The 142864-nt window shown below is 50.3% G+C and overlaps 1 protein-coding gene across 3 annotated transcripts; it reads right to left on the minus strand.

Annotated features, from left to right (window-relative positions):
* Nucleotides 1–1505: 1505 nt before the first annotated feature.
* Nucleotides 1506–87223, minus strand: PDE4B (phosphodiesterase 4B). Of its 3 annotated transcripts, XM_084211039.1 has the most exons (16): nt 86755–87223; nt 61430–61624; nt 59526–59562; nt 59367–59437; nt 54602–54651; nt 45813–45956; nt 28654–28766; nt 13668–13761; nt 10255–10433; nt 9778–9876; nt 9486–9650; nt 9146–9245; nt 8288–8442; nt 8073–8195; nt 6482–6664; nt 1506–3528 (listed from the first exon to the last, which is right to left on the minus strand). In XM_084211039.1, exons 1-16 carry the CDS (start codon nt 86799–86801, stop codon nt 3163–3165), a joined length of 2121 nt encoding a protein of 706 aa, XP_084067165.1. In that variant the 5' UTR covers nt 86802–87223; the 3' UTR covers nt 1506–3162. The 3 variants fall into 3 exon arrangements, with proteins under 3 accessions (XP_084067165.1, XP_084067166.1, XP_084067167.1); XM_084211040.1 differs by lacking the exon at nt 45813–45956; XM_084211041.1 differs by lacking the exons at nt 28654–28766; nt 45813–45956; nt 54602–54651; ... (2 more) ...; nt 61430–61624; nt 86755–87223 and adding an exon at nt 26013–26191.
* Nucleotides 87224–142864: the final 55641 nt, after the last annotated feature.

Raw genomic sequence — 142864 nt, forward strand, 5'->3', positions numbered from 1 at the left:
GCCCAGAGCAGTGCCTGGATCCCTGGCAGTGCCCAAGGCCAGGCTGGACACTGGGGCTGGAGCAGCCTGGGACAGTGGGAGGTGTCCCTGCCAGGGCAGGGGTGGCACTGGGTGGAATTTAAGGTCTTTCCAACCCAAACCAGTTCTGAGATTCTGTCAATCCACTGGGAAAGACAAATCACTGCTGGCCCTTCAAGGAGTTTCTACCAAGGAATTTTTACCAAGGAGTTTCAGATGTTCAAACCCTGGGAAAATCCCCCAGGATCCACGGGCTGGAGCCGCTCCTGCTGGGACAGCAGGGATGTGACAGGAGCTGGCCTGGCAGCGGCTGCCCCACGGAGCGCCGGGTGGGAATTCAGGATGAGATCCACGCTTGTTTTCCCGAGACTTCACTCCGAGCCAGCGGATCCAGGGAAAGCCATGGAGCCCCAGGGACACGGGCGCTGTCACCCGCGGCGAGGGCGGCACCGCGGCCCCGCTCTCCTGCCCTGGCACAGGATGTTTTTTACTGGAAAGTCGCTCGGTTTGGGTCAGGCCGGGACATGAAAGCTCCCGCGGGCCGGGCCGTGCGCGGCCACCGCTTCCTGTCTGCGCTGCCTTCCTGTCGCCTGCGCTGCCACCGGCCCCGCAGGAAGGACCGGGACCGGCGGGCCGGGGACAGCGGCCGTGCCACCGGGAACTCCTCTGCCCGTCCCCAGGAACGGCTCTGCCCGGCCGCCGGGAATGCCGGCTCTGGGGCTGGCCATGGAGAGCCTGGGTGTGGGACATGGAAGGTTCTGGGCTTAGGACCTTGGAGGTTCTGGATTTGGGACATGGAAGGGTTCTGGGCTCAGGACCTTGGAGGTTCTGGCTTTGGGACATGGAAGGGTTCTGGGCTTAGGACCTTGGAGGTTCTGGATTTGGGACATGGAAGGGTTCTGGGCTTAGGACCTTGGAGGTTCTGGGTTTGGGACATGGAAGGGTTCTGGGCTTAGGACCTTGGAGGTTCTGGCTTTGGGACATGGAAGGGTTCTGGGCTCAGGACCTTGGAGGTTCTGGATTCAGGACACAGGAGGATTTTGCATTTTGGCCACTGAAGGGTTCTGAGTCTTGGCTGTAGGAAGATTCTGGGATTGAGCCATGGGAGGTTCTGGGTTTCAGACATGGCCTCGAGGTTTTGGGTTTCAGCCATTGGAGGTTTTGGGGTTTTGGCTCCAGGAGTGTTCTGGGTCTCAGCCACGGGAGATTCTGGGGTGTGGCCAGAGGAGGGTTCTGGGTTTTGGCTGTAGGGGGGTCCTGGGCTTTGGCCAAAGAAATGTTCTGGATTTCAGCTGTGGGAGGTTCTGGATTTCAGCTGTGAAACATCTTGGATTTTGAGTGTAGGAGGTTTTGGACTTTGGCCGAAGGAAGGTTCTGGATCTTAGCCCCAGGAGGGTTCTGGGTTTGGAGGGTCCCATTTTCTGCCCCCCGAGTGGTGACACAGCCCACACTGCCTTGCTGACAAAAGCCCCCCGAAGAGCCGCAGGCTGGGTCATGCTTTCATTTATTCACTTCATATAAAAATCTCTTAAGAATGCGTCTGAACACAATATAGAATACTATAACATACATAGTGTGAAACTTTGGGGAACAATAAAATAACCACCTGGAACAATGCAGTGTTCAACAGACAAACAAACCCATTGATCATGCACAACTGTGCTATTGTCATGAACTAATTAGTCACGAGTTGGACCAAAAAGCTTGAAACATATTTTACAAACTGAGATTGACACCGCTCACGATGCCGGACAAGCTTTGTCAGAGGAAGTTTCACAGCACAATTATTACATCAGTTCACATTTTTGTTTTGTCATAGAGATTCACATTGGGTTGTTCAGAAATTGGAACATTGTGACATTGAAAAGCCGGCCCGGGCGCGGGGAGTTCTTTGTTCGGCTCCCCCTCTCTGCGTTCCTGGCAAATTCCCAAATTCGCTGCCCTGGGATGCGGTGTCCCCTCCCCACGGGCGGCTGCCACCCGAATGCCCTTCCTGGGTTGTGTCTGTCTCTTCAGCTATGTTCAGGTTCTTGGACTTTATGCAATACAAAAGGTTACAAGAAAAAAAGGCAACTCTTATTCCGAGTTTTCTACCCCATTAACATCGCCGCCGACAGGCGATGCTAATTCATATAAATTAATAACTTACAAAACATTACAGTATGTACAGTAGGTAATAAATACACTGTTATAAACAGTAATGGAGGTGGTAGAGCTCGAGGCAGTGCAGGAGGAGGAGGATGGTGGACCTAAACCTAGGGAACGTGGACGAGAGGCCAGAGAAACACAAATATCCGAGCGTGCAAATTCCAGGGAGCTGCCGAGGGGAAAGGCGTGTCACACATTGCCTTCCCACGCTTACTCAGGGATGGACTGAGCTGTGCCAGGGAAAGAAAAACTGCCCTCTGTCCTGCTCACCACAAACCCAAACCCGGGGAGGAAAAAAAATCCCGCTGTTCCCAGCGAGGGAACGGTGCACGGCGGCACCGAGCGACTCCCAACGGGTCACCGGGGGGATTAAGAACACACTGAAGGTGCAGTAATGCAAAGCAGAGGGTTTCCCCTTCTGTTTAGTCTGTCAAAGTGATTAACTGCAATAAAGTGACAGGTATTGCCCACGAAAAAAAAGGAAGACTGCTTCTGGTAACAGGAAGAATCCAAAAAGTAGCCGTCAATTCCGAAACACCTTGTGTCGCTTTTGAACTACCAAGCTCCGTGTGTTGAATTAAGGGACTCTTGAAAAGACATGAAAGTGTTTACAAAGAAGGCACACAGGTCTGCAGACAGGTGGACAGGTTGGATATGAGTTATTGATCAGTAGTTTCTATCAGTCTAACTGGTATAAACTCCAAAACTAACAGTATAAAATCTCTCAGTTGTGTGTCAGCGCCGCCTCGGCCCGACCCAAGCCAGCTCCAGGACAACGCGGTGCTCTCGGCTGACGAGGCTCAAACCACAACGCAAATCACCCGTGCATTTCCTGAGCAATCACTCCCTACCCCATCTGTAACCCTGACTCCAATCTCAAGTAGCTGGAGGATCTGCCAGCCCCGTGGCAGAGGCTCAGCCCCGGCTGCAGAGGCCGTCGGAGACCGCTCGCAAGCTCCGCAAGTGTTTAAAAGCCACTCCCGCGGGGCCGGGCCATTATGTGTCCACAGGAGATGTGTCTTCTGTCACAATCTCGATGGTGGCCTCCCTCTGGGGCTCCTCCTCCCCAGGCTGGGCCACGCAGAGCGTCTCTGTATTGCTGAAGTAGCCGAGGCTCTCGCCGTCCTTCTCGGGCCCGTCCGAATCCTCCTCCTCCAGCGTCAGTTCAAACTGGAACTTCTCCATCATGCCCTGGCAGTCCTGGCCCCGCTCCTCCAGGGGAGGGGATGGGCTCTGAGGTATCATGCTCTGGTACCAGTTCCTGTTGTCCTCCAGAGTGTCCAGGATGTCCTGGGCGTCGGGCTGCACCAGGTCAGCCCACGTCTCCCAGAGAGGATGGACGATGTAGTCAATGAATCCCACCTGGAAAACAAAGGGACACACACACTTAGGGCAAGGGAGTGACCTGCAAAAGGTGCATGTCTGAAAAGTTCATATTCTATTTGTTTTACAAGCAAAATACCAGGAGCAAGTCCCCAAACCAGCTCAGCTTAATGCGGACACAATTATCTGATACCCAGAGCTGCACCTACACACAGTGCTGGGCTGGGCTGATGTCTTGTCCAAAATCAAACCTCAGCTGAAGTTTCACTAAAAGCAGGAGCCAGCAGCAAATTCAGAGGACAGAGCCTGAGCTGATCCCCCAGTGTGGGCAGCAGAAAAGGAGAGGGGGAATCCTGCTCCTCTGCCCTGCTCAGGTGAGGCCCCGCCAGCAGAGCTGCCCCAGCCCTGGGGCCAACATCAAGAGGATGTGGAGCCCCTCTGGAGCCGGGCTGGGAGAGCTGGGGGTGCTCACCTGGAGAGGAGAAGGATCCAGGGGGAGCTCAGAGCCCCTGGCAGGGCCTGAAGGGGCTCCAGGAGAGCTGCAGAGGGACTGGGAACAAGGATGGAGGAATGGTTAGATGGATACTGGGAAGGAATTGCTCCCTGTGAGGATGTGGAAGCCCTGGAATAGAATTCCCAGAGCAGCTGTGGCTGCCCAGGGATCCCTGGCAGTGTCCCAGGCCAGGCTGGATGGGTTTGGAGCAGCCTGGGACAGTGGGAGGTGCCCCTGCCATGGAGCTGGAACTGGATGGGGCTCTCAGCACCGTCTGCTCCTCTCAGACAGAATTCCCAGATGACTGGGGACAAGGCTGGTGCATTCATGGCCTTATCCCAGGATTCCCACACGACTGACAGCGGGGAATACCCCAGTTCTCCCAAGGGGAGCAGCCTTTATGGGCTGAAGTTCCAGCTTTGGGTGCATTTTCCTGCGGGGTGCAGTTTGTGCCTATCCCAAACCGTTCCACGATCCTGCGCTTTCAACATTCCCATTTTCCTACCCGAGCAGCCCCACGAGAGATTTCCTCGGGAACAGCACAGCCAGTGGGACTGCTCATCCCGGGAATGCTGCCTGGCCCCCGAGGGTGACGCTGCAGGGCTGGAAGGAGCGAGGGCTGCTGAGCCCTTCCGCTGAGCTCAGCCCCGCGCGCGGCTCTGACTCAGGGAGGAACCGCGTCCAGGATGGAGCCGGCGGAACGGCCATAAAGGGATCGGAATTCTTCCGTCCTGGCAGAGCCTGTCCCGCCCCATGGCTTTGTGTGGAGCAGGGAAAAGGCTCTCCCAGGAGCCGGGCTCAAGGAGCAGATGTTTGCTTTGGAAATGGCTCCCGGCTCCCTCAGACACAACAGGATGTCAATAGCACCGCGAGCATCCAACTGGAACGGGCTGGGGAGGCAGCTCCAGCAGAAAGGTGATGAAAAGTTCCTGCTGCACTGGGAAAAAAAGGGGTTGGGATGGTTGGAACCCAAAATGTCCCAGGGCTCCACGGTGCCAATGGGTAAAAATCAGCACTCGTTAATCATTGTTTCTTTAAAATCGTTCTTTCAGGTCACTGCTCCTTTAAAAACATCCCAAATCATGGAATAATTGGCCACGTGGCTCAGCGCTGATCCTAAAATATTGAGAGGGCATCTCAAGCTTTGAAATATTTCCATATTATTGTCTAACCCGCTCCGTGTTTCCCTCCAGCACGGACACATTGCTTCCCTTTCTCCTTTGCCATTCCACGATGGACATTTTGTGCAATTCCTGTCTTTTCTGCACAGCAAAAATGGCATTTGGAAACCTCCAGCACGGACACGCCACCTCCCTTTCTCCTTTGCCATTCCACGATGGACATTTTGTGCAATTCCTGTCTTTTCTGCACAGCAAAAATGGCATTTGGAAACCTCCAGCACGGACACGCCACTTCCCTTTCTCCTTTGCCATTTCATGATGGACATTTTGTGCAATTCCTGTCTTTTTTTGCACGGCAAAAATGGCATTTTGAGGCCTCTGGGAAGTGCAGATGTGAAGCAAGGAATGAACTGGAGCTCACATGTGGAGCACATGGGCAAGCCTGGCTGAAGGATTCATTCCTTGTTAGGTTAAGAAACCCGACAGATTTTTCCAACAAAATCACCACGCGGTTGAGTGAATAATTTTGAAAGCACTTGGCCGAGCCCAAGAGGACATTTGGAAATAATTATCATCAATTTTGTTACTTATTCAAGCTGAAAAACCTCAATGATGACTTGCTGGAGTCATTCAAAAACAACAACCAAGACAGCGTTATATAAAGGCTGGAATCTGTTTGGACAAACATAAATTCCTGGTTTCATTCCAGATTATCCAGGCGAAATTTTATGGCCTGTGCTACACAGGTCAGAACAAAATCTGACCTTGAAACCATTTTATGAATCAGAACTAGGGATGAGCCACTTCATCCCCCCCACAAAAAAAAAAAAGAGGCAAATCCAGCTCCTTTGAAGTTCTGCAGGGACACAAATGAATATTTCTGGGATTCACCCTGCACGGGGCAGCTCCAGAAGCCTCTAATTCAACTGGACACGTGCAGTGCAGAATTGTCTGGAGAACGAGTGACAGGCAGAGTGTTGCAGGGTGCTGAGGGGGGTCTCAGCTGGGAGAAGCTCCCAGCCCTGCAGATCAGTGGGTACAACACACTGGGGTGAGGAGGGTGTGAGGGCAGGACAGGCTGGTGAGGGTGGGCAGAGCAGAACTGCCCTCTCCAGCCTGGGCAACGAAAGGACCCAACTCCCTCTGGAAACTGGGACACGAGCGGGGGACGAGGAGATGCCCAGGGGGATGGAGAGGAGCTGGAAGAGCCTCCCCAGCCTGTGAGAGCCCCAGGCACAGCTGGATGTCAGGCTGGATCAGAAGCCACGCTCTGAACCGCTGGCTCCTCTCCTGTTTGTGCTGCAGCAGCAGCTGAGCTCTGTCTCTGCTTTGAAATGCCGGGCTCAGGCAGGGAAAGCTGCAGCTCAGGGCCCCTCACCTGGGATTTTTCCACGGAGGCCGTGTGTTTGTCACACATGGGGCTGATTTCCATGCCTCTCTCCCTCTCCTTGTCTCCCTGCTGGAAGAACTCCTCCATGATCCTGTCCGTCCACTGCCGGTAGAGCTCCAGAGACTTGGTGGGGTTACTCAGGTCGGCACAATGCACCATGTTCCGGAGAACCTGCAATTACAGCCGCCAGGAACTCATAAAATCAGCTGCAAAAACAGGAGGGGTCTGAGCTGCATCTGCAGAACATTGCACCAGATTATGAAACAGACCATAAAAATATCAGAAACATTGCATGGCAGCGTGTTAAAGACCTGGAGCTGCTGGAGAGAGCCCAGAGGAGGCCCCGGGGCTGCTGCAGGGCTGGAACCCCTCTGGAGCCAGGCTGGGAGAGCTGGGGGTGCTCACCTGGAGAGGAGAAGGATCCAGGGAGAGCTCAGAGCCCCTGGCAGGGCCTGAAGGGGCTCCAGGAGAGCTGCAGAGGGACTGGGGACAAGGATGGAGGGACAGGGCACAGGGAAGGGCTGGAAGTGAAAGAAGGTAGATTGAGATATTGGGATATTGGGAAGGAATTCCCTGGGAGGGTGGGCAGGCCCTGGCACAGGGTGCCCAGAGCAGCTGGGGCTGCCCCTGGATCCCTGGGATGTCCAAAGCCAGGCTGGACACTGGAGTTTGGAGCACCTGGGACAGTGGGAGGTGCTGGGTGGGATGGAATGAATTTCAAGCCACTCCCAACCCAAACCAGTCTGGAATTCTGTGATTCCATCTCCAAGGATGAGCTGAGCTGCCCCAGCCCCAGAGCCAGACGTGCTCTCTGGTGCTCACACAGCCCAAACCCCACACCTGGAGCAGCTGTGGAAGTGCCAGTGACACCACACAGGTTTGTTTGGGGATCCAGCTGCTTCCCACCACTCCAACTCCACTTCCCTGCTCCGAGGGAAAGAGGTGAAATGCTCCCCCTTCATGGAATGAGTAACATCCCTTCCACACACGCACAGAACAGGCCTGACTAAGTGGCCACAAGGATTCAGGCAGCACCAGAGTGTTTGCAATAAAAAATTTACAGAGTTTTCCCAGGAGCCTGCTCATAAGGAGTTGGTCATCAAAGTGGAGAGCAGAGCAGGATGTATCTTGTCCTGCCCACTGCACAGCCCTGTTCCAGCACTTCCTGGTCACTTCTATAAACCAGGGATTAAATTATTGAGGGAACAGACTGTACAGCAGTAATTCCAGCTCACTCTGAGGTGCTTTAGCTGTTAAGTTCTGAATGAAATTCTTGCAGTGTTGTACCAGGAGAAACAAATGAGAGAAAGCAGCAAGGAAATTTAGGAGCCCTCAAAAATTGACCACAGAATGTTCCATGTTTGCAGTTCCAAGTGTTAAAAAACCTTAATTCTGGGTTTACACCTAAAAAATAACACCTAAAAAGTATGGGACCACCTCGTGCTTCTTCTTAGAAGGAAATGACTGCTGAGAATTCAGCTTCTCTGTATGGTTGATTACAAAGCCACAGCAACACCAGGAGTGTGGTCTCTTCATGCTGGCCCAAACACCCCAAACCCAGGGAATGTGGCTGCCTCACCTGTATCCTGTCTGTGTAGTTGTCCAGAAGGAGAACTCCTGAACTGGTCACCTTCTTTGTTTCCACCATAGTCTTCAGATCAGCCAACAGACTCATGTGCTTGGACATATCAGTGGCCAACACCTTTCCAGAACGGGGGAAAAGCAGGATTTCAGGAGGGAAGCCACAAAAAACAACCATTTCTGGCTCAGAAGAGGAGGAGGGAGGGGCCATACCATGTCAATCACCATCTTCCTGAGGGTCTGGCGCTGCTTCTTGGTCAGGTTCTGGAAGATGTCACAGTGCTCCTCCTGGAGCAGTTTGAAGCCCACAGCCAGGTGGTGGTTCTCCAGCACGGACTCGTCGTTGTACATCAGGGCCAGCTCAGAATCTGGGGAAGGAACAGCAAATGTGGGACTCCAGGCTGGGAAATGTGGGATTTCCAACAGCCAGCAGGAGCTTCTTCTGGGCACTGAAAGGTTTTAGTGGGGGAAGTTTCTTCTTCCATCCCTGGAAGGGTTCAGGGCCAGGCTGGATGGGGTTTGGAGCTGGGGGAAGGCGTCCCTGCCCATGGGATACTGGATAATTTTAGGATTCTGGGGTTCTTTTTAGCTCCAGGAGTGCCAGCCCCAGCACTCCACAGCCTTTGCTCAGTCCCAGTGACAAAATAATGCTCAGTTGACTCAGTTACAAGTCACTGGCAACAGAATCCTGCAAAAACCCTTCCCAAACCACAACAATCCCCATATTCTGGAATCCAGATCCATGCTCAGCCTGTGGCAGAACACAACACAAAGGCCAATATTTGGCTTTCTGGTTGTCAATAGCAATAGGATTATTTCTCTTATCTTAATGGCAAAGTTTGCACTCAGGGCTGCCAGAATTATGATGTGCTAGCAAGTAGTAAATATTGACTTTACAAATTGTGCTACAATGGTTCCCTTTGTCAGGGATTGCATTTAATTCCTGCTTGATTCCAAAATGTCTCACTGCGTGAGAGGGCAGCACAACCTGCAAGTTGTCATTTGCAGCATGTAAAAAGCATTCCCATTGCTTGCAGGGTGGAATTTTGAGAGATCCAGAACAAAACTCACTTGTGTTAATCAGGAATTGATTGGAGACCCCGGGGTGATCCACATCATGGATTGCAGCTGCAAAAATGGCAGCGAGGATTTCCAGATCCGTGAAGACAGCCTAGGATGGAGCAACAGGAGCCTGTCAGGGGGGTGTTACCTCTCAGCAGCTGGGGAAGCTGACTGAGGGGAACAAACTGTGCTGTTTCAATTGGTTTTCTGGGACAAGGCACTGCAGAAAGGTGAGGGTGGAACAGAGACCCCACGTGCTGAGATTTCCTAAGGATGGAGGCGAAGGGAGTGCTGGAAGAGCCACCAGTGCCCACCCCACGCTGAAAGCCAAGCCAAGCAGGGCACTCACATCCAGGGCAGGGGTGGAGAGCAGCACATGGGTGGACTGGGCCACGTCAGCAGCGTGCAGGCTGTTGTGGTAGGCCACGTCTGAGTGGTAGTGGTCCTCCAGGGTCATCATGTACGTCACGAACGTGTCCGACGAGATCTTGAAGGTTTTCAGCAGGTCCCGCTCCTGAGGGAGCAGAGCACAAACACCCAGCTGGGGTCAGCTCAGGCTGGAGCAGGGAGGGGAGCAGAGGGGAATGAGAGGTGGGCAGAGGGCTGGGAGCAGCAGGGAAGCTCCCTGCAGGAGCACCCACCTGGAATATGGCGTACATGATGCAGGTGAGCGGCCGGTTGTGGGAATACCTGGCCACGTTGAAGATGTTGAGGCCCCACTTATTCAGGTCTTCCAGTTCCTTTGGAGAGCACCAAAAAAAATAAAGGTTTGAATGGTTTTCCAGGCAATTCTGCAGTCTCCAAGAAGTTCACACATATGCAAATGTAATGGTTCTTGTAATTATGTAAGTGCTGAACATGTGAGCTTAATGAACACGGAGTAACTGTGAAGGGCTGATTTTGTGTTTCATGATTGCTCTCCTCAGCCTCCATCACCTTTTTTCCTTTTTATTTTAGGGCTATCTTCATGTATTTTTAAATACAAAATATGCTCTTGAGGCTACCATTAACTACAGCATTTCTAATGGCCACATCACTTCAGGGATACTAATTCCAAGGAAGGGAACAATCCCTTCCCAGCTCCCAGATTCTCCCAGGAGAGCAGGAATCTCCCCTACCTTGGCCAGGTGATCTTCCTTCTCTGTCTTCACCCCAAACCGTGAGATGCTGGTGTTGTTCAAGCTCGAGCTGTGCATCAGTTTCTTCACCCCACTGATCTGTGTCATGAGCTGCTGTTTTTTCTTCTTCTCCCTGTCCTTCTGGGTGGGAGAAGGAATCTCCACATCGTTCTGCTTGTCTGGAACAGAGCAGGGGGAAATGAGTCAGCACAACGTGAGCTCCCAGCACATCCCCCAGAATCAGCCCTCGAGCTGCTGCCTCTGCTCCCCACTTCAACCCCAGGGGGTCTTCTCCTTTTGGGATCCAAAAATAAAATAAACAAAAAAGTTACAAAAGCTCTGGTTGCTCTCTTGCAGCCACTGTGTGGTTTGGGGACACTGGACATGTCCAGGAATGTGTCTCTGTGCATGGATGTGGAATTGGGGACATGGATTAATGCTGGGAATGGTTGGACCCCATGATCTCCAGCCTAAATGATCCTGTGATTTTTCCATGCCTGAAAGGCACCAGGCTCTCCTTGGGGATAAATCCCAATTAATTTGATTCCCAATACTTCTTAGGGTCAATACCCCCTGCTCTTAAAACCAGTAACACATGGGTGTCACTTCATTAAAGATTTTTCCCTTACAAGTATGTATGGAATAACATCCAAAGCACAGGCTAAATTCCTGCTGCCATTCTCAGGGATAAGCACAGTTTTGGTGCACATGAAGAGGGCCCAAACCTGGCTGTGGAGATGTGTTTAGCAAAGAAATAAATCTTAAAACCACGTGGCATTCACTGCCCTACAGCTGATTTATTAAAGCACAGATCCAGGGGCTCATGACTTCCATCCAAACCATTTCTCATGGATTTTACCCCAACCTCTGAGCACCCTGAGGACCTCCAGAGGGATGAGGCTTCCAGACAGGAGTTCCTTTTGCCTGGGCTTAATTGAACCCCTGTGAAAGCCCAAGCAGCAGCAGCAGCAGCAATTAGGAGAGGAGTCATTATTCACGGCCCTGACATCACAGGGTGTTCCCGGGATTTTGCTGAAGCACCGAAGGACTTTCCTCCCCATAATCTCCTTAGCAGTGACTAAGGCAGCATCAAATGGCCATTCTGGAGCAGAAATCCCCGACTGGTGGCATCAGTGTCCCCACGAGGAGCTGTGCCCACGGTCCCTCTGCTGCTCCTCCCCGACCTTCCCAGCCTGTCCTTGCTGGGAATGCAGGGCAGGACCCTCTGCTCCTCCTGGGAGCCTTCCCAGCCCATTTCATCACAGAATTACAGGATGAGTTGGGATGGGAGGGAGCTCAAAGACCATCTGGTTCCACCCCCTGCCATGGCAGGGACACTTCCACTGTCCCAGCCTGGCCTTGGGCACTGCCAGGGGTGTTGGGCACCCTGTGCCAGCGGCTCATCCCCTTCACAGGGAGGAATTCCTGCCCCATCTCCCATCCTTCCCTGCCCTCTGGCAGTGGGAAGCCCTTCCCTGTGTCCTGTCCCTCCTTGCCCTGATAAAATCAAAAGGCTGAATGAAGTCACATGATCTGGGTTTAATATCTCTGAATTATCCCCACCTTTGGAGATAAATGAGTGCCCTACCCACACATTTCTTCTTGTTTGTTTGTTCAACCTCCTCACTTGCAGACTCCTGTTATTTTGGGCGTTCACTTAATTTAATTTAAATTTTAGGAAGGAAAAAACTAGTTCATAAAACCCATACCAGCCTGACTTCCTGAAACAACTGATGATCCCTGTAAAAGCTTCTCTCGGTTTTTTTGAAGATGAGCAATCAGGCTGCAATCTGGCCCAATCTGGAGAGCCTGACCCCCTCAGCAGTGCCAGGCGCTGGGTGGCCTCACATGGGGATGTCACTGTCACCAGGCACAGGAATGGACAGAGCCTTGTCCAGCCCTGCCAGGGGACATGGAGCTGCCTGAGCATGGGAACAGCAGGAATTCAGACCTGGAGCTGCAGGAATTCAGACCTGGAGCTGCTGGAGAGAGCCCAGAGGAGGCCCCAGAGCTGCTGGAGCCCCTCTGGAGCCAGGCTGGGAGAGCTGGGGGTGCTCACCTGGAGAGGAGAAGGATCCAGGGAGAGCTCAGAGCCCCTGGCAGGGCCTGAAGGGGCTCCAGGAGAGCTGCAGAGGGACTGGGGACAAGGATGGAGGGACAGGACACAGGGATTGTTGTAAGCTTCAAGTGGGAAGGTTTAGATGGGAGATTGGGAAGGAACTCCTGGCTGGGAGGGTGGGCAGGCCCTGGAACAGAATTTGCCCCTGGATCCCTGCAGTGCCCAAGGCCAGGTTGGATGGGGCTTGGAGCAGGGACAGTGGGAGGGTCCCTGCCATGGCAAGGGTGGCACTGGATGATCCTTATGGTCCCCTCCAACCCAAACCAGTCTGGAATTCCAAACAAAACAATGCCAGCAGCAGCTCTGGCTCATCAGCCCCTGCTGGGATTCAGGCTCCATTAACCTGAGCGTCTGTGGGGTCTATTTTCGGTTGCCACATTGGCAATTCCTGCTCCACACTCACGTGGCTGCTGGGCAGAGCTGACCATCAGCCCAAATCCCTGCACTGGCCCCTTTGTGCATCCCAGTCCAGCCCTGTTCCCTGCTTGAATTCATGCTCTGGGTTCAGCTGAGCAGTAAAATCAATGCATCCCCACAAAGCTGCTCCAAACTTCCATGGATTATTAATGCTGTCGAGTGTCCTAAATGCAGGCAGCAGTTGCAGCTGCAGCTGGATATTGGAATCACTTTAAAACCCTTAATGGGAATAATTGTGTGTCACACAGGGAAGGCATTCTGGCCGTTCCAGCCTCCGGGCATGAGTCCCCAGCACCCACAGCACTCAGCCTTTGGAGCTGTTGGACTCAGGGATGTCCAGAAATATGAGGCTCCTCATTTTAGAAGGAAATGCTCACAAATCCTGAAGCTGCTTCTTGAGAAAATCCCATTTGTCCTAACAAACGTTGACACAGAGGAGTCATTCATGTATGTGGAGCTGTGAGCTCCTACAGAATGAATGAAATGTGAAATACTCCCTATTTTTCCTGATTTCTGGTGCAAAATGAGCAGATTTACTCAAAGCAATGGATAAAACTTCGGGGATGATTTAATCTGAACCCCACCTCCGAGGGGAAGGTGCAGCTGAACGAGGCACTGGCTGCAGCTGGCCCTGGGTGACTTTGTCCTTTCCCTAAGGTCACCACAAAAACCCAGCGTTGCATAAGGCAGCCGCCACCAGCAGCCTCCCAAAACATCCCGAGGCTGGGGAAGGAATTCCTCTTATCCAAACCCCATTCTCCCCCTGCCCCAGCCCTTTGGCAGCGCAAACCCAAGGAGGGAAGGTGTGAATGGGGGCAGTGGGGCCGCCCTTAGCCCTTCCCCAGCCCCAGGAGCCGGCTGGGGATGCACTCCTTACCCAGGAAGGTGTTGGAAATGTACTCGGACACTTGGTTGCCGGAGCGGCTCATCTCGGACAGGTGGGTGAGCTCCCGGTTCAGCATCCTCTTGAACTGCGAGGGGGAGAGCACAGAAAATGGCATTTTTATGGAATCCTCTCCCAAATCCACAGCGCCTTAGCGCCGGAGGCTCCCCCAACACGCAGAATTCCGGGGATATTTGGGATGGAGTCGGCGACAGATGGTTTCATTTCCACCCTGACTGGGTATTTCTTTTCAGCCCACGGAATTCATTTTCCTCTAAAGATGCTCATTAGTTGCTACTGTCACAAACGAGGAGAGAACGACTCAGATAAACCTCTCTGAAAGCTCAGATTTTTATCTCAGGTTGAGATTCCCCTTCCCTAAACCTTCTTTTGTTCTGGATTTTCTAAATTTGCTCCATTTTGTATTAAAAGGCTGCATATCCAGAGCAGAAATATGCCCTAAATCTGAAGATCATACAGCAAAATGGGGGATTCAGGCATGATTCCCTCAGATATTCATGCTGTGATCCTGCTGATTTTATAATCCAACATTTTCACTGCTGCATCATTTTAACCTGCAACACCAAATTCCTCCCGAAAATGACATCCACGGACTCTGCATGCACACTACACACATGATTAGCCAAAACACACAGAAATCAGCATTTTTAAAGCATATTTTCCTCACAGAGGCTTTCTCCAAGCAATACAGGAAAAAAAAAACAAAAAAAAAAAGCAGCCGTTAATAATTCGGTAATTAATAATCCTTCAGGAATTAAACCCACCTTAATGTAACCCCAAGACACAGATAACAAATAATTGGCTTCAGGCATTTTGGAAAGCTCCCGGCAAGCCAGCACAAATCCTCCCGGAGAAATCGCCGCTCCGACGGGAGAGGAGCCTTTCCCGATGCCAAGGATTCAGCGTTCATCCGAGGCAGGGATCCCGCAGGAAGCGGCAGCCGCTAATCCCAGCCTAAGCCGAGCCTGGCGGCGCATCCTCCGGGCTGCCCGTGGGTGGATGCGCCAGGGCTGGGCTCCGGGAGCGCACAAAGGAGCGGGATCGATCCGCACCGAGCCGCCCGCGGGCACTTGGGGATGGCGCTGCTCGCTCCGCTCCTGGAGGGGTCCCCGCTCCGCAGGAGCCCGGCTCAGCTGAGCCGCGCCTGGGAGGGGATGCTGATTTAGCCAGCCCCGCTGACACAGCCATGTTTTATGGGAAAATTAAAATGGAGGAAGCTCCGGGAATATTTAAATAAGGAAAAGGCAAGCATCGGTCTCCTCTCCATTCCTGCTTTGCTCTAATCCTATTCCCTATGGAGACCTTCAAAACATTCCCAGCTGGATTTTTAACAGCGTTTTTCACATTTTCAGTGTGATCGGGTTTTTCCTCCTCTGTGGTAAAGGGCAAAACGCAGCAACGCAGCAAAATGTGCCCTTACAAACTGAAATACCCTTCAGATAAGAGGTATAAAAAATAACCACCTTAAATCTGTAACTGCAATTCATAAATTCATGCATTCATTCTTAAAAGACTGCATCTGTCATGTCCCTGCCCGAGGCAGGGGGTGGAACGAGATGAGCTTTAAGGTCCTTCCCAACCCCGGCCATTCTGTGATTCACAATCCAGATTTCAATATTTAATCAGTTCTGCAGTTTTTGTTTCAAGCACACAAGCAATCCCTCCAGGAGGGAGCCGGAGCTGTCCTTGACACGGAACCCAAAGAAAATCCCCTTGTGCCGAGCTCCCAGCACGGCATCAGTGGGATGTGCAGCTCTCCTGCTGCTCAGGACGTCCTTGGCGATTGTGCTGGGAATGCAGCACGTGCCAGAGGCCAGGATTCCCAAAATAAAAGGGCCATCTTTGCTGTGAAAGCCTCTCCTGTCTCCAGCTGCCTTGCCAGCCCCTCCTGGGGCGGTGGCACGAGGCTGCCCCGCGTGCTGAGGGACACGTGAGGCGTGGGCACGGCCCAAAATCCTGGTCCTGCTCCCTCTGACAGCCCAGGCTGGGCAAGGCACGGCTCCAGAACACCCAGATGGGATTCCAGCTCAACCTTTGGCCTTGTGCAGGAGAGGAAGATGTGACCCATCTGCTCCTCTCCTGAAATTCCACTGGCAGAGGTGGGAAGCTGATGGCACCTCCCTTTCACCTGTGCAGCCCAAAGGCGAGGTGTGACCTGCTGGGACAATGCCACCTCTGTCCCTGCTGTCCCCTCCCACAGCAACCTGCCAGTGCCACAGAAACAGGGAATCTGGAATGGCTTGGGTTGGAAAGAGCCTTCAATCCATCCCCTGCCATGGCAGGGACACCTCCCACTGCCCCAGGCTGCTCCAGCCTGGCCCTGGGCACTGCCAGGGATCCAGGGCAGCCCCAGCTGCTCTGGGCACCCTGTGCCAGGGCTGCCCACCCTGCCAGGAACAATTCCTGCCCAAAATCCCATTCAATCCCACTCTCACCATCAAAGAGTGAGACCTCACACTCCAGGTAAGTCAAGCAGCTTAAATCCTGTCCCATGGGATAGAGGAAGGAGAGGGATGAGAAGGTTGGCATCCCATGGGATGTGGACAGTGGAGGGATGTGGAGGTTGGCATCCCACAGAAGGACTGGGATGTGAAGGGTTCTGGCTGCCCAGGAACACATCCCACAGCACTGGCCCATGGATTTTGTCCCACAGGGTCCCCACTCCACCTCCTGCCAACCACGAGGGACAAAACCCTTTTGAAGCTGCCCCGAAGAGGCTCGGGGAAGGAGCAGGAGGGGCAGCAGGGGTGGGAGCTGAGCAGGGAGGGAGCCCTGACCCCATCTCTGCTCCCAGTGACGTCGGTGCAGGGCAGCAGCAGCAGCAGCAGCAGCAGCAGGGACACGTGAGCCCTCCCTCCCTCCTTCCCTCCCTCCCACAGCCTGACAGCCCAGCATGTGCTGCAACATTTCCCTGCAGCCAGGCCTCCATCGGCACCAGGAAATCGCCGTCAGCAGATGATGATCACACAAACCACTTCTCATCTCTGGGGTTTCCTCACAATGGCCCCTTTCAGGTCAATGAGCCCGAGCGCTGGTGGAGAACAGCTGATAAAAACGTCTTTACCTCAGCAGTGGCCTCACCAAGCACAAAGGGCGGCCACCGCCTTCCCACAGAGGCACAGAGTAATTAAGTGGCCGCCACAAGGTCACCCGAGGCATCTGCGGCAGGGAAAAAATCCTCGGGATTCTCGTATCCCATCTGGAAGCAGGAATCTGCCCCCCACAGCCTTAATCTCGCTCACTTTTCCAGCCCTTTAATCAGCAGCTTCTATAAACACGGGCAGCAGAACCACAGCGCTGCTGGAAGGACGGCGAGGCTCAAACCCAGCTGAGCTTCCCGCAGCTCTGGGAATTCCCACAGGATTTGCAAACTTTATTGGGATTTATCACCCTAACGATGCTGGCACCTAGCAGGATTTACTTTATCACACACCCCCCCCTTCCAAAACAGCCGAGGCACGCCGGGTGTTCCGCTGCTCGTGGCGGGTTTTTGGGATTTTTCCTGGCTGCTTCCCGGGAATGGCTCTGCAGGGAGCAGGCAGGCTGCTGCCTCTGCAGGGATCAATGCCTTATGTGATGCGAAACCCCCCCCCGAGCAATCCCGACCTTAAATCCGTGCGACAGCCGCGGGGAAAACAAACAGATTGCAGGGAGCGAGGAGAAAATTCCAACTGGAGCGAACCCAGGGATCGGGGCCTTGGAGAGCGCCCCGGCAATTACGGTAACGCGGCAGCGCGCGGTAATTACGGTAATGCCCATTGCGGCACGGGGCCCGCGCTGCTGTGTTCATTAATTTTCCTAATTAATAATCATCCCCGCGCCTTTTCCAAAGGAAGTTAGCACTGTTAAACTCAACAAGAGATGGGAATTGGGAGTGTAGGGATGAGGAGGGGATGCTCATTCCCTTAAAGAGGAGAAAATCGGGAAATGCTCAGTTGCTCCCTTCCCTCCACCCCGAACTCTGACCACAGGACCAAGCCATTAACGCCTTTAACTGATGGGAGGAGCGCAGATAACACCAATAAGATGAAGCCCAGGTGCCATTTTCCACACCCAAAGGCAGAGCCAACATTCCCAGCTGCTCTGGAAGCATCCAGAGCCCCGGCATCGCGTGGAGCTTTCCTGTTTTGCCTGCTCTGAAGCAACTGCAGAATTCCTCTGCACCAAATTAAGTCTCCCAGAATCGAATCATTCTTGGATTACAAGCAGTGACCCTATTCCATGCATCCTCTGCTCCAGGGAATCACAGCTCCCTCCCAGCTCCCTCCCAGCCCTGCGTGCAGGTGGGAATTTCCCAGATTTCCAGCGGCAAAGTTCACTCCCAGCTCCCTCCTGCTGCCCACAGCAAACCCTCCCTGCCCAGAGCTTCTCCCCACCTTTATTCCTTTGCTGGGCTCTGGTTCCAGACACAGAAATCCTGGGAGAGGGGTTTTGGCAGGGTGGTGACATTGGCACCAAGGGCATGGAGCCATTTGGCAGCTGCCCTGTCAGCCCTTCCTAACCAAACGTGCTCTGTTTTTATGCAGAGGAAGAAAATTTGGCCTCATTTATGACTGAATTTGACAGACTAAAGGGCCCAACCATATTGGGGGGCTCAGGGTGACCCTACTATGACCCTGCAAGGCCTGAAGGGGCTCCAGGAGAGCTGGAGAGGGACTGAGGACAAGGCCTGGAGGGACAGGACACAGGGAATGGCTGGAAGCTGAAAGTGGGTAGATTGGGATATTGGGAGGGAATTCCTGGCTGGGAGGGTGGGGAGGGGCTGGGATGGAATTCCAGAGCAGCTGTGGCTGCCCCTGGATCCCTGGCAGTGCCCAGGGCCAGGTTGGACACTGGGCTTTGGAGCAGCCTGGGATGGTGGGATGAGATGGGATTTAAGATCCCTCCCAACCCAAACCAGTCTGGGATTCCATGGTATGACCCCGATGGGGATTGGGAAAATCCCCCTGATGATTTAGTGTTTAGAATTTGGAAATTCCCCCTTTTCTGGCTCTTTATGGAAAGAACAACCCTGTTCCCCTGCTGGGGAAGGCCATGAAGAAGCACCCACAGCCCTCCCAGTCCCACACCGACCCCAGGGATGGATCCTGCTGCAGTTCCTGTTCCCTCTGGAGTTTGGAGAGGTGCTCCTGGTGCAGCACAGGGAGAAGAATAAAGACAGGAGCAGGGATCTGCTGCCGATGGAAATCCTTTGAAGTCGATTTAGCCCAGCTGGGGTTCCCCGAGGCCAGGAGTCCTTATGCAAAGAGGCTGCTCAAACGCAGCCGGAGCCATCCGCAGGAGCTGAGGGCGATTTGGAGATAAAAGCGCAGCTCGGATGCAGGAGAGGCTCTGCAGAGAGGGATCCTGCCCCACACTTTGGCGGAGGAATCTCGCTGCAGATCTCCAGTGTTTATAAACTCTGTTCCCGACCCACCCTTGTGACGCAGAGCTCCCATCCCCAGAACAAAAGGCTTCGTGGGCCCGGGGTTACTTTCGCTGAGGCAGCCGGGCTGAATCCTCCCCGCCTGATTACCCGGGCAATTAGTGCAGGTCCAGAGGCGCAATCAGACCTTGGTGGGACTGCGTGGAGCAGCTCGCTCTTTTCCCGGGATTCCCGGGATTCGCGGCTCTGGGAGGCGGGAAGAGCCGCCCCTCACCTGCCCGAGCCCCGTCGGAAATGATTTACACACAGGAGGGAAATTACTCATCCGAGCCATCGGGGCAGACAGGGAGGGGGGAACGCTTCGGTCCGGGACGGGGATGGAAGCGACACTGCACTCCAGGTTAAAAGAAAATGGGATTAATGCCGCCCCGCTGAAGGAGTATTTGTTATTGACTCAACCCTTTCTTGCTGACATCTCATTCCTCCAAACCAAACTGCTGGATTTTGGAATTGTGGAGCATTTCTTCAAAAGTTTGGAAGCCAAGAGTTAAAATTCCTGGGTTTGGAGCAGCAGCGACCCCGCTTATCTGTGTTTTCCTGCTGTTACATCACTTACAGAAAGGACGGTGGCAAACAGATTTGCAGCTGTCCTTGTTACTTCATAATTCCCATCGATTTTCCTGCCTAGGTACTCCATGGAGAATGGTGGGAGGTGCATTTAATGCTTAAACAAGGAAAAAAAAAAAGCAAAACCGAAAAACACGAGCTTGTTTCCCAGTAAACAGTACAAAAGGAGAAAGTTTTCAGCCATATTTCAGTGCCTGGAGAAAAGTGGAATGGTTGCAGTCAACTATCAGTCATTAAAAAAATCAAATTTCTTTTGCAGCTCTTTCTAGTTCTTATTTCCTAAAATAATATCGTGTTTAATGCGCTAGAAACTCTTTTTAATGAGATACAAAGTACTATTTGTTTTTTGGGTTTTTTTTGTTTTCCCTTCAGCTGATTTTGGAAACCCAAAAGTAAACACAGGCTTATGAAATCTCCAATTTCACATCAAAGCAGCCTTGATTTATAGAGATGTTCAAAGGAAGACTTTAAAGGAGCAACATCATGACCAACTTGTTGGCCTGATGTTATTAGAATAATTTAAAAATCCACAATGTAAATGTTGATAAATAAATAGCAGGTTGCCATAAATCAGCATGTGGCTGCTCATGAAAGCGAGAACATCTATCTGATGTAGACAGAACAATATTCAGATTTCCCCCCCACACCCCCCCGTGAAGTTTAGCATTTCTGAGAGCGGCAGAACCTCCCTTGGGTGGGACGGGATTTACGCAACACGGGGCTTTAAAAAAGTGATGAATTGGGAGCTGGAGCTGAGCGTTTGCAGCACTGGGGCATTTCCAGCTCGTTTCCAGCCAAATGAGACTCGAAATATGCAAATTGCTCCGAATGCCGGAAAGGAAAAACTCCCTGCAGGAGCCTGCCCAAGGAAAGCGCCGGGGGTTCGTGCTGCTCCGCAGCCAGACTGGATTGCTCCATTCCCGAGAACTCCGGGTGTTACTCAGCGCTGAGGCAGGAAAATCCCCTCGGCCGCCGCGGGGAAGGGCTCAGGTCACGGAGAAAGCAGCGCTGTGCTTCCCTGAAAATCCGTGTGTCATGTGTGGGCAAGGTGTGGGATGGGGCTGGCACCTGGAGAAATCCCCGAGTGCCCTGCGGGGCCGGATCTGCTGCTGCCTGCTCCCGGAGCCCCTGGATTGCAGTCCTGGAGAGTCCAACACCACTGCCCTGCATCCCAGCCTCAGTATTCCAACACCCCTGCCCTGCATCCCATCCATGGATCCCAGTCCTGGAGAGTCCAGCACCACTGCCCTGCATCCCAGCCTCAGTATTCCAACACCCCTGCCCTGCATCCCATCCATGGATCCCAGTCCTGGAGAGTCCAACACCCCTGCCCTGCATCCCATCCATGGATGCCAGTCCTGGAGCATCCAGCACCACTGCCTGTGGATCTCAATCCATGAATCCCAGTCCTGGAGTATCTAACATTACTCCCCAGGGATCCCAGTCTCAATATTCCAGCAGCACTGCCCTGGATGCCAATCCATGGATCCCAGTCCTGCAGGGTCCAACAGCACTGCCCTGGATCCCAATCCATGGATCCCAGTCCTGCAGGGTCCAACAGCACTGCCCTGGATCCCAACCCATGGATCCCAGTCCTGCAGTGTCCAACAGCACTGCCCTGGATGCCAATCCATGGATCCCAGTCCTGCAGGGTCCAACAGCACTGCCCTGGATCCCAATCCATGGATCCCAGTCCTGCAGGGTCCAACAGCACTGCCCTGGATGCCAGGCTCAGTGTTCCAGCACCACTGCCCAAGGACTCAGGCTGGGTTTCCCCTTGTCTGGATTGATGTGAAATAGCAGGACTGGCAGAGTTTAGGATTCCAGAGAAGCCCACACTGGTTTGGGTTGGAAGGGACATGGAAAACCATCTCTCCTTCCACCCCTTCCCCCGTCCCAGCTGCTCCAGGCCCTGTCCAGCCTGGCCTTGGGGAGTTATTTCTCGCTGTGTGATGGCACAAAGGACAGATTGTTGCTCTCCTTGGGTGGAAGAAGCCCAGCAGGGAGGTCTGGCCCAAGCTGGAGCTCTGGGATCCTTTGGGGGAAGCTCAGGTGGGTTTCTGCTCTATCCAAAATGCTTTCCCAATATCCAGAACAGATCTCTCCTAGCCAATTCTTTTGGCAGCTCATCTGGAGTGTACAGCTCATCTGGTTGGGTTTTGTGTGGATTTCCTCTCTCTCCCCCACTGAAAGGTGCATTTTATAACACAAATGGCTCTGCTGGGAGGAAGAAGCACACAAAAGGCACGTCCCAGGCCAGGGATGACTCCCCAGACCTGTCCCACCTTTCCCAGAGCTGCATGGTCAGTACCCACATCAATTTCTCATCCCAGCACTGCTCTTATTCTTCCCTCTAGGGAGAGGTGAGTAAACAAAAGCAGAAGCAGCCCCAAACACTGGCTCTGCAGTGTCATTTTTAGCCTTTTACCAGCTAGAACAACGCTGGATGTGTGGAGAGCAAAAGGAGACTGAGGAGGAAGGGGAGCTGCTGAGAAGCTGCAGCACAGACCTCCAGCAGCTCGTCTGCTGACACCAGGGCGATTAAAGAAAGCCCTGACAACATCTGTGGCCCCGAGAGCAGAGAGTGCTGCAGGAGCTGCAGATCTCAGCCCCAAATCTTGTGTCAGTCACACCCTTGCAAACCACAGCAGGGCCCGGGTGCCAGAGGAAGCCGAGCGACTGCGTCAGGAGAGCCACAAACCAGAGAGCCTCCCCTGGCTCACAGAGCCAGCCCTGCTCCTCTGGGAGCCAGGAGACCCTGGGAATCTGGGGTGGGATAGCCTGGATTATGTCCTCAATCAGAGAAAACACCCCCAAAAAAAACAACTACCAGAGCATTTGTCATTGAACAAGAGAGCAATGCAATTAAACATGGGATTTTGCTAATCGCATGAAGCAGCAATTTAAATTTAATTTAAATCTGAATCAAGCTCTGCAGTCATCATTTAGGCAAATCCAGCTGGGGTTTTACCTGAGTAGGAGAACAGGCTTTGGAAAATTCAAATAACTTTGTGCCCTGAGAAGACTTTTCCAAAATGCCTGTGTTGGAAAAAAAAAAAATCTGGCAACGTTGAATCAACAGAAGTTTGTTTTCTTCAGAAAACACGGGATAAAGAGGGAGTCCTGGGAAGAGGGCACTGAAAATCCAGGGAAGAAGTTGGTGTAGCTCAGCATCCCCCCAAAAATGTGGCAGCCGGTCCTGCCAAAATGAAAATGAGCCTAATGCAAGCTTCAGACCCATACAGAAGGCACTAATTAATGGAGATAAAATTAAATGAAAACTCCTTCTCACATAGAGATAGGCAAATGCTCCTCAGAATCCTTTTGCTGCTGTTGGCCCAGCTGTGCTAAACCAGCAGCAAGGTGAGGCACTTCTGGTTTGTTTGCTTTAAGCCAGGCTTTAATCGGGGGAATCTCTCCCTCTCAGGGCTCTGAGGGTGAATCTCCATCCCAAACCATCTCCACAACTTCTCCTGCCTTTGATAACTCGACATCTTTCAATTCATTTCACTTCAATCAAATATTTGGATAAGCCCCATGGAACACAACTGGGGAGAAAACGAGGAGTTTGGAGTCAGGCTGTCCACAAAACCACTCCAAACCAGGATGAGGATTAGCACTGCCCTGAAATCCCTCTCAGCCTTCTCACTCATCCCGAGTGATGCTGCTCCTCTGGGATGTCACCAGCATCCTTCACTCCAGACAGGACCCTGCTCCCCACATTTAGTCACTCTCAGTGCTGCCCTCAGCTCATGATTCATTTTGAACCTGCCTTTGAGCTATTATTTATTTAAGCCCCACCCTGATGTGTTATAACGTAAAAGTCTGAGAATGCTGAACTTATAAAACCCCATCACTTCCCAGGAACACCAGGACTGGGTAAAGGACACCCCGGAAGGCCCTGGCACCGCTGGGGCCGGGAGGATGGGTGACAGCTCCCCAAAAGGCTCTTGGGGAGCAGGATTTGAGCCAAAATCCTACTGCCAACGCCTTGATCTCTGCACCAGCAGTGGCCAAGGGATCCCCCTTGGATGGGCTTTCCCCACACATTTTCCACAACATCCCAAAAGATGGGAAAGCATCCAGCACTCCAAATCCCTTTGCTCCAGGAGGGTATCCAGGATGGTGACTCTGTCTCCCAATCCCCACACATCCCACAGCCAAGGCTGCAGCTTTCCAACATTTCGATCTCAATAAGCCCGAGAGGAGGACGCAGAGACAGCCACCCTAAAGTCCTTTTCTGATGGTGATGAGACTGACACACAGGGGCTGACTGGGACCCGGCTCCCCAAATCCCGAGGGGATTCCAGCCTGGGTCAGGGCCAGCACCCAGCGCAGTTCCCTCCTGATCCAGCAGCTTTCCCCGGCACCTCCTGCTCACCCCTCCGAGCGCCCGTGCTGCAAACCCCGCTCCCGCAGCGCCGGAGGAACGCGGCGCGCTGTCCTCTAGCGCAAGGACATCCCGACACGGACAAAACCCGTGAGACCACCCCCGGCTGGGGGGAATACCCCAAACCCAGCCAGAAACAGCCCCTACCTCCTGCAGCATGCCGCCGGCGCGGGGTCCTGCTCGGCAGCGGCGGCTGGCCGGCCAGGGAAGGGTTAAAGAGCGACGTCAAAGCGGCGCGGAGTGCGCGGGGCGCTGCGGGAGCGGCGCTGCGGGAGCGCGGCCAGCGCGGCCCCGCCAGCCCGGCCGGGCGCTCCGGCCGCCGCTTCCCCCGGGACGGCCGGGAACACCGGCACCGCGCGGGGCTCAGTGATTCATCCCGCCTCGGAAAAACAGGAGACGTGGAAGTGTCTTTGTTCCGCCGGCTGCCGCAGCGAACAAACCTCTCTTTGTGCGGCGATTAAACAAAGGAAGTTCCAGCGCAAAGCCAGGGGAAGACTAAACAGCTCGGCACCACTTAAGGGAAACATCACGTAGGAAGGGGACAGGGCTGGGGGCTGCCGGGCCGGCCGCGGGGAGGGGACGCTGTGCAGCCCGGCACATCCACCGCTGGCACTCGGCCGCGACCTCCAGCGCGGCCCCGGCAGTTTACATTCGTGGCCAGATGTTTATTTAGCCACCCTCTCCCGAAAGCGAGGTGCGGCCTTGCTCCGCTTTTCTGCCCGAAATGCCCTTTGAAATCCGAGCAAAACGAGATCGGTTGTGTTTATCTTGCGGCTCGCAAGCGAGAGAGGAACACGGAGCAGTTGTGTTGCTGTCCCGGGCCGCTAGCTGGACAAGGCTTGAGTTATCCAGCACTTGGGAATAACAGAAACATCTTTAAGAGCTGCAATAACAGAGTTTAGGGATTTGCAAGGAAGAGACCTCCAAGTAACAGTTTGGGCAGAGGCAAGGGAGTTTGCAAAGTCGTGAGAGGACACCACTCACACTCTGTCTATTTAAACTCAGAATACCCCCAGAGAGCAGAAATTCTGTTCTCTGGACTCCATGGGCTGCAGAAAGCTCTGAAAAAGCCTGGTCTAATTAAGGAGAGGCAGAGGTGCAGCTCAGGTCCGTGCAGTATCTCCGTTTGGGCTGCGCCCTGCACGGACAGGCAGCTCTGCAGGAACAATCCACGCTCTCCATCCCTCCATTTTATGAGGTGGTGGCCCCATAAAAACCTGGAGCTGGTAAGGCCAGCATTTCAGCTGGGAAAAAAACTGCTCCTTCTGATGATCCAGGGGATGCACTGAGCACATCCTGCCCCAGATCCCAAATTAGGGACTAGAGCAGGTCCCATCTGCAGCAAAGTGAGGCTAAGGACAGCTGCCTAATGCCAGGACAGAAAACAGCCCCTTTTTTATCATCACTGACTCACAAACCCTTCTGACACAGCAGCTGGAAGCTGGACATGGTGATAAATGCAGGAAAAATTGAGTATATATGCAGGAATCATGTAAATAAGGGTGGTTGGGTCTCTCAAGCAGCACTGAGTGCCTGCAGAGCTCCTTCCAGGTTATTTTGTGTCAGTGCAAAGCTGCAGGGCCCTATCAGCTCCCCACAAAGGATGTTAGGAAATTCAGTGTTAGGAAAATAAACTCCCTTCATGGCAGCAGCGAACAGGTATTTTTGCAGGTTTTTTTTTTTTCCTCTAAACTAGAAAGATAAGAGGGCTGTGCACGGTTAGTTCTGCAGAGAGCCCGGGCTGGTCTGCGCTGGAAATGCATCGGTGCCAGCATCAGGGGGAGCAGCGTTCCCTCTCTGCCAGCTTCCCGCGGGATCCCTGCGGGTGGCACTGCAGGGTCCCCGGGCTCCCGCTGCCAGCGCAGCCCCGCAAGCTCAGCCGCTCATTCCCTCGCTCCTCCTGGCGTTAACTCCCGGTTTAACGAGGAATACGCACATGTTTTGAGCGCTGCCTTCCGAACCCCATCAGCTCAGAGCCCGGCTGCCGTCCCGCATGGCTCTTCCCCCTCCGCTGCCTCCTTTTTTTTTGCCGCAGCGCTCCTGAGAATCCCCCTGCGCGCACGGATGCCGAGAGCCTCCCTCTCTGCCTCTCGGCGCTGTTGTTGCAACTCTGGATTTTCTAAACTACGTCTGTCAGGAAGGAGACAGGAAATTCGAGTCACACTTGCAACAGCTGTGCCATGCCTACTATCAGGCTCAAATGACGTAGTTTGGCTGGGGTGGCGCGGGGCCAGGAACTGGCGAGAGCGGAGGTCAGGAAGATAGGTCAGTGTTTATTCTGCTGCTGCGCTTGGGAGCATGCCGAGCCGATTTGCTTTCTTCCTATCTAGACTGTTTCTCTTTCCGTTTTTTCTTTAATAATGCGCAGCCCAAGCATCCTGTTTTCAAAACATCTGCCGGCTTTGCTATTTACCGGTGACAAATGGAGATGCCTCGGAGCGGAGCTGGCGCTGGGACGGGATGCTCGGAGCGGGGAAGGGCGGCTGCAGCCTCCTCCCGAAGATGCAGGAGCGACCCAGCACTGCCACACTCCGCACGCTGGCTGCCACCAAACCCCCAAAAAGCCACGAATCCCCCGAATCGTCAGGCATAGAAATAAAACTTTCCAACCCGAACGGCGCCGTGATTTGTGACAATATTTACAGCTCCGCAGCAAAGCCAGGCGAGGTGTGAGGCCATTTTATGCTTCTCTTTCACAGCTGAAAACTGTGAAACTGGAAGTTGACCAAAAAAGTGCAGACATTTCAGAAACGGGTTATGAAAGAACAAAGTTTCAGGAAGTTTTTCTCGAGCCAGCTGCAAGCCATCTGCACCCCGAGTAATCGCAACTTTGAAGTGCTAAAAAAGCAATTCAGTTTCACCTTCACGAGGCCAGATTTGTCAGTCAGCAAAAAAAAAAAAAAAAAAAAAAAAGTAACCTCAAATTGAAGGGCACCGTGTTCACACCAGAGGTGCAGCCTGAACCCTCCTCAACTTTCATCCAGGGTTCCCTCAACACAAACTCAAACGAATAAAATAATATTTCTTTCTTGAAAGCTCAGACTATAAAACATTTACTGCTTCCTTTGCCACTGCACATCGTGGTAATCACTACCAGAAGAAGAAGCTGAAACAACACGGGATTTCTTTGCTCAACTTTTTCCCATAAATTCAGTTTCTGATTGCAGTCATTTCCAATTAGGAAAAAAAAGTAAAAACAAAACAAACCAATAACATCGGGGTGGTGCAGAACTGGGTTTAAAACCATGGCAACTGGGCAAGGACGTGGATGTGACGGGCGCTGGGTTGGGAATTTGTGTGTGTGACAACTGCAGCGGGCACGGCGGGGCTGGAAGCGCTGTCTGGGAGCCCTGGAAGGGGCAGGCGCGGGCCGGGAGCCGCCAGGCTGGCCGGGGCTGTGCCCGGGGCTGTGCCCGGGGCTGTGCCCGGCTCCCTGCAGCCTCGGGCCCCGGGGCGGGGAGAGCCGCGAGGGACGGGCGGGCTCCGGGAGATGCTGGAGCACCAGCTCCCAAAAGTTGCTCAGAAGTCGCGTTTTGCTATCTGCTGCCTGTCAGGCTACTCGTGGTACTCTGCTCTCCTCCTGCTTCCCTGACTTTAAACACCACGGACTTTTCTCGCTTTACTTCAGCACTTTATTCTGTGCAGAGAAACTCACAACTCCCCTTTGGCTCCCAGGAAAGCTCCGCGGAGCAGCAGCCCCCGGAGCTGATGCCCTGTCACCACCCCTGCCTGGCCACCCTCACCCTGTGCTGACAAGTGCTGCCAGCCCAACGCATTAAAATAAAATTAAAGCGTCACCGAAAGCCAAAACAGCCGTAAAATACCGGACCCACAATGTTTACAGTTCGCCGTTATTATTATTAAGCAATGAAGTTAATTGACTTCTGGCGTGGTGATTTGCTAAATGCGGGCGTTTGCAGTGTGTTCCTGCTCATATCGGCTCCAAGGGACCGGCGCTAATTGAAATCTCTTTAATTTTCGGAAATGAGCCTGCGGCAGCGACAGGGCTCTCCACGATACCCCGGATCGCGCCCCCCAGACTATCCCGGATCTCTCTTCACGATATCCCGGATCGCTCTCCTCGATCCATCCCGTATCCATCCCGGATCGCTCTCCCCGCTCTATTCCGGATCCATCCCGGACCGCTCTCCCCGCTCCATCCCGGATCGCTCTCCTCGATCCATCCCGTATCCATCCCGGACCGCTCTCCCCGCTCCATCCCGTATCCATCCCGGATCGCTCTCCTCGATCCATCCCGGATCCATCCCGGATCGCTCTCCCCGCTCCATCCCGTATCCATCCCGGATCGCTCTCCCCGATCCATCCCGGATCCATCCCGGATCGCTCTCCCCGATCCATCCCGGGTCCGTCCCGATCGCTCCCCACGCCCCCCGCCGCGAGTTCTCCCTGGACGCGTCTCCGCGGGGAACGCGCACTGCCTTCACTGCAACTAACTCGGAGCTGCTGTCCTGGACAGACGCCAGGACGGGTCGGGATCAGGCTCAAAGCCCCGCGCCTCTCTCCGTATCCCCGTCCCGCATCCCCGCTCCGCATCCCGGTGCCGCACGTGGACTCACCTTGTTGGATGCCATCTCGCTGACGGAGCGGTAGGTTTGGATGGTCTCCAGCTGATCCAGGCACCAGTCGAGCTCCTCCAGCGTCTCCATGGCCAGCTTCTGGTAGGGCTCCTCTGCGAAGAGGCACACGGACATGTAGTCGGGCTGGCGCTGCGGCCGCCTCTCCATGGCGGGGCCGCCCGAGCCGCCGCCAGCGCTGCCGGAGGTGCCGCTCCGCTCCCTCATCACGCGGCCGCCGCTGCGCTGTCCCGGCCGCCGCCAGCGAGTCCCCGCCCGCCGCCGGCCCCGGCCCCGGCCCCCGCCCCGGCCCGCCCCGGCCCGGCCCCCGCCGCCCGGGGGAACCGAGCGCCCCCCGGGCAGGGCAGGGCTGGGCAGGGCTGTGGCTCGGGGAGCGTCATCGCGGCCCCCCCGGCCCGGCTGCTGCGGGGATCGGCCTCCCCCGCCGCTCGCGGGATGCTGCTCCTGCTCCTGAGCCACCCCGCTCCCCGCAGCACGCAGAGCCTGCTCTCCCACAGCCCTGAACCCCAAGAGTTCTCCTCCCCAACAGCCTGCTCCCCATTAGCCCTGCATCCCCTCAGCCCTGAACCCCAAGAGTTCTCCTCCCCAACAGCCTGCTCCCCATTAGCCCTGCATCCCATCAGCCCTGAACCCCAAGAGTTCTGCTCCCAACATCCCTGCTGCCCACCCCTGCCTGCTGCTGCTCCCCAGCAGTTCTGCTCCCCACATCCATCAGCTCTGCTCCCCAACCCCTCCAACCCTGCTCCTTAACCCCACCAAGTCCCACTGCCCACCAGCTCTGCTCCCCAGCTCTGTCTGGTCCCATTCCCCACTCCTGGTCCCATTCCCCACTCCTGGTCCCATTCCCCACCCTGGTCCCATTCCCCACTCCTGGTCCCATTCCCCACCCTGGTCCCATTCCCCACTCCTGGTCCCATTCCCCACCCTGGTCCCATTCCCCACTTCTGGCCCTGCTCCTTGTCACTCCTGGCCCCCCAGCTTTGCTGGCTTTGTCCCCATCAGCCCCCCTGCTCCCCGGGAAGCCCTGCACCCCAAACCCACCGTCTCTGCTCCCTGCTCCCCGAGCTCTCCTGCCCCTCCCTGCCAGCAGGACCCGGCGCTCCCCAGCAGCTCTGGGGTAAAAGTTAAGGTTTCCACAAGCGGATACAGTGAATCATAAAATCTCCCCATGAATGTAACTGCTTCTCATAATCCCGGTAACATATGCTCATCCCATAAATCTGTCAGAGCTGATGGATTCAGCGTTCCTACCGGCAGGTACCAGTGACATCACAGAGCAGGATTGCTCAGACACACTCAGGAGCTGAGCTGGAGCTCCAGCCCTGTCCCCCTGCCCTCCCTGCCTTGTGTCCCTCGTGTCCCTCGTGTCCCTCGTGTCCCAGTGTCCCCAGGGGAAGGAGCTGCACCCCGTGCTGGTGTCTCTTCCCAAGGACAGATCCTCTCTGCCATTCACCACATCAATAAAGCAGCACTGGAGAGGGACCTTCCATTAAAAGATTGAGAATAAACAGAAAATAAACCCTGCCAAAGGTAATCCAGCAATAAACCTGGCACAGACAGCTTTGAAAGGTTTGGTGAATCCAAATCTTTGTGGCATTGTTAGTTAATAGTTTTTTTTCTGTACTTACAGAGCTCCAAAGACTGATAATCATAAAGCAGGTGAAAATAGCCAAAATCACACAAAGCTCAGGGAATTTTCCTTTCTCTCCTGAGAAATTCCCATTGCCGTTGAGGGAATTTCTCCCATTCCCTCTCAACTAATTTTTCATGTAAATTAGTTGACCCAGAAGGGCTCAAACGACTTGTTGCAGAAAACATTGGGATTGATAAAACCAGCACAGGTAAAATAAGTTTAGGAATAGGTAAGACCCCATCTCAGCCAAACTAAACCCCACATGTTTAAATCAACTCCTGTGTTCTCCTGCTCTGAGACTCCTCAGGAAGCACAGCCACAGCATGTGTGCATTCCTGGAGGAGGAGAAGGAACAGGTTCACAGGGACTCTGACACCAGACCCTAATTTTAGCCTTTTGGGGGATTTCCAGCCTTGCCCAGGTCTGCAGGACCCGCTGCCACTGTCACTTCACTTCCAAGCTTCACCTCAGAAAGAGCCATCAGAGAAGGCAGGACCCAGGACAGAAATCTGCTCTTGATATTGAAGGACTCACATTCCCCAGAGCTGATATTCAGGATATTCCTTTACTCTGTAATCTTTTATGTAATAAAAGGGGAAAAAAACCTCCTAAAACAAGCAAAGCTATTACATATTAGGGATATCAAGGTGAATTAGGAAACTTGAGGGCTTAGGGGGTTTGGCTGTAAGTATTTTATATTTATTTTTGGGTTTCAGAAGATGAGCTAAATAAAGAGTGACTATTTTACACATTCGCAATGTTCTCCGGAATTTTTAGCAGGGCGCATCAGGACCCTCCTTCCCTCAGTTTCTGCCTCCCTGCTTCATCCCCGGGAGGTTTCCTGAAGGAATCCTGGGAGCAGCAGGGATCCCTCCGTGCTTTCCTCATGTAGAACACTGTCACTTGCCTGAGCCTTTGCACTGAAACCCCTGAGAGGCCAATGGGTTCTCGACTTAAACTCGGATATTTTGAAAACGGCCACCTAAGATACCTCCAGTCATTTCAATGGCAAAGGCATAATAAAGTGAGAGCAAACAGCAAACAGCTCTTGCTAAGGATTATTTTAAGGGGAAAACAGTGAGTTCTGCTGCTGTTCCAGAGCAGAAGTGGATTTTAAAAAGCACCATTCACATTTTTCTTTCAGAATTTGCATTTTTTCCTGACGCTGGCCAGCCTGCCCACAACTCCCTCTGGCCATGGCACCCAGCAAGATGTAGCACCTGCATCCCTGTGCAGCTCCTCTGGGTGGTTTTGGCTTTTGACTCATCCCAATCTTTTATTTTTTCACTCATTTTCTCAAGTAAGCAGCCTGGTGAGGCGGTGCCTGCTGGGTGTGTGCCCTCGAGCTCCGTGGTCAGCGGGCAGTCATTTCTGAACTGGCTGCCTTTGCTGGGGCAGGAGGGACGTCACAGGCACCTCCTTCCCGCTCATTTCACAGAATTACACGGGCCAGTCAAGAAGAGTCACTGTCCTGGCCCACAGCAGGAAGAGGGCCCAGCTCAACCCTTCTTAGAAACTCAAAACTGTCCCCGAGGCCGCCGAGTGACGCAGCCTGAGCCCATCACCCCGGAAACCCCAACTCTTATCAAACCAGCCCTCCCTGGCTGTGTGCAACTGCACCAACGCCCTCTGATGAACTTGGGGATATTTACAAATAAATTGGTGAAGGCAGAGGCTACAATCCCACTCCTAAGGCTAAATTTGCTTTTAAAGCCAGCATGTGAAATTAAAATATACCCTCCAAGTCCCCCGTGAAATATTTTAAGATCCACAGCTACCCCAGAATAACAGCCAGATATAGAATCCATTAGGAGTTGCTCTTCTACCAATCTAAAAACCTTGTGTGGGAAAGATCTTAAAATAACAAATATTTTCTGGCTTTCTTCATATTTAATATTCATGGATACCAGAGAATGGTTTGAGTTGGGTGGGAACTTCAATCCCATCCAGTTCCACCCACAGGCAGGGACACCCTCCACTGCCTCAGAGTGCTCCAACCCCGTTCAACCTGGCCTTGGACACTTCAAAGGATCCAGGGGCAGCCACAGCTTCTGTAGTAAATCCATTCCAGGGCCTCACATGGGACAACTCCTTCCCAATATCCCATCTAATTCCATTCTCTAGCAGTGGGAGCCATTCCCTGGGTCCTGTCCCTCCATCCCTTGTCCCTCCCGAGCTCTCTTGGAGCCACTTGAGGCCCTGGCAGGGGCTCTCAAGAGCCTTCTCCTCTCCAGGCTGGCCACCCCCAGCTCTCCCAGCCTGGCTCCAGAGCAGAGGACAGGGATGAAGTGCCCTGGGATCCTCTCCCTGAGTGGTATCTGCTGTTGCTACAGCAACTCCCACAAACAGTAAACACAAGTTTAGATGCTCCATGAGTTGTTCTTTCCCTGAACCCAACGTGAGCGTCCCACTGACATCAGCAGAGCAACTCCCCCTGCCAGAAACTGTCCCAAAGCCCGGCCAGTGGCTGACTTCCATCACCTTCCTGGTACAGCTGAGGCACATGGGCACTTTGGAAACACTGCTGCCATTTCGGGATCGGGGCTCCTGGAACACTTCAGGACGCATCTTCAACCATCTCACATTTCAGTTTATATTTGGGGGTTGCATAAGCCAAACCCATAAATGACAGCGGTGCTTTGGTCATGTTTGCTGGGCTGAAATCATTGCTGACACAGAACAGGGAAGTGAGGAACAACAGGAGTTTCAGTTTTTGAATCCTACCCAGTGTTTGTGCAGGAGGGCTGGGGCTGGTGACACTCCAGCAGGAACTGAGGTGACATTTCCTCACAAGACCTGAGCTGCTGCCAGTCCCTCCGAGGACAGAGGAGCCCTCGCCTCGTGCTTCTCCTCTGGCACTGGGAATGCTCCAATGTCCTGAAATGCAGCACCTTTCCAGTGCCAGGATTCTGCAAAAACTGCATTTTTGGTAGGTTTTGCCATCTGTTCCTTTGCCAGCTCTGCAAGGTGATGGAACACACGGAATCTCTCACTGCAGAGGTGACTTAGCAGCCCCTTTTTAGAGACTTTCTCCCACTTACTGACATTTCTGTGCTCTCTTTTTCTCACACAATTGTTTAGGCTGGAAAATCCCTCTCAGACTATCCAGTCCAACCATTCCCAGCACTGCCAAGGCCACCACTGACCCATGTCCCCAGGTGCCACACCCAGACCCCCAAACCCCTCCAGGGATGGGGACTCCTGGACATCTATGCCAGGCCTGGACAACCTTTCCAGGAAAGAATTTTTCCAAATATCCACCCTGAGCTCCCCTGGCCCAGCTTGGGGCCGTTCCCTCTGCTCCTGTCCCTGTTCCCTGGAGCACAGCCCGACCCCCCGGCTGTCCCCTCCTGGCAGGAGCTGTGCAGAGCCACAAGGGCCCCCTGAGCCTCCTTTGCTCCAGCCTGAGCCCCTTCCCGGCTCCCTCAGCTGCTCCAGACCCTTCCCCAGCTCCATTCCCTGCCCTGGACATGCTCCAGCCCCTCAATGTCCTTCATGTCATGGGAGGCTCAAAAGTGACCCCAGGATTTGAGGTGTGGCCTCACCAGTGCTGGGTACAGGGGGAAAGGTGAGAGCTGCTCATCAAGATGGACTTAAGGCCTTTTTTCACTCTTGAATACTTGGAAAGGTTTTGGGGAGCATCCTCTTTTCTGGGAGTAGTTCAGTGTAAGGCCAAGCACACACTTCATCCATGTCACAGATGGGAAGGGGGTTAATGACACAAACTCTCACCCTTGGCTCCCCACAAACCCCACCTGTGCCATCCTTCTCCCAGCAGAGCTCCGGCCCCTCGGGGCCTGCAGGGATCTGAGCACGAGGCCAACATTATCTGCAGCTGCAGAGTTCCTCTCTTCACCCACAAAGTGTCCCCACCATGTCCCCAAGTGCCACAGCCAGGCAGGAGGGTGGGCAGAGTCCCCAGCCAGCAGGAGGGATTGGTGGCTTTGACGCAGAAGATGAACCGAGCCAGGAAACACTTTGAAAAGAGATCCAAATGCCAAAATTTCAAGTGGGCTTTATTTTCTCTCTCCTGATTCCCTCATGATTCTCTCTTGTCAAGCCAGTCCTGATAAATAAAAGCATTAGGACTTCTTCTGGAGGAAAGAGCAAAGGCCATAAAGCCACAAAAGTTTTAAGGCCAAAACACCACATCCCAAGCAGGTGAATTAAAAAACTTGGGGAGCAGTTGCAGTTCCCTTTCCAATTGCCAAAAACCTCAGCTTTCCATAACCCAGGAGGAGTATTCCCAGTGGGATTGAGTTGTGAACAGATTGTCCAATCTGGTGGACAAGAAATGTTGAAGACAAATATTTGCCAACATCCTTTCGAACTCAGCTCTTCTTAACTGTTAAAGACCAAATTGTGGGCTTGCTGTACTGGTAAAAGCCTCCATTTCTACCTCTGCAAGGAAATAGAAGAATTCCTTCTATTGGATCACAACTTTCCTTGTAAACCTTGGGAACGTGGAGCTTAAGATTAAAAAAAAAAATCCTTAAAAACTCTGATAGACTCTGCCAAAAATTCCAAGAGGAACTTTCACATGGAAGGTTAAAAGCAGCTTCCAGCAGTTTTCCCAACTTTACTCAGTCTATCCCTCCTGTTCCACATGTTTACAGTGCCATAAGACATCTTCCAAGTTATTTACTCTTCATTTCATCCTGGCTGCAATAAATTGTGACTATTTATAAAGTTCTTCAGTGTTTGGGGCTGTCCTTCCCAGCCCAAGATCCAGCTGCCTTTGAAGCAACAACAACTGAAACTCGAGGTCACCAAAGTAATTTTCCAGTGATTCCAACTGATTTAATAAAATATTATCACTATATCTAAACCTTACCTCAACAATTTAGACTCAGGATAAAATCTGGTTCCTCTAAAAGGAAAATAAGTAAGAGCAGTTGCTCCTTTTTGCCCGGGAAAAGTTTTGATGCGGGATTTATTCCCAAATCCAGGGGGTACAACATGGCAGTGAAATGTTCCCCTAATGTTGGACAAGCTGATAAAATTCCACAAAACCTAAAGCAGACACACACTCATAAACCCCCAAAGATGAAAATCCAGTGTTACAGGGAAATGGTTCCTTCCCTCCAGGAGTGACAGGGAATTGGGTGAAGAGGGAGCAGATTTGGGAACCTGAGCTCCTCCTGCACGGCTCTTGGGCGAGAGGAGGATTTTGGAGTCCTTGTGGACATGAATGGCCAGGTGGAAATGTTTATCCTGCTGCATGAAAACCCTGCTGTAGGAAAGGTCTGACAGCACAGTCCCAGACCCCCAGCTGGAAGATACATTAAGGAAACAATTTCAAAATGTCCCTAATTCCCAGGTGAAGCCATAGGACACAAACCCAGAGTTTGCACTCATCACATGACCTTAAACCATCCCACTTTTAATTATTCTCTGTTTATGATAAATTATCCCAATTGTTGTCATTACTGCAGATGACACAAAAGATTGGGGAGAGCAGGCAGATGCTGGAGCAGATCATATGGATGGCAGATGATTATTTGGGAGCTGATAGAGCTCATTAATGTCACTGAAGGCCTCATTTGCATTCCTCACTCCTTGGCTGCTCATGACTAAGAGCTCGTGTGGGGGGAAGGTGGGAGAGGGGCCCTCTGGGGGAGAGTCCATCCCAACTGATCCAGCAGCTGATCCCACCTGGGCTTAGCTGGGAACTGTGGGATCTTAACTCCTGGGACAGGGGAGAGGGCAGGAAAAGGGAGGAGAGAGGAGAGGGAGAGGAGAAAGGGAAGGAGAAGGAAATGGAAAAGAGATGGGGAGAGGAAGGAGAAAGAGTAGAAGGAGAAAGAGGAGAAAATGAGAAGAAGGAGAAGGAGAAGGAGAAGGAGAAGGAGAAGGAGAAGGAGAAGGAGAAGGAGAAGGAGAAGGAGAAGGAGAAGGAGAAGGAGAAGGAGAAGGAGAAGGAGAAGGAGAAGGAGAAGGAGAAGGAGAAGGAGAAGGAGAAGGAGGAGAAGGGTGCTCGGAGCGGTTTACCAAGGCACTCACATGGCCATGGCTCAGATAAAAGTCCCACAGATCCCTCCCATTCCCCAAAAGAAAATGGCTATTTCACCTCTCCAACACAAGGTTCATTAGCAGGAATATCACCCCACATTAATTACTAACCAGTGTTAGAAAATGGCTATTTCAGCCCCACAACATGAGGTTCATTAGCAGGAATATTGCCCCACGTTAATTACTCCCAGTGCCTAGCATCACTCTAAAACCCCAGAGCACGTTGAGTAAAACAGGTTTATCAACAAAGGACCTGCCAGAACTTGATGGAAAAGGGCCCTGTGCAGGCTGGGAGCCGTTCACCCTTTGCCTTCCCTAATGGAGCTGTGGTTGCTCACGGATCGTGTGGACATGTTTACATATTTATCCCTCACAATGCCAAGGGAATAACTGACACCGGGTGATTTATTTGTTTAATGTATCCTGTTAGTGATTCTGAGAGCTATTTCCTTGAATTAAAGCATTGTTCTACCAGATCCAGAAAATATTCCTGTGGAAATCCTTCTGTTGGACTGATTTAGAAATTCACATGGAAAACAATCAAAAGCACAGAGCAAAACCCCCAACATTCACGTCAAATCTGCAATGAAATGTCCAAATCTTACAGCACCACCTACCAAACTATAAGCATTGAAAAAATTCTGTAATTACAAGTTGCTTTTATAGATCTGATGCCTTGTGCAGGCTGAGCTGAAGCAGAGGCTGGGCAGAGTCCCAGAATAAAGCAGGGATTTATCCAAAGGATCTCCTCCATGCACCCACCTGGGGCAGCACCAGAGCCCAGCCAGGGCTGCACCCAAGATGAACCAAAATGGCCCCAAAATGCACGGCCGGGCACGGGGTCTCTCCCTGGGATCAGCTCTGCTCCATTTGCACCTTGCAGTTCATTGTCCCATCCCAGCTTCAGCCCCTGCAGTCCCACCCTGCTTGTTTTTCTCTCTCCAGCCCACGGGGTTTGTGCTCTGGGGCTGAGATTGGGATCATTTGTCCTTGGTGCCCAGCTGGAGCAGGGATTGTTTTGTCTCCCTGCTCTGTGCAGAGAGCTCACCATCGCTTCGTGTGAAGCTCAGACCCACACACTAAGCAGCTCAGAATCTAAAAAATATAAAAGCCAAAACCTGAGGCATCAGATCCCCCACGCATCTTCCAATATCCAAGGAATCTATGGAACAGTTTTTTTTTTCTGAGCACAACAGCCACACGAGTGCCCGAGGAAGATGTGATTGGAAAGGTGTGATTGGAAAGGTGTGATTGGAAAGGTGTGATTGGAAAGGTGTGATTGGACAGGTGTGACTGGAAAGCTGCATCCAGCAGCACCACCCAGCCCCACTCGCTGCCAGATCCCAACGTGCTCCCTCCTGCAGCTCCTACGGACGCTCACTCCCGCCAGAGTGCGGGGCTGGAATGAGGAGCGAGCAAAATCCATGGGAACCACGGAGCCTTCAGCTGCACTGCCCCTCCTCCCCACCCTAATTATATCTTTTGCAAAGATAAGTGCAGATGTGCTAAGAAAGGCTCAGAGCCCCAGCGCCCGCGGAACAGGTGGAGCCACGACGCTCTTGAGCAACTTCCCAACAAATGGACGAGCCTGCCCTTCTCCCCTCGTTGTATTTTTGGGACTCCAGTCCGACCAGTCACTCGAGCTGTCCCCTCTCAGGTTTCTCACACCTGCAGCCTCCCTGGCAGGGAGAGGAAGGGCTCTTTGTTGGCTGTGGAGTGGGGCCAGCGGGTGCCCGAGCTCGGCAGGAGCTGGGAACGCTGCAGCCAGAGCGGGCACGGGCACCGCATGCAAATGAGCGCAGAGTTGTCTCACAGTTATTCTTTCAATAAAAAAGTACTTTGGAAATGTAGATTTTTTTTTTCTCTTAGCCAGGATTAATACATGAGATGGGGGCAGAAAGGCCTGGGAAGTGAAATCCCTGTGGAGAGAGGAACGGGATGAACTGGCAAAGCCACTGGCAGGGGGTCACTGAGGAGGTGGCGCTGGAGGAGATCCAGCTGTGGAGGAACGAGGATGAAATCCTAACAGGGGCTCCAAAGCTCCAGGAACAATGGGGCCTGTATTCAGGCTGGGTTCAGAGATGAGAGGGGAAGATAGAGACAAAAAAATGAAGTGAAAGCTTTCCACTGCTAATTGTGAAAAATGCCAGGAAATGAGTGAGCTGGAGCTGCCAGGAATAATGTGGGAGACTGAAATTGGGGATGAGTGTTTGACATCAGCTACAGCCTCTGGCAAAATACAGCCAAAATTTTGGGGGGCATTTTTATTCTCTTTTGTCTTTTCCAAACAACAGGGAGCAGGAAAAAGGAACTTTTTGGTTGGATTGCTGAGGAGCCTGGCATTCTGAGTTCCCTAATTAAAGACAGGTCCTTTCTGGAACACACCATTCCAGCTGCTGGGAAAACTCAGCCCCAAGAAAAACGGCTCCAGAGCTGCTGAAGACGTCATGGCAGTGATTAAACAGCACTTGCCAAGAACATCCAGGACACATCCAGGTTCAAACTGGAAGATTCTGGGAAGCAGGAGGAGATGTCTCACCAAGAGAAGGCACAGGGAATGAAAAGGAGAAGGAAAAACCTCCTGGTTGCAGGGAATGCCACAAAAATGGTTGCAAGAAGGAAGCCCAAGCTTCTGTCAGCACGGGGAATGAAAAGGAGAAGGGAAAACCTCCTGTCTGCAGGGAATGCCACAAACCAAAGGGTTGCAGCATCCCAAGAAGGAAGAAGGCCCAGCTGGGAAGCAGAGGCTCCCAGCGAGGGGAGGAATTCCTGCAGTGTGACTCGGCTGGGCCAGAAGAGCCCGGCAGTCACTCAGCGCCATAGTAGCAGTGATGTTTCTGAGTCAACAGCCCCGAGCCCTGAGCCCCGGGCCAGCTGCGGGGTAACCTGAGCAGGACCCTGAGCCTGCAGAAATGTCACTGTCACTGCCGTGGGGGCCCAGCTGGGCTATCTTTAGCCAGCCCAGAGTTAATCACCTAAGCTCCCTGCCCCGCAGTGGAAAGTGGCCGGGAGCTCCAAGGGGTGATCCTGGTCTATTCTCAGCGCCCGGGATGGGCTGGATCACCCTCCGGAGCTGCTGCCACTCTCTGCTCGCTGTTCCTCTCTGCCCCAGGCACAGGAAGGGACATCCAGAGGTCACCTCCCACCCACAACCGGACCGTCCCAGCTGAGCACTGTTGGACACCCCACAGCCCCCCTGTCATCAGCCACCTGCAGCCTTCACCCCCAGCCTGGGAGCCTGGTGTCCGGCCATTCCCAGCCCTGCCAGCAGCTGCCACGTGGGAATGCCGTGGGAAATGGTGCCCAAGGGCTCCCTGCACACCCAGCCATGGCCCTCCACGTCCCCAGGGCCAGGCCACCCTCCAGCTCTCAGAGGAGGAGGTGGGGCCTTTCCAACACCATTTGCTTTGGCAAGTCTGCACCCACCATTCCCAGTCTTCTTTCTTGTCTTTCATGTGTTTGGAAATAGACTCCAGAGGAAAACCTCAGTGACCTCTCACTGATGAGAAGAGTCTGATGAGACCAGTCCACAGTTCCCCTAATCTGCTCCACCCTTCTCAAAGATGCACATTTTTCCTGTTGTCACCTTCCTAAGCACCACAATTTTCATGGGCAACTCACATTGACCTCACAGCTTTTCCAGCCTGACCCTTGTCCAGTGATGTGGGCCTGGACACCTCCACCTCCTCTAGGTTGTCCCCAACTGGCTGCTCCCTTGTTGTCCTCCATCCCTTATCTTCCCAAGCAGGCTGGGGGATGAAGACTGAGACAAAAAAATGCTGACTATTTTGTCTTTTCTGTACCATTACCACGAGGTTGTTTCACTCATGGATCAACACTTTTTTCTGTATTTTCTTTCCCTGCTCCATACCCCCACTGGGGTCCCCTCACCACTCACAGCTCCATCAGCCTTTGATTAGCCCAACACATGCCCCAAGTTTTCCATGCCTCCCTTGTTCCCAGTCTTCCTCACTCTTTGCCTGCTCCTTTCTTGCATTTTGACTCTCTGAGAAGCTCCTTGCTTCACCGAGTTGGCTTCCACTGGAATTCCTGATCTTCCTGCACAACAGGATGGTTTGCTCCCGAGCTTTTCTTCAAAAAGCAGCCATCACTTAAGATTGGTCTATAATTTTTAGGTGGCTGAAGTGGGATGAAATGAATCTTATGACAATGACAGTCTTGAGGGCAAGTGGGAGTGGAAGGCCTGGGCAGCAAACAGAGAAGCTCGTGCAGAGCCCTGCTGCTGGCCAGTCCCAGTTTGATCCCAGTTCCTGTAACCTACCCCGGGGTGAGCAGCAGGACATCAGCCATGGGGGCCCCATGCTGTTTGGGAGCAGAAGTGAAGCATTTCCAGGGAACTCATCCCCAGAGGTCAGCCTGGAGCAGGAGCCAAGCCAGAGGAAGCTGGTTAGGGCAGAACTGGACGAACCTGCAGAGTCCTGACTGCACCCACCAGCACTGGCTGGGGTGGTGGATCACCACCCAGGTCATGAGAATTGGGTCACCCAGGCCACCAGCACGGGCTGGCAGCTCCCTGACAGCCCACTGACTGTTAGAGGAGCCAGCATTGCCCAGCAATTAGTGCACAGCCGGTGACTGCGGTTCCTTATCTCCAGAGCTGGAGAAGCCGCTGGGTTTGGCCAGGCCCGGTGGGAATGGCGCTTCCCATCGGAGCCAGCCCTTCAGGGCCACCAGCCAGGGACCCTGGGGTGGGCAGCAGGGCAGTGCCAACAGCATCACCCCTTCCAGGAGAGCACGGGGATGCTGCTTCTGGCAGAGGAGGATGGCATGGAAGAGGCAACAGGAGCTGGGAAAAGCACTGGGATAAGCCCAGCAGCTGGATCCAAAAGCAGAAGCTCTGAACTGATGGAGGGGTCACTGCAGTTTTTTAGGGAGACCCTGGGATAGCCCAGACTTAAAAACAGACTGAAAAAGGCAGAGATGGGGCTACTCAAGTATTGTCTTTCCAAGATCCCAAATGTTGCTGGGAGTGAAGGACCTGAGTTTTGATGGGCATTGCAGAAGATGTTTCACCAAGAACCATCATTCCCACATAATAAACAACACTAACATCTCCAACAGAGCACTGGGAACTCTTGGAAAGGAGCAGCTAATAAAAAGTCTTGCTCCTGAATTAAACCCAAAAAGCACTTTTATATCCAATTTGTGTGTTTTAATGTGTCCGATTGTACGTCAGCCCTGCAAAGCTCAGCTTTGAAGATGCTGCAGGGAGAGATGAAAGCTCCAGGTTCCCAAAGCCAAGCTGCACTGCACCTTTCTCATGACAATGAGCTGCAAAACGAGGCGTGAACACCAAGAACACCTAAAGGTGGCTGATAGAAGTTGATGAAGCTTCCCAGAGAGGTAATTTCTGATGGGGAGATAAGCCTAAAGGTTTAATCTGAAATGCTAACGAGGAAGGAAAACTGGAGACATTCTGAGGAAGGATTTCAGGAGATAGCATCTCCTGTAGGGTGGGATGCTTTTACCACAGGGCAATCCCCAATCCTGTTTCCCAGTGTCCTTCCCCCTCAGGGAACAATGCAGCCGAGGTGCCACAAATCAGAGGGGTAAGTGACAGTGCTTTTATGGTGCCAAATGGAAGTAACAAAATGCAGGAAGCATCCTGTCAGATGTCACTTAGCAGCGCTATCACCGGGGAATCTGGGAACGGGATTTGCCTGCATAGTAGGAATTCCTCGGTCCACCGAGAGGGAGAAGCAGAAATGGCAAGAGAGGCGGAATCTAATCTTGGCCCCGTCGAATGAATGAAAGAAAGATTCCTCAGTTCCAACTTTATCTCGGGGTTTGGCACATTATCCTTTCACTGACCACGCTGATTCCTCCTTGCCCAGGGGATTCTTGCTTTAATCATGAGACAGGAGGAGAAACTGGAAGCAAGAGAGGAATTCTCCTACTCAGGGTCTAACAGTGAGTGCAGGAGGTGGAGGGAGAACACTGAGAATGATTTTGTAGGGAATGTAACACACTTTGAACGCACTGCTGAAGACAGAATTTCCAAGGTCATGATGGATTTTTACATTAAGTGAAGCCCCATCACAGCTTTACTCCCCACAATCCTCAAAGAGCAGTGAGAAGAGCACAGGGAGCTGCAGGCTGGGATGGAGATGCCCCAGCCTTGGTTTGGATGGGAGGGAAGCCTCCACACAGCCCTAGAGCTGAGCCTGAGGATTTCAAATCCCAATCCCAATTTCCTGCAGATCACACTGTGCCCACATTGTGTTTCTGTCTCTAACTAAACGAGGCCAGCTGGGTCACAGCAAGCACATTTTACAGTGTGAGCAGAAGTGTTTTCTTCAAGCACACGTGAGTGCAGGAGTGTGAGAAAGCCCTGGAAAACTCAGGATATGATGATGCAACGACCTCAGTACCCACCTAGGATTTACCTGGGCACTGCATTATCTCGTTTGCTACATGTGGGAGAGCTCTGGGGAGCTCACACGTGCGGGGAAACCAACTTGGATCCTGGAAGCAACATCCTTGTGCTAACGAGGCGCTCCACCTAAACTAATTAGCCCTGCCTTTCAACAGCCTTAATTAGGTGGGGCACCATCCTGGGCTGCTGTGGCTGGATGGCTTCCGGTTCTGGAGCTGGCTCAGCCACAGCCCGGCCGAGGATCCCTACCGGGAGCTGGCTGTGCTGGAGAGGGGCTCTGCTTGTGCCAGCCCCCAGGGGCTCTCCCCGTCCCAAACTCCTCCATCCTCACATCTGTGCACAAACACCTCCTGCACCCCTGCAGGCACCCCAAAACCTCCTCCTCTGAAACCTCGAGCTGACTTTCACAAGAGGCCCATGGCACGGAAGGAACTCCCCAGCCAGACCACACAGCAACGATCTGAGCTCAGCCAGAGGAAAAAACAACCCCAGAGTCTGAGAGAGATGCACAGGATTAACTGTGCTCTGTGTCACCGTTTCACAAGAGTTTGGCAAACCACGGGCAGAAAAGTCCTCACTTGAATCTGCCCCCAAATCCAGGTGCTGCTTTCATCCCCAGACCCATCTGGAGCCATTAAATCAGGTTTTAACCTGGAGATAATGAAGCTTCTGGTCTAAAGAGTCCGCCAAGAGTGAAAGTCCTTTGTGGCGAAATAAATGCTGGAATAGGAAACGGAGGAGGAACCTCAGGGATGAATCCTGGAAGTTCAAAGCACAATCCTGGATCTACCTGAAAAGCTCCACTTGGCCACTGGCATTGGATGCAAAGACAAAGTTTAATAATCCTGAGCTCTTCATGAGGAAAATTATTCAGAAATGTTAAACAAGGGGCAGAGCAAGGCTGCCCATGTCACCTGAACCATGTAGAACAGGCCACTGGTAAAATGTTAGACCTGCTTAGATCAGATTCCTTGGCTCCTGGGAAGGTTAAAAGGTCACAATTTAACACTAATTTTGCCTCTATTTCTTCTCAATTTAATTTCCTGATGTTTCTCAATATGAAAGTTAAGAATGTGGTTTCAGGAAGGATCCCAGCTATAATCCATGGGAATTCTTTATGACAGATAGCACCCTTTGTGCCCCCATGCCTTGCTCAAGCCATGGAAAGACAGGACACAAAGTCACCCCTTACATTTTGAATGAGCATTTCCATGACATTAATTATAAAATATAACAAAATGGTGTTTTTTTCATGGCTAAATGTAATTACTTGAAAGCATTATCCTTTAGGATGGCAGCTTAAAAACCTGCTTCAATTTGGAATTTTAATCTGTTTTCCTCCAATAGGTATTTTATGTACCCAAGGGGAAATGTCAACCCCGCTGATTCACCTCAGCTGAACTCTGTGCCCTTGGTTTGCCTCTCACCGAAATGCCTGGGACTGTCATCCCCCAGCTGAAATCCAGGGATATCTGCAGGGAGCAGAGTCACCCAAGAATGCAGAATGTTGCAAAAAACGGCCTGTTTGGAGCCATTGGGCTGCGAAGCGAAGCCGTGAGTCAGCGCTATCGGCGGATCTGGGATTGCAGCGTGGGACACGCGCGAGCCCGGGGAGCAGAACCAGCACACAGAGCCGGGACAACCTCCATCTCCTAACCCACAATCCTCCAGCTTTTAAAAACCCAGGATATTTTGCATGTCAGCTGGGTGGTGGCTCCCCAAAACACACGGGTTTTGTCCACCCCCAGACCTGATTTTGGGGAGAGCCTCAAGCCCCACAGTCAAACTCCTCAGAGGCTGAGAGCAGAGCTGAAACTTCCCCGTGCTAATCCTGGGTATTCATCTCCCTCCTGCACAGCTCGTGACTCACCGGCCTTTCTGTTTCCCCAAGTGCACGTAGAACTTTTGGAATAATGTGCTGAAAATCACGGAGTGAGTCCCACGGGGAACGGGGTGGGGAGGAAGAGGGAGATGGCAGGAGCCTACAGAGCAGCATCATTTGTTTTGACAGCTTTTAATGTTCCATATTAAACCCTGCACGTGCTCATCTCCACCTGGGAGCTGAGGCCAGCACACCCTGGCTGTTTAAAAGGTGTGTTTGGGACATGGCACCACATTTTCCCCCAAATTACCAGGGAAACAACATCAGATTCATTCCCTGGTTATCCATAATCAGAATTTGATATTATAGAACACCAGATATTAATTTATTTTAAAGTTTTTTCTAGATCTGGACTATTTTAGCCAAATTCTGAGTCCTGTAACCTTAAACCTGGGGTCAGTCCTGACACAATTCAGGTTTTTTACACCACAGAGATGCCTGGAAGGGGCAGATGGGGACAGACATGACACAGTAATGACAGGCAGACTTGAAAGTGTAACCACTGCCCAAATGGCTGCAGCCAGCAGAGCTGAAGACAGCCTTTCACTCTAAAATAACATTTGATTAAATCCCTCAAAATACATTCATTTAAGCACCTCAGTCTGAGTTCAAAGAAATCAAAATGTCAGCACTAAAAGCACCTCTTATTAACAATTCCAGTTCAAATATCAGATTGAATGGACATGGAAATGGAAATATTCCCCACTGAAGGCCAGCTATGGCTCAGCCTGCTGGGGATTATTCCAGAGCTTACTTTTCCTGCTCCAAGTTTTATGCTCTGAGGCATTTTCCAGAATTTCTTACATTTAGCAGTATAAGAGGCACCTGGTGTCAGCCTTGGCCAAGGTCTCTGTGCTGTCACTCACTGTCAGGAATTCTGTGCAGGAAATTCAGCACAATTTCCAGAGTTTTAGTGGATTTCAGGCTGATTTCAGCACATGACTCCCCACTCGAGGCAATGTGTACCAGGAGCTGTTCTAGCAGCACTCAGAGACACATTTGGAAGTGTCACAAAGAGGGAGCAGCTGCTGCTGGAAAATGTGGTGTGAGCAGCATCTCTGCCTGGGTCCCTCCTTCCTGACCTAGAGAGAGTGAGGAGCAGCTTTTTGGCTTTTACCTGCACAGAATGATCCCACTGGAAGAGGATGGAAATGTTGAAAAGTTCTGTGCAGTAGAGTTCAAACCCAGGAAGCTGCAACAGGAATTTTGGGAAATACCTTGCCCAAAGAGCTGGAATTCAGGTGGAGGCCCAGCAGCTTTTGAGGAGGAGCCAGATGGGGATCCTGTCCCATAAAGTCTAAACCAGAAACACTCCAGTTCAACTGGAAACTTCTCCCTGGAGTTCTCCTCTTCAAGAGGATCTTTGGGAAGAAAAGGGAGGAAGGAAAGCATTTCACAGCTGTCAAATGCCAGCAAAGTCCATTTCCAACAAACCCTGCACTTGTGTGTGTTTATTCTTGGAATTCTCTTGGCGGGACTGGCCCCACGCTGTGCTCAGTGACAATCCCCACAGAACAGACGTTATCCCACATCCTCTTGGGCTGTCCCAGACCAGCACAAATGCTCCCAGCATGGATCCAAATGTCCTGTTCTCGAGTCAGCTACAGCAGGGACATGATTTTGGGTCACTTCTTGTAAAATCTGTACAGGGAATGAGGCAGGGAGGGAGGGAAGAGGCGCAGGAAAACAGGCTGCCTTTTCCACTTCCCAGAACTCTCCCCTGGTTTTTTTCAGAGAACACGAAGATTGCTCTGATCAGCTCCTACTTTTGTCAGCCTAATATCTGGTATTTAAAGAAAAAGACATTGCTTGTAAAATGTGACATTTCAGAAGCATTTTGGTATGAAGTGCTAAGCCTGACAAACCTCCCTAAACACAGGCTTGAGGCACGAAAGGTCTGACTGGATTGGACCCACTTGGAATGGAAACATTGGGGTGTCTGGAATATGCTCCAGGGGACCTGGCAAGCTGCAGCCAGAGCCTCTCTCCAAGTGCTTGGAACCTGGAGCCTTTGAGGTCCAGGGAAAAAGTCTGTTTCAGAAAGCTTTTGAAGAGTGTGAAGGTGTGGTGGAGGAGTTTAGCATGCACAGATGATTAATTTGCTCCTGGAAAGGGAGATTTCTGACAGCAGGATATTTATACTGGAATGTCTACATTAAAATGCACAGTCCCTTTAAAATTCAATTTAACCATGGAGGTCCTTAGCACTGAATAATGGATCTTGGATCCCAGCAAACCTTGGGTCAGATCCTGCTCCTGGCTCATGTTTGTCACCTCCAGAGGCACAGTCCTGATTACAAAATCAAAAGATATTAATTGTCAAATCAACACCCTGCAGGATTTTGGAGGGGTTCTTTCAATTCTGAATTCCTAAAGTGATTCTCTGCTCCAACGCACAGCAAAGCCAATCAATGCTACCTTTGGATGTGAGAACATATCCCACAGGGAGAGGTGTATTTAAATAGTTTTTAAAGGCTACTGCTTGAAACATTTAAATGTTGGTAATCATACATATTTACAGTGAACTGAATGAACTTTGCATAAACTGACAGGTTTGATTAATAACCATAAATAATTAGCAGCTGTTTCCTTTCTGTCAAAAAAGGTATTGCAATTATAGCATCCTTAAGGCTGTCATTTACAGGCACTTCTTGGAGCAAATATTACAATGAAGTGTTTCATTAACTCTTAGTGTAACATTCCTCCCCGCTTGCACAATGATGGTTACATTAATTAGCACACCTTGCCTGGCTACAGAAATCATTTTTAGTTCATCAGGAGATGAAACTGGTGATAAAAGCAGAACATTTCTGGGTGATTTGAACATCGAAACAATCAATATGTTCATTATTCAGTGTCACTGTTTGGCAACTGCTGAGCCTGAATCAGAATGGATGCAATTCCATATGGAATAGAGGGAAAAGTTCCAGAGCAACCCTTTGCTTCCTCTTTTAATTCTACCTTGATTTTTAAAGTTCTGAAAGTGTTAACATTTGTAATTGTTATTTTGTAATTGTAGAGTTAATTTCATTGAGCAGACTGTCCCTGCGGAGGACAGCAAATTCCAATTCTGTCCTGCAGGAACAGCCCTTTCCCCTCTTTATACTCCCCTCCAACCTGGAACCAACCCCTGCTCCCACCAAGACTAATAAATATAAAAAAAATATTTGGGAATTCCTGCCCAACTACAAACCAAACAATTTAGCTGCTGAGAATCAGAACACAACGTTCGAAACACTTTTTATACACAAGAAGAAAGCAACTTCCACTGGGAATCAGGTCCTGCAGGAGGACCAAGGTTTGGCCTTTGGGGCTGGCTGTGGGATTTGAACATTGCATTTTCCTGGGAACGTCTCCACAGGGACTTGGGATGCAGCTTCTCCCATGGCGTGTCCGGGACAGAATGCTCTGCACTGGGAAACTTCCCCAGAGCTGTGGGGCTGAGTTGCTGCTGGGGGCATTGGGGAGGCCACTGCAACTCCCAGTGCCTGGAAACGCTGTGACATGGAAGCGGAAAGGACTCAACCAGCGGGACAATGTTCATCCCCGAGGCACGCACACGCTGTGCCCTGCGACCTAAAAAAATAACCCGGCCTGCCAGAGGTTTGGTTTGGGTGGTTTTGTTTGGTTTGGGCTGCTCTTCCCTCCGATCCAGGACACAGCTCTCATCCTCATCTGGAACTGATTCAGGGTGCCGAGGAGTGCGCTGTCAAAACCTCCCCCAGCAGCCCTGACGGTTGTGTGCAGCAAACAAAGGAGACACAGATTTTATCAGCGCTGATATCAGCGATGGCAGAGCCCAATTGTCTCCGCAGGGCCCTTGCGCAATGCAGCGGGACGGGAGCTGGGAACGGGACCTGACCTGGCCCTAAAGAGCAGAGCCAGCCAGGGACACAGCGGGACCGTGCCACCGCGAGGTGCCTTCCCCAGTGCAGAGGGACAGGAGCTGGGATCGGGATCTGGCCCTAAAGAGCAGAGCCAGCCAGGGACACAGCGGGACCGGGACCGTGCCACCGGGAGGTGCCTTCCCCGCCACCGCGGGGCTGCAGCTGCCTGGGGCAGTCGGAACGAAGGCACCCATCAGATAAAGCCCTTTGATAATCCGCCTGGATCGATGGTTTATCCCACCTAGCTGAGTGTGGGCTCATCAGTGAAATGCCAGCCTGACCAAAAACCCAGAGGTTTGGCTCCGTGACCCCTCCAAAACGCGTTGCTGCTGCTGTTAGAGCAGCCCTGCTCCTCCTGGCAAGGCAGAGCTGCTCCCTCACTGCCTGAGGATGCCATCTACGTGTGTCCTCAGGCTCAGCTCCCACTAATGCCTTAGGATTTAGCTTTTATGGGTTTTATATTTTTAGCTTTTTTAAAAAAATGTATTTTTCAGATCCTGTGCTGCTTTAGCGCTCTAAAGCTCCATAGCCTGTCAGGCGCTGTTCTCCCATTTTATTCAGAAAAAACCATTCCTCTCTAGGCCTGAAACTCGAGGACACCTCACTGCCTCAGGCCCTGACAGGTCCCCGAAAGATTCACTGTAAACAACAGTGAATTGGGGGGAGCAAACTGAGAGAAAATGACTTCATTAGCTGAAGCTGTAATTGGAGGATTAACCCTGATATGTAAATGGACCAAACTTATAAAAGTGTGAAAAACTGGAGACCATCACCCATCTTGGGTGTAGCCCTCAGAGGCTTCTGACTGCCCAAGGTGTGCCTATTGAAGGCCTTCAATAAATACCTGCTTTTATTCTCTTAATTTTCTCTGGCCTCTGTTTCAGGTAGCCACTCCAAGGCATCAGAAAGCCCCTCGGGAGCCTGTCCAGAGCCATTCCTGATGGGAAAAGGGAGCAGAGCTGCGTCCAGCCCTGGGTGTCTCCCAGGGGGTGAATGGCCGTCCCAGGCAGCCTCGGGAATGCGGCAGGCAGCGGGAATGCTCAGGGAGTCCTGCACAGCCGGGGCTGCAGGAGGCAGCTGGCCCGGGGAGTGACAGGCTCCTGATGGCAGCAGCACGTGGAGCATCTTCATGTGACATCCACAGGTGGGGCGGAGGGGAAAACAGTTTTTATCCGTTGCTATGGAGTCATGATTAGCTTGTGTGTCTTCAGAGCCTGCCGAGGAGAAATGAAGGCTATTTTCTTATATAGATGTCATGAAATCAATCCTGGCAGAATTTCGGGAGTCAAAGGCTAAGCAGGTTTGCCTGAATGCCTCCTGTCACTTGATACACAAATAAATCTAGCCAGGGGACTTGAAACAAGTGTCACTTGTCAGCCAGAGCCGGGCACAAAAATGACTTTTTAGTCTCGTTTGGAGCTGTTTATGCACACAGCAACACAACAAACGTGTGTTCAATAAAACGCAGCAATTATCCTCACCCAAAATGAGCCTTAGAAAATGAAGTAAAAAAACCACCCTTATTGCAAAGGGTGACTTCAGAAGAAACTTTTCCCTTATTCTCTCCAAATGCTAAAAGCAAACCTGATGTTCTTCTTTTAAAATGTGTCTGCCTCTAGCTCTTTGGCACAGGTTTGCTGCTGGGAGGGCCGGCAATCTATTTAATGACTGCATTGACGTCAATAGCATAACTGAAATACTTACTAAGAAGCATGAGTCCAACTTTCGGGGGGTGTGTTCGAGGCAGGCGGGCGCAACACGCGGAACGGACTCCCGGCAGGAATGAACTCCCCCCGGAGAGCCGGGAAGAGCCTCGGGATGGCCCCGTGCTGGCCGGAGCTGCCTCAGCCCCGCTCGGAAATTCGCCTTGAGACGCTCTTTTAGTCTGACGAGCGGCAAGAATCGCTTCAGCGCTCGCCAGCCCTCGTTTAAGCGCGTCACTAAGCTCATTATCTACCTGAATTCTCACACGGTTCTGGTTAGTTTCTGAATGATCTGCATCGTGCCTGCGCCGCATCCTTTAAAAATAATATCTGTAGGTGCTCACAAGCCTCCATTTGTGCACTCAGCCAGTGACTCTGTGGCTCAGCTGCTCCGGAACTCGTGGTTCCTCTGCACTCCTGTAAGAGCCCAAAGCACCACAGCCGTTTGACTTTTACAGTCGCTCTCCAAATCAAAAGGTCAAATCTTCAGCCAAACTCCCGGCAAAGAAACAGAATTTCAAAGCGAATCCACTACTCCGTGTGTGCCCAGAGCCATTCTGCACGCGCCAAGCAGAGGAGGATGGTGCAAGAGCAGCAGCTCCATGCTAATTACTGGGGATTCAGAGATATTTGTAACCCAGAGCTCACTTGGATGCACAAGGCTCCCTAGCTCCTACAAAAACTTGGGGCTCTCAGCGGCACGAGCATTATCCAGTCTTTGTTTATGCTTTACACAAAGGTTCGTGCACGAGTCTGTGTACGTCCTACACCCACAGGAAAAATGAAAGAGTACGAGTTTGGAGGTCGTGTAAAGGCATGTGAGAAGAGCAGACAAACGTGCAGAGGTACAGGAAAGCAGAGCTAAGGCACAAGGAAGAAAAACACCGACCCTTCCCTCCCATCCCCAGAGAGGAATTTGAACAAAGCTTTAATCCCCTGAGCCCTGAAATGCTGCAGGTGACATATCCCAAAGGGCAGCACTCCCCAAGCCTGGGGCTGTGGCAGATCAGCAATATTAATTGTGAGGAGAACTGCCTATCATTAATTGTGAGGAGAACTGTCAATAGTGAGTGCTGTGAGAGTATCCAAGGGGATCTTGAGAAGTCTTTGCAAACCTCTCACAGTCAGGAAAAACTCGGTGCTGTTTGATCCACAGCTCTGTGCTTTGCTCCTGCCACCACTGGTGACATTAAATGTGGCAGTGGATCAAACAGGAATAGGAAAACACTGCCCCATCCCAGGACTGATGGTGTGGGAACAAAACAGGTTGGGAAAAGTTTGTACCAAATTTGTGGAAGAATGAGAGGCTTGGACTGATGGTAGCAGCCAGTGAAAGGTGATTTAATTCAGGGGGAATAAGGGTCACTGAAGGGAATAAACATGGAAGAAGGAACAAAACCAAGCAGGAAAAGCCAGACTTGCTGCTGGTTAAAGGTGTTATTGGTTGAATCATTGGTAGGAACTGCAGACCTTTCACTGGGGCCAGGGGAGGGGAGAGCTGGAGGGAGAAGGGAAGGCACTGATCGGTTCCTGAGCCCAAGGTGGCACAAAGGTCACCGAGAGTAACTGTGGCAGAGGCCACACTCAGCAGAAACAAAGGGGGGCAGGAGAAAGAAACCTCAGGAGAAAGAGCCCTCAGGGACACCGTGTGACACCATGTCTCTCATTGTTCCTGTAACCCAGAGCTGGCTGAGCCCTGGCCCTGCACAGCTGCTGAGGATGCCACACACCACAGGAACCCCACAGCACTCCCATCATCCTGCCCAGCTCATTAAGGACTGATGGACTTTTGCTATGGCTTTGTATTTCCCTGTTATGGTTTCTCAGTTAATTCATAAAAGTGATTTTGTGCATTGCTGTGAGCTGCAGTTATAACAAAATAACAGGAAAAATCTGCCAGATTTACTTCAGCTGATACCAAGGACAAAACACAGGATGTTCAATCCATATTGCCCTTCCTTCTCTGGCTGTGCTTGCAAGGTTAAGAAAGCTCTGAAACACACAGTGACACCAGCAGTGCCTTTCAAAGCCCTTTGTCCCAGGAAAAACCCGGCCAAAAGTTTTTCTGCTTAAAGAAAATGAAAGCAAAAAAAAGAATTTCCTCATTTCACCACAGCTCATTTATTACACCACGGGCCTGGGTCCTCAATGATGCAACACCAGCAACAGATTTGGCTGTTGTTGCTTGGAAAATCCTGGAATATTCCAGCTGGAGTAAATAGCTGGCGTGTATTCCTTGCACTGCAAATGCTGGATGTAATTTGCCTCCCTCCAGGGTAATTTTATTAATGTAGCCTCATTTGCTTTAAGCCCTGAGTTCTGTATTTCTCAGAACAGGATATAAATCACCCCATTAATGACAAATCAAAGGAGACATCCACAAGATGCTCACAGTGATGTCAGTGGGTTGTGGTAAAGCCGTGAATCAACGGGTGACACTGGAGGGTTAAAATCAAATTCCAAGCCCCAACAAATCTTGTGAATCTAAACCCAGTCCATTCCAAATACAGCCTTTTATCTAGAGAGATGTGAAGCAGCCTGGTCCCAATCAAAACAGGACCTGCTTCCTTCTGCAAAACCTTCAGGAAAAACACTCTGCATCCTCTCAGCCGCTGGCACAGAACTGGAAGGGTTCAGAATAGGAAAACCTCTCCTTCAGTTCATCATTTCCAAAGCAGAAGCCATCAACAGGGGGAAAAAAGGTCCAAACACTGAAAAAGTTCCTTAAAAATCTCTGTTCTTGCTGAATTAAATGGAAACTTCCTTAGAAAGTCAAGGGTTGTGATTGTTTTCTGCTGCCTGGAAAGGAAGTCAGTGTGACAGTGGCTGTGAAGAGGCAGAGGAAGGCAATGACCTGAATTTAACCAAGAACCCCAGGATTTTCTACCAATAATGCCAATAAAGGCTGGTTTTTATAAAGGCTGGGAGTTGTATGAAATCACACAATTTCCTATTAATCTCAAAAATACATCTTCTTCTTACCTACAAAGTGTCACAACTTACCAAAGCTGCAATGATCCAACTCACTTTTTAAAATTTTACTTGAGGATTTCACCTAAAAGCAGCTAAGATTCATGGTTAAAACCCTATTTACTTGAGGGGCCACAAATCCAACCTTTACAAGGTAACACAACGCTTGCTCTACAGTTCTGTGTGTCAAACACTTCATTACTAAAGGAATTTTCATATATTCCCAGCATTACAAGCTTGGATCAGCTAAAAAGTACCAAGTGTCCTACAGCTCTTGTTGGAAATAGTGTAGAAAAATATTCCCAAAATGTTAATATGTTGAGAGCAACTTTTTCCATGGAAAGTGTTAAGAAAACAAACCTAAAAATTCCTGGAAGGGCATTCTCTCCTCACTATTAGATTGTCTAACTTACATAAACAGATCCATTGAAAGCCTAGGAAATTTTCCATGGGGTTTTTGGGTTTTTTTTTTTCATACAGGCACAAATTCAAAGCTTTGCAAGACCCAGCCTTAGATCAAGTGATGAGTTGCATTCCTGCTGGCTGTGACAGAAAGGGAAGGAGTTTAAGATTATGTTGTCCAGTTTTGTTTTTGAACCAGAGGTTTCCATCTCCCATTAACAAGTTTGGAGGAACCTAACCTGGAAGTGTCCAGGACTCTGTGTGTCCCTTGAGAATAAATAACACACAGCAGGAAAGGAAATGATAGTTATCCAGGCTTCACATGCTGTGAAAATTAAGCTTTATTAGTCCCTCCAAGCATGTAATTATTGGAAGGGCTGAGATTAAACCTTACAAATGGGCACTGATCCAAATCTTATCTCCTTCTATCTGGAGCAACCTTTGAATTAGTGCAAGTAGGGCCAGCTCTGATCCTGAGCAGGGTTCTACAGACCCTCAGCCTGGCTAAACCCAGGTGTCATAGCAAATAAACCTGTCCTAAGTAATCAGATTCTGCTGCTTGTCCTTCCCCTGCCTGAGCAGCCTTCACAGTGCTGCCCACCCCACCTTGCCCTGGCACCCCCTTCCCAGCAGGAAGCCAAGGAAGTCTCACCCAGGAAAGGTTTGAGTACACAGATCACATGGAGACAAACTGAAATAAACAGAATAAAAAAAAGACCCAGCTGTGCCTGAGCCTGTTCAAGGCTCGTAGGCTGGGGCTTGTCCAGGCCTGCGCTCACAGGGACTCAGAAGAACAGCAGCTACTGTGGCCATGACTATCAAACCAAAATCATGTTCATCTCCTGTGCTAATACACCAGCAGAAACCCCAAACCAAACAATTAAAATAACAACATTTGGAGCCTGGTAGTTCTCTCCTGTGAGTTTTGCAGGAGGAACTCAGACCTGCACTGGGGAGGGGGCAGGAGAGCAGCTGTGAGCAGAACTGGGCAATAAATGTTGTGTGCCCTTGGCCTGGCAGCCCATCCCCAAATCCCACACGTACCTTGCAGGTTCACTCTGGAGACAGGTGGCTGACTCGTGGCTGGAGATCTCCTAAGAGGGAAAAAGAATTCTCTGTCAGGAGGTGGGGATTTCATCTTTCTGAACCCTGCCAACTCCCCCAGTTAAAAATCATTTTCTATTCTCCCAAAAAACCCCAAACACTTCACAAAGATTTGTTGAGCAGCACTGACGGATCTGTTAGGAAAAGCCAGAGATGGCTGCTCCCTGCCTGCTCCATAGGCTGGAAATGAGGAGAAATGTGCCACCATCCCATGCTGCCTTTGCAACTTTGTGCTCAAAATATGCCTGAAGGCAGCAAGGGCCAGGCTCTGGGGTCCCCCCATGGCCAAGGCCCTTTCCCATAAAGCTTTTCCCTACAGAGTCTGGAATGGACCCTGAAGTGATGTCAAACTGCTGCCAGGCAATGCCACAGGTAAGGTCAGAAATGTGCCTTTAAACCCTCCAGTTAACACTGGAATTGCTCCTGAACCGAGGAAGAGGATGCTGCAGGCACTACTGTTTAGCTCTGAAACAGCTGAAGGACACTTCTTGGACTCTGAGCAACAATCTCAGCAGGAATTCCTGGATTTTGGAGGGGCCAAAAGCTATTTGAAAAAAATTGGTTCAAGTCAAGCCAAAAAGGTCTGACTGGAAAAAGGTGCAGATTCTCTCCAAATGTCAACACATATCCTTGTGAGACTTGCCAAACAAAACTGTTACTTTTTCAAGCTGAAACCTTCATCAGAGACTTGTTTTCTAAAGGAGTTAAAAAGAGTTGACACCAAAATCAAGCCACTTCAGTTTGGATTGACTGCTATACTTCAGGCTGACCAAAAATGAAACTTTGGGCTTCTGCTTCTCTAAAGAAGTTTCAGATCCATTTTAACTGAAGCCAGATTTCCCCACACTCTCCCTTCTCCAACCTCCTTCCTAACCCCAAATTTCGGAGTCAGCCACTGAACTGCAACATCCATTATTCGCCAGCTCTCCTTTGAAGCTGGAATCAAAGCAGGCTGAGCGGCTCAATTGTGCTGCAATTGTAGCTCCGGGGGGTTCTTCAGAAGTGCTCCGGGAAGGCCTCGCTGCCCAGGTGAGGTCTGGAGCACAATTCCAGCCCTGCTTCCAGCCCTCCGAGGAGCCTCCCTGGCATCCAAAGGCTGTTCTGGCAGGATGTGCAGCACCCGGGCTCTCTGAAGGGTTCAGCACAGGGCACACACGCTGGGCGCTCAGTTCCCTGCAAATGTGCCCCGACCTGCCTCTGCTGAGCCTTTGAAAAGCCAAATCTCGGAATCTCTAAAAAACAGAAACTCCCCGACAGGGACAGCACGCCGCGGCTGCAGCACTCCCGGAGCGGAGGGATCCAAGCTCCGGGATCTCCAAGCCCTGAGCTGCACAGACATGCCTTTGGGGGGGTGGGGACGGACCAGCCGCTGCTCCGAACGCTATTCCCCGCTCCAGAGCCGGCACCGCTCCCGCCATCCTCAGATCCACGTGCCCATCCTGTTTTCCAGGCAGGCAGGGATGGGAGATGAGTTTTGACGGCACTGTCCTTCCTCAGCCGCCGCCGCGCTCCAGCGGCTCCCGCTGCCCGCTCCTTCCCTCCCGCCGCAGGGCATCGCACCGAGCAGGCTCCGGATGCTTCCCGACCGCGTCCTGGGCTGCAATTGCCAAACTCCGGCACTCCAAAGGCATTAATCATCCTCCCCTCTTTTCCAATCAGGAAACTGCCTCAAGAACCCTGACGTTAAAGTCCAAAAAATATGACTGCCAGTTGTTTTTTTTTTTCCTCCAGGCCTTAACATTCATATTTTCCAGCAAATATGTGGGACAGCATCCTCTTTTTCCTTGCTCGGGCCAGGAGGGGTGGAGGAGGAGGAGGAAAAAAGAGAGGAGAGTAGAAGAGGGGGTAAAGGAAAGCTGAGATTCTCATGATCCCCAGAGCAGAAGTTTAAGTAAAATGTCACATATCATGAGACAGATGATAAAATCATGAGCTGGCAGCGTGGCTGCAACCCAGCAGAGCTCTTTGGAAACTGTGCAGGAAGCTCCACAGCACCTGGAAGCACATTCAGCCATGGACTGGGATGTTTGGCATGGGGTGGTTTAAAAATTTAATGACTTTTACATTGGCCAGGCAAACAACTTTATACCTCAATCAAATCAGGGAATGCTTTCCAAAGGACACTGTAAGATGCCTGTGTGTCCTACAGGTTACACCCCCACTTCCTTCCGGCCCTGTCCAATTTCAGATTCCTCATTAGGAACTGCCAAAATGCCCGAGCTTTCCAAAAAAGCAAAGCTTAAAAAAAACGGAATATTTGAACCATCTGGGTTTTTATTAACCTCCACCTTGGAATGCAGCGGTTCCTTCCCATCAAAATTTGCCAACAAGAATCAACAGGAGGGAAAACCTGATGCCTGGATAAATAAAATATGTAAAATAAAGATGGTGAGCTCGTGGCGGGCACCAGGTGATGCCACTCACGCCTGGAGAGGAGCGAGCCCGTGGTGTCCCACTGGGGACATCCCTGCACCTCATCCTTCCCTTCTGGAGCCTGGCAGTGCCAGGGTGGGATCAGTGGGACGGGTGGGTGCACAGCAGCCCCGGTCAGGAATGAGTGATGATGGTCTGAGGCTGAGCAGCTCTCCTGGGGCCCAGCAGGCCAAAGGATGACGATGGCTGGCTCAGTATAAATAGCCAAGGGGAAACGGTGGTTCCGGACAAAGGCCTAAAAAGGAGTTTGTTTGGTTTCTCCTGTTCAGCAGGTAGGAAAAACAACATCCTCCTCCTGAGTGCATCACCTTCCTCCTTCAGAGCAATCAGTGTCAAAGGAAGTGATGTGGGATTTAGCTCTCTGGGCAGCTCTCTCGCAGCTGAGCTCCAGGATGCTGCTGCTGGGAAATCCTTGCTGTTCCCAGAGCCCCGTGTTTGGGGTGCCCCCTTGACCTCTGCCCTTTGGCCACGAACAGCTCACGTGAGATTAGCTACATTGGGCAGAGCCTGGTGCTGATAACACCAGCTTTGGGGGTTTGACCCCTCTACGGGCCAATTAAGAGTTGGACTTGATTCTGCTGGATCCCTTCCAACTGGGACAATTCTGGGATCATTACTGCTGTGTGAAGCCGTGGTGGAAATGCAGGGCAGGACCATTATGGAATGCCTGGGACAGCCAAGGTGGCCACATGACAAAGATCATGGAATTGTTGAGGTTGACAGAGACCTCTGAGATCATCAAGTCCAACTCAGCACTGCCAAGGCCACCACGGACCTGTGTCCCCAGGATTTTAAATCCCTCCAGAGATGGGGACTCCACCCCTGCCCTGGACAGCTGTGCCAGGGCTGGGGAACCCTTTCTGTGAAGAAACTCTTCCTGATATTCAAATAAACCTCCTCTGGCCAGCCTGGGGCCATTCCCTCTCCTCCTGTCCCTGTTCCCTGGAGCACAGCCCGACCCCCCGGCTGTCCCCTCCTGGCAGGAGCTGTGCAGAGCCACAAGGGCCCCCTGAGCCTCCTCTGCTCCAGGCTGAGCCCCTGCCCAGCTCCCTCAGCCTCTCCTGGCCTCCAGACCCTTCCCCAGATCCGTTTCTTTCTCACTCGCCAACCCCACAATGTGGTTTTTTTGTGGTGTGGGGCCCCAAACTGTCCCCATGGTTCATAATGGACATTTCACACAATGAAACACAATGCTCGATCCTCAGGGAGGACTTGAGGGATGAGGGGATGAGAGGTTAGGGAATGAGGGGATGAGGGGACAAAGGGATGAGGTGATGAGGGAATGAAGGGATGAGGGAATGAGGGAATGAGAGGATGAGGGGATGAGAGGCTGAGGGAATGAGGGGATGAAGGGATCAGGGGATGAGAGGATGAATGGAGGAGGGGATGAGGGAATGAAGGAATGAGGGAATGAGGCTTAGTTGGGGGATAAGGGCATGAAGGGACAAGGGGATGAAAGGATGAAGAGATGAGGGGACAAGAGGATGAGGCGGTGAGGGAATGAGGGCTGAGGGAATGAAAGGATGAGAGCATGAGGGGATGAGGGGAGGGCCGCCATGAGGGGATGAGAGGATGAGGCGGTGATGGAATAAGGGGTGAGGGAATGAAGGGATGAGGGGATGGATGCCAGGAGGGGATGAGAGGACAAGGCAGTGAGGGAATGAGGGGTGAGGGAACGAAGTGATGAGAACATGAGGGGATGAGGGGATGGACGCCATGAAGGGATGAGAGGACGAGGTGGTGAGGGGATGAGGGGATGAGGGATGAGGGAATGAAGCGATGAGAGCCGGAGGGGATGAGGGCCGGGCTGCCATGAGGGGATGAGAGGACGAGGCGGTGAGGGGATGAGAGGACGAGGCGGTGAGGGGATGAGGGGATGAGAGGATGAAGGAATGAAGCCACGAGAGCCGGAGGGGATGAGGGCCGGGCCGCCATGAGGGGATGAGAGGATGAAGGAATGAAGCCACGAGAGCCGGAGGGGATGAGGGCCGGGCCGCCATGAGGGGATGAGAGGACGAGGCGGTGAGGGGATGAGGGGTGAGGGAACGCAGCGATGAGAGCCGGAGGGGATGAGGGCCGGGCCGCCATGAGGGGAGGCCCGACGGCGCCCCCTGGCGTGGCGCGCAAACCGCGGCGGAGCCCGAGGCCATGGCGGAGCCAGAGGCACCGCGGCCGCCGCTCCCCGGCCCCGCCGCCCCCCGGCCCCGCCGCCCCTGCTCGGAACCCGCCGGCTCCTCCTGTGTACGGAAGGAGCTTAAAAAGCCAGGCTTACTTGTTGGAGGTGCCGTGTAAATTGGTGAGAAGCGTGAAGTTGTTCCTCACGCTTCTTAGGCTGGCCAGCACCTGAGGGAGACAAAACCGCAGGTGTCACCTTCTCCGCTTTAATGCTTTAGAAAAAAGTACTTTAGAGGCCAATATGCCACCAACTCACCTGGGCGAAAGGTGTGACAATCAGGTCGTCGCCATGCCTAAGGAAAAACGGAAAAAAAATTTATAAATTTCTGTACAAATTTACCTTCAAACAGAGTGAAATTCACCTCAGGGAACGAGCGCTTTCCCGAGGGGGTTTTCCTCACAAATGTACCCACGCAGCATTTAGTTAACACCACATAAAAGCTTGTTCCTAATGGAAAGGTCACCGTGTATATCCAAAACAAGCGGCTGCAGCGAGCGTTCGGACTGGGGACGCCAGGCAATAAAAGCCAGGAAATTCAAAAGTTAAGGCTCACGCTTGCACCGCGGTGGAAAAAAACCAACCGTAGTGGTGCGGGGAAAGGTCACCTTTGAATTTCCTGGCTTTTGTTGATCTCTGTCGCAGTCTCTAACCTTGTTCAGACGCCGGGCTTTGTCCGGCTGTTTTCATCATGGAAGATTTGAGCAGAAGTTGTGAGCAAAATACACCATTGCCAGCAATAAGAGGGATTTTTTTTTCTTTTTCCTTTTCTTTTTTTTTTTTTTTTTTGGTATTAGTTATGGTACTTGAGCTTGTATGGAACATTCTATATGATTTACCTAACTGAGAGATGGCAGGGTATAGAATAATTGAAAGGTTTGACTTGGGAGGGAGCTTAAAGCCTATCCAGTCCCACTCCTGCCATGGGCAGGGACATTTCCAGTACCCCAGGTGGATCCAAACTCCATCCAGCCTGGCCTTGGACACTTCCAGGAATGCAGAGGCAGCCACAGCTGCTCTGGGCACCCTGTGCCAGGGCCTCCCCACCCTCCCAGCCAGGAATTCCTTCCCAATACCCACCTAAATCTACCCACTTTCAGCTTAAATCCATTCCCCCTTGTCCTCTCCCTCCATCCCTTGTCCCAAGCACCTCTCCAGCTCTCTTGGAGCCCCTTTAGGTATTGTAAGGAGCAACATTTGGTCAATTCTATTCTTAATCCCATAATTAATAAGAGGATGTACTGAGCAAGGGCAGCAGAGCCAGCCCCAAGCTGCCAGAGGACCCTCTGGAGAGTTCTTCACCAGTGCTGGACCCTTCCAAAGAGGAATTCTCCCCACTGTGCTGCCAGAGGTCATCCCCTCATCCTCACTCGAGTATCAGCACTACTAAGTCTAAATTTAATTAAAATTGTCTCCACACTCATGGAGACTCTGTCCCAAGTGCAAACAGAGCCTTGATGGCCACAGTGGATGGACACTTCAGCTGCAGACAGCCACGAATTTGGGGGAAATTATGGGATTCCCCCACCCCAGCACACTGCTGGGAATTGTTACAACCCGCCATTTACACGAAACACTATTTGCATAATTTGGAGTGTTTCCTTCAATAAATATTTACTCAGTTTTAACTCACAGCAGGGATATTTTCTTGCAGAATTCTCGTGGATCTGGCTAATATTCAGATTTCCATTCCGTGACAAAACTTTCGCAACGGCTCAACTTTGTTTAACGAGCACTTTTTTTATAGCTGAATGGCCACTTCAAAACTTCAAAATGTGCCTTTCAAAAAAAGGGGCTGGGAATCCAGGGACACTCTGTGGATATCAATCCTTCCAAGCTCAGCCATCTGTCTCATTTCCCCCTTGGTTCTAGGGAATAGCCCCAAAACAGCATGGGGAACAGCAATACTGTAAATAAAAGCACAGCACAACTTCTCTGTTATTCCAGGATACGGCTTTGAAAGCTCTTCTGATAAATTCTGGAGAAAATGGGAATATTTGAGGGATGGGATGGGAGAGGATGTTGGCTCAGCACCTGTTTTGTGCATTCCAGCTATGCAATGTGCCAGAACCACCCATAAGCTCGTCTTCACAGAGCTCTGAGGATTAGAGCAGCACAGAAAGCTCTAGAGAGTGTAGAACACGAGCTGGATTGGTGCTTACTGTTCGCTGGGGAGGGAGGAGTTCCTGGACATGGTCTTTGGTGAGAGGTCATAGTCGCTGTCGGATCTGTAGAGGAACGACTCCCGGCGCTGGCTGTGGCCCGGGAACGTCGTGTGCAGGACGAGTCCCGACGAGGAGCTGGCCTGCGGGTCCAGCGGGCTGCGCCCCGGCGACGGGCCATTCTCCACATCGAAGCTGCGAACGGAACACACACCGCGTGTCACACTCTGCCACAAGAGGGCTCGCAGGGCACCTCAGCCCGGCTCACACCGTGTCACCTCAGCCCGGCTCACACCGTGTCACCTCAGCACGGCTCTCTACCACCGTGTCACCTCAGCACGGCTCACACCGTGTCACCTCAGCGTGGCTCACACCGTGTCACCTCAGCGTGGCTCCCACCAGGTCACCTGCCTGTGGCCACTGGAGCCACTCACCAGCCCATTTCTCCCTTCGTGACTAGAAACGTTTGCCCTGGAGGCTCCTGTGCTGGCTGCCTCTGCTCATACTTCCTTCAGCATGGATGTCTCGCAGCTCAGCACAGCTCTCAGCACTAACACACAGCAGCTGAAGAGGGCAGGGATAGATCAGAGATGGTGGAGAATCCATCCCTGGGAGGGTGGGCAGTGCCCAGAGCAGCTGTGGCTGCCCCTGGATCCCCGGCAGTGCCCAAGGCCAGGCTGGACAGGTCTTGGAACAACCTGGGACAGTGGAAGGTGTCCCGGCCCATGGCAGGGGTGGAATGGGATGGGCTTTAAGCTCCCTCCCAAACCAAACCATTCCAGGATTCCATTATTCTAAGCACCCCACTCCAACCTCAATGCCCTTTGCACAAGCCCTGGCATTCAATTTGCCAAATCTCAGTCCAAGTCTTACAAGCACAGCAGGGACTAAAGGCACCACAACATGACAACAGTCTCCAGCCCAGCCCTGCACCCATCTGCTCCGGAGCCAAACTTTTGAAACCCTGCAAGATTTGCAAGCACTTGGCAGCTGTGGGAACTGGATGCCCAAACCATGTCTTTAGCCATTCAAGGTATCAGTTCAGTGAATTTTAAACAGCTGTGCTGTAAAATGAAGGGCTGTTTAAAAACTAAAAAAAAAAAAAACCACTAAACTTTTTGTCACCTTTTCCATTTTACACCAGCTTTCTTGTGGTTTGATAGCTTGGCTGCTGTAACCCGTGGCTGAAGTCACCCTGGCCACTCCAGCAAGTGACACCCCTCGTAAACGCTGAAAATGAGCAGGTTGGCCTCCTTTGGGCCTGACAGAAACACAGATGTGTGACCATGGCCCAGAAAGCCAAGTGAGGTACAGCCACGCTCACGAGGAATTTCCTTGCCTTTGGAAGTCAGGTCTCTTACCCCATGCCAGATGTTGTCCCACCAGGACACCGGGCTGTGGTTCCTACTGTGCCTTTCTCCATCCCTCCACTCCTAAATCCAGAAGATTCCCTGAGCACAGTGGCAGGGAAGACCCCAGCTCTCCCTCCTCTCTACAGAGAGAGCTTTAACTGCAGCAGGAGGAGCACATAAAGTATTAACGGCTGAACTTGCTTGAATCCTGCAAGTTTTCCAGATTTCTACATCACTGGGATGAGCTGCTGCATTGCTGAGAAGCTGGCACAGCCAATGCCCAGCTGGGAACACCATGGCTGCTCCAGTTCCTGCTGCCATCTCCCGTGTTCCCCGTTCCAGCACCTGGAATGCTGCTGTACGGATCACGTGGGTTAGTCCAACTGAAAAGTGCTTTTATTCCTTTCCTCAAGTTCAATGTGCAGCCACACCAGCGTTCCTCCTTCTCCTTGGCCTTGATCCAGCACTCAGCCACCCATGTGCTCAGCCTGAAGTTAACAGAAAATTCCCCAAAAAGTGACCGATCCCAGAGTTTGGAGTTACCTCTGCCAGGAGTGAAGCACTCCCAGTGGCACAGCCTTGAGCAAGATACTCAAAACCCAGGAATAACTCTGCTGTCACTGCTTTTTAAGAGGTACAAGAACTGGAATATGGGAAAATACTCCCCTTGGATGATTTTAGGAAAATGTGACCCAAGATACAGAGAGCAACTGTTTAACCTTGTGTTTGTCACCAGCTGCTCCTGGTTTGCACAACACCCACCTAGAACTGTGTCCTGATGCCAGAAGTATCCCCCAAACAAACATTTGCTGGAATTAGTAAGAACTGCAATGGGACTGTAAAGTTGCCCTCTCAGAGCTGCATTTCCCACTATTTTTTTCTATTGGAAGTTAACTGCTGAGCTCTGCTGGAAAAACTTCATCACTGTGTTCAGAACACTGCACAGACTGTGAGATCCTCTCCAAAGTTTGCACACCCCACAGGCTTTGTCCAAGTGGAAAAAAAGCTGCATTTGCCCACTTAAAAATAAGGATGGCAGAGTACAAAGCACAGAAAAACCTCCCAAAATTTCTTTTCCAGTTTATCCCCAAGTAACAGCACTCACAGCAAGACACCCCCTTTATGATATAAACTGTGTTATCTAAATATATGGGCCAGAAATTTGATATCTAAAGTTCCTTTAAATCTTTCAGAAATCCCTGTCTCCATAAGAGATCTCTCTAGGACATGTGGGAGCTGCCAGCATTCCCTGCCTGACTCCAACTTGTATTATCAGATCTGTTTACCAACATTTCCCAGTGCTGGACACTCCCCAGCAATGGATTCCAGGGAATTGAGCCCTGCCAGAGCAAAACAGGCTCCAGAGGAGGAAAGGTGACAGCAGCACCAGAAGAGCTGCCCAGGGCAGTGGTGGAGTCTCCATTCCTGGAGGGATTTAAAGCTGTGCATATGGGACACTTGGGGACATGGTCAGAGGTGGGAATGGATGGATTCGATAACCTTGGAGATCTTTCCCGAGTGACTCCACCATCCCAGTGGGATGGGCCCTAGCCCAAGCAGCGCTGTCTCTCAGCAGTGTGGAGCTGGGAAGGAAGGAGGCCTTTCCCGGCTGTCTCTCCAGACTCCACGTCCGGCTCTGCGGGGGGATGCAGGAGCAGCGAGCGCAGGGAGGGCAGGGCGGGGAGCAGCGGCCGCGGGGCAGCTGCAGCTCCGCTCCCCGAAAGAAGCCAGGATCTCAGGGAAGCGAGAGGAAGGAGACGGCAGGGGGCAGGAGTTAGCTGCGAGCGGACACCGGCCCCGGACCTGTGCAAAGCTGAGCCTGAGCCGCGGTAATGAGCAGACAACGGCGAGCCAGGAGAAATCATTGTAAAACACAGCGAGGCTTCATGAGTCACTCTGCAAACAAAGAGAATTCATAACAGCAACCCCCAACTGCTCAAATGCTGCAGTGTTACTGTAACAACTACAGGATCAGAGAACTTCCCGAGCTGGAAGCGACTCGCAGGGACCATCGATCCAACTGCTGGCCCTGCCCAGGACACCCAACATTCCCACCCTGGGCATCCCTGGCAGCGCTGCCCAAAGGCGCCTGGACCTCGGGCAGCTTCGGGGCCGTGCCCATTCCCTGGGGAGCCTGGGCAGTGCCCAGCACCCTCTGGGGGAAGAACCTTGCCCAAAATCCAAGCTAAACCTCCCCTGACACAGCTCCAGCCGTTCCCTGGGGTCCTGTCCCTCGTCACAGAGAGAATAAATTGGTGCCTGTCCCTCCACTGCCCCCCGGGAGGAGCTGCAGACCCTGGTGAGTCTCCCTTCAGCCTCCTCCAGGAGGAACAAGCCCGGTGCCCTCAGCTGTTCCTCATATTTCCACTCCAAACCCTTCGCCAGGTTCAGGAACCGATGTCCCTGGATTAGCATTGCCCACCACTAGTGGGATGTGGCAAAATTTGGCAAAAGGATTGAGAAACAGGAATGTGCCATGATTTGGATGGAATTCAGAGTCATTGGAGTCGTCATCGCCAGTCAAGTGGTTTCCATGAGAGCTGCAACGCCCCACAGTTTGCTCTGGAGTATGAAACACAAACACATTCCAACCCAGCAGACCAGGCAGGCTGGAGGATTTTTGTTTATGTTGGGAATTTACACTTTTCCTGAGCATGATAGCACTGACTCTCCAAGAAGGTTCACCATCTGCTTTGCCTTCCCAGAGTCATTCCTGAGGACATTGCTCCCCGTCTCCTAACTACAGTACCACCTTCATGATATCAAATATTTCCAGAGGTTTGGGCAGAGTTTGTTAATTATAAATCTCCTTTTTGAGATTCGTGAGTCCCACCAAGACATCCCTCAGGACTCCTAAAACCACGAACAAGGAAAAATGCTGTTTCTTCCATTGCCTGGCCGCTCTCTAACGCTGTGCACCTGTTCCCCATTATCTGAACAGCTTGCTGCTTTTCCTAAATAATCTCCCATGTGGAAAGGGCTGTGCTTGAAACCATCAGCACTTAATGGCCCAGGATGGGACACATGGAGCCAGGCACAGCCCTGGCAGGGGCACAGGGCTCCCTGGGGTGACAGTCACAGCTCCATAGACATTACTGACCTTCTTGCCCTCCCGACCTTCTCCCACTTTGGGAAAACACTGTTACTCTTAGGAACCCCTTAAAAGTTCAAATCCCTCTGCTGGGTTTGTCCCTCATGGGGCTCTTGACTTTTTTATCCAGGTGAGGCCCCACCTGCAGAGCTGCCTCCAGCCCTGGCCTCCAACATCAGGAGGACCTGAAGCTGCTGGAGAGAGTCCAGGAGGCCCCAGGACTGTTCCAAGGGCTGGAGCCCCTCTGGAGCCAGGCTGGGAGAGCTGGGGGTGCTCACCTGGAGAGGAGAAGGATCCAGGGAGAGCTCAGAGCCCCTGGCAGGGCCTGAAGGGGCTCCAGGAGAGCTGCAGAGGGACTGGGGACAAGGATGGAGGGACAGGACACAGGGAATGGCTCCCACTGCCAGAGGGCAGGGATGGATGGGAGACTGGGAATTAGGAATTCCTGGCTGAGAGAGTGGGCAGGGGCTGGGATGGAATTCCCAGATTTGCTGTGGCTGCCCCTGGATCTCTGGCAGTGCCCAAGGCCTGGACACTGGGGCTTGGACACTCCAGCAACCTGGGACAGGAGAAGGCGTCCCTGCCATGGCAGGGGTGGCACTGGGATGATTTTTAAGGTGCCATAGAAGCTAAACTGGTCTGTGGTTTTGTGATCCCACAGTCTCCAGAGCTCAGTGTCTCCACACCAAGGCAGCAGCCCCTGCAGCCCCTCCCTGTGCTGTCACAGCTGCCTGGCACAGGAGCCCGGCAGCACTGACTGAAGTGTTTGTAACAGAAGCTGTCAGCTGCTGCTAAACACATCATTAAGCCTCTGCATGTATCCAAAAGCAAAAACATGTGTTTACTTGACTTTGTAATCTCTCAATAAAGAAGTTCAAGGCCAGGTCGGACAGGCCTTGGAGCAAACTGGGCTGGTGGGAGGTGTCCCTGCCCTTGGCAGGGGGTGGCATCTTTAAGTTCCTTTCAATCCAAATAATTCTGTGACTTTAATTTACTCTCTGTTCCTGTTCTCCTGCTCAGTGGGTACAACAGAGACACAACAACCACTGCCCTGCTCACACCCGCAGCCCAAAACAGACCTGAGAGCTGCTGCTGCTCCCTCTGCAACCCAAATCCACCTTCAGCAGAGGCCCAAGGTAAAAATGAGTCCCCAGGGCCCTCCCAGCTCTCAGAACCCATCCAGCAGCACCCTGAGGAGGCTCCTGGCTTTCACAGCAAATGTCAGGGATTGTATCCAGCACCGTGCTGGATTGGAACAGCCACCAGGAGATAGCTGGAAAAGTACAGCGGGAGGTAAAAATGAGTTTGGATTCTCTCTTAGCACAAAGGGTTCCAAAAAACTTAATCCTTTTAATGTTTACTACAGATAAGCAGCTCGACATTATCCTGTAACAAGCGAACATCATGGGGTTGTTTTAAGTCCCCCAGAGAAGGAATCCTGAGTGCTAAAATCCAGTTGTTATTTTTCCAAATGTACATCCTGGGCTATTTTATCCTCTTCCAATGGTTCTCTGCCATTAATCTCTGGAAAATGCAAGGCACAGTCAAACAAAGCAGACACCCCGCCTGTATTTTTACTTCCAGAGCTTGGAAAGACATATGGATGTGAGCGTGATCATTCCCAACATGGGCAGCAATGCCATTTCCTAAGGGCGTTTTCCTCCTGAAAGTATTCCAGCTAACAACTGATGGAACAGTTGCTTCCCTTCCTACCCAGCTGAGGTATAACAAGGTATGAGTGGCACAGGGTGCCCAGAGCAGCTGTGGCTGCCCCTGGATCCCCAGCAGTGTCCAAGGCCAGGCTTGGAGCACCCTGGCACAGTGGAAGGTGTCCCTGCCCATGCCCTCAATGAGCCTGAAGGTCCCTCCCGGTCCAGACTATCCCAGGATTCTGTGGTGCTGCTCCCTGCACAGCACTGACAGCTCTGCTCACCCTCCAGGTGTTCCTGCCCAGCACCTCCACCCACCCCCAGCTCACCAGCACCAGATCTCCAGCCCCAGCTGTGCTTCTGCTGCATGAAGAGCCCAGCTGAGTCTCCCCAGGGGAAAGCTGCCCCTTTTCCCTGTGGGAGGTGCTGGAATGGCTCGTGGCCGGTGGGACAGGTGGCACAGGGACAGCACGGGGCTCCAGACCCGGGACTTTGGCAGCACCTGCTCTGTGACACGCTGCTGTCCCACGGCACAGATGTTTCCATTCATGCCACAGGGCAGCGTTTAGCCCAGCCTGGCCTGGCTGCTCTGCTCCACTCACTGTCACTTCAGCTTTTCCAGCTTTCCCAGCTCCAGCCAAGCCCTGTAGCATTTCTCAGACTGTCTCTCCCAATCCACAGCACACGGATGTTGGAGGCTGCCTGCGGTGGCCTGGCTCATGTGACAGGAACACTGGTGTCTTCTGGTGGGGCTCTAGGATACCCTGCAGCCCTTCTGCCTCTGGACAAGCCTTGATCCCTGCCCAGAACCAGCATGGGGGAATAATTCCACCCAGCAAATGGGAACACAGGGTCCAGCCCTGCCTTTCCCCCACTGAGACATTACCGGCAACAGAAGGGGAATTCCAGTCCTATATTCCATCTGTTATTGATGCATCTTCCAGGATCTCCTACCCCTCTAAAGTGCAATCTGCACTTAACTCCCTTCCCAGGGCCAAGCCTTCAGCAGGGGTCTCCAGGGTCCCATCCCTGTGCTTCCAGCACACAGGAAAGCGTTCCCGGATCCGCACGGAGCCGGAGCACCAGGAGGCTGCTGGCCAGAGCCAGGCTTTATTCCATCCTGCCCTTAAACAGAGATCCTGGCATGGCTCCAGAGGCACTTCTGCCTTTCCAAGCAGGGGGGAAGCTCTGAGCTGCCTCATTCCGTCCGGCGCCACTTCACAGAGCTCCTCTCATCTGCCGTCAACCACACAGGAGACAGGAACAAAGTGACAACCGTGGTGACAACTTACAGACACCACAGAGTTTCCATTTCACCTGAGCTGAACAGGCAGCCTTTGAGGTGGAAGATTTACACATTTCCTGCACTAATCTTTTAAATTCCCCCAGCCCTTCCATGGTATCCAAAACTCCAGCAATGGGTGTGTGGAAAGCTGCTGTGCTCGGAAATGCATCCAGCCTTTCCACTTGATTCATGGAATAATTATTTGACCTGGTTTTTGGATTTATCTCCATAATTGGGATCCGTGGAGCCTGTCAGTAAAAAGACAGTGAAATGTCCTAAGATGGTATTCAGATCTTTAAATCCTTTGGAGACTCGGCCTTTAACAATAATTAATCCAGCTGGGTACATTTCAGCAAAATTTTCCTTGCTTCACATCTCTCAAATGCCTGCACTCCCCATCTTTCCTATCCATGGGAAAGGACACTGTGATAGCAAATGTCAGAGCCCACGGATGTGACACCAAGGGCAATCTTTTTAGAGCTCTCATTGATCATTTCAGGGCCAGCAGGAGCTCAGTGCAAAGGTTGCGTCATCCGAATGGCGAGCATCTGCCACCTGCTGCTGTTTGGGGGGAAAATCTGAGAGATGGAAAGTCCTGGCCCTTTGGCACAAAGGCTTTGCTCTGTCTGAGGGGTTTGGCACGTGGATCACAGCCATGGCTGGGAATGGCACCTGCTGTTCCCCACACAGGGGTGTCACAAGTGCCCGAGGCAAAGGCCACCTAAGGAAATCACCACAGGACAACGCTGGTGTCAAAACAAGAGGGGATAAAATGGACAGGAATAAACTGAGGCTGGAAATCAGAGGGAAATCTGTGCCTCGAGAGCAGCCAGAGCATTGAACAGCTTTCCTGTGGGAGTGAAGGGGGTAAACACCAACTTGACGTTATTCCTGGTGGGACTAATAGTGTAACTCACAAAACATTACTCCAGGGAGATCCTAAGGGGCCTAAAGGGGCTCCAGGAGAGCAGGAGAGGGACTTGGGATAAGGACTTGTTCCCTGGGAGGGTGGGGAGGCCCTGGCAGCTGTGGCTGCCCCTGGGTCCCTGGCAGTGCCCAAGGCCAGGCTGGACCTTGGGGCTGGAGCAGCCCGGGGCAGTGGGAGGTGTCCCTGCCATGGCAGGAACCAGATGAGCTTTAAGATCCCTTCAGATGCAAACCATTCCACGATTCCACAATTCTGTGAAATGCCCAGCCCAGCTCACGGAGGCAGAGCCAGGGAATACAAAGCCTGCCAGCCCAGACAGTATTTCCATAAATTTGCATTTTTTCCCAAGGCCAGTGAGGCGGAAGGGACCCTTCAGCAGGAGGCGGCAGGGACAGCTCTGCCTGCCCACACTGCCTCCCCTCCTCCTCGGGCAGCTGCAAAACAAAAGGGGGGGAAAGAGGGTCAAGTTAAACCCCAGATTTTCATTTTCTGCTGTTAAATCACATGGTCTGCAATGAGCTTTAATCACTCAGGACAGCAAACTGGATTTAGCAGAAGGAAAAGCTTCTCCAACGTGCAGAGAAGTCAGAGGTGGTGAGCAGCAAGAACAAAACCTTTTAAAGGAATGATTGTGAGGCCAAAAATCCAGGCAGGGCAAAACTCCTGCAGCACATTTCATGTGGTTTGTGCCAAATGGTGGGGTCAGGCAGCAAATCAAACCCTCTTGGGATGATTTCCCTGATGTGAAAGCAGATAGAGCGCTGCTGGCACACAAAATATCATTTAATAACACTGTTAATGTTCCCTAGACCTGCAAATCCTCTCCAGACCTGCTCCAGGGCTCATTTTGATCTTCCTTAATTAATGATCCCTTAGAAGCTCTGTTTCATGTTGAAAATCACTTGCTGGATTCACTGTTTTGGAGTCACCTCCTCCAAACCATGGAGCTTTTCAAAAGAAAAAAGAGACGTGGGGGCACTGAGCAAAATCAGCCCAGAACTAAAATCTGAAACAAGTCATCAAGTCCAGGAGCATCAAACAACACAACAAAGCAGCCACAGCCACTTGGAAATTTGGGCTAAATACGAGCAGAGCACTTGCTACGATTAATTAATGCTTAATTACACAGAAGGTGAAGTTTGCAGTGTGAGTAAGCACAAATGTGTGGGCCTGGCACAAAATCATTGTATCTGATTGCAGCTACAGCTTCATTCCCCAGCTAATGAGAATTGAGCCATCCTGGGTGTTTTAGGCTATTGATAAAGGGTATTGATAAAGGGTTTGACCTGAGTTAATGAAGAATGAGTAGGGAGAGGCAATCGATGGCCAAAGTGGATCCATTTAACAATATTGACTCATCCTGTGGAAACATTTGGGGTGGTGAGACCTGTGGAGAGCAGGCACTGAGGGGTTATTCCCATGAGGGTGAAGAGATGTTGGAGTTCACTGATGGAACACAGGAGAGAAAACACCTGGAATTAGTGAGAAGCTGATCAAAACACCTGAAATTAGTGAGGCTTTAGTGAAAACACCTGAAATTAGTGAGGAGCTGATTAAAACACCTGAAACTGGTGAGGAGCTGCTGGGAACACCTGAAACTGGTGAGGAGCTGATAAAAACACCTGAAATTAGTGAGGATTTAGTGAAAATACCTGAAATTAGTGATGATGTAGTGAAAACACCTGAAATTAGTGAGGATTTAGTGAAAACACCTGAAATTAGTGAGGAGCCGATAAAAACACCTGAAACTGATGAGGAGCTGCTGGGAACACCTGAAACTGGTGAGGACCTGATAAAAACACCTGAAATTATGAGGAGCTGATAAAAACACCTGAAATTATGAGGAGCTGATAAAAACACCTGAAATTAGTGAGGAGCTGCTGGAACAGATGGTGCCAGACCTTTCAGTGGTGCCACAGGACAAGCAGCAATGGCCATACACTAAAACACAAATTGCACCTGAACATGGGGGAGAACTTCTATGCACTCAGGGTGGCAGAGCACTGGGACAGCTGTCCAGGGAGGTCACAGAGCTTCTCCCTGGAGATATTCCAATCCACCTGGATGTGTCCCTGTGTCACAGCTCTGGGTGACCCTGCCTCCAGCAGGAATCCATCTCCTTTTGTCCTTCTCGGGCCAGCCCTGGGTTCCCAGGTCAGGAGGTGTTTGTGGCACCGTGTGGATGTTCCTGGGGCTGGCTGCTGGCCAGTGTCAGCCCTGACAGCCTCTGGGAACCATCAGCATGCAGAGCCAGGGTGAGAGGCAAACAAGGGGATTGTCCTGATAGCCCTCAGCCAGAGTCCAGTGTGACACTGTCTATTAATAGCCCGGTGTCACCCTGCAGAACAGCTGACCCAGGGGACAGCAAATGCCACACAGATAGCCAGGGCCTGCTGGTGATCATGTGAGGAGCAAACAAGATAAGGAGAGGGCACCCAAACCCTGGTGTCAAAGCCTTCTGTGCTGAGCACTGGGCCAGAACAGCTGGGGTGTGCCTCGTGCCAAGGGGCTGCTGTGTTTGGGCAAGGGGGCTGAGCAGGGCTCAGGGCAGGAGGGAGGGGGAGCAGCGTGTGCCAGCCTGGGGAGCTGGGCAGGACTCACCCTGCTCAGGGGAGAGAATTATTGCTGCTCACAACACATCCATGATGGCTTTGTACTGTGCTCCTGCAAGGGATGTTCTCTGGAATTGAACCTAAAGCCAGCAGTGCTTCTCTGAGTGCTGCTCACTCACCACTACAAAGCCAAATTCTGGCTAAATTTGTACCTGCAGAGGGCAAAGGCACCATGAACCCCAACCCTTTGCCATGAGGGGGAAGTAAAAAGCCACTGAGACAGCCTGAGAACGTAACCATGGCCACACTGGTGGCTCTGGTTCCCCTGTGACTGTCCTGGGGTGGCAGGGAGGCAGCAGTGCCACCTCAGGCACACCTGCTGAGGGCAGCTCTGAGGGAGCAAAGCTCCCTCCAGCAGCAACACCTGAAAGCTGGGTGCCTCTAAGACATCCAGAGCTGGCCTAACTCCTAAAGCACAGCAAATCTGTGAGCAGAAAACAGAGCCCAGCTCCTGATTGAGTGGAAGGGCTGAGTTAATAAACCCTGGTGCTTCATCCCAGCAGAGCCTCCTGCAGACATCCTTCCCCACAATCATCTCAATGGATCCCTGCTCCTGAACCTCTTCCCAGCTCAATGGGGCCATTGAAGCCCAGAATAGCTGGACTGCCTGTGCTGTATCCTCACAAGAGGATGAGACTCTTGCTGCAGTCTAAGAAAGAAAAATCACTTAGCACAAATCGGCTCTTTTAAAACCACTGATTAAATAGATATTCACAAGGCAGAGCACAATGGTTTGGAAGGAGCCATTGCAACCCATTACACAGCTCCTCATTCACACCCAGGAGAGCTTTTCCTTTGCTTCTCTAATAACAGGAGAGAAAAAGAAGCCACAGGAAAGATATTAAATTGCATAAAAATAGGTGACAGGCAAATTTACTAACTTGGAGAAGCAGAGAGAGACAGGATTTGGGCTGGCAGTCCTGCTGGGAGCCTGGAGCCCTGCAGCACCAGCCCAAGAAACTCCAGCTCTTCTGAAGGGAGGAGGAACTCCAGAGTTTATTGAAGGGTGACATCAGGGGCTGGTCAATACTCAGAAACTCCATCTCTGACTCTGTAAAGATCCAAGCAGCTGCTGCAGGGCTGGAGCCAGGCTGGGAGAGCTGGGGGTGCTCACCTGGAGAGGAGAAGGATCCAGGGAGAGCTCAGAGCCCCTGGCAGGGCCTGAAGGGGCTCCAGGAGAGCTGCAGAGGGACTGGGGACAAGGATGGAGGGACAGGACACAGGGAATGGCTCCCACTGCCAGAGGGCAGGGCTGGATGGGGGATTGGGAATTGGGAATTGTTCCCTGGCAGGGTGGGGAGGGGCTGGGATGGAATTCCCAGATTTGCTGTGGCTGCCCCTGGATCCCTGGCTGTCCCTGCTCCTGCCCAAGGCCAGGCTGGAGCAGCCTAGGACAGTGAGAGGTGTCCCTGCCAGGGCACTGGGGGTGACAGGATGATTCCATGGAATGTTCCCCCTGCCTGTGGATCCCTGCAGCCCCAGCCCCTCCCAGCCTGGATGAAGAACTGACCTTTGTCAGCCTCACACAGTTCCTCCTCCACAGCTGCTGGGCTGCCAGGTCAGATCTCATGCAAGGTGACAATTTCTTAGAGCTTTGACAATAGCTGTGTCTCCTCAGGAAAATGTGGTGGTTTTTTGCCTTGCCAGAGCCCACTTTTTAACACTCTTAATCTGAAATAAACCCATCATATTCCATCTGTCATCAGCTGGGCTTTCATTCCTGGAGTTAAACTGGTCTGGGAGAGCAGCAGTGAGGGCAGAGTTTAATGGAATAATTCTTACACTGCACAATTTGGATGCAGCAAAGCAAAAGGGGGTCAGCTTGTTCTTCCAGCCTCCACTCCAAACAATTTAATGTCTTTATGGATGAAAAATGTCGGAGCTTTTTGTGATCTGAGGGAAACTGGGACATTCAATACAGCCCCATTCCAAGCCTTCACTCACACACCTCAATTCCTTCAGCCAATATTTATTCTCTGGATTTTCCAGAGTTCTTTTATGCACTTAAATGGAGAGATACAGACAGAGCCTCTCCTTCAGTGCCACTGTGCCCCAGTAAATCTCTGTCCTCGGGAGTGTCCCTGAGTGCCAAGAGCTGGGGCCAGCGGCTCCCTCTGGTTCCAGCATCCCCCAGCCCTGCCCGGGCGGTCCCAGGGGACTGGAGAATTCATCCAGCCCAGGACGGAGGTGGGATCACACAGAACCACGGAGTCGGGTCTGCCCCTCGCTCGGGGCCACGGGAAAGGTTTGTTCAGGAGAACAAGAAGATTTTGGTCCCCAAAGCAGTCTCAGACCACACTGAGTCACTCACGGAGCTCTCTGTGCGCTCAGCCTTTCCCAGCCCGGCTTTGCAAGGCTCGGCTCAGCCGCCACAGCCCGGAATTTTCCCTGGCGTCAGCCTGGCCGGGAAATCATTCCCGATCCTCGTGATGTCACCGGCCCCAACCCCCGGGGCTCTGGGGAGCCGGGAGGCGCTGCCGTGCTGGGAATTCTCCTTTAGCTCTCACAGGGATGAGCCGCAGAAACTCCTGCCTGCGCTTCCTCCCGCTGCCGTCGGGATCTTCCCCGGCTGCTCAGGCTCAGCCTGCCCCGAGCCCGTTCCCTCACCCCACCCAGCCCAAGGAATGTTCCAGGGGTTCCTGGAGCTGGGCACGGGTGGGCAGGGGACACTGAGCCACTGATCCCACGGCTGGCAGAAGGGACTCACAGAGGGAATGGCTCCCAAAAAACAGGAGTGGGGACCCTGAGGCCATCAGGAATGGGATGGCTCCTTCCTTACCCACCTGGGATACTGGGAACATTTCTTCATGGAGAGGCTCTCCAGCCCTGCACAGCTGCCCAGGGCAGGGCAGAGTCCCCATCCCTGGAGGGATTTAAAATCCCTGTGGATGTGGCACTTGGGGATGCAGGGTAAGGTTGGACTTGATGGTCTGAGAGGGCTTTTCCAACCGAAACTAATCCATGATCCTACATGATCTGGGAGGAAAAAAAAGTCTGATCTGGAACAGCCAATAGGAGCTCGAGTGATGCACCTGAGACAGACCCACTCCATCACCACCCTCAGATTTTGAATTAATTTCTCCTTCCAAACTCATTGCTAAACCATCTCTAAATGTCTCTTCCTAAGGGAGTGACAAAAATTGACCAGCAAAGTCAAAACAGAGCATAGAAAAAAGATCAGAGCCAAATTATCCACGATCAGTGTAAAAATAATAGACTTCCCTAGGATAACTGGGCACTGAAATGTGATTTAGAGCTTTCCAAGAGCTCTGCCAGCTCACCCTCCGTGTGACTTCTGGAACACTCGGGCTGTGATGAGTTTATAGCACAGTTCTGAGATTACAAATCCAAGGGTATGGCTTTTAGCTCTTTTATTTAGGATCAAAACTAAGAAATATTTATCCAATTCTTCAGCAAAACATGAGTGGAGCCTGTCAGGAGCCAGATCCCCAATTCCCTGCTTTTAGCTCCCCCGGATGCCATGGAGCAGGATCCTGATCCTGATTCCACTGAGCATCTGCTGGGGTGGAGGATCTGCTTCCCACAGGGCTGGAAAAGGACACTCCGGGCTGGGAATGCTGCTCCAGAGCTCCAGGGGCTGTGGGTGGCACCAGGAGCACCCCCAGCTCCTGTTCCTGGAGACAGAGAGGGTTTCACTCCCACTTTCCTCTCTGTTTTAGGAAAAAGCGTTTGTCAATAATCTCCCCTCCCTTCCGGGATGAGCAGGCACGGGCAGTGCCGGCTGTTCCTGGGATCCAGCGGAGCTGGGGGAGGGCAGCCCTCCCTCCCTGCATCTCCTCATCCCTCTCTGGGATGAGCCAGCCTTTGGGAGGCATGAGGACAACTCCAACAGCTACAGATCCAGCCCTTCTCCCACCCAGCAAGCTGGGAACTCCCACATGGAATTCCCCTCCTGCCAGCATCCAAGGCCAGATGATTTCATCCCAAACATTTGTTTATCAACTTCCAAAGCAGTAAACGAGGAGTGGAACAGTTTCACAAAAAAAAAAAAAAAAAAAAGGTGAAGTTTGTCCAGAGCCATCCCTGCTAAAGCCAAACAACACAAACATAAACAAGGAAGATCAAATTCCTCCCTTCTCCTCACATGAAGTCATTCCCAGGATTTCATCTGAAAATCCAGGAGTGTGCTGCGAAGATTTTGTAATTACAAACCAATAAGAGAAACCATCCAGGAGGAATAATTACATAATTCCTAGCTGAACTGGCTGCTCAGAAGAATTCACAGCCTGGAAGAGCTGTAATAAATAGCTCCTCATCTCCTGGCTGCTGCTGCAGCTGATGAGTCACGGCTGTTCCCGGGATGCGAGCCCAGAATATCCTGCATGGAGAATCAGCCAGCAGGGGCTCGCTGCTCTGTGCCACAGCTCTGGGGCAGCACTGATGTGGCCCTGCCGTTCAGACAGAACTGGGCAATGTTTTACTGCCTGTGGGGAGTGGGAATATTTCACTGGAATTCAGGGAATGGGGCACGCCTGGCCTGGAGAGCTCTGCTGCCATCCCAAGGATTGGCACGGCCTAAACTGACCCCAGGGGCTTTCAGGGAATGATTCCCAGTCCCACACTTCTGTCCTGGCAGCAGAGGAGAGAGATCCTCCTGCAGTGAAACCATCGAGAGAGGGAAAAACAGCCATGGAATCAGGAAATAAGGGAACAGGTCCAGGGATGGGATACAGGAATCCAACAGGAAGAGACTGTCGAGGCTGGGAGAGCTGGGGGTGCTCACCTGGAGAGGAGAAGGATCCAGGCAGAGCTCAGAGCCCCTGGCAGGGCCTGAAGGGGCTGCAGGAGAGCTGCAGAGGGACTGGGGACAAGGATGGAGGGACAGGACACAGGGAATGGCTGGAAGAGGGCAGATTGAGACGGGAGATTGGAATTAGGAATTGTTCTCTGGGATGGTGGAGAGGCCCTGGAATAGAATTCCCAGAGCAGCTGTGGCTGCCCCTGGATCCCTGCAGTACCCAGGGTCAGGCTGGATGGGTTTGGAGCAGCCTGGGACAGGGGAAGGGGTCCCTGCCAGGGTGTCCCTCCTTCAGGGGTGGAACTGAGGGATCTTTAAGGTGCCTTCCAACCCAAACCAGTCTGGGATTCTACGATAATGCACAAGAAGAGGGGTTTATATTCATCCCAAAAGGAAACTTGGGATGTTCCCAGTGTTCTTTGTAGTGAGTGTGTTGGGAGGTGAAGGCAGCAGCTGCACTTTGAGATGTGCATAAACACCAGGAGATGAAAGAGCAGAACCTGTTTGGAAATGAGGTTGTGACGTCAGACGGGGAAAGGCCTTTCTTAGCCCTGTCACTCTGGCAGTCTCCCCCACCTGGGGATCTGTCCTACAATTCCCAAAGAATCCTGACATTCCCTGGGAGTGGCAAACACACCTTGGTGTGGCACTGAAGGCCAGAGAACACATGCAGGTACCTAGTAGCTTATTACACAGCTATAAGGATTTTAATTGCATTATGGATCCTGGAATGATTTGGGCTGGGAGGGACCTTGAAAATCATCCCAGTGCCACCCCTGCCATCCTCCAGGGACACCTCCCACTGTCCCAGGCGCTCCCAGCCCCATCCAGCCTGGCCTTGGGCACTGCCAGGGATCCAGGGGCAGCCACAGCAAATCTGGGAATTCCATTCCAGACAGGAATTCCTTCCCAATATCCCAATATCTCAATCTACCTTCTTTCCCTTCCAGCCATTCCCTGTGTCCTGTCCCTCCCTCCTTGTCCCCAGTCCCTCTGCAGCTCTCCTGGAGCCCCTTCAGGCCCTGCCAGGGGCTCTGAGCTCTCCCTGGATCCTTCTCCTCTCCAGGTGAGCACCCCCAGCTCTCCCAGCCTGGCTCCAGAGGGGCTCCAGCCCTGCAGCAGCTCCGGGGCCTCCTCTGGGCTCTCTCCAGCAGCTCCAGGTGCTGCTGATGTTGGCCCCAGGGCTGGGGCAGCTCTGCAGGTGGGGCCTCACCTGGGAGGGCTCCTGCAGGTGCCCCCAGCCCTGCCTCGTGCTGGCTCTGCCTCGTTTGCTGCTCCTGAGAGCTGCTCTGCCTTCGCAGGAAAGACGTCAGCGCTGCCCTAGATACCGAGGCTGCTGCTCCGCACGGCCCTGCCCAGACTTCCACTTTACTTCTCATGTTATTCCCAGCACCTTTGGCTTCATCCTCACTTCACCTTTCCTGCTACCCACGTCCAGCCCTTCCCAGCTCCCTCTCCTTCTCCAACACACAGCAAACCGAGTGTTTATTTCTCATTTCTCCAACCTTCCCACCCCAGGAATCCCCCTCATCCCCCTGCAGATCGGAATTGCTCCCGGCTGGGTGATCCCAACTCCTGGAGCTCCTGTCCTGGTGGGATCCCATGGATGCTCCTCATGGATTGCCCACTCCCAGCTCCAGCCCCAGCTCCCCTGATGGGAGCCTCAACTTGAGAGCACCAAGTGATATTTTGTGCTCTCCTAAAAGCCATAAATATCCTGTCAGTCAAAGGCAGCTCCTGTCCCATTCCCTGTCTCCCAGGAAGGATCCCACCCATCCCAGCTGCTGTGCTTGGCTCCTGCTGGGGCTTCCCAGCATGGCCCAAACCCCTGGAATCCAAAAGCTCCAGATTCCCCTTGGAATCTGTTCTCCCAGCAGGGCAAATCTGCTTTTCTGGCAGCTATCCATGGCAAAGGTTAATCCTGAGGGAACAAGAATCCCCAGCACTACCTGGGCATCTTTTCCAGCCCTGTTTGCTTTTCCCAGTCCTCTGTTTTTTCTGTATTCCTACCCCAAAAATGCATCAAATAATGTAATAATTCCAGGAGTTTATATCATCAACCCATCGTGTTTCATCCATGGCTCCTACCAACACTTTACAAAAGAATCCAACCCTTTGGATTAATTGACTTCACTCCCATTTCACCAACAAACCCACACCTATGGCCTCCATCTCAGAAAACAGGGATAAACATCAGGCTGGAATATCCTGGAGCTTGCAGGGAACACAGAGCCTCATTCCCTCACACTGAGTGGAGCACAGCCTGGGATGTTTCCAAGAATCCCCAATCCCTGGGATCCAGCAGGTCCCTGGGGAGCAAAGGGACCTGGAAAGGAATTGCCCTAATCCTAAATTCCACATTTCCCATTTGTATTAAAACCCCAAATTTCCTGCTGATATCCAACCCAGGCAAACCTAAACAGCCAGAATATGAAATGTGGGAATCTGCCATCAGAAAAGTGGGAATTTTCATACAGTTTCAGAACTGTGGTAACCACCACAGAATTAGGTTTAGTCTTGTTGTTGCTCCTTACCCAAATTGTTCAAGTTTATTTGGAATTAACATGGAAATACAAACACCTGAGGGAGCACAGCAAAAACTCCCTAAAACTTCCCACTGCAATCCCAGGGACGATGCCAGAGCCAGGCCAAACTCCCCCTGCTCGGATTGGAATCTGCCTGGAAAGGTCCTGGAGAAACAGAGTTAATGTCAGGACAAACCCATGAACTGATCTGGGATAAACCTGGGAGCTGATTTTGGGATAAACCCAGGAGCTGATTCAGGATAAATCCAGGAGCTGATCAGAGGAATAAATCCAGGAGCTGATTTCAGGAATAAATGCAGGAGCTGAGTCCTGGGGTCAGCCAGGAGCAGCCTCTTCCCGAGCATCCCATGGGTGCTCAGGGATGCTCCTCTGGGAGCCCCTTCAGCATTCCCAAGGGAGCCTGAGGGGCCCAGGGGAACCAGGAGCACCTGGGCTGTGGGAGGTGTCCCTGTCACAGGATGAGCTTTAAGGTCACTGCCAAGCCAGACCATTCCAGGGCTCTGGAATGCCTGCTGGTGGTTTCATCCCAACCAGGGGCATCCAGTGGGTCTGCAGAGCTCTCCTGATCCCTTCCCTGCTCTCCAACCTCTCTATCCCAGTTTTTTCCTCACATCACCAGGGTGAATAAACTTGGGGGTTTAGTTTTCCATAGTGCTACAGGGAGTGAAGATAATTTGATTTATCCCTACACGATCTTCCCCTTCCCTGCTGTGTCCTGAGACCTCATCCCAGCCACGTTTCCCCCACTAATTCCAATTTTCCCAGCATTTCCCACTCCCGTGGCCCGTGGGGGCTGAGGAGATGCTGTCCTGTGCTCAGAAAGGTTGGAGGAGCTGGACAATCCCTGAGAAGCCCCAGGACCTGCGGGATGCGGGCTCCCGGCAGGAATCCATCAGCTCGGTGTCAGCGGCCGCCTCCCGCGGAGCTCCTCTGCAGCATTCCCACATTGAGACAATTAACACGTTTTTCCCAGGCTCTTCCTTCCAACAAAAAGCTAAAAAAAGCGAAACTGCTCTGAAAGGCTCGCAGGCATTTTCTGCCCTAGAATTTAGAGTTACATAAAAAAATGAGACTTATAAATAAGAGTTTACATTAAAAAGGCAACAAAAGCACTCAAGTAATTGGGGCTGGGGAGAAGCAGTTCCTATAAAATGATGAATAGACCCTATAAAATGATTATTAAACCCCTTTTTAAGCCAAGCAATAATTTTGCCACTTGGAAATTTGCTTTTTTCTCGCCGGAAAAAATGAAAACTCCAGCATTAAGGAGCAGCGTTAGCACTTTAACGCATCCCTAATATGCTGTTGTTAATTGTGCTGGACCGAGGCGGTTCCCTGGGCGCCGGGGAGGTTTTTGGGAGCAGCCCGGGGCTGGAGCGGAGCCAGGGCAGGGCTGGGATGTGCGGATGCTCCCATTCCGCCGCTCCATTGACGTCAGCGGGAGCCTTCAAAGCAGCCCCGCACGTCTGAACTCGGCGAGGAAAAGGCTGAAAAACCTGGCGGCTCCTCCAGCAGCCGCCGAACCAGGGGTTTTTCTCCCTCCCGAACCTTTTGCTGGTTTGTTTGCCTTTCTTCACACCCTTCATCGAGTTTTTAAATCAATCAAAGCACGATTAAATGAGCAGCGAGGGTCAGCCCAGCTGCCTCAGCCTCGGCTCCTGGGATGAGAGGATTTTCAAGGCTCTTTCCAGCCCACACCAGGCTGGGATTCTGAAGTGAACCAAGACAATGCAGACGCTGTGAAGGACACTTTGAGTGCTTCCAAAGGGGATGGAATGGCTCTTTGCACTGGAGTTGACATGGTTTAGGGAATGATTTTCCAACCCTCACTAAAAAAACCATTTCATAGTGCGTGGAATGAAGGTGTTCAGTGACACAAGCTGGGCTCGACCCTCTGGGTGACCTCCAGCTCAGGATATTCTGTGATTCCAGGATTCTGGGATTCCCTGATTCCAGGATTCTATTATTCCATGATCCCACCATTCTAAGCTCCAGAATCTTTCTTTCTGTAGTGGCTGCCCTCAGCAGGAGCAGCAAAGGCACTCCCTGTCTGGTCCCAGAGCTCAATCCCTCTGCCAGAGCCCCAAATTCCCAGGGCAGTGGGAACAGCAGAGGGGTGATGATGATGATGATGATGATGATGATGATGATGATGATGATGGGTTTAGGGCTGCAGTTTGGAGGGAGAGGTTTTTAATCACACCTGGGTTCCTTTGAGACGTCCTGAGGAGGCTCCTATGGAAGTCAGGATGGGGAAAAGCACCAGAAAATCCTTTGTTTAGTTCTTAGGATTAAACTTGGGCTGAGCTCTGGGCCTGGGGAGCAGAGGGAATTCCCAACATCCACCTGCCTTGCTCTCTGTTGGGAAGGGAACTTGGACCCAGGGGGCACCTGGATTTATCCTGTGCAGAACTCCAGCACAGTGCCTGGGAATGTGGCCCAGCCCCTGGAAAAGCTCTTCCATTATTCCCACCTTCCAAGGGGATAAATTGCAGGGGCCTGGCCCAGCAGGAGCAGGGAGCTGCTCTCAGGATGGCAGAGCTGGAAACCACAAGCTGTGCAGGCCGTGTTTAAACAGAACAATTCACTGAACTTTGGGATTCTTTGTGTGTGACAAACTCCAGGTCGGCAGGAAGCCCGAATTTCCCTTATTAAATTTCGCTTCTTTCTGCTGGAAAGAAGAAAAGAAACCCCTTTCCCATCGTGGTGCTCACTGAGTGCCTGAGATTGGCTAATCTGCCAGGGAATTGGAGCTAAAAGAAATCCATATCCCAGTTATTAGCCCCTGGAGAAGAGAGTTAGGAAAGAAATCCTGATCAGGCTTTCAGAACAGGAATCTCATTCCTAAGCCTGCTAAGATGTGAGAGTGGAAAAAGCCCCAGAACTTCTTAAAAATGCTGAGAGCTGAGTTTGCATTCATAGGATCATGGAATGGTTCAGGCTGGAAAAGGCCTCAAGGATCATCCCAGTGCCAGCCCTGCCATGGCAGGGACACCTCCCACTGTCCCAGGCTGCTCCAAGCCCTGTCCAGGACAATTCCAGGGATCCAGGGGCAGCCACAGCTGCTCTGGGAATTCTATTCCAGCCCCTCCCCACCCTCCCAGGGAACAATTCCCAATTCCCAATCCCCCATCCAGCCCTGCCCTCTGGCAGTGGGAGCCATTCCCTGTGTCTGTCCCTCCATCCTTGTCCCCAGTCCCTCTGCAGCTCTCCTGGAGCCCCTTCAGGCCCTGCCAGGGGCTCTGAGCTCTGCCTGGATCCTTCTCCTCTCCAGGTGAGCACCCCCAGCTCTCCCAGCCTGGCTCCAGAGGGGCTCCAGCCCTGCAGCAGCTCTGGGGCCTCCTCTGGGGTTGTTCCAGCAGCTCCAATTCCTCCTGGGGTCACACAAACCCAGGAAAGTCATCCTGGGGCTTCCTGCTCCTCCCTGGCTGTCACCTCTCCCAAGGGATGTTCACTGGAGGAACCAGACCAGGCTGGGGAGCAGCTCCTCCACCCCGAGGGGTCTCTGCAGCCAGGGGGACTCTTGGACAAGGCAAGGAGCAGGAGCAGGAGGAGGAATATCCTGGAGAAGCAGCTCTGTGTGCATGGCAGGCACAGATGTCCAGGAACTCGGCTGAAAAGTTTCCCACCCCAGTGAAGCTACCCAGATTCTTTCCCTGGAATTGAAGGTAATGAATGGAAATATGGAAATGCAAATACATCAGGAGCAGCCTCTAACTCTCATCTCCTGCCTTTCCAAAGCAGCAGGAAAACACAGCCAGGAACAACTTGAAAAGACCCAGCCTGAGGAGAAGGGAAAGGTCACTAAATACCAATAATGAAACACCAGCCCCTGCTCCCCCAGAGCCCCTCCACACCCAGCTCCCCCCCAGCCACACGCTGCCAATTAAATCCCATCACTTGCTCCCAGCTCCCTTCCAGGCAGGCATTGTCTCTGCTGCAGACACAGCGAGTTCTTTGTGCTTCCTCCAGGCTCTTGTGAGAGCAGGAGAAATATTTGGCCTCTCCTTTTCTAAACTGTGCCTACAGATTTCAGAGTTCTGTCTCTCAAATCTACCTGCTGCATATAAATCATCGCTTTGTTGGAAATCCTGCCTATTTATAGGAGGCTGTGGAATTAATCCGTCAGGAGAACCAAGTGGTTTAAGATCCAGCTGAAATCCATGGAAATAAGGTGACTGGAAGGTTTAACCCACAGATCTGGAGAGTGTAAATTCCCAGAGCAAACCCTGAGTATTTTGAAAGTCAATACAAAAATCAAAGTGAAATTTGTCCAGGGAGCGAGGGGGAAATCGGGCTCTGCTCCCAGGGAACAGTGACAGGACAACAGGAGACAGCTTCAAGTTGTCCCAGAGGAGATTTAGATTGGATATGTGGGAAAATTTCTTCCTTTCCAGCCCTGGCAGAGGTGCCCAGAGCAGAGATAGAGTCCCCATCCCTGGAGGGGTTTAGAAGCCCTGTGGCACCTGGGGACACGGGTGGCCTTGGCAGTGCTGGGGGACTCGGTGGTCTCAGGGGGCTTCTCCAACCTCAGTAACTCCATGATTATGGCACCACATTGTGGAAAGCCCCTCCAGCCTCACATCCAAGTGCCACAGCTCAGCCTGAACCAGGGAGCAGAGGGAGCCAAGGTCAGGGTGACTCCTGGTCCCATGGTTATCGCTGCACTGATAAATCTGTTTACATCCCAACACAAAGATATTCCTGCCACTCCAGCTGCTATCTGGGAGCACTGGCCTCTCCAAGATTCCTGAGCTGTCAGAAATCCTGGGATCTGGTGCCACCATTTCACCTCAGGACAGAGTTTCTGCTCCCCTGCCCGAGTTCAGCCTCTGCAGCTCCAGTGTCAGGCCTGAGTTTGGGGCCATCCCTGTGAACAACCACAAACTCCCACACTGCTCCAGCAGGACCTGCTCTGCTGGTGCAATCCCAGCTTCCATTTCCCCCAAATGAGTTCCAAGTCCCATTCCCACGCTGGGCACAGGGCAGAGCCCTCCCCTCTGGAGCCCAAAGCAGCAGTGCCAGAGGCCCCACACTGTCCCAAGGCAGCAGCTCCTCTCCTGCACTGGGGGAGAACGTGCAAGCTAAAGGTCACCCATGGAACCATGGAAAGGTTTGGGAGACTGGAAGCTCATCTCATCCCACCCCTGCCATGGGCAGGACTCCTTCCCCTAGGCCAGGGGGAAGATCCAAAATTTCCTTTGGGATGATGGGACAGAGGAGGGAGAAGCTCCAAAGAAGCCCCAAACCTTTATTCCAGAGGAAAGGAATCTCTGAAGACATTTCAACCAGGAATTAACGAGTCTCACCCCCTGTATGGGCTCTGAACAGCAACCAGGAGCTTACACAGGTCTGGTTTAGCCAGGCTCAGCCTGACTCAAGCTAGGCTAGGATGGGGTGAAGAACTGGCTTTGTTTTCACCCGGGGACAGGTGAAGGGAATTTTCCTGGGATAAGTTTATCCCTTCCTTCATAAACCCACACGCTGCCAAGGCTCCCTTTGAGCTGCACAGCTTCCATCAGCTGAAACCTCCCTGGCTGATGCCATGGCTCTGATCTGTCCCAGCCCCACCCCTGACAATCTCCCCTGGTGGGACTTGGGGCTGCTCAGGGTTTGTTTCAGCTCCTAGAGCTAAAATGATTTCTGTTCTCCTGCAGCCACAGAAATGGGGTTCTCCATTCTCCAAAGGAAATGTTTTTTTCCATCACTTCCTGGGCATTGATTTTGTCCATAATTAATGCACAGGATCTCTCCCCTTCCCTTCATTTGTAAATCTGGCAAATCACTTAACACTTTCCACCCAATATTTCTCTTTCTTGGCTTATTGGGGTTCCTCCTCAGGAGGAACTTTCCAAACCAAATCAACAACTTCCCTGGCTAAACCTCATGGGGAAAATCCCAAGATAGGCTGGGTTAGACTGGGTGTCAGGAAGATTTGTTGGGAAGGAATTCCTCCCTGTGAGGCCCTGGAATGGATTTCCCAGAGCAGTTGGGGCTGTCCCTGGATCCCTGGAAGTGTCCAAGGCCAGCTTGGAGCAGCCTGGGATGGTGGAAGGTGTCCCTGGATGGAAAGAGATGATCTCCAACCCAACCTGTTCCAGAATTCCATAACTTTAATACAGGCCCTGCATTCTCCCTCTTCTCTAAGCATTCCCCTTCCTGAACTCTTATCCCTGGAACTGCACACGAGAGGAGCAGGATGTGCTCTGGAGAAGCCAACCCCATCCCTCCTCAGCATCATTCCAAGGCTCAGAGCCTTGGATATTTCTATTTATTTGTTTATATTTTATTGATATATTTATATAGCAGGAGATATTTTCATCCCTATATACAAATATTCACCTGTAGGTTGATCCCAGAGCCACGGTTAAACGATTAAAAACCATAATGAGATTACAGAGAATAAATTCTGTGTAAACCCAGAATATTTGTGTGTAGGTGAGATCACAGAATGCAGGATTTGAAGAAGCAGAATACAAAATTATCTCTAGATTCCCACAGATTCCATAGATTATCCACCCTGGAAGACCACATGGATCACACCAGCTGAAGACTCCAGCCCTGAACTCCACCAGTGGGATCTTTACCCATAAAATGAGGTTTTGGAGGGTTTTGGGTTGTCCCAGCCCCAAGCTGGGAATTGCCTCTGGGATTTCCCTGGGCTCTCTCTGCCCCCTGCCCTGGCCCAGCAGAGGCAGCAGCAGCTGCTCCATCTGCTCATTAAAATGCAACAGGGAGAAGGTGCCGAGGTGGCACCGTGCAATCGCTCCGGCGAAGGACGTTTTAGGGACTCATTAATTTTTAAAGGAAAATTGAGGTTCATAAACACCTGAGAAGGAAAATAAACCAGGACAATGGGAAATTTTCCATCCTTTCCCACCCTGTCCCCACAGTCCCCGCTCGGAGGTGTCGCGAGGGTGCCTCAGATCAAACTCTGAGCAGGGAAGATCAGAGAAGGAAACATTCAGCAAACCCACAGCTCCAAGAACCCCCCTATCCATGTTCCCATCCCCAGCTGCTTCTCAGCCAGGAAAAATCCTGATTTGCAAGCTTTTGTGCCCACCAGAAGTGCCGTGATCCGGACAGAGCCATGGCATACTCACCAAATCCACGAATGGCGGCGATTGGGTAAAATATTAATATTTAACATCTTCCCAGCTGATCCTTCTCCTCTCTCATCCGAAAAGGGTCAGGACATGTCCTGCCAATTCCCAACTTGGGTCCCTCTGGAGTTGGCTCAGTGGCACGGAGATGTTTCCAGGAGTTTTTATTCTTTGGGATTACATGGCAACTCCCCTTGCAGGTGGATGCCACTTTCCAGAGGAATGCAAATGCCTTGGGAAGCAAAAAGTGGGGGTGCCTGTGGAACAGCCTCTACGGACTCCCAAATTTCTTCATTTCTAGCAGGAGAAAGAAAAAATAAATCTATTTCTGGCACCCCCCCCTTTGACTGCAGCTTCCTGCTCTCATTTGTAAAATCCCTTCCAATGATCCTGAGACAGCAGGGGGGAAAAAACCTTTTCCGAGCTGCAGCAACATCCCCTTTTTGCCGTTCCTCCTTTCCAGGTCACATCCCTCCTTCCTCCGGAGCCGAGGCAAAGTTTTGTGACGCTGCAGAAGCCCCGCCGGCGGGTTCCTCCCGCGGAGCATCCACCGGGACGAGATCGGGGGCTGCAGCAGGGACGCAGCTCCGGCTGCGGGGTTACGGGCGGCACGGAGCGGGCTCGGGCGGCAAAAGGCCTGGACCGTCCATCCCGCCCAGCCGGAACGGCGGGAGAGCTGCCGGCTCCCTGCCAGGGGTCACCGGCAGCGGCGAGGGGAGTGCTCCGCGCTCCTGTCGCTCCGGTGTCCCTGCTGCCGGCCGCGCCTCCCAGCCCCGTCCATCCCCATCCAGGTGCTGCTCCCGCGGGCAGAGCCGGCGGCGGGACCGCGCCAGCCGCAGCCTCGCCCCGCGCGGCGCCGCCGGATCGCTGCGCGTGTGTGTGCCTCTCTCTCTGCATAAAATGGAATTTTACAAGATTTACAAGATCTAAATCCCGCCGCTCCACATCAAACCCGACGCGGCTCCCTGGTGCAGCGAGACGTCAGGGGTGGGTGGGAGATGGGGCCGCATCCGCCCGGGAGCGGCTCCCGAAATTCCGGCCCCCCCCGCGCCCCCGCCGGAGCCGGGAGGGGACCCGGGGACAAAGGGAGGGCTGGGAGAGCCGAGGATGGAGGGATGGAGGGAGGGATGCAGGGACGGATGGGGAGGAAACCGCGCCGGATCGGGAATGCTGGCAGGGCTCTGCCCCACCCGCACCTTGCGGGGGTGACAAAGGGGACCCGATGGCGCCTCCTCCCCTCGGGAAGGACAAAGTTCGGCGGCACCGCACGCGCAGCAGGCACCGGAACATTTTCCCTCCGCCGGGTTCGTTTGTTCGTTTGTTTGTTTCTTTTCCCCCTGAAGTCTCCCGACGTTTCACCTTGACAACCAAGGGAAGGGATTTTATCCATCAGCTGGAATCGAAGGTGTCGGGAAAGGGGGATAAAGGGGATTTTTATAGCTGATGGATTTGTACAGGTGATGGATAAATGGGATTTTATAGGTGATGGATAAATGTGATTTCTATAGGTGATGGATAAATTTCATCAGCCATCAGTGATCCACAACATTCCCTATTCCCAAAGCAGCAGGAGGGGACAGCAGGGGACAGCAGGGGTCACCCCACGGATCTCAGAGGAGCCACAATCCAAGCTCCCCCTCCCTGCAGTTAACTCCGAGCTGGAAAGGCAGAACGAGGAGCTGTTCCAGCAATTAAGATGCCAAATCCAATTTAAAAACCCAGGGAAGGGGGAGAGTGGCAGTGTCACTCCATCCCCACTCAGACTCCCCAGCTGCTCTGACACACTCAAAGCTCAGGAAAAGCTTTTCCAGCCTGGGAAAACTGTGTGGTTCTCTCCTCTGACTGGGAGATGAGACATAAATCCTTATTTTTATTCTATTGACGTTATTGATAAAAAGATTTAACAAATCTATAAAAATAGGGGCAAATCAAAGGTATAAGGGAAAGATCAGGATGAAGCATGAATGATCAATATTCCAAAAGTTTCCACCTCTCCTTGGCTTTGCTCCATCTCCACTTTGGTTTGGCAAGAGCCAGTTTTACTCACAGGGGTGAAGAATTTTGTGTAAACCATGAAATTCTGCCTCTTATCCATGAAAAAGGTGCCCAGCATCCATGGGGGCAGGTAAATAGATACACAGGTCCAAACCATGGAATCATGGAATGGGTTGGGATGGAAGGGACCTTAAATCCATGGAATCATGGAATGGTTTGGGATGGAAGGAACCTTAAATCCATGGAATCATGGAATGGTTTGGGATGGAAGGGACTTTAAATCCCACCCATCCCATGGGCAGGGACACCTCCCACTCACCCAGGCTGCTCCAAGCCCATCCAGCCTGGCCTTGGGCACTGCCAGGGATCCAGGGGCAGCCCCAGCTGCTCTGGGAATTCTATTCCAGCCCCTGCCCACCCTCCTGGGCAGGAATTCCTTCCCAATCTCCCATCTAATTCCACTCTCTGGCAGTGAGAGGCCATTCCCTGTGTCCTGTCCCTCCACCTTCCATGCCTGGAAACCTGCACCCTGTGGAATGAACATCTGCCAAGTTCTCCTCATTCTTTTGGGGGAAAAAGCCAAAATGAATTCTCTGCTAATTCTGGAGCAGCCATTCCATGAGCTGTTGGTTTTTCCAACCCCACCACACTGAGTTTGTGCCTTTTCCCTCCCCATTCCCATTTTTCTGGCGTCTCCCTTCACAACCCAGCCTTTCTCAGCATCCAGCATCCCAAATTTGATGTGGGGAATTGCAGGGAGCAGGGCAGTAATCACAGGGTGCTGGGTGGGAAAGAATAATCATTCCCTGGGATTTTCCTCCTGTGGTTTCTTAGACAGTTCAGTAATTATCCCAAGTGAAAACCCAGGAATTGCAGGATCAACAGGACAGAAATAAATAAAATCCCAGGGCTGGGATCAGAACCCAGGGGCCTCCCTCCCTCCCACTCCCCAATCCCCAAATTGTTCATTTGGATCTCCAGATTCCATGTATTTATTAATTAGCCTTTGCAAGCCGTGCTAACAAGGAGCCTCCTCCCACTGGGCCATCCTGGCAGCCCCAGCACTGATGCTCCTCCAGGGAAACTTCAAACATTTCCTGAAAAATGGCACAGAAACTGGAAGCCCAGCCCAGAATGGGGAGTTTGTTTTTTTTTTTCCACATCTTTGAGCAAAGTTACATAAGGCAGCCCCTGCTCTCCTGCTGCCTTGAAACTCTCCAGGCCCCCAGTGCTCGGGCACCTTCACTCCCTCAGTCAGCAGCAGGGAAGGCTCAGGAATGTTCCCTGTCCTCACAGCAGCCTGAAAAACACCAGCAGATATTTTGGGAATTTTGAGACAAACCAGAAGCACAGAATACAAAAAGAAGTTCATTCCGTGCTCTGTCTTCCCAGATTAATGATCTACACTGATGTAATATTGGGGTTTTCACCCCAGATACTGGGGTTTCACCACACATAAAGAAATCCTAAATATGTTTTCAGGGATATTTTTCTTCCCCCTCACTGCTAATTATGGAATAATCAGGATAACACACAACCACCCCAGCTGATCACCAAAAACCACCCCAAAAGGAGCTTCCCCCACGCTGCTCCTGGCATTTTATTATCTGGTTTTCTCAGATATTGAAATTCCTGGGGTTTCTGCCCCTCTGGGGAGCACAAAGCCATTTATGGGTTTGGGAAAGCTGCAATTGCTGGGGCTCCTGAGCAGCTTTCCATTCATCCCTCCTTGCTGGCCACGCTGATTGAGGATGATGAAATCCTGATCTGCAATTCTAATTCCCTTCTTTTTCCTGAACAGGCTGCCCAAGAGCTCCAGGAATATTATTTTACCAACCCTCACAATAAACACCATTCTCCACGAAGTCCTGAACAATGCACTTATTTCAGATCCTGAAACACAGACCCACTCACAATAATTAGCTCACAAACCCCAATTTTCAGATCAGCTATTTTTCTTCAGATATTTGGGAATTCTATCTGGCAAATAATGAGCTGTACCAACAGCAGGGTGGCTTGAAACCTGCAGCAGATTTGTTGTACCAGGTGCTGCATTGTTAAATCATGGAATCATGGAACTGTTTGGGTGGGAAGGGAACTGCAATGCCCATCCAGTGCCATCTTCCAGGGACACTTGCACTGCCCCAGGCTGCTCCAGCCCCATCCAGCCTGACCTTGGGCACTGCCAGGGATCCAGGGGCAGCCACAGCAAATCTGGGAATTCCATCCCAGCCCTCCCCACCCTCCCAGCCAGGAATTCCTTCCCAATATCCCAATATCTCAATCTGCCCTTTCTCACTTCCAGCCATTCCCTGTGTCCTGTCCCTCCATCCTTGTCCCCAGTCCCTCTGCAGCTCTCCTGGAGCCCCTTCAGGCCCTGCCAGGGGCTCTGAGCTCTCCCTGGATCCTTCTCCTCTCCAGGTGAGCACCCCCAGCTCTCCCAGCCTGGCTCCAGAGGGGCTCCAGCCCTGCAGCAGCTCTGGGGCCTCCTCTGGACTCATTCCAGAAAGTTCCTTTCAGTTTCCAGAGCTCTGGATAAAATCTCTCAGGAAATGGCACAAGCACTGATTGTCTTCCAAAAATGGGATTCCTAAAAGTCATTTTCCAGTGGGAATTTAGCATTTCTGGAGCACTACTCTGAACCCAGCCCACCCTGAGCTCCACAAATGCAACCCCAAAGTGCCCCCAGGAGCTTTCACCTTCCCCAGGCAGACACCTCAGCTCCATCCTTCCCACCAACACCGCCCTTCCCAGTCTCCACAAACAAAATCCCATTTTCCAGCAGGTAATGCTCTGTCCCAGGAATGCAGTGTGGAAGAGGAGGAGTTCCCAAGCAAACCCTTCATCCAGAGGGGCCAAACTGGGAGCCAGAGCCACCAGACTGGGGTGGGGGCGAGTGGGACAGAGGCAGGAAAAGTTGTACCAGGAGCAGAGGGAAGGAAAACAGGGAAAAAAAGAAGGAAAATAATCTCATCCCTGCAAAGTTCCTGAAGAGTTTCCAACAGAATGACTCAACAGCGGCAGCTGCTCCGTGCAGAGGGGTCTGGGGCTCGCTGAGCTGGCAATTAATGAATGTTTGGATCTATTTTCCATCAACACCAGCTCTGCTGACATCCTTCCAGCACACGCTGATGGAGCACAGAGAGCCCTGGGCTGGGAATGAGCAGCTCCCAGCAGATTCCCAGTCCTCATCTGGATTACATCCTGACCTCCTGTTTTACTGCCCCTTCAGGGAGCTGGAGTTTTATGTTCCCTTTTGGCTCCTTCCAGCCTCTGGAGCTTTCACACTTTGAGGAGAAGCTGCTGCAGGGATGTGGGTTCCTGGAGCAGAATGATTCCAGGAGCAGAAAATGCCACAAACTTTGGGCCCTCAAATGAACTTTCTTTGGTGCTCCACTCCTTTGGAGTGCAGATATTCCCTCAGTCAGGGAAACAGCAGAGCTGGCTGCTGACTGCATGAAACAAAGTGAAGCAACAGGGGAAAAGTGCAGGAATTCATGGAATCACTGAGTTTGGAAAAGCCTTTCAAGGACACCGAGTCCCAGCTCTGCCCAACCCCCTGCCTTGTCCCCAGCCCAGAGCACTGAGTGTCACCTCCAGGAATTCCCTGGACACCTCTGGGATGGGGAGTCCAGCCCTTTCCAAGGCCTGACCACCCTTCCCATGGAGAAATTCCTGCTGATGTCCACCCTGACCCTTCCTCCTGTCCCTGTCCCCTCCTGGCAGGAGCTGAGCAGAGCCACAAGGGCCCCCTGAGCCTCCTTTGCTCCAGCTGCAAATTCCCTGTGGATCAGGACCCCTGTGGGCACGCGGATGATCCGGGATGAGCCATCTCTCCTATCCAGCATCCTGAGGCTTCTCGAGCTCTCCAAGCTCTGACTCCAGGTCCCTCTTCACCAGGGAACCCCTCTGGAGAAGCCAAAGGAATGCCCAGTGCTGGAATTCTCTTCTCTCTTCCAGGCCAGGAGGGAAGCTGAGCCCCTGGACACTCCTGGATGAGTAAGAAACCCCCACGTGGCATTTCCAGCCCACAGCATCCAAAGCTGGACTTGGATCCAGACCCTGACACAAAGATCTGGATCTCCAGCCCTGGAACAAGGAGCAGGATGGGGGAGGGAAGGCCCTGAGCATCCCAAACCTTCCTGGTTTCCCTGCACCTCCTCCACTGCGCTGATTTATCCGGGAATAAAATCACTGCCTCTGGAATAGGTCATAATATTATGACTTATAACCCCCACAGTTTTTTCTTCCCCGTCTCCAAGCCCTGAAGCTGCAGCTCTCCAGAGCTTTCCCATCTCCTGGAGTGGAGCAGGGCTGGAATTTTTACACATTTTGTGTTAAAACAAGCAGCTGACAATTCGGGAGCGCCACTTAAGGAGCGGTTTCCTGCCAGGAGCCGGGGAAAGCAGCACTTTCCTTGGATTGCTCCTTCCTCCTCTCCCCTAATGCTCATTCCCAGCACCCCTCAAGTGCCTGGAGCACAAATCCATCTGCATGGGAATGTTTCACAATGTTTCTCAGAGTTTGTGACAGGGAGGAAGCCCCGGGCAGCCAGGGAAGTTTAATCCCCTTTTCCACAGGTTTCCTCACTGACAGCTGCACACCCACCATGGCCAGGCTGAATTCCCAGGTGAATCCCAGGAGAAGATCCCAGATCTTTGCAGATGGCCTTCAGCAGCTCCTGAAGGCTGCCTGCTGTCACCACTGTCCCACCTCCAGGTGTCCCACCCAAAGAAAAGCCAGGAACACGAGGAGCCTTGGGGCAGGACAGACGGGAGGGACAGGACAGACAGACCTGCAATCAGTCCTAAGGACAAAGATCTTCATCCCCCTTCAGCAAACTCTCCAACCCTGGATTTTCCCTCCAAAACAGCTCCTAAACCCTGAAAAGTTGGGAATCTTCAGCTTCCCAAACCCCTTCTGACAACTGAAGGAGCAAAAACGTTGGAAAACCAATGGAGCTTGGGATTCAGTTTCCCAGATCCTTTGGGTGATGAGGTTGGATGAGGCTGGATGAGGTTGGATGAGGCTGGATAAAAGGTTGGATGAGGTGGATGAGGCTGGATGAGGTTGGATGAGGTTGGATGAGGTTGGATGAGGCTGGATGAGGTTGGATGAGGCTGGATAAAAGGTTGGATGAGGTGGATGAGGGTGGATGAGGTTGGATGAGGTGGATGAGGGTGGATGAGGTTGGATGAGGTTGGATGAGGTTGGATAAGGTTGGATGAGGGTGGATGAGGTTGGATGAGGCTGGATGAGGTTGCATGAGGGTGGATAAAAGGTTGGATGAGGTGGATGAGGCTGGATGAGGTTGGATGAGGTTGGATGAGGTTGGATGAGGTTGGATGAGGCTGGATGAGGTTGGATGAGGTTGGATGAGGCTGGATGAGGCTGGATGAGGCTGGATGAGGTTGGATGAGGTTGGATGAGGCTGGATGAGGTGGATGAGGCTGGATGAGGTTGGATGAGGCTGGATAAAAGGTTGGATGAGGTGGATGAGGGTGGATGAGGTTGGATGAGGTGGATGAGGGTGGATGAGGTTGGATGAGGTTGGATGAGGCTGGATGAGGTTGGATGAGGTTGGATGAGGCTGGATGAGATTGGATGAGGTTGGATGAGGTGGATGAGGTTGGATAAGGTTGGATGAGGGTGGATGAGGGTGGATGAGGTTGGATGATGAGGTTGGATGAGGTTGGATGAGGTTGGATGAGGTTGGATGAGGTTGGATGAGGTGGATGAGGTTGGATGAGGCTGGATGAGGTTGGATGAGGCTGGATGAGGTTGGATGAGGTTGGATGAGGTGGATGAGGCTGGATGAGGCTGGATGAGGTTGGATGAGGCTGGATAAGGTTGGAGCCTCCTGGGCTGGTGGGAGGTGTCCCTGCCCATGGAATGCCAACTGTGAGGTCCCTCCCAGCCCAGTCCTGGAATCCTGGGATCATTGCCTTGACACACTGAGGCTCCCATATTAATTCCAAATTAACTCCCCTTGAAAGTCGGATCATTTATTTATGGGGAATTTTGGAAGGAATTTGAGATGGGATTTTTGATTTTTTTGGTTGGTTTTTTTTTTAATTTAATTTTTTTCTATAAATGTTAGTTTCTTTTTTATTTTTTATATAGGTAGGAAGGGTGAGTTTGGTTCCTATTGTTATAGTATGGTTTAGAAGATTTTTAGACTTTTAGTTATAATATTTTAAGGACTAACTGACTAATAAAATACTGTTAATAAGGATATTGATGTTTTTGACTTAATTTTTAAATATTTGGTTTTACAGACTTATGTTATAGTGTAAGTTTTTTAGTTAATTATGCTATTATATATAAACTTATAGTATTGTATTTTAATTTTTATTTATTTTCGTAACTTTAATTTTTTCTCTTTTAAACTTAAAAATTTTAAATTCTTAAAATTTAGTTTAATGTGGTTTTGTTTTAGATTATAAATTTCCATTTTTGTTTTTAATACTTAAGTTTTTCCTAACGTTTCAGATTAAATCTTGTGTTTAATTTTAAGCTTTGGTTTACAGGTTTAAAGCTTTAAGAGTATTTTACATTTTGGATTCTAACAGACAGCAGTTATTTTTCCATGGAAAACAACTCCCATTCCAACCCCCAGCAGCACATTAATATTCCCTTCTCCCTGCACTCAGCCAAGCCAGGAGATTTTGGCACGCTGCAAACTGTGAACATTCACAACAGCACTAATTTTTAAATAATTTGGGAAGAGTGGATGAGCCAGAATGTTTCCCAGAGTTAACTGCACACAGTTAAGCTGAGCTTTGTTATGCAGAGCCTGGTAGGGAAAAACAGAGCCTTGGAGCTGCTGAGTTGGGAATTAAAGCGGATATTCCTTCAAATTCCACCTGGGTGCACCTGCTCTCCAAGGAGGCTCAAGAGGAAACTTCAAAAGTACAAAAAGATGGCTTTGGGGAGTGCCTTTGGGTCTGGTGGAAGTGCTGCTCCCAGAGCAGTGTTCAGGGGGTTCAGGTCCTTTGGGGGATTTCATCCCAATTCCCAGAACATTCCAGGTCACACAGCCACACATGGTGAATGTCTGAATTTAACTGGAATGGAATGGATTTAACTGTAATTCCTCATCACTTACATTCCTGACCCTCTAAATATCCTTACCTGAGAACAGGCAGAAGAGAGGCTCTTCCCAAAGTTTTCCCAAAAAAACCTCTTCCTTCCCACAACAATGTTTGGACTCTGCCATCTGGACTCTTTCCAAGTTGTTTGCCCATTCCTCTGATTTTCAGACCGTTTTTGTTGCTCCCTTTTCCCCAATTTCAGGGGAATGGGGATGGCATTGGGAAGCCTTTCCCCTTAGCACTGCTCTGCCTTTTCCCACACCTGCAACACATAAATCAGCTATTCCCAAACTATTCCCAAAATCCTGGAATCCTGCAAAGGTTTGGGTTGGGAGGGATCTTAAAGATGACCCCACTCCACCCCTGCCATGGCAGGGGCACCTCCCACTGTCCCAGCCTGCTCCAAGCCCTGTCCAGGACAATTCCAGGGATCCAGGGGCAGCCACAGCAAATCTGGGAATTCCATCCCAGGGCCTCCCCACCCTCACAGGGAGGAATTTCTTCCCTAAATCCCATCTATCCTTCCCTAAATCCCATCTATCCAGAATGCAAAATCACTCTGACTTCCTCATTTCCTGTGATAATTTATTTGTGGCAAACTTTTTGAAGTAATTAGAGATGGGATTTTGGAATTGTTTTCGATCATGTGGTTTATTTTTTTACTTTTATATAGATAGGAAGGGTGAGTTTGGTTTATATTTTTATAGTATGGTTTAGAAGGTTTTAAGATTTTTAGTTATAATATTTAGTTATAATATTTTTAAGGAGTCATTCACTAATTACATATTGCTAATAAGGATATTTATGTTTTTTACTTAATTTTCAAATATTTTGTTTTATGGACTCATGCTTTCTTAGCCAAGTGTAATCTTTCTTAGGCAATCCTGTTATGGCACACAAACCCACAGTGCTGCATTCAAACTATTTGTTTAGCTTTGTAACTATTATTTTTTTATATCTTCAACTCTAAAACACTGAACTTTCCTGTACTTAGCTTAACATGTCTCTGCTTTAAACTAGAACTGCACATTCTCACTTCTGGCACCTCAGTTTGGGAGCCTTTCCCAAGGTCTTAGATCAAATCCTGGGTTTAATTCTGAGCTTTGGCTTACAGGCCCAAAGCTCTGACAGTTCCCTGCATTTCAAATTCCAACAATTTACTCTGGAATTTAATATTCCAGGAGGAAGCAGAGCTGGGATTCATCCCAGGGGTGTCACTCCAGCTGCAAACGTGGCTCCTGCAGCCCCACAGGTTCCAAGGAGCACAAAGTGACCCCACGGAGCTGACGGGGATGGGCCACCAGCCCTTCCCTGCAATTCCAGCAGCAGCTGCATCCCCACCCTGCCAGTGCCAGGGAAATGGGAATCCAGCTGCTGTCCCAGAGGTGATGCCCTCATCCCAATGGTGGGCACAAAGCCTGAGCTGAACTTTAATTCTCCCCTGTAATTTGCCAAAACAAGGGATGGATAGATTGTGACCCCCAAACACCACTTCTGCCTTTACCTACAACCAAAAATTCTCGTCTTTTCCAGGATGCCCCAGTGACTCCTGTGGGATTCTGGCATGACTCCTCTTCATAAAGCACATCAGTCTGGAAGCTTCCAGCCCCCTCTGTGCCCCTGGGGTGACAGCTCTGGCTCACTGGGGAAGGGGCTGATGATTCTGCAAATGGGACCTTGTGGAAGAGGTTTTACTGAGACTTCTGTGAGCCAGAGAGAAGTTTGATGTTCACACCTGAAAGAATTTCCTACCAAGGTTGTTGACACAGAAACCAAGAAAGAAAGAAGGATAAATAAGAAAAACCTGCAACTACTCCAATGAGCACTTTGTTTGCCTCGTGACCAAGGAGTAAAGTGGAAACTTCTGAGTTTTGTAAGAACGTATAAAAAGTGTACCTGCCATAATAAAAACAGTTTGAAACCTCCTGAGAATGGAGTGTCTGTGTATTGTCTGTCTCAGCTGGGACAGGATCTGATGGGGTTCTGCCTTTGGGGCACACTGGCCCTGCTGGCACAGCCCCCACCCCAGGTGTCCCTCTGTCCCTGCCCTCTCCCGGCCATGGGGCGGCATTTTCCTGCAGGATCCCTCGGTGCACCGCGAGCACAGAGCGTTTGTTTCCTTGGAAACAAAACCCTTCCAACCTCCAGCACACACAATCCTCAGGAAAAGAAAACTCTGTCATTAAACCCAAGGCCTGGCTATTTTTAGCCCCCGAGATGTGAAATCCCAACTGTTTTATTAGGAATAGAACCCAAGGAAAACACATTTATCTCGATTATTGGAGGAGGAAATCTTTGTATCCACCCAAACAATAAACCCACGGACTTGGGCTGAGGAAAAGAATTGCTTGGCCTTTGGAAATCACAATAATTTGGAATATTTGGATTTGGGGATGCTCTGAGCCAGGATCAAAAGAAAAACTTGAGGTGATGAACAAGAAAACATTCAGGTGACAAAGCTGAAAAATCAGGAAGGAAAATGGATTAATTCCCTGGAAATTGGACTTGATCGTGGAGCTCTTTTCCAACCCTAGTGATTCTGGGATAACAGAATCAGATCAAGGAATTGGAGAGTTTAATTGAAAATATATTGGCCAATCCTTTGTGCTGATGATACCTTTAGTGGTTTTCCTGCAGAAAATCTCTGCAGCATTTCAATTAAAGAGATGCCAAAGGAATTCTATTTTAAAATCACCTGAAAAGATGAATTTGGAAGAATCCACCCTGAAATTTAAAAGAAATCAGCTTGAATTTTAAAAGAATTCATTCTGAAATGTAGAAGAATTCACCCTGAAGTTTAGAAGAATTCACACTGAAACTCTACTGGGAAGTTGCTGTTTTCTCCAAAGAAGTAATATCAAAAATTTTGGAATTATTTCTTCTCTAAATCCATAATTTTGAGTCATTCTCCAGCTCCACTGTTGGGTTTGATCCTTGGATACTTTCCTAAATTCCAGGGTATTTTTGCTGTGCACTGAGCAGATCATCAAACATTTCTGTTCAATTTGACTGTTGGGCTGCTCGGGGAAATAAAACATTAAAAACAAATTTATCAAATTAAAAACCAGATGAAAAACAAGAGTTACAAAATCGTAACTTCATGTTCCACGCAGCAAGAAAGAACCCAGGAGTGAAATTCTTCCACAGCCCCGAAGTTTTATTTGTTCTCTGGAGATTCTTCCCTTGGATTTGGATGGATTTTCCTTTTCCTCGTATAAATGTTTGGAAATGAGGAAGATTTATCCTCTGCCCGTCACGTTTTTGGATTAAACATTGCATTTTAGAGGTTTTTTTTCCACCATAAATAGAGGAATTTTCAATGAAAGGAAGCATCCTGACATTTTGAGTTGAAGCAGTTGAGGTGAAGCACAGGGCAGGGAATTTTCATTTTTTATGGATAAAGATTATAATGCTTGATGTTGAAAATGAGCTTAAATTCCTTGTTAAAACAGAGTTTTAATCTCTTCATCACCAAAGAAGTGTCCTGGGAACCATCCCAGCTACTGAGAGGAGCCAAACCTGGAATGACCATTTGAAATTATAAAACTCTACTGAAATTCTGATTTTTTCTTTTTTTTTTTTTTTTTTTTTTTGGTGAAGGATGGGGTGCTGAGCTGCTGGAATGTCAGGAATTCCCACAGGATCTGTTGTGCCATGGATGACTTCACCTGGAAGTCAGATAAAACCATGGACATGCAGGGGAGGGAAATGTGGATCCTGGAAGAACAAAACCAGGATCAGTTTGGCTCAGTTCAACCACTGGAGTTGATTCCCTTTAAAACATCAAGAAAAATACCCCCCCCCAGAGGAACTGGAGCAGCTCCCCAGGGAATGGGCGCATTCCCAAACCTCCTGAGTTTGGAGAACACTCCCAGGGATGCCCAGGATGGGATTTTGGGATTGTCCTGTAGGGCAGGACTCGGATCAATGATCCTTGCATGTCCTTCAGCTCAGGACATTCCCTGATTTCATGATTCTCCCACATATTCCACACAAAAATCCAAATTTTTTCAACAACTCCCCCAAAATCTCCAATGAGAAGCTCTGAAACCTCCAAGGCTTTGCCACTCCAAGGAGAAATTCCAAGGGGGAGCAGACCCAGCTACAAAATTATTCCTGAATTTAGGAGAACAAACACTTGGCCTGAGCCTTTTTTCCCCAAGTTTTCCACATGAGGAGCCCACCTGGAAAACCCCAATATTGGTGTATTTAGCTAAAACTGGGAAAACCCAGTTTTTAGGCCAGGGAATGTTTAATTTTTTGGGATTTGGAGAGCAACTGGAAACTGTCTGGTCTGGAAGTGGGACCATATTATTAAAATCAGAATCAAACAAGTCAGAATCTGATTCCAAATAATAAAATCAGATCCCAATTAATAAAATCAGAACCAAACAAATGGGATGGGATCCCTCCCCAAGGAAAGAGTCACTTCTGGATTAATGAGCTGCTAATTGGACGCGACAGGAATTCCACCCAGGGGGCTTCCAGTGGCCCTAATGAGGCTGAGGGGGGTAATTAATTAATTAATCTCCCTGCAGCCCCTCCCTGCCATTGCAGCTGCCATGAATAATTCAGTTGGTCGGACAAACCTGCCTTAAGATGGATTTCAGTCCCAGATTTCATGGGGAATTTTGTCCTCCCTGTGTGGAAAACCGAATGGGGAATTTGGTGTTTCTTCAGCTGGGTTGCTCCCATTTTTAACTCCTTCCATCTGAGGAAATCTAATGAATCTAATTACCTTTGACTCCAATTACATCCTGTTGGAACATCAGGGAATCTGGGAATGGGTTGGCCTGGAAGGGCCCCCAAGCTCCATTCCCACCCCAGGGATCTCCCACTGTCCCAGGCTGCTCCAGCCTGGCCTTGGGCACTGCCAGGGATGCAGGGGCAGCCCCAGCTGCTCTGGGAATTCCATCCCAGCCCCTCCCCACCCTCCCAGCCAGGAATTCCATCCCAAAATCCCATTTACCCTTCAGGTTAAAGCCTGTCCCTGGAAATCTGCCTCAGGATGGCTGAAAATTAGGGACTGATCCATCAGGAATGGCTGGAGATGTGGCCAAAGGCAACTGCTGGGATTTTTAGGAAAACTCCTGTTTTCCTAAAAAATAATCCCACAGAATGGGATCCCTGTCTCCCAGTCAGCACTGGAACACTGGTTAATAAATTCTACTTTTCCAGATTTAATTCCAAATTTCCCCCCCCCTATCCATAAAATCCAGCTCTCCCCGCATCCTTTACAGGCCTGGCTTTGCTAATTGCCCAGGCAGCTCGTTAGGGAGTTAATTAGGAATTTCACCCAGCTAAACGCTGTAATTTACAATTACAATGTCCATAACATCCATCCATAACGTGCTGTTCTTAGTACCTAAAATGTGCCATGAATATTCAAAATATTCCTGGGAACAGCTCCTAAAATGGATGGAATTCCAGGAAGCTCAACCCCAAGAATCCATCTGCAGCTTCCCTTTCCCAGGAATGTCGCTCACCTGCCTCAGGTTCTGTTTTTGCATCCACCCAAAACCTCTGGATTCCACCCCAATTTTGTGGGATCCTCAATTCCCACCCCAATTTTTGGGATTCACGAATGTGGCTTCTCCAGGATCCCATGGAATCTGTCAATTCCCAACGTTTGGGATGAGTTGCTGCACTTTGAGCAGGAATTTCCAGTTAAATCTAAATAAAGTCTTCAGTCAAACCCAAGAATAAACCAAAACCTCTTCTACTTTTTGTTGGTGACAATTCGTGGCATTAAATGAATATTTTATATTAATTTAATTATTCCAAATCATGAAATTCCAGATAAAATGATGGAAACCACACACAAGGAAAGCACCTACACAACTCCCAAAACCCAAACCCTGCTCTCACATCACAAAGTTCTTTTCCAAAGGAATTTAGAACCAAATAATTGGATGTGAACTGGGAAGTGGGAGGTAAAACCAGCATTAAACAACACTTCCATACTTTTAATAAATGTTACATTTTATGGGAAAGCACAAATAATTCCAAAACCTACATCTAAAATGAATTTAGAGCCTTTTTCAGAGGCAAATCCCATCCCAAAATCCAAATAGATCCTGACCCCCTGCCTGGTCACTCAGAAAACAGCACAAAACCAAAACTCCTCATTATTTTTTGGGATTCTGGGCGTGTTTGCTCCCGGTGCCACAGGAACCTGCTGCACTTGGGAGGCACCAGCTCCGTGTGGGAGGCAGCAAATGGGATTGTGAAGCTTCTGTGCAAACAGAACACAAAGCAATGAAAATAACAGCAGGGGTGAGGTGCAGGAGCTTTTTTTCCTGGTGTTTTTCCAAGAGGGGATCGGCTCCCAGAGGAATAAAGATCTCCTGGATGGCAACTTTAATTTGGGAAGATCCTTGAAATAATGGCAGCTTCTTCCCGTGGTTGGGATGTTTTCCAGGCTGGCTGCTAGGATGGGTTAATTGTGAGTTTGGGTCCCCATCCCTGGATGGGGATGTGCCCAAGGCCAGACTGGAAAGGGTTTGGAGCACCCTGGGATGGTGGAAGGTGGGGCAGGGGTGGAATGGGATGGGATTAAATTCCCTTTCAACCCAAACCATTCTGGAATTCTTTGAAGAGACTCGATGGTCTTGGAGGGCTTTTCCAGCCTCAGTGATCCTGGGATTCTGGAATGCACAGACAGAAAGCATCCCAAAAATTTCCAAATATTCCTTCCAAACTAACACAAAAAAACCCCTTCAACTTCCAGGGAAGCACCAGCTGGGACAGCTGGAGATTAAAGGGTTTGCTTGGAATTTAAAATATAAAATTCCAGATGGGCTTCCTGCAGCACAGGGCTGGGAAAGGGCTGGAATTCCAGCTGATCCCATGGAGTGATGGGGAAGCAAGGCAGAGGTTTGCTGTGCACCTTGCAGGGACATTGAATCACTTCTTTCCCATAAAAGATGAAAGAGTTTCAGCTGGAGATTAAAGATGTCACCGAAGGCCTCAATAATACCAGAACAAAGTTTCCTTTCCACCTGACATCTCCGGTCCCGGAATTTGCTGAGCCTGACAAGGGACACACTCCCCTTCCCAAGGGAAAGGGGCTGCTCCTCTGGATATTGCAATATTCACCTCAGAGCTCTCAGAACAAACAGCAAAGGTCTGACTTCATAAAAATGGGATTTGCTGGGTGCAGTGACAAAGCCACTGCTGCTGTCCCTGATTTGATTCAGATAACACCAAAATGAGACTGGGAACACAGAGAGATCCCTGGAATGACGACTCAGCCCCAAACCTTCACTTCTTCCTGTGGAAAAGAGCCCCCTCCATCAGGAGCAATGGTCCCATGGGCACTGCTCCAGGAATTGCAGATTTATGGAGCTTTCCAGAGCCTGAAGGGGCTCCAGGAGAGCTGCAGAGGGACTGGGGACAAGGATGGAGGGACAGACACAGGGAATGGCTCCCAGTGCCACAGGGCAGGGCTGGATGGGGGATTGGGAATTGGGAATTTCTGGCTGGGAGGGTGCTGAGGGGCTGGGATAGAATTCCCAGAGCAGCTGTGGCTGCCCCTGGATCCCTGGCAGAGCCCAGGGCCAGGCTGGATCCCTGGTTTATGAAAGGTGTCCCTGGCCATGGATGGGATGAGCTTTAAGGTCCTTCCCAATCCAAACCAGTCCAGGATGGAAAAATCTCCAACTGCACCAAAATGCCAAAGGGGAGTCTGAGAAAAAACCTTCCCAAGCCGCCAAGAATTACAGAAAAATTGGGAAACATTGGGCAGAAAACTCAGCCTAAATTAGGGATAAATGAATGGTTTTGAACAGACTCCTTCCCAACCAGCTCCTGCTTCCACAGGGCAATATCCATGATTAAAGCACAAATTCCCAGCTGGAAATTTCCCAGTGCTCCTCCCCTTTTTAGGGCAGAGGCAGAGCTCTTGCTGCCCTGTTTTGGGAGCAGAAGGAAACCAACTCATGCCTGTGGGTTCAGCACCAAGGAGCAGCAGGAACATCCCCAATTCCAAGGCCAATCCCTTCCCTGACCTCATCAGCCCAAACCCACCTCATATCCCAGCACAGCAAACCCTTTGTCTCCCCCCCACAATCAATTTGTGTTTTTCCAGGCAAAGGGACAGGCAAGGGGAATGTTCAACTCCCCTTCCCTGGCCTCTCCAAGTCCTTCCCTCCAGCCCTCCACCACAAACCCTGATTTTCCCTGCAGATCTCCAGGACAAACTCTGCTCCCAGCCACACAGCAGCTGCCAGCTCTGGACTAAACTGGGAATTTGGGAAGCAAATCCCAGTTCCAGTGGCAGGTTTCAGCTTTAAATACCTGCCTTGTCATCCCCCAGCCCTGCTGACATCCAGACTGCTCCGTCTCCTGCTGATCCACATTTTCTGCCAGCCCACACACCCGTGCATCCTCCAGCTCCTGGTTTTCCTCTGCTCCGTCATCCTCAGCTTTTCCTGGATCCTCTCACTTCCCCCTTCCTCTTGCTCCAGCAGATCTGCTACGTAGTAATTCCCATTTTCCCCTCATTTCCAAAATTAAACACGGAGTATTCCCGGTTTTGGTTGAGGTTGGATGGGGCTTGGAGCAGTCTGGGATGGAGGGAAGGTGTCACTGCCCATGGGATCATCCTCAAGATCCTTCCCAACCCACAACATTCCAGGGTTCTGTGATTCCAACCAGAGATTAACTCCACAAATCCAAGTACAAATAGAAACAATCTGAATTCAAGTTACAAAAAACGGAGATTCATGGTGCCACTAAAAAATGGGGGGGAAATATCCTGGAATGAAAAAAAAAACAGTAAAAAAAAAAATCTTTGTTTTGTCTCCTCAGCCTGATTGTTTCCTGCTGAAAAGGAGGAGTTTGCACATTCCAGTTTCTGGAATTCCCAAATCCCCTGCAAGGTCTCACCCTCAATTTGCATGGAAAAAAGCTTAAAAAGAGTAGAAAATAATTATATCTAGTCTGAAAAGGCTGCAATTGTTCTGTAGCTGCCAAAACAATCCCATTCCTTCTTAAATGCCATTTTCCCTGCCTTAATGGATTTATTTTCCTTCAGACTGACTAGTTTTGCCTTCAATTAGCAGGAATTTTAATTGATGGAATGTTTAATGTGGTATTGAGGTACTTATTTATATCACACTAAATATTTATCAGCTCTCATGCTGATGAAGGGAACCAGAGCAGGAAGACAGAGCACAGAAAGCAAAGGTTTTTGGGATAAAGCAGGAAAAATATTGGATTTGCTGGGAATAATTGAGATCTAAACATAAGGAATGATGCAGAGCAGGATCTCTACTGAGGTCAGCTCTGAACCTTTGATTTGAAAAAGGGAATTATGGAAAACCCCCTGGAGTCTGGCATCGAAAAATGGACAGAAAGCCATAAAATCAAAAACCAGCTTTTAAGAGTATTTAGCTAGAAATAGAAAAAATCCATTCCATGGCAGGGGTGGGGCTGGATGGGCTTGAAGGTCCTTTCCAGCCAAATCATTCCCTGATTCCAGGGTTCCATGTTGGAAGGGACCTTCAAGCCCATCCCATTCCAAACCCAGACTCCTCCACAGGGATTTGGATGTTCCAGGGGTTTTCCTCTGGGTCATTTATTGCACCAGATTCCTGAACCCATTGCAAGGCTCCTGTGAAGTCTCCACTGGTCCCAAACCATCCAGGGAAAAGTTTGGAATGATTTCCAGGCTGGCAGTTGGGAATTTGGGGATTTTTCTGCCAAAAAGGTTGTGGACTCTCCTGGATCCCTGGAAGTGTCCCAGGCCCATGGAAAGTGTCCAGGGAGGAACAAAACGGGCTTGAAGGTCCCTCCAACCCAAAGCAGTCTGGGATGCTGGGATTTGAGGTTTGAGCATCCAAACCACTCCTGAAACAACAAATGATCCATTCTCCCATCAAAGGATCCATTCTCCCATCACAGGATCCGTTCTCCCATCACAGGATCCGTTCTCCCATCACAGGATCCGTTCTCCCATCAAAGGATCCATTCTCCCATCAAAGGATCCATTCTCCCATCAAAGGATCCATTCTCCCATCAAAGGATCCATTCTCCCATCAAAGGATCCATTCTCCCAACAAAGGATCCATTCTCCCATCAAAGGATCCATTCTCCCATCAAAGGATCCGTTCTCTCATCTTTTCTCTGGAGGAATTTCTTAAGTGCCCAAAACATCCCCAGCAACTGAGGCCTTGGAGGTTCTCACATGAGGAACAAAGGATTTGAAATCAGAAGAATTCAAAACCAACTTCAGCTCCTCCTGGACCAAATCCAACCTGAGGAACTGCCTGTGCCACCCAGAGCTGTCCCAAGCTGGTGATTTCTTTACCAAGCCATTAAAATCCTAGAAAACACTAAAATTCTACAGAAAAGTCCAAAATTCCAGAAGGAAAAGGCCAATTTTTGACCTGTTTTTCATGGACAATTAATGATGTGGCTCAGCTACCTTTCAATGCCAAAAATGCTGCACAAATGATGCAAATACTTTAATTTTTTTAAAAAAGAAAATGCTATTCCAGACTTTTCTTTGCAATATACAAATGCTATTAAAACAGATTCTTGATTACACCAAGAATTTTAATTAAAACTACACAATCATTTTCAACTGGACCAGAAACTTGCTCAAAGGAAAGCCATAAGAATTCTTTTCTTAAGGAATAAAAAGCTCGAAATGTCCGTGTTTCCATGGAGACAACCTCTATCCTTTCATGCTTCCCAATCTATCCTGGGCGATCAATACTTTATGGTAATTGTTTCCATGGAAATTGCAACCAGAATAATCCTCCTTTTCCATAGAAAAGCAACAAGAAAACAACTTGGGGAAGGCAGAGTGGGGCTGCAGCAGGGACAGCACAACGAGCTCTGGGGTCTTGAGGAGAAGAATTCAAAATTTGGGTTTGATTAACCCAGTTCAAGAGTTTTTGGGAAGTTTCACAGGGACTGTGAGGATGAGGATGGGAAGCTGGGTTTGTTCAGCACTGGGATCAGTCCTGTGCTCCCAAGATCAGAAGAACCACGCAGGGGTGGAGAGGGACAGGAACGAGGCGGTGCCACAACAGAACATCAGGGACAAAGGAATGTCACAACCCAAAAATGATGGAATGTGCTGAGCTGGAAGGGACCCACAGGGATCACTGATCAGCTCCTGGCCCTGCACAGCCCCCCCAACAATCCCACCCTGTGCCTGTTTCCCAAATGCTCCTGGAGCTCTGGCAGCCTTGGGAATGGGACCATTCCCTGGGGATCTGTTCAGTGCCCCTCCACCTCCTTTTCCCAATATCCAACCTAAACTTTCCCTGGCACAGGAAATTCCCTGGATCCCGTCCCTGGTCAGGGAGAGGAGAGTTTGGCACCTGCCTCTCCATTCCTCCTCCAACAAGCAGAGCTGGGGAAAGCAGGGTTTGTTCCCAGCCTGGAGCTGCATCCAACCTGCTCATCCCAAGGATGTGCAGGAATCTGGATATCCCCCCTGAAGCACCACAGGGAACAGCCCTGAGCCCATTATCTCAGTCATTAACATTCAGAAATGATAATTAAAGGCTCATTAGCATTCAACTAAAATCGTGAAATCAAATGAGAATGCAAAGTTCACCCTTCACATGAAATTCCAGCCCCAGACAATTGTGGAAAACTTCCAACACAACCATGAAAAGTTCCATGTTCAGGGAAATCCTTCCCTGGGTTTAAATTCATGCCAAGAGAACTCCACAACAAAGCTTTTCCACACTTTGGGAAAAGGAAGTTCCTGGTAAAACAAATGCCATCAAAATTAGCAATTAACAGCTGGATCAAAGGAGAATTACTTGGAATTCTTCAGGAAAATCCTGCATTAGGAGTGTTTGAGCAGTTTCTGATGGTTTTCCATGAGAAGCAGGAGAGGAGCAGGATGGGAATTCATTATGTGGATGATGGATGTGATTACAGGAGATTAAAAAGCATTCCAGGAGTGCTGATCCCATGGCAGCTCCCAGCAAACCCTGCCAGAAAAAGGCAGCGGCTCGGGAGCTGCAGGATCCATCCCCAGCTGCTGCGAACGCTCACGTTTGGTTTCCAGGTAAAAATCCAGGAAAGATGGAATGTGGCACTCCCTGCTTCAGCTGTGCAGCATGGAATCTGGGAATGGGTTGGGCTGGGTGGGACCTTAAATCCCATCCCATTCCCCATGGGCAGGGACCCCTCCCACTGTCCCAGGGGCTCCAGCCCCAGTGTCCAGCCTGGCCTTGGGCACTGCCAGGGATCCAGGGGCAGCCCCAGCTGCTCTGGGAATTCCATCCCATGGCCTCACCTCCTTCCTGAATAGGAATTCCTTCCCAATCACCCATCCAGCCTTTGGCACTGGGATGCCATTCCCCTTGTCCTGTCACTCCTTGTCCCTCTCCAGCTCTCCTGGAGCCTCTTCAGGCCCTGGAAGGGGCTCTGAGCTCTCTCTGGATCCTTCTCCTCTCCAGCCCAGAGCTTTAATCCCAGCGGAATCTCTGGTCTCAGAGATGGTGACAGCAGCTCTTAGCAACATTCCCATTCCCTCAGGACCACCAGCTGGGACAATTCCCAGCCTGGCTCTCTCAAATGGGATCCCACTGGAATAGATCCAGTCCTACACCTGGATGAGCCACAGGAGCCCTGGTGCCACCTCCAGGTGTTAGAGGAAGCCCCAAGGACACCTCGGACCCCACAGGGCTCCAGCTGCTCTGCCTTTTCCACGGATGTTTGAAATCACCAACTAATCCATAAAAATGAAAAAAAAAAAGGGGAAACTTGCAGGGGAAAACTGCAGCAGAGACACAAAAGGCTGATTCCTCTTTCCCAGCAGCTCACCTGCCTTCCAAGGAAGCTCCCTCGGAAGCCCTGAGGCCACGGAGCTGCCAAGTGCAATCCATCAGAGCCTGACCCTCCTGAACCCTGCCTGGATGTGCAGAACACAACATTCCAGAGCAAACACGGCCCAGGGAGAGCTGGGAGCCCTTCCTGGGATGGAATTCATGCAGATTTGATGAGCCCTTCTCTGGAGACGGCCTAAAAATGGCACAGGATTTGTTTTCCCAATTGTTCCCGTGATTGAGGGATGTTTTTCCCCAACAGCTGCATCCTGGCTGTGCATGTGTTTGTCATTCCAGGATTTTAGATCCATATTTATATATTTATATTTATTTTTTTATATCTCTATATAAGAAAATAGCACCTAATTATTATCCTATATTTTCCCAGACTTCTTTGGGAAGAAACTCAAAGAAATCATCAAATCCCATGGCTGGCAATTAGGAACCTTCCCATAAATGTAAGAAATTTGGGAAAAATGCTGAATATATCAAGTTAATAAAAACACAGATTTCACATTTAGCATGGGAAGATAAAATCTCTATTTTGTGGAGTGGTCTGGGATGGAAAGGAGCTTAAATCCCATCCCACCTCCTGCCATGGACAGGGATACCTCCCACTATCCCAGGCTGCTCCAAGTCCCATCCAACCTTGACTGCTTCCCAAATATATTTATTACTTGAATAATTTATGGCAAAGCTCTTTTCCAAAGTTGTTTAAATCCTTTAAGAGAACAAAACAGCCAATTTTAGCTCTTTTAGTGCCTATGGATCAGAATCCTTAAAAATAGAGGTCTGGAAGAGGATAAACAGATAAAGAGCACCTCTGGAATTCTATGGCAACACCACTGTGGTATTCCCTATGTTTGGAATGGATACTCCATGAAATCTGAAAACCTAAATTAAAATAAACTCTCCTTTATTTGCATTTAATTGAAATTTTGCTCTAAAGGCTTTAAAGAAGCTCAGAAATTTCTGAAGCCAGAAAAGGGAAGGAAAAACCTGGAAAATGTGAGGTGGGAAGCAGAGGAATCAGGAGGTGGGAATGCAGCTGTGCTGGCTGTGACCTCCCATCCAAAGGGAATTTTTTTCAGGGAAGGTGGAAGCCCGGGAAAAGCTACAAGTGGCAAATCAATATTCCAAATGGATCTGTTCTGTTTCCAAACTCCCTCCCTGGAACTCCACATCTCTCCACTTGGATATGGAATACAAATGGCTCAGTGTGAGTTTTCTAACCATGCTGGAAGTCCCCAGTTGTTCCATTTTCCTCAAATTTCTACAATCCTGCTCCACTTAAAAATCCAGCTGATAAATTCCTGGGTTTTTACCTTAAACTGTTGATTTAGGAGGGAAGAACTGCAAACCCCACTTCCCTGACAGAGAACCGACCCGGGGAAGCTGCTTCAGTACTCCCTGTTCTCCATTCACATCGTCTTGCTCAGGTCCAATGAAGGAGCTGCTCCCTGTGCCCTTTTCCTGGGAATTATAAAGCTTTCAGCCCCACTTGGAGAGCTCTGAACTATCAAAAAGGAATCCATCAAATTGCCAAGTCCCTGTGTTTGTCTTCCCCAAGTTCTCCTCGTTAGAGCGCGTTTCTCGCCCTCCTCCTCAGGTAGCAGATGGAGTAGTACAAATCCCACTTCCACACATCCCAGGGAAGGCATCTGAGTCAAGCCAGCTCCGTTTTAAAGCTGCAGACACCAGGAATATGGGATCAGGAGGATGTGGAGCTGCTGGAGAGAGCCCAGAGGAGGCCCCGGAGCTGCTGCAGGGCTGGAGCCCCTCTGGAGCCAGGCTGGGAGAGCTGGGGGTGCTCACCTGGAGAGGAGAAGGATCCAGGCAGAGCTCAGAGCCCCTGGCAGGGCCTGAAGGGGCTCCAGGAGAGCTGCAGAGGGACTGGGGACAAGGATGGAGGGACAGGACACAGGGAATGGCTGGAAGTGAAAGAAGGTAGATTGAGATATTGGGATATTGGGAAGGAATTCCGGGCAGGATGGTGGAGAGGGGCTGGGATGGAATTCCCAGATTTGCTGTGGCCGCCCCTGGATCCCTGGCAGTGCCCAGGGCCAGGCTGGACACTGGGGCTGGAGCAGCCTGGGACAGTGGGAGGTGTCCCTGCCCACAGCAGGGGTGGCACTGGGTGGGATTTAAGGTCCTTCCACCCAGCCCATTCCCAGATTCCACGTTTGAGCTGCACCCACGACGTTCCTCACTCCACTGCCTCCTCCCAGGCTGGCCCAGGGCTGGCAGGAATCTCTCTGGACAACAACAGCCAGCACAAATCCTGGGATGCATCCAGCAGGGAATCGCTGCAGCAGCCACTTCCTTTGCTCCCAAGTTTCTGGGTGAGCTCATCCCACCCATCCTCTCTTCCTGCCTGGAATGATTTCCAGGCTGGCAGTCAGGAGGGGCTCTTTGTGAATTTGGGACTTTTTCAACCAATGAGGTCGTGGACTCCTCTGGATCCCTGGAAGTGTCCCAGGCCAGGGTGGCTGTGGCTGTCCTGTGGCTCACTCCAAACTCCACCTTCAGGTCATGCCTCAGGTTTGGCTTTTCTATGTTTCACATTCTGAGCTGCTTCAGTGTGTGGGTCTGGGCTTCACATCAGGGCATGGTGAGCTCTCTGCACAGAGCAGGGACACAAAACAATTCCTGGACAAATGATCCCAATCTCAGCCCCAGAGCACAAACCCCGTGGGCTGGAGAGAGAAAAACAAGCAGGGTGGGACTGCAGGGGCTGAAGCTGGGATGGGACAATGAACTGCAAGGTGCAAATGGAGCAGAGCTGATCCCAGGGAGAGACCCCGTGCCCGGCCGGGCATTTTGGGGCCATTTTGGTTCATCTTGGGTGCAGCCCTGGCTGGGCTCTGGTGCTGCCCCAGGTGGGTGCATGGAGGAGATCCTTTGGATAAATCCCTGGAATTCTACCCAGCCTCTGTTCCAGCTTAAGCCTGCACAAGGCATCACAGGGGTTTGCAGAGCGCCAGGGAATTCTGGAAAACCCAACCATGATTCCCAGTGTGGATAAATGATGGAGAAAGGAACCTTTGATCCAAGGTCACAGCCCCCAAAATCCCAGGATTTTGGCAGAGCTGGGAAGGGATTTACCTTTCTTCTCATGCTGGGATGTGTTTTGCCAAAGAAACCTTGGAATCCTTTGATGTCACCTCTTCCGTGTTGGATTTATTGACTCGAGCCTTTCTTGTGGGGGTTGCCAGAAGTGAAAAGTTTTCCAAGATTTCCTCCCTTTGAAGGATGGCTCAATATTGGGGATGACTCAGCTGAGGATGAGTCAGACCCATCACTCCACGAAGAGGGACTTTGATCTATTGGAGATGATCTGGATGCCCTCAATAGAGGAGAGAAACTTCCCAAATGCTCCTTCCAGCCCGGAGAATCCCAACAGCAGCACTCCCATGGAATATGGTTATGGATGATAACTACTTGAGGATTTATTGGAATTTTTCTACTGGGAAAAAATTCACTTTGGCATAAAAGAGAGCAGGAAAGTCACCAGAGCAGAGGAAAAGTGATGCCCAGTTTTTAGTCTGGAAAAGCCCACAGGAATGAAAAGAAATCTTAATTTCTCCAGGATTTCTGCTGAATTTATTCTCTGAAGTAAATTTTCCCTGGACTTCTCTGAGCTGCACAAAAAAATCTGGGAACTTATTGAAAACTTCATTTCTCTCTCACTACATCAAGAGATAAAAATGTTTAATATCAGTTTATTTCCTGACAATCTATTTTATGCACGAAAAAGCTCGGCTAACAATATTTACCCACAAACATGGATAACTCTTTTTTAAAAGGTCAAATATCCAAAATACTAATTAATCTTCCTGCTGATTTATTTTGTTAATTATCAGTAAATTTTCTGTTTTCATGGAAAAAGAACTGGGAATTATTGGTAAAATTTCAATTTTCAAGGGGGGGGAACCTGTTCCTTGGAAGTGGGTTTCAAATTTCCAGGGAGGCCCTGTCAGCTTGGAAGGGCACCTTGGAATTTCCTTGGAATAATTTCCTGGTGCTCTGACCTCCTGCCAAACAACTCCACTGCAGATGAGGAGGGAATCCCTTTTGGGCATTTCCTAAGGGAACATTCCTGTATAATCCCATTTTTTTTTTCATTCCTCTCCAGGGAAAACTGGAGCAGAACTGGGAGACCTTGGCATGAAGAAAAAAACCCCAAAAATTCAATTGTAGGAGTTTTAATGATAAATCCTAAGGCAGCAGCACACAGAAGGCCTCAGGTACGATCCCTGTACCTTGTCAGGCTCTTCCAGGTGGGAAATATCCCAACCATGGCAGGGAGGGGCCAGGAAGGAGAGGGAATGTGCCTCCAGCAGGGCAGCAGGGCAGCAGGGCCCAGGGATGCCCCACATTCCCAGGAGCAGAGGATCCATGTGGATCCAGAGAGGATCATGCCTGGGAGTGCTCCCAGAGCTTGGTGCTCCTGCTCCCTTCCCAGCTTTTGGACACAAAACCAGGCAGCAGAATGGAGTCTTGGTGGGATAGGGAGGGAGGTCAGGCTGTGGTGTCTGAGCTCTGGCCCACTTTGCCTCCCTCACTCCATCATCCATCCATCCATCCATCCATCCATCCATCCATCCATCCATCCATCCATCCATCCATCCATCCATCCATCCCTCCTCTCTCCTCCAGCCTCCATCCCCTTGGTCCTTCCCCTCCAGGCCATTCCCTCTCCACTGGCATTCCTTCATCCCTCTCTGTTTTCCCTTTTCCCAGTGTTTTTATTGACAGGGTCTCTCGAGGTCCAACAGAGCCATAAAAACGGCTCTAAGAGCACTTCCAGGGCTCCGATGCTTTTCCATCCCAGCTCCCACCAGGATTATTCCAGAGGGCAGGACCAGAGCTGCTGAATCAGCAGAACCAAACCCCACCGGGATGACCCTGCCCCGTCCCAACATCCCCCTAGATCCTTCCTGAATCCTGCAATCATTCCCGCGGCTCAGTTAGCGGCTCCGATTTCAATTTCTGCCAGTTAATCTATATGCAAATGAGCGGCGTGCATATGGCAGCGCTCCGCCAGGACCCTCAGCTTTGTTCCACAAATGTTCCCGGCGCTATTTTCCCGGGATGACGTCCGCGGAGTCATGGTTACAACAATGCCGCAGGAAGCATCCCTCGCCTCTCCCGCTCGGGAACAGCTGAGCCGGGCACGGATCCCTGCAGCCCACATCCAGCGGGATTGGAGGGGGCACTCTGTGCTCAAACACCCGCGAAGGATCCAAGGAAATTCTCCCTTCCCCATCCAGGGGGATTGGAGGGGGCACTCTGTGCTCAAACACCCGCGAAGGATCCAAGGAAATTCTCCCTTCCCCATCCAGCAGGATTGGAGGGGGCACTCTGTGCTCAAACACCCGCGAAGGATCCAAGGAAATTCTCCCTTCCCCATCCAGGGGGATTGGAGGGGGCACTCTGTGCTCAAACACCCGCGAAGGATCCAAGGAAATTCTCCCTTCCCCATCCAGGGGGATTGGAGGGGGCACTCTGTGCTCAAACACCCGCGAAGGATCCATGGAAATTCTCCCTTCCCCATCCAGGGGGACTGGAGGGGGCACTCTGTGCTTAAACACCCGGGAAGGATCCAAGGAAATTGAAATTCTCCCTTCCCCATCCAGGGGGACTGGAGGGGGCACTCTGTGCTTAAACACCAGGGAAGGATCCAAGGAAATTGAAATTCTCCCTTCCCCATCCAGGGGGATTGGAGGGGGCACTCTGTGCTCAAACACCCGCGAAGGATCCAAGGAAATTCTCCCTTCCCCATCCAGCAGGATTGGAGGGGGCACTCTGTGCTCAAACACCCGCGAAGGATCCAAGGAAATTCTCCCTTCCCCATCCAGCAGGACTCCCTATTTTAAAATGCCAGGAATCCAACACAAATATCCCAGGAAGAATCCAAGGGAAATTTTCCTTTCCCACCCTGCATCCCCCATCCAGGGGGTTTTGGAGGGGGCACTGGGTGTTTTAATATCCCGGGAAGAATCCGAGGGAATTTTCCCTTCCACACCCTGGATCCCACATCCAGGGCGGTTTTTGGAGGGGACAGTCCCTGCTCTAATATCCTGGGAAAAATCCAAAGGAAATTTCCCCCACACAGCAGCAAACAAGGGGATGAGCCAAGATGAACCCTCCCCCCCTCTCCACCTTCTCATTATATTTTAATGGCTTTGATTATTAAGAAGTTCCTCAGCCCTTCCAAAGGCTCCTGAGCTGGCTCCAAGCTCTCCTGACTATTCTGTCACTTCCCCCAGTCCCCATCCCAGCAAGGGAGGGACACTCAGCAACCCCTGGGAGCTCCAGGAGAGGTCTTGGAACCTTTTTTCCTGCCAGGTGTAATTCCAGCCTGCTCTCCATCCTATTTTCCCTATTTTCCATTTTGCCAAAACATTTCTGAGATGGAGACCCAAAAACCAGTTCTGGAGTGCAGAGATGAGACCCTTTTCCAGGTAGGAATTCCCACAGTTGGCCTTTGCAGTGGTTTTTCCCTCACTACATTACCTTGTACCTCCAGCTTTGTGTGCAATTTGAAATCTCCATCAAAATTCCCAAATATTCCTTGGATTAATACCCCAGTAAAAGTTCTGGAGTGCAGAAAAAAGCTCCTTGGGTTCTGCAGTGGTTTTCCCTCACAATATCTGCCCATATCTCAGGCATTGCGTGCAATTTGAAATCTCCATCAGAATTCCCAAATATTCCTTGATTAACATCCCAATAGCAGCTCTGGAGTGCAGGTAAGAGACACTTTTCCAGGCAGGAATTCCCACAGTTGGCCTTTCCAGTGGTTTTTTTCCCTCACAATATTTGTTTGTATCCTGGGCCTTGTGTGCACTTTGAAATCTTCACTGGAATTTCCAAACATTCCCCTTTTTCTGTTCCCTGTTGGTCCTTCCCTAGAAAAATTTTACTGCTGTCAATCTTCTCCTTATTATGCAATTTTCTCATTTTTCTCATTGCTGAATTCACCTGTAATTTCCCCATTATCTGTTTTCAAAGAGGCTGCTTTGGGGTGTGTTGTTTTTTCGGGGTTATTTTGGAGTTAATGACTCCCACCTGTGCCTTTCATGGCAGAAGGCAATAATTAAAGTGCAGAATTTCAAGCATTTTCTTGACACAAGCATTGCTTTCCCATTATTTCCCAGTTTTTTCCCCCTCCACCACTGTTTTTAAAGTGATGAGCAAGTGACAGACATTAAATGTCACAGGGAACTGGCAGTGACAGCCAAGGATTTGGGACTGAACCTACTCCAGGCCACTCCCTGCCACAGCATCCACACAGTTCAAACCAATTAAAAGAAATTTGAAAAGGCCAAAGCTCAAATCTTTCTGTTTTCAGCCATTTTTTTGCCTTTTCCACCTTTTATTTGGGTTTTAATCATCAGCTGAATGCCTGGGATGTGTCTGCAGTTAAAGATGTTCAATCTCTGGCATGATTAAATTTAAAAATTAAATAAAATTCAATTAAGACCTCCCAATTTCTGGTAAAATCTCCTTGAATTCCCAAGTCCTGACACAGACAGAACCATTCCCAGGAAATGAGGAGGGGCAAAGTTTCCACTGAAATAAAAGCAAGGAAAATTCCTTGGAAAAGCATCCCAACACTGCTGCAACATCCACATTCCTCCATTTAAACCTTCAAAGTTCCTGCACAACCAGGCTTTAGGATTCCAGGAGAATTGTTTCGATTGGAAGAAACCTCTGAGAGCAATTTCAACCAGGAGATCCTATGGAAAAGGCCTGCCAGAAATTAGAATTGTCAGACTTGAAGTAAAATCTGTTCATTCCTGATGATTAAAGAGGAGCAGCTCCTGCTTTTTCCAGGGCTGGAATAACATCCAGCATTTCACAAAGTCACCTCAAAGTCAAATTCAAACACATCCAGCTGCAGGACAGGATGGAAATTTCCACCCATGGAAAAGCTTAAAAAAAGGAATTATTTTAGTGGTAGGCATTTATTTCCTTTATTAGGCTCTGCTGATTTCATTCCTCTAAAATAAGGATTTTTTTCTGCATTCAATACCCTCCTTGAGGTAATTCAGCCACACATTTGTATTTATTTCTTATTTATTTACAGCTGAACAGGACCTGGGTGCTGGCACCTCCTTTAACGAGTGTTATGCCCAACACAGGAAAGAAAAAATCCTGTTTGATTTAAAAAGGAAAAAAAAAAAGGTGTGTATTTAAAGGTCAAAACTGCCAGTGCTCCCTCCCAGTTAAAAGCAGCACTGCAAACCCCATTTTGGGTGTCTGGTTCCAGGTGTCAGGAGCATTTTTCCCTATGAATTATTGCTTGATGGAGAAGGGGACCCTCAGAAATTGCTCTCAATAAAGGATCCACTTCAAATCCTAATTCAATCTCCCAAAGTGCCCTGAATTAGTTCCCATTACTGCTGACCCAGGGAATTATCCAATCATTTCCTCTTGCTCTGGATTTGTTGGCACTGAACTCTGCTCCACGTGCAGGCAACAGCGTCCTGCCAACCTGGGAAGGGGGGAACAGCTTTAAAAACAAGGATCTGCACCCACAGCAGCACCCAGAATTCCAGCAGGAAGGATCTGACATTCCTGCAGGAGGGATTCCCAAATTCCAACAGGAAGGATTCCCAAATCCCAGCTGGAAAGATTCCCAAATTCCATCACGAAGGATTCCCAAATTCAGCAGGAAGGAATCCTCAAAGCTCAGCAGGAAGGATTCCCAAATCCCCACAGGAAGGATCCCCAAAGCCCAGCAGGAAGGATTCCCAAATTCCCACAGGAAGGATCCCCAAATTCCCACAGGAAGGATTCCCAAATTCCCACAGGAAGGATCCCCAAAGCCCAGCAGGAAGGATTCCCACAGGAAGGATCCCCAAATTCCCACAGGAAGGATTCCCAAAGCCCAGCAGGAAGGATCCCCAAAGCCCAGCAGGAAGGATTCCCACAGGAAGGATCCCCAAATCCCCACAGGAAGGATTCCCACAGGAAGGATCCCCAAATTCCCACAGGAAGGATTCCCAAATTCCCACAGGAAGGATTCCCAAATTCCCACAGGAAGGATTCCCAAAGCCCAGCAGGAAGGATCCCCAAATTCCCACAGGAAGGATCCCCAAAGCCCAGCAGGAAGGATCCCCAAAGCCCAGCAGGAAGGATTCCCAGTGCTGGGAATTGCACAGCACTGTGGAGCAAAGCAGAAATTTAGGAATTCATTCCATTCCTAAATTCATTTTGCCATCTCATCATGACCATGGAATTCCAGACTGGTTTGGACGGGGAGGGGCCCTACAGCCCATCCAGCTCTACCCCAGGCCAACCCATTCCATGATTCCATAATTCCCTACAACATAAATGACATTTAGGGGGATTGAAGAAGAGAAGCCGACAGCAAAAAGAAATCATCTTTGTTTGAAGCCCTGAAAATGGGCAGTAATTTGCATAACAGAAGAAATAAAAATCAGATTTCTGTTTTTTTAGTGAGAATTCCAGGGCTTCACATCACTGAATGAACTCCTGGGTGAAGGGACACAATGTCCCAGAAAGCAAAGGAGCTTTTAACCTAAGAGTAAGGAAAAGTGATGTCCTAATAAATTAAAAATAAAGCAATCAAGGAGTACACTCCTGAGGTGGGAACATTCATCCATTGCCACTAAAATACTTTATAAACAAACTAAAACCTTATTAAGGATGTGATGTTCAAATTCTGGGAAGGTCTATCCAATTGTGTCCAGAACAGAATGAGAGATTATCCATAAAATTCGAATTAACCTTGGATCCAGGTCCTGCCTAACATAAAGGGCTGCTTTTATTCTATTCAGAGACCAAAGAATTGGATTAACAACAGGAAGATTTATACTTTAGTAAGGAAGAAATACAAAATTAAATCCTGCCCAGAAAAACCCTGCTGGGTTTTGGCATCACGGAGTTGGATACACAGAATCAGGGGATACAGGCAGTAACTGGAACCATTTCCCAGCACTGAAACCAGGTGAAAATTCCTGTGGCAGAGCTGCACCATTTGCCAATTCCTCAATTCAATTTAAAAAATTGAAATCTAGTAAGAATTTCCCGGATTTCACAGATCAGTCATTTCAGTAATTGGAATAAAGCAAACCCAGTCTCACTCCAGTGCTGGACAAGACACAATTCTGATGGATTTAAAAAAAATAGTCCATTGCTGTTCCATAAAAACATGGATATAATTTAGGGGGGACAAGACTTTTAGGGAAATTTCCTCTTTGGGGGGATGTCAAGGTGGCAGCACCACCTGGAGAGAGGGCTTTGGTCTCACAGGGAGGGAGAATGGAATCCAGCTTTCCCAACAATCCAGACATCAATATTTGGAGAAGGGAGGCAGGGGAGACAGAGCTGCTGCTCCAGGAAAAAACAGAGAAAAATCCTATCAATAAAATGAGTTGACTGAAGAGACCTGGGGGATCTGAGTCCTCATGGAAGTCAAGGATCTGCTGGGAACAGTCCCAGTGAGGATGGGAATGCTGCAGGACCAAAGAATCCTGGAATTGTTGGGGTTGGGTGGGACTTTAAATCCCATTCATGCCACGGCAGGGACACCTCCCACTGTCCCAGCTGCTCCAGCCTGGCCTTGGGCACTGCCAGGGATCCAGGGGCAGCCACAGCAAATCTGGGAATTCCATCCCAGACAGGAATTCCTTCCCAATATCCCAATATCTCAATCTACCTTCTTTCCCTTCCAGCCCTTCCCTGTGCCCTGTCCCTCCATCCTTGTCCCCAGTCCCTCTCCAGCTCTCCTGGAGCCCCTTCAGGCCCTGCCAGGGGCTCTGAGCTCTCCCTGGATCCTTCCCCTCTCCAGGTGAGCACCCCCAGCTCTCCCAGCCTGGTTCCAGAGGGGTTCCAGCCCTGCAGCAGCCCCGGGGCCTCCTCTGGGCTCTCTCCAGCAGCTCCAGGTGCTGCTGCTGTTGGCCCCAGGGCTGGGGCAGCTCTGCAGGTGGGGCCTCACCTGGGAGGGGCAGAGGGGCAGAATCTCCCCTTTGCTGCTGGTTTTGGTGACATTCCTGCCACGTTTCACCTCCCACCCGGGAGTGCAGGAGGGAGCAAAGTGGATCTGTGACCTTGGGAACTGCAGCCAGCAATTTGGCAGCAATTACTTCCCTCCCTGACCCACAGTTCAAACAACACACACAGAAATAAGGGGACTTCTGCCTTCCCAGGGAGGTTCAAGCTTTAATTACAGTGACTAATCAGCCTGTGCAGGGTATCTCTGACACAACAAATTCACCAAAACCTTGGATTTTTACAGAAAAAACCTCCAGGCAAAGCGGGGATGTGACTGCTCCAACCCTCCCTTCCCACTGCACTCAAACCCTCTCCAGCTCTTTTTTAGAGCAGATGCAGCTTTTATTCCTTTGGAGTTGTGTGGGCCAACAAAGCCCAGAGAGGCAGAGGTGGGAGGTGGAGCTCTGACAGAACACCCTGGCACTGCTGCCAGAGGCTCCTTTTCCCTGGATTTATGGAGTACAATGAGATTTGTACTCACCTGCATAAAAAAAAGGTCTTTAAATAGATAAATGAGTAATGGTTTTTAAGATAAATGGTCTTTTATGTTCAGAGCTCTTGTTTTACTATTTGTACTACATTGTTATGGGGTGGCTTTCCAGGGCCTGAGGGGGCTCCAAAAGAGCTGGAGAGGGACTGGGGACAAGGATGGAGAGACAGGACACAGGGAATGGCTGGAAGCTGGGAAAGGGGGGCTTTAGATGGGAGATTGGGAACTGGGAATTGTTCCTGGGATGGTGGGGAGGGGCTGGGATGGAATTCCCAGATTTGCTGGGGCTGCCCCTGGATCCCTGGCAGTGCCCAAGGCCAGGCTGGAGCAGCCTGGGGCAGTGGGAGGGATCCCTGCCAGGGCAGGGGACTGGACAATCCTGAGATCCTTCCCAACCCAACCTGCTCCAGGAATTCCTTCTGTTCCCCACAGAAGTTCCCTGGAATTCCCAATGTCCCTCTGCTGGGAGCAGAAAGCCACCCCTGTGAGGTGAGGTGCTCCTCCCTGTGAGGAACATTTCCAGAATGTTCTGACCTCTTCCCACCCTCCAAAGCTGGTCCTAATTAATCCAAAACTTTGCAGCCTCACTCAGCAAAGGACTGAGGCTCAAGACCTCACAGACTGCCCAGGGAAGGGAGCTCAGCTCCTCTCCATCCTCCCTCCAAAGATTTCCAAGTGCCCACATCCTTGCTGCACTTTTGGAATTATTTTGGAATTATCCCTGGCCCTAAACGGGGAGAAGTTTCCTTCTCCTGCAATTTTCATGGAACTAAGAGAAAGCAATTGCCTGGAGAGTAAATAACACCAATTTTTAAATCTCCCCTGATGTTTTGCTATTTCTGCCTTTTTCTTTTCTGGTGAAAATCTTACTTTGCTTCTTCCTGTCTGCCACACTTTTTTCACAGCAAAATTCTGTAGCATCTCCTAAAATTAACCTGTGAAAATGCAAATTATTTGCTCTGAGGGTGTTTCCTTAGGTTGCTCTGATGCTACATTTTCCATTCTGGACACAGAGGTTACAAATGAAAATATTGCTCAGCCAGCCAAATAAAAAGATGTATTGCAAGAAGAAGCAAATTGTTGTTGTAACAGATTACAAAGCACAAAACAATTCTTTTTTAGCGCTGGAGGCAAAAATATCAATCCTCTCTGCTGGCCTAAAATCAAGATTTGAGTATTAAAGCAGCTCAGCTTTCAGCACAAGGCCGGTGGTGAAGTGTGATGCGCACACGGAGATCATCCCCATGAAATTGGCTCAAAACCCCCGAAAATTAATTGAACAATTCTAATTGGGAAGATGCAGGCAGATTAATGAACTCCAATTTGTGTTCTGGATGTTTGCTGCAGTAAACAAGCAGCAAGAGGAGCGGGGTGGTTGTGATTCCTTGCCGGAATGCCTCCGCGAACGCAGCCGTGAATCATCGAGCAGTCATGCTCCTCAAAGGGCAAAATCAGCCATGAACGGCCTGGAATAATGGGGAAAGCAATCTCTGCTGACTGCCAGCTTCCAGAGCCCCCACAGCTGCCAGCTGGGGCCTGACACAGAGCAGCTCCACCTGGCAGGTGTCTGCACAGAGTGCCAAAATCCCACGGAAAACAACAATGGCATGGTCACTCTGAAATCCCAACAACAATGGCATGGTCACTCTGAAATCCCAACAACAATGGCATGGTCACTCTGAAATCCCAGCAACAATGGGATGGTCACTCTGAAATCCCAACAATGGGATGGTCACTCTGAAATCCCAACAACAATGGGATGGTCACTCTGAAATCCCAACCATGGGATGGTCACTCTGAAATCCCAACAATGGGATGGTCACTCTGAAATCCCAACAATGGGATGGTCACTCTGAAATCCCAACAACAATGGCATGGTCACTCTGAAATCCCAGCAACAATGGGATGGTCACTCTGAAATCCCAGCAACAATGGGATGGTCACTGAAATCCCAACAGCAATGGCATGGTCACTCTGAAATCCCAACAACAATGGGATGGTCACTCTGAAATCCCAGCAACAATGGGATGGTCACTCTGAAATCCCAACAATGGGATGGTCACTCTGAAATCCCAACAACAATGGCATGGTCACTCTGAAATCCCAGCAACAATGGGATGGTCACTCTGAAATCCCAGCAACAATGGGATGGTCACTCTGAAATCCCAACAATGGGATGGTCACTCTGAAATCCCAACAACAATGGGATGGTCACTCTGAAATCCCAACCATGGGATGGTCACTCTGAAATCCCAACAATGGGATGGTCACTCTGAAATCCCAACAATGGGATGGTCACTCTGAAATCCCAACAACAATGGCATGGTCACTCTGAAATCCCAGCAACAATGGGATGGTCACTCTGAAATCCCAGCAACAATGGGATGGTCACTCTGAAATCCCAACAATGGGATGGTCACTCTGAAATCCCAACAACAATGGCATGGTCACTCTGAAATCCCAGCAACAATGGGATGGTCACTCTGAAATCCCAACAATGGGATGGTCACTCCGAAATCCCAACAATAGGATGGTCACTGAAATCCCAACAACAATGGGATGGTCACTCTGAAATCCCAACAACAATGGGATGGTCACTCTGAAATCCCAACAACAATGGGATGGTCACTCTGAAATCCCAACAACAATGGGAGGGTCACTCTGAAATCCCAACAACAATGGCATGGTCACTCTGAAATCCCAACAACAATGGGATGGTCACTCTGAAATCCCAGCAACAATGGGATGGTCACTCTGAAATCCCAGCAACAATGGCATGGTCACTCTGAAATCCCAACAACAATAGGATGGTCACTCCTCCAAGAAGAGGATATTCCCTACTCTGGGTATGATCAGCAGCCAAGAGGAGGCAGAAATCTCCAAATTCCTATCTTTTCCCTCTTTTTTTTCCATCATAACTTCCACCAGAGCATGGGAATTTGGGTTAGGCCAAAGAAAGCTTCCACAAACCTTTTTTGCATGGTTTTGACAGGAAAACAACAAACCAGATACACTCAGTGCCCATAAACCCTGATCACACTGTTCACCAAAGTCCCACAGATACAAAGAATTTTTATCTGCAATATTATTGATTCCATTCGGGAGAAACTACTGAAATCCCAAAAGAATTCATGGGATGACTGTGAACATCCATAATAAAGGAAGTTAAGAATGAAACATTTCCTGGAAACTGCAGGTTCCCCTCATGCTGTGCTGAGTTCAGAACTCACCCACAGGCATGGAAAAGAAACCTTGGCCAATTTGTGCTGCAAATAAAACAAAGAATTAGGATTTATGTTGGAAATTCCTGGGTTTCAGCCTTGTTTTCATCAGAGATCAACTGCCCTCAACCACAAAACAACTCAAAATTTGGAGTGGCTAAATTTCCAATTCTTATTTCAACAACAAAACTGGAACAATTTTCACTTGTACTCTGTCAGAACACCCTATGGATATTTTAAGCCATTAAAATTTAATGCATTAATTGAAGGAAAATGGAAATTGTTTTCCCAAACTCATAAAATCTAGCTCTCCAAAATCCAAAACACTGCCAGGAATCACAAGTTCCATACAAAGACATTTTGAGAATGAAGAAATAAAGTGATCACACTGCACTTTTCCACAGAATTATCCACAGGGGGGCTTATTAAGCCACCAAAACCCAATTAAAACCAGCAGATGAACCTAAACATTTTTGGGTGTAATTACTGCATTGTGTCTGTTCCTGATTCAAACACAGCATGGTGCACTGGAATGTTGGTTTGCCAGGAAAAGAAAACCCCAAAAAATCCTACAAACACAACCTGGGGTAGGTTAGGAGCTCAAAACCCACCCAGTGCCATGGCAGGGACACCTCCCACCACCCCAGGGTGCTCCAGCCTGGCCTCAGACACTCCAGGGATCCAGCCAGGGCTTCCCTGGGAAATTCATTCCAGGGGTGGGGAAGTTTCCTCCCAACATCCCAATCTAACCCTGCCCCTGGCAGTTTAAAATCGTTTCCCCTAGAGTTAAATCCTATTTAAGGTGTGGCTCCTTCCCTCTGCCAGCAGCCCCATCTCCTCTCCCCTTGTCCCTCTGGACACAAACCCCTCTGGAGCTGCTCTTCCCCCACATCCAGAGTGCCCAGGGCTCCCCCAGACCCTGAACCATCCCAAACCCTGACACCAAACCCTGCACCTGGGGGATCCCTGGTGAAATCCCAGGGGAGCCCAGAGACGCTGCCAGCCCTGCTGCCGTCCCCTGCCAGGGCACAGCAGTGCCACCACCTCAGGGGACACCAGGGCTGCCTCAGCAGGGCTTACCTAGAAACAGAGGCCAAAATGAAGAGAATAAAAAGCAGCTCTATTTATTGAGGGGCCTTCGGGTACCTTTAGGGCAGACAAAGCCTCCCTCAGGGGCTGCACCCAAAATGGACCATGGGTCATGGATTTTCACACTTTTATAAGTTTGGCCCATTTGCATATTGAAGGTTAATGTTCCAATTACAGCTTCAGCTAATGAAGTCATTCACCCCAAGTCTGCACCCCCCAGATCACTTTTGTTTACATTTCTCAGGGCCTTCAGGTTCATCTTGGGCAGACAAAGCCCATCCAGGGGCTACACCCAAAATGGACCATGGCTCACAGGTTTTCATATTTTTATAAGTTTGGCCCATTTGCATATTGGGGGTTGATGTTCCAATTACAGCTTCAGCTAATGAAGTCATTCACCCCAGGCCTGGAGAGGAATTGTTGTGTCTGCCCCAACTGGGACAGCAGCAGCTCACACTGAATATGGAGTGCAGAGCTCTGCACTAAAGAACTGCAAGATCACAAATATGTGAAAAACAGGGAAGTTGAGATCCTAAAGCCTCACTGGGACAGCGCTGCCCCTTCCCCTGGGCACTCTCACCCCGCTGGGACTCCAAAGGGACAAGGGGACAGGGACAGCAGCCATCACCAGGATGCTGGTGGAGCCCCTGGAATCCAGAAACATCCACACAGAAAATTCCTCCTGCTCTGTCCTCAGGAGACTTCAGCTTGCTGACCTGGAGATTAATCTGCTGCAGGGAACGTAAATCCAAGGAGCCCCACACGTGTCCCACCGATCCAAACCAGTTCAGCCAAGGATTAGAGCAGTGGCACGAGGGAAAATGCTTTAAAAGCTCAAGCCAGGGCCCTAAAATTATTGAAAAATATGAAGATGCACCTCATAATTCTAAAAACCAGAGGCAAGATTAGAAATGTGACATTTTTCACCTCAGCTTGAGTGCAAATTCATCCACTCCCTATGAGGCCAGGCCTGGTAAAAGCAGGATCAAAAATAGATGTTCCAGCTGATTAAATCCTCAGCTAAACAAATTGTCTACAGGAAAATGCATTAGAGAGATGCAGGAGCAGCAGGACACTGGGATGAAATTGGATTCTTTGGATCATGTGTCTGAAGCATTCCAAATTCCCTTGTTTAGCAGGAGAAATTAGCACAACAGGGACACTCCAAGCACGGAAATTCACTGCTCACACCTGAAAGGTGTGTGAGAAACGAGATGGGTTTGAAAGGAAATAAAACACCAGCATAGAACTCCCCCTAGGATTAGAATATAGAAGGATTAAGATAAGAAAACAGCCCTCTTTTAGCTAAAATAGTTATGTGATTGTCAACATTTGTTTGCAGGTATTAATACAAAAAAAAAAAGAAAGAAAAAAATCATCTTAGAGTGGTAAAGTATTACCAGGAATAATGGAATGAAATGCAGAATAGAAGTGTGGATTATTGAAAAAAATATTCTAGATTGCTGAATCTACTAAATATGAATACTTCTGATCATTTGGTGTATTAAAAATACATTTAAACACAAGGTAGATAATCAAAACTACAATAAATTAATATTATGATGATAAATCCTTCAGTATTTAGCCAGGAATCCCAGATTTTGGGGTGAGGGGAAGGAAACCAAGAACAAGTAACTCTGAATTCCTTCAAAGATGATCAATTCTCTATTTGTATTATATCCATACATCTTATTTAACATAAATCCCATGCTCTATGGAAATGTGATGGATCATTTCCAAAAATCACTTTGTGGTGCTGAAAGGATGACTAAAATCACTGACAAATAAAGCAGCCTGAGAATGAAAACAGGATCTCATTCCTATGAGACCTGGGACAATTCTTCCATCCCCAAACGATCTCCTGGAAATTTGGGACAATTCCAGATCAGGACTGGCTGCACCAGGTACCTGTTATTCCTTCTTCTCAACAATCTCCAATTTTATAATTGCAGAATCAAGCCAAAAAACCTAAAACCAGCTAACACCCCCCCAAAAAAGGATATTTTTCAGCTCGATAATCCAACCTTTGTCACAAAAGCATGAATTAATCAAGATCACACTTATTAAGCACTAAGAAGCTTTTAATCTTGGTTATTCCTTTCAGTTGAGTCATTACTGGAATATTTTCCTGCCTTCCTGAAATGATTAACAGTGCTGACCTTTTCAAAATCGGGCAGGATCTTCCCTGCATGCAAAACAAACCCACAAAAGCTTAATTTACAGCCCCAACCCAATCTACCCAAAAAATCTCTGTCAACAATTAATTGAACATTCAGGAAGTGAAATAAAAACTGTGTGGTTGGTGGTGGCTTTGTTTTGAATTCATTTGTCCTCTTTAATATCCTGCTCAGGGCAGGAATTATTGGTGACAAAACCAGTCACGGATCTTACATCAATTTAATTCAGAGCCCGGGGCTGCACAGATCGATTCTGCACCACAAAATCCTCCCAGCCCAGCTCACAGATCCTCAGGAAAGCCCTATGGAACAGCAGATCCTCAGGAAAAAACCCAACCCATCTAAAGAAACAAATCACTAAAATTATACCCCAAAGCCACCGCTGGAGCAGCAAAAATCAAGGAAAAAGGGATTTGAAGGAGATGCCTGTCTCAAAAAAGGCCACTGAAGGGACAGCCCTGAAATTCTAATTAATCACTGCTTTTCTTTTGTCTAAGGTAAAATTACTGGGATTTTTGGGACAGTTCTCCCTTGGAGCAGGAGCATCCACTTCATTCTTACAAGCTACAGGATTCCCAAATGGGAATATCAGATAATTCCCTACAGTGGGATCAGACTGGAATGGGAAATAAAGGGTTATTTTTCAATGGGAACATCAGGAAATGGGAACATCAGGAAATTCCCTACACTGGGATCAAACTGGAATGGGAACTAAAGGGTTATTTCCAAGTACAAGGAACATTTTCTGGAGATTTCTGCATTCCTGTAAATCCCCAGTGCTTCAGAAGCGCCTGCCTGGAAAGGTGACACACGTTACACCCCTCTGTTCTCCAAGTCTCAGGAATTCTTCCTTTGCCTTTGAAATGCAGCATTTCAAGTCCTGCCAATGCAGATCAAGAGACCCAGGATGAAAATGGGGCACTTGGAGCTGGGAAAAGCATCTGGATGCGTGGCTGCTGCTCCCAGGATTGAACACTGATATCCCTGCGTTCATTCTTGTCCCTCTTGGAGATTTGCTTTTATCTCTCCTGTCTCTTTTTAACCTTTCTCAGTGGTAATTGTATTTGTTAATGGTGTTAATTAAGGCTGCGAGCTCACCAGGGAACATCCTCCCCTTTGTTTTTCAGCTCCAGATCAGGCCTGGCAGAGGGACAGCATCAAACATGCCTCAGACATTTGGATCAACAAAACCATTCCATGGAATTATGGGATGAAGAAGGAGCTCCCAAAATCCCCCCTGTGCTTGGATGCAAACTTTCCTCCCCATAAATCCTGGAGCTTTAGGAATATAATCTCATGGAATTAGAATTACAGCTTCTGGGGAGAGGTTTTAATATTGACTACTACAAAAATCCATGCTAATTAAATTGTCCCTCTCTCAGCCAAGAGCTGGTGCCCTTCAAAGGTCCACAGGCTTCAACCCCTGAATTTGCTGTTTAGTTAAATGCTGGGTGTTTGTTCTCTTTGTTTACAGCCAAACCCGATGGATTTTAGTCTATATGACAGAGTTCCTAAATTAGTGACCCTGAATTATTCATCAGCTATTTAGCCAAATGCTCTCCCTAAGCCCCCAGTCGTTTTAAACTGAACAAAACCACATTAAACATTCTATTTTTCTCTCTAAACACCGCATTTTTCTCCCAGATATTCCTTAAGGCATCCTGCCTTCTGCCTGGAGTGATCCCGGGCTAAAAGGCACATTTAATAATCTGTTTCAGTTTCTTCTCTTCCCTTTCCTTGAGCCATGAATGGAAGTGAAAGCAAAATTGGAGCTCGGCTTGTTATCTTTGCAAAATCAAATCCAGCCGACAGGGGCTGACGCGCCTCGGGCAATGCCATTCCCACTTTGTGTCACTGCTCCCCGGCCCCTTCCCTTCCCTTCCCAAAGAGGGAACTGGGATGTGACAGTGGTGTGACAATGGCTGCTGCCACTCGTCCCCAAATTGCCGCTCCCCCAAGGGATCGCCTCCCACCGCGGGACATCTGGATGAAGCAGCCCGGGGAGCTGGATGCACAGGGAATGTTTGCTTTGAAGCATTGAAATAATTCGAGTTTCCTTCTCTTTGCCTTCATTAAGAGAAATCAGAAATAAGCCAAGAGCTGGTTTAGGAGAGCAATTTATCCTGAACAACTCGAAAATTAGATTTTTAATGATAAAACACAGTGGGAAGAACTAAATAAATACAAGACCCAGCCAACAGGCAACAAAATGCCTGAGATTTGAATCTCCAGCTTGACCTCTCCAGTCACCCCCAGTCCACACCAGTTTTGACTGTCCAGTCAAGTTTTGTAAAGTTTAACTCATAAATTCCACCTTTTCAAGATTTGTGGGTATTTCCCTCATACTGCCACGCACAAAACTCTAAATGAGTATTTAAAACATCAGCCCCAGGTATTTCTGAGCTTGCTTCCATCCTCATTATTTACACTGTTAATGAAGCAACTCTAATTATTGTGCTTGATTATCTCCTGCTCCTTAAAATCTCAAAACCAGAAATGGTGGAAAAGACCCCTAAGATCAAGTCCCACCATTGATGTTCATCTCCCACCTCCCAGCACTGATGCAAATCCTGGTTTTCCATTTAATTGAGCTTTTGAGATTTAAATAACAAGAGAAAATAAGTTACTTAACAGCAAAATTAATAAATTAAAGACTGGTCTGAAATGTGAGTGTGAATGGTATTTGAGTGTGAATGATGTCCAGTGACAGAAGTGATGGGGATGAGTGATCCAGATCAGGATCAAGAGGAATTCTCTGACAAATCCAATTGTCAGCCCAGCCCACGAGGAGAATTCCTCATTTTCCCATCTGTTATTACACAATAGATCCATGAGCTTAATTCACAATATTTTTCAAGTTTTGCTTTGTGATTAACGTCAGCTGAAGTCCTTTTAATGAATTTTAGCTGATCTGAGCCCACCTCAAGCCCAGCTGGAGGCGACTCTGAGCGCTCCCTGTCAAAGGTTGTTAGTGGGGAAAAGTGAATTCCTCACAATAGAAACCAACCCCACAAAACAACCTCTCAGGAGGGATTTCCATCCCACAGAGCCCTGATGTTTTTTCCTTAACCTTCCTTGGAGACCTGGTTCTTGTTGCCAAGGAATCCCAGTGGTGTGGGCTCTCCATGGAATTGTTCAAGGATAGGCTGGATGAGCATCCTGGGATACTGGGGGGGTGTCCCTGCCCATGGAATGAGCTTTAAGCTCCCTCCCAACCCAAAGCATCCCAGGATTCTGTAATTCACAGAATTTAAACCCAGGAAATCCCAATGCAAAGCTACTCCCCAAAGTTCAAGGCTACTCCCCAAAGCTCCCGAGGCATTCCAAGCACAGCTGAGGATTATTCCCATTCCACTCACCCCAGGCTGACCAACTGAGGCATTTCCAAGTTGCTACAACAGCTTTTTCCCTGTAAAACAACAACTGACAAGGCCAAGGCAAACAGGGATAATGGGCTCTGGCGGATCCCGATTGGGATGCAGACAGCACAGCCGGAGCTGCTTCCTGGGAAAGGCTGTAAAAATAGCAAAGGCTGACATTTCAGCACTTCAGGATTTCTCTTCTTCCTTCTGGAGGCAGCCTGGAAGTGCAGCAGAACAGATTTCCATCAACCTCTGCTAGAAAAACTAAAGGCTGAAGTCTGGTGATTGGGGAAGGTGTTGTTGTTGGAGGCAGGGTGGGAGAAGAGAACCTTGTGTTTATAGGGAAGAAAAAGATGGAAAAAAATGGCAGCAGCTGAGTCTGGGTCCCAGACTGGAGCTTGCCAAGACCCTGGACTCCAGGGAAACCCTTCCAGATCAGGTTTGTACAGAGCTGGGGCTGCTCATCACCCCAGCTCTCATTCCATGGGCATCTTCTCCGTCCCGTCCCATCTCCTCCCTCTTGTTCCTTCTTTGCCATATCCCAGTGGGATCACCTGGATCTCAGCCCAGCAGAAATCTCCTGAGCCACCAGGATTGTTCCTCATGGACTCCTCTCAAAAGCCATGGATGTTTGTCTGCCAAGTATCACTTACACACAATGGAGTTGTCTGAGGGTTTTGTGGGGTTTTTTGTGGTGAGGGCATAATTCCTCCTTTGTTCCCAGTTGTCTTTGAGAGGAAAACCAAATCCATAAATGCTGTCCCTGGCTCTGCCTCAGAAATCCATTTGCTGCTTTTATCCACCTCCTGTGGAGCTGAAGGAGGCTCCAGATGAAATCGATATCCAACGGTACCAAACCCAAAGTCATAATTCACGAACAGGCTGGGACCTCTCCATGAGTTTGTTTACAAATGGATCCGGGGGTTCAATCCCACAGAAAACTCCTGGGAAAGGGGAACACTGAGCCCAGCAGCAGCTGGAAGCAGCTCAGTCCATGGGGGAGATGACACCAGGGCCGTTTGTGCTCCTGTCCCAGCCCTGACCTCCAGCAGCTCCACAGAGCAGCCTGCTAAGGGAGCCAGTCTGACAATCCAGATTCAAAAGGACACATTCCCTAAGGACAAGAGAAAGCTCTGGAAAACAGCCGGATACTCAGCTCTTGCCATCATTAATTTATAGTGATCCCAGTTCTATAATTACCAGTCGCTTTCAAAACTTTCCTCCCTCAGTCAGCCACTAAGGAAAAACTCAAATTTAAAATGCTGTCCAGCACTCCAATACCCACCAGCAATTCCAGGATAATTTCCCAGGTTTGTGAGGTAAGGAAAGATGAGGAACATGAGTTTCTTGTGCCATGAATTTTCCTTATTTTCCCAAGATTTTAGGATGTATGAACAGCACCAGACCTGGATTTACTTGCCCTTCTCCCTTTCTCTCTTTGCCTTGTCCCGTGCTCCTTGTCAACCCCATCCCGAAATTCCATTTTTCATCTTTGATGCTTTTCCATTCTTTCTCCACCTTCCTCAGAAAAAAACCACAGAATAAAAGAATCCCTAGATAAGCAAGAGGACTGTTCATCCAAGCAGGATAAAACCCTGGGATACCACAGGAACCCACAGGGATCATCCAGTCCAACCCCTGGCCCTGCACAGACAGCCCAGAATTCCAGCCTGGAATCCCAGGGAGCGTTGTCCATGCTCCCAAGGATTGCTGCATTAACAACTCTAATTAATAACACATCATTTGACTTATATGATGCTTTAAGGGACAGAAATCTGAAAATACCTTTGAAGCTACAAGGACTGGATGCCTTTGAACATTCTGAGTTCCCTTAAACCTCAGTTTTGTGGAATGGGCTCCAAAATACTCCAGGCTCAGCTCCTGCAGTTAGCTCAGGAATAACAGATCCAATAACACAGAAAAGCTAATTTTCTGTTATTGGTAGGGAAGGCAACTTCCACCTAATGAAGTCATCCATCATTCTGCAGTTTTTACCTGCAGGGTTCATTAAAGCTTCTGGAAACAGAGCTGCAGTACAAAACATTTTAAGAATATACAGAAAATCCTAGGAATAAAACAATGTGAGAAAAGGAGGCTCAGTGGGGTCTTCTGCCTCTGCACAGCTCCCTGCCAGGAGGGGACAGCTGGGGGGTCGGGTTCTGCTCCAGGGAGCAGGGACAGAAGCAGAGTTGATGTTTAGGTGGGATATCTGGGTAATTTTCCATGGAAAGGCTTGTGATCCATGGGAAAAGGCTGCCCAAGGCAGTGGGGGAGATGCCCTGGAGCAACCTGGCATGGTGGAGGGTGACCCTGCCCACAGCAAGGGGTGCATGGGATGATTTTTAAGGTCCCTCTCATCCCAAACCCTCTTGGTTTTATGATTCCATGATCCCCTGATGGCTGTGGAACCCCTGAGGTGATGCCAGACAATCCAAGTAAAGCACTGGGATTATTCAGAACCAAAAAAGCTAAAAAACAACCCAAAAAAACCCCAGAAAGGATCGAGATCTGCAGTGAAGCCAACCCACAGTGCCTAAATGATGATAAACCAGGAATGAGTCTGCCACAGTCTGTCCTGGCAGCCAAGAGGAGCCCGGGAGGAGCCAAGTGTACATCCCAAAAACACAGCCCAACCGTGGGAAGTGTACATCCCAAAAACACAGCCTGAACGTGGGGATGCTGCCACGAGGGAAGTTCCACACATCAACACTTCCAACAAAGCCAAACCCAGCAGGAAAACCTCCTGGAGAAACACTTTTGCCACAGAAAATTTCACTTCAGTTGAGCCCACGTGTGAGGGCTGGAGGCCAGGGATTCTCCAGGCAGGCCTCAGCCACCAGGGATCCTCTGGGAATGTTTATTCCTCGGAGATTTGGACACTGCAAACACTAAAAAACTTACTTAAAGGCCTTAAACCTGTTTTAAGATATTAAAACTCCAGAAATAATTTCTCTGAGAAGGAATCCGCTCCCTTCTTCTCTCCCCTTCCCAGGGCATGGCTGAATCCATCCAGCTCCACTTATTAATCCAAGGATCTCGTGGGTTTTGCTGGAATTTTGAACAGCTGGGCACTATTTAACACCATCTTTCCCCCCATATGTGGCCGGGGGATGAAGGAAGTTGCTCCTTTCTGTTTCCCATGGATTCAGCCAGGGCTGGGAGCCAATTTCCCTGGAGAGAGCAGATGTAGGGATGGCACAGCTGGTTCTGTGGTTCTTGTGTGGGCCCGTTTGTGTCTCCTCCTCACCTCCATGTCCTTCGCAATCCCTCCTCCAAGTGCTGAGGAATTCTCCTTGGAGATGGAGACAGATGGGAGAACACACTCAGCTGACAAAAAGTGAGGAACCTTCTGGTTTCCCCCCATCCTTTTCCCTACTCCCTTCAGTTTGTTTCTCCTGGAACTTTCAGTGGAGAATTGAGAAACACAGCGCATCCAATCCCAGCCCCAGCCTGGAAGAGGAACTGCTGGAAGCAGGAGAATCATCCTGCTTTTTTCCAAACTGGGAAAAGAAGCTCGAAATCACATCAACAGAGGGTGAGAAACACAAGCAGAGCAGCTCATCAAAGCACAGCCAAGGGTGTTTCCAACACTGGGATATGGGAATGCATCCTGCTAAATATGGAGCGCAGTGGAAACGGCTCCAGCAGCACATCCCGAAAAATCCCGGAATCCCCGAGGGTGGGAAAGACCTCTGAGATCACCCAGCGTGAGTGACAGACACTGGATCTGTCTCAAAAGCAGGAATCAGCTCCTCCAGGCCAAATCCTGGCAGAAGGTGGCCAGGAGAGCTTGGGTTTGGGATGCTGGAATGGCAGCGCTGGGCAGGGCCACCTCAGCAGAGCGGGACACGCAGGGGGTGGCACCGGGAGCAGGAGCACCTGAGCTCCTCCACCAGCACCAAACCTCTCCAGAGAAATTCATGGATCTTATCCATGAATGGGAGCCAGCAGGAGCACCTGAGCTCCTCCACCAGCACCAAACCTCTCCAGAGAAATTCATGGATCTTATCCATGAATGGGAGCTAACAGGGGCACCTGAGCTCCTCCACCAGCACCAAACCTCTCCAGAGAAATTCATGGATCTTATCCATGAATGGGAGCCAGCAGGAGCACCTGAGCTCCTCCACCAGCACCAAACCACAGGAGAAATTCATGGATCTTATCCATGAATGGGAGCCAGCAGGAGCACCTGAGCTCCTCCACCAGCACCAAACCCCTGGAGAAATTCATGGATCTTACCAATTCCACCAGCACCAAACCCCTGGAGAAATTCATGGATCTTATCAATTCCACCACCACCAGGAGCACCTGAGCTCCTCCACCACCACCACAACACCAGAGAAATTCCTGAGTCTTATCCATTCCTGTTCTGCTCAGCAATTCCAAGTAAATACTCTCCAAAATTCCATCTTTCTGAAGCACCATTCCATGATCATAAACCAAAAGCCAACACAATAATTTGATAATTTTCATCCACCTCCAAGGGATTTTGCAGCTCCCAGGAATTCAAGAGCTCCGTTGTTACTCACCAGGCTTGGAAAAATCCCAACTGGATTGTGCCATCATATTTAACTCCCTGAATTCCAATGGGAAATTATTGTGCCATGAAAACACAGCATGTTTTCAAAAAAATAGGGTGGATTTAAAATAAAATTATTTCTATTTGGTATTATATTTTGGAAAAGCAAATTGCTGGCTGTGTTTTAGCTGCACTCAGGGATAACCAAGAGAAAAAGCAGAGCAAAATTTCCTAAGATTTAATTTCTGTTCTGTATTTTCTTCATCCATGAAGTAACAGGTAATTATTAAATTAATGAAGCTAAATGTGAATTAATTTGGGAAAAATCCACAAAAATCTTCATTAAGAAAAGACAATCAACATCATATTGTAGAAATCCCTTCTTTAAAAGCTCAGCAGAGCCTGAATAAATAAAAATGGAATAAATTATTTCGGTTGGAGAAATATTCACAGAATTCCAGGATGGTTTGGGTTCAAAGGGATTTTAAATCTCATCCCATTCCCATGGGCAGGGACACCTCCCACTGTCCCAGGCTGCTCCAAGCCTGTCCAGTCTGGCCTTGAGGAACTATTTTTAATTTTGAGGCTAAATCCACCAAAACAAAGGAGTCAAAACAAAGTTATAAATTACAGAGTGCCTTGGAAAACTCTGAATTTTGGGATCTTCCAAGCCACTGCTGGCAAAGACCTTCCTATGGGGGTAAAATGGATGATCTGAAGCTCTTGCTTGGCAAAAATAAGATGGAAGAGGTGTAAAAATCAAAGATACTTGAAAAATTATTCCTTTGGAATCCTCAAGGTATGGATGGGGTGAGGGAGGGCAGACTGTGGGATGTGGAATGGGAATGTGCTGGGATTTGGCCAGCAGGAGAAAGAGCTGAGGATCACCTCCAGGAGATGCTGTTCCCTCTCCAGTCACTCCAAAGGAAACTCACCATGTCCAAAGTTTCCATGGCTTCTGCCTGCCTTTTCCCCCATGAAATCCCCCCAAATGCACCAAGGGATCCAATGGGAATTATCAAAGGAAGAAGGAGCATTCAGAATTCTGGGATCTCCGAGGCAAAACTGCCAGATGGAGTCAGGAACGAGCCTGGTGGATCCTGGTGGGGGAAAACCCCAAAGCTACAGAGGTTGTGTGCAGCTCTTTTATGGGAATGAGGCATTTGGAGATGGGATCCAGGGTTTGGAGCAGGCAGGGATGAGGCTGACACAGGTCTGGAGGTCACTGTGGTGACATGTGGATCGTGGCCAGTGGGAACAGCTTTTCCCTGAGGAAAAGAATCATTTGGATCATGGAAACACTTGAATCATGGCCTTATTAAAAAAAAAAAAAAACCTCAATATTTGCTTTCCTTTATTTTTCTGGGTAAGATGTGTCTGTTTATGGGAGCAGCCTGTGGTGACACAGATTCCATCAGCACCAGCAGGAGGAGGGAATTGCCATGTACTGTCAGAAAAACAGGAAAATGCCTGGAAAAGGCCATTATTCCAAAGAGAAAGAAGAATGAGGGAAGGCAGAAAGCTGGAAACAAGGAAAAGGAGCAGAAGATTCCCCAAACAATGGCATCAACGTGGGGAAAATGCTGATTTACCCCCCCAGAGTGAGGAAGCTCCCTGGTTAGGAGGCTGGAGAAGTTACAGATTCCATAAAATCCAACATGGATGAACTGCCTGGCTTGGCAGTGCCCATTTATTCCCGAGGCAATTCCTTCCCTTCCTTCCCAGCTCCACAAAGGGCACCTTACATAAGTGGCATTTGCCTGGGCACAGGTGAGGCTGCTCTGTGCCCTGCATCCCAATCCCAAAATTCCCCAGCACGTCCAGGGGCTCAGCTGGACCCCACAGCACACATGGAACACCCTCCAGACACTCCAAGGAAATGCTGGAGCACAAGGAAATATTGAAAATTAATTGAAATATTTAAATTAAATTCCAGCTGGGTTTGGTGTGTGGTTTGTGCTGAGGGTGTGCTCACACTCAAACATTCTTGGAACCTTTTCAGAGTGATTTTCCTAATTTCTACATTTATTTCTTTCTTATCTAAGCTTAAAACAGCCCCAAATCACCTAAAAATTGATTTGAAAACCTTCCCTTTTTCCCATTTAGAGGGATCCCACCTCCTTTACGAGCTGATCCAAGTTCCATCTCCAAATGAAATATCTGAATTATTTTTTCACCAAACACCACAAATGCTGAGTCTGGTCCCATCCTGCTGCCCTAATTCCCAGCTGGAGCATCTTTTCCCTCATTTCCCTGGATAGGCTGCTGGGATCAGATGAGCTCCATGACAGATGTTCCAGGGAATTAATGTGAATAACCCCAAACACCAGTGACTCTGAGCAATTAAAATCCCCAAGAACACTCTGGAGCTGCTACAGCCCATAACCAGCTTAAGCTTGTTATTGCTGCTTGGATTTAAATAAAAAACAAACCAAAACCATCAAACAAATGAAAAAAGGCAGAAAATCTGCAGGATTCCAGAATTCTAAAGGAATGGGAAAATAATGGATATATGGCTGTGTGAGGAAGGATTTGAAAATTCACATTACTCAAAGTTTTCTGGTTCAATTCCCACACTCAACTGGTGCATGTTTTGGGATTTAAAAGGTGGATCCTGCAAGAGGAAATTTAGGAAACGAACCAGTGAGATCCTCACAGATTTTCCTGGATTTTATTTCATCTTTTGATGGCTGTTTATGGCTTAAGTAGGATAAGTGACCCTCAGAGGCAGCCCCAATCAGCTGTAATGGCACCCACGACGACTGTTTGGGGTTAGAGATTTGTGGGGAGGGAAAAGCCTCCCAGCCAGGATTCCCATAGGAAAAAAGGTGGAAAGGAGGGAGATTTGTAGCCAGCAAAAACTGTCTCCAAGCCTTTTCCAGGATTTAGCTCCAAGAGTGCCCTGAGCTGAGAGAGTGAAGAAAAAAACATGTTCTGAAGGCTCTGAGATGAGTTCCTGAGCTCTGAAATGTGTTCTGAGACGAATTCATGGGTCCTGAGATGAATCCATGGGCTCAGAAATGGTCCTGGAATCAGTTCATGGGGCCTGAAATGAATTGGTGGGCTCTGAGATGCACTGATGGGCTCAGAAATTAATTGGTGGGCTCTGAAATGAATTCATGGATCCTGAGACGAATTCACAGGTCCTAAAACGAACTGATGGGCTCTGACACGAATTCCTGGGTTCTGAAATCAATTCATGGCCTTTGAGATGAATTTTGGGGTTCTGAAATGAATTCATGGGCTCTGAGATGAATTTCCGGGCTCTGTCATGAATTCACGAGCTCTGAAATAATTCCATCGGTTCTGAAATCAACTAATGGGCTAAGAAATAAATTCACAGGTCATGAAATGAATTCCTGGGCTCTGCACCGAATTCCTGGGCTCTGCAGTGAAGCCCCGGGCTCTCCCACACAAGCACACGGCGCCTGGCAAAGTTGCCGGCTGCCGCCTTTGTTCCCGGGAATAAAGGGCTGGATTCCTCCCGGAGAAGGGCGGCGGAACGAGGGCCGAGGCCCCGCACCGAACATCCCCCGGCCGCTTTTCTGCTCCGTTCACCGCCGGCAGAACCCACCAAGGACCCGCGCTCGTTCTCCCCACTTCAAACCACCGCTCCCCTGGTTTTAAACCCAGTTTAAACCCGGCACAGCTTACCATGTGTGTGCCACCGTGAAGCGACGGCGCTGGCGGATGCTTTTATTCACCAGCAACTTTCTGAAAAAGCAGGGAGAGTTCCTGGGCGAGCTGCGAGGAGAAATCTTTGGCGACGTGGGTCTGTTCCCGGGCAGCTTGGGCAGCTCCAGCTCCAGGTGCATCTGCTCCTTGAAAGTCCTGATGTAAACCTCGGCCTCGGGAGTGGCGAGTTCCCGGGAAGGCTCCCTGGCCGTCATCGCTGCGGCGCCGGGCGAGCTGCGAGCGCTCAGGGACGGCCACGGGCGCGCATCCCCCGAGCGGGGCCGGCAACGCGGAGCTGCCCCCGCTCACTCACCGGGCAACATCGGCGGCAGCGGGATCCCGCCGCGCTGCCACACAGCCCCGGCTTCTCCTGGGAAGATGCTCCCGGTGTTGTTGTGGCCGCTCATGAAAAATTCATCAGCCTCTGCTCCAGCATCCCGCCCTCCCCGAGCGGGAATAGCGGCGGGATTTCAGGGATCAGCTCAGGGAATCGCGCACTGCTCCAGCATCCCGCCCTCCAGGAGCGAAGGAAGCGGGATTTCAGGGATCAGCTCAGGGAATCGCGCACCGCTCCAGCATCCCGCCCTCCCCGAGCGGGAATAGCGGCGGGATTGCAGGGATCAGCTCAGGGAATCGCGCACCGCTCCAGCATCCCGCCCTCCAGGAGCGAAGGGCGGCGGGATTTCAGGGATCAGCTCAGGGAATCGCGCACCGCTCCAGCATCCCGCCCTCCAGGAGCGAAGGGCGGCGGGATTTCAGGGATCAGCTCAGGGAATCGCGCACCGCTCCAGCATCCCGCCCTCCAGGAGCGAAGGGCGGCGGGATTTCAGGGATCAGCTCAGGGAATCGCGCTCCGCTCCAGCATCCCGCCCTCCAGGAGCGAAGGAAGCGGGATTGCAGGGATCAGCTCAGGGAATCGCACACTGCTCCAGCATCCCGCCCTCCAGGAGCGAAGGAAGCGGGATTTCAGGGATCAGCTCAGGGAATCGCACACTGCTCCAGCATCCCGCCCTCCCGGAGCGAAGGAAGCGGGATTGCAGGGATCAGCTCCGCGCACCCGGCGCGCCCCGCTCAGCCCGGCGCTCTCAGGCCGGGCTTTCATTGAGAATTAGTTTTGCCCGCACGGAGCTGGCTCCACCCAAGCCGCGCTCATTGGCTCGGGGTTATTTTGACAGCCGGACTCCGTCCTGCCCGGCGGGGAGCGTGGGGCATCCCCAGGAAATTTTAAGGACCTGCCCGACATCCCGATGTTGCTCCCCGGCTCTGGGAGAGATGGGAGAGCGCTAAGAGTGGCGACAAAGGCTAAAAGGGAACAAAAACAAAGGAATTCTGTTCTGCAGGAACAAAGCACACGGGAATTCCTGCTCCATGGAATGGCTCCATGGTCCTGGGATGCAGAGCCAAAGTGTCCAACCTCTGCCAAATCAAAGGATGGGGGAGCTGGCAGCTCCCTGCCAATTCCAGTAATTTTTAGAGTCTATGTATTTAAAACAGAAAAAACTCAGGAATTTTATCTCTGGATATAAACACCATGAAAGCAATTTCTACTTTTCCAAGGATAAAAAGCAACGTTCAGGTAAAGAAGTTAAAGACAAGGACTGTAAGAGCACAATAACTCCCCGAGGGACTTTTTAAACTGGTCAAAATAAGGTGACCAAAAATGCAAATACAAGAAATGTTTTTAAAGGAGGAAAACTCAGGAAGAGCATGTAAGGAAAGTACTCTGGTTGCACCATGCAGGCACCAATTACAGCAAATCCCTGTCCAGTGGGTTTTCCATCAAATATCCCAAAACTCTTGCCAGGAACACCAGCATGCCGTCCTCAGCTTCCAGCAAAGCCTCACCACAGAGAACTTCCCTAGAGAGGAGTTCTCAGACACCCCACCCAGCCTACCCTGTGCCCTATTCCCAGTCATTAAAAACCAAAATAAACCAAAATATCTGCCCAAGCCTCACTGGAACTGAAGTGGGATTTAATCCTGAGAGCTTCAGGTAGCAGCACAATGGGAATATTGGGTGATTTAGGAATTCTGGTAGGTTGGGATCTGTTACGCCACTGACAGGCAGGGAGAGACCAAGGGGAGCCTGGGAGCAGAAGGGGGAATCAAATCCACACAGATGCTTTGGAGCTGGAATTCCCAACAGAAATAAATCTGGAATTCCAAACAGAAACACCAACAACAACAAAAAAAATGGAACTCCAAATAGACATAAAAAAGGGGATTCCGAACAGAAATAAAAAATGAAATTCCCAATAGAAATAAACAATGGAATTCCAAACAGAAATAAGAATGAACTTTCTAACTCTAATGGGATGTTGGAGGGGGTTTGTGAGGATACAGCTGCTACTGGAGAAATTTCCATGCCCTTCCCTAAAGCTTTTCAAAGGGCAGGGAGAGCAGAGGGAAATCCCATTTCAAAAGCAATAAAACTGTTTTCCAAAGTGTCCATTAAGGAAGTGCTTCCCATCATTTGGCCACCCATAAATCAGTAATGAACTGGCAGCCCCAGAGCCTGGCCAAGGTCCTGTGCTGAGATGGGCAGAGAAATCCCAGAGAATGGAGCTGATGAGGAGGGAGAGGAGCCTGGGGGAAGAAGAAAGGCTCCATTCCCTTGGGGAAGCAGGAGGAGAGGGAACACAAAGTGCCACCCATCGGAATGCCAGAGCTTCTCCAAGCTCACCTTGCCTGGAGCACTTTGGAGGCTGATCCTGAGCACAGGAGATGCTTCCAGCACCTTCCAGCGCCGTGTGCCAATGGATCCACACTTCCCTGACAAAATTCCTTGGGAAAGGTCCCAGCAGAGCTCTCCTGGAGCTCCAGCTCCCATTCCTCATGCTGCCAGCTCCTGCTGTTCCACACACACTGGACCCTGCAGCCAACATCTCCAAATTCTCCAGGGATTTACAGCTTGGAATTCTGGCCAGACACGCTGCTTCACTCCAGTGTGAGCCAAGAGGAGGTGAGAAGCAGACACTGGAGCTAACTGGCAGGAAAGCTGGGATCTGAAAGTCCTGGCAGGAACTCCCCGTGTTTGCAGGGAATAGAGAGCACCCAGAGCATCAGAGCTTCTGGGGGGTCACAGAATCTGGGAATGGTTAGGGTGGGAATGGAACTTAAATCCCACCCAGTGCCACCCCTGCCATGGGCAGGGACAACTTCCACTGTCCCAGGCTGCTCCCAGCCCCAACGTCCAACCTGGCCTTGGGCACTGCCAGGGATCCAGGGGCAGCCACAGCAAATCTGGGAATTCCAGCCCAGCCAGGAATTCCTTCCCAATATCCCAATATCTCAATCTACCCTCTTTCACTTCCAGCCATTCCCTGTGTCCTGTCCCTCCAGGCCTTGTCCCCAGTCCCTCTGCAGCTCTCCTGGAGCCCCTTCAGGCCCTGCCAGGGGCTCTCAGCTCTCCCTGGATCCTTCTCCTCTCCAGGTGAGCACCCCCAGCTCTCCCAGCCTGGCTCCAGAGGGGTTCCAGCCCTGCAGCAGCTCTGGGGCCTCCTCTGGGCTCTCTCCAGCAGCTCCAGGTGCTGCTGATGTTGGCCCCAGGGCTGGGGCAGCTCTGCAGGTGGGGCCTCACCTGGGAGGGGCAGATCCAGCCCAGTCTCACCCACCATCACTCCCAGCCCTCCCAGGGCTGTTTCCCATCTGTTCATCCCAAGCCTGGACTGACCCTGGTTTACAAATGAAAATGATTCCCTGAAGAGCCCAGGAACACCCTGCACTGATCTGTCCATCCACACTGATTACTGTCTGCAGCCCAGGATAACAATTCCATCAGGAAAGGGAGCAGAAATCTGAAGGAATTGTTGAGGAGGCGGAAAAGATGATTGAAGGAAAGTGCCTGGCAGGAAAATGAGACCACTTGGAAGAAAAAGGACAATTAAGGAAACTTTCAGAAGTTTAAGTGCATTTGGGTGAGATTCCATCCCCGCTTCCCTACTTGCTGAAGAGTCTGGAAGTGCTGGAAGTTTCAATATATTTGATTAAAATAACTGATAGGGTGGGAAACAACATTTCCAAGCCTGCAACTCCTCATCAAAAGCTGATCTTGAGTGTGCTGAGAGCAATTGCTAAGCAACAAGAACACATCTTTCTTCCTCAGCAGCACATTATTTACCTGTTCCTGAGTCCTGATAGCCAGGATGCAGTAAAACACCAGGGAAAGGGAATTCTGAAGTGTCCTACACGCTCCAGTAGCAAAGGAAAGGCTTTTAGTTGACTTTTCACAGCAGCACTCTCAGCCAGGGGCAGAGCAACTGGAAAATTCTTCCTCAGAGCACATTTAGATAAAAACAGTCAGGAATTCCCCTATCTTACTCCAGCCCCTGTTCCTTCCATCCCAAGGGCATCCCAAAAAGATTCTACCAGCCCCACAGCAAATTAATTAGAGAAATTATTTCAAGGGACTGTGCTTTGCTGCTGCTACTTGGGCTTTTTTTTTCCAAGCAAGGAAACCCAGGGGAAAACATATTTTTAATCAAGTACAAAATCTCCTTTCCAGAAATCCTGGCTGATAGAATTCCCCCTTTAACAGGAAAAAAAATCTTTATTAAACTTCCAAACAATCTGAAAATTAAGATTTTTCTTTATAAAATAAAAATCACAGATCCCCTCTGTGTGTTTTAATTGCTGGGCAGTAATTTTTATTTAATCCATGGAA

Source organism: Fringilla coelebs (assembly GCF_963513975.1).
Source record: "Fringilla coelebs genome assembly, chromosome: 9".
Lineage (NCBI taxonomy): Eukaryota > Metazoa > Chordata > Aves > Passeriformes > Fringillidae > Fringilla > Fringilla coelebs.

Excerpts from the sequence above, each read along its gene's own strand:
- PDE4B (XM_084211039.1), bottom strand. The coding sequence starts at position 86,801 with ATGTTAAATATTAATATTTTACCCAATCGCCGCCATTCGTGGATTTG. Across the intron at positions 6,665-8,072 it reads ACTACACAGACAGGATACAG|GTTCTCCGGAACATGGTGCA; the intron begins GTGAGGCAGCCA and ends CTGTAATTGCAG. Across the intron at positions 3,529-6,481 it reads CCTCCGTGGAAAAATCCCAG|GTGGGATTCATTGACTACAT; the intron begins GTGAGGGGCCCT and ends TTTGTTTTCCAG.